This window comes from Serinus canaria, chromosome 3 (genome assembly GCF_022539315.1).
Source record: "Serinus canaria isolate serCan28SL12 chromosome 3, serCan2020, whole genome shotgun sequence".
In the NCBI taxonomy this organism is placed as follows: Eukaryota; Metazoa; Chordata; class Aves; order Passeriformes; family Fringillidae; genus Serinus; species Serinus canaria.
Genome location: NC_066316.1, coordinates 14,968,181 through 15,078,673, shown reverse-complemented (window position 1 = coordinate 15,078,673; position 110,493 = coordinate 14,968,181). Strand labels below are relative to the sequence as shown.

The following is a 110,493-nucleotide window of genomic DNA, read 5'->3' as shown; positions in this document are numbered from 1 at the left end:
TGCAGTTTCTAGGGCTCTTTTGTGACTGTAGCAGATCACTTGTACCTGCACTGCTGTGCATACTGTAAAGAAGATCTGGGAAAGCATTTCTTCAGGAACTGTGATGGTTCCTCTGACTAGGACCAGTGACTCCTTGGCAAGTGTGGCCTCTACAGGGGCAGCAGCAGTCCTGCCCCTTCCCAGGTGCTACTTTCAGGGCAGCAGCAGGAGCTCAGGCTCCTCTTTCCTCCTGGAGAACAGCTCTACATCACTGTGCTGTTAGGAGGCAGTATCCTCCTCCTCCTGTAACCCAGTGGGGAAACACCAATGGGTACTACTGCAGCAAGAGCAGCCAGCTCCTTCAGCCCTGCTGGTTCTTGGTCTGGTTCCATCTCTGAAAGCAAAAGGGATTTAAAGAGCAGAAAAAATGGGCTTTTATTCCCTCAAGCCTCAGGTGCCTCTGTGAGAGCAGCCATGCCAAACTCAGCCTCTGGGAACCACAGCAGAGCCTGTGGCCTCAGCCAATGCATAAGGCTGGGATCAGTGCCGCATTAGCTGTAAACCCCAGTGCCTGAATCAATATGTTCCTGCCTTGGACCCCCATGAGCTGCTGCTGCCCATCCTCCCTGTGCCTCCCAGCCCTGGCAATACAGCCCATTCCACAATCACAGTGAGCCCGTGCCAGCAGAAGCAGGTCCTGTTTGCCTTGTCCAGCACAAGCCCTTGTGGGATCAGGAATGCATTGCCTGGGGCTGCATTCCTCAAGGCTAAGCTCCAGGGAAGATGAGTAACCAGAGGCTAAGTGCCAGCTCTGGCAGTCAGGAGCTCCCTGCCCATTCTCTGCCACTCTTGGGTTTGCTGCTATTGTTTCCAGCTCTCAGTCCTTATCCTACTGCCCCTCTTGCAGGGCTGGCAGGAGGGTATGGGAACCAGCACCAGCATCACTGTTTGCTGGCTGTGGTGTTTACCTGGCTCTGCTAATGAGGATAGGTTTGTGACAGCAGTGAAGCACCAGCAAATCCTGGGTTCTGCTAGCTCTGCAGAGGGCCCATTGCTCCAGTGCAGGGGGCTGAGATATTTCATGGGATTATGAATGACCTCAAGATCAACTCAAAGAAGGACTTTCCTGCTGCAAAGGCAATTTCTCTGCAATTTGGCAATACCTGCAATATTGTAATGTTTTCATTTTGATTTAGGGTCACTAAACGGCTCTGAGGCAGGAGTAAATTAGTAATCTGCTCTGACTTCCTTCCTCTACCTTGTCTACATCTGTAGTACCAGTTCTGTGCTGAGATCGCCATTGGAGATCTGCTACCTTCCAGAAAAACAATGAGAGTGGAGTTCTTTGGAGTCTACACATGCCAGGATGGTCTATTTTTCCTTTTTGTAGTGGAAAGCCCTCCCCTTTTCCAGCCCTGGCATGGCACCTGGACTCCTGAGGATTCTCTGTGAGTGCCGCAAGGAGTGTGAGCGGCACAGAGAGAGGAAGGAGGACATGATAGTTCATGTTGTCAGTCAGTTTTAAGTGTGGTTAAATACAGTTTAACCAGTGGCAAAAGCTTCTTTATGTCTGTTTTCTTTGCTACTCACTCCTAAAATTAACTGTCTGCTTATTTATACAATTCTCTTGACCCTTATATTTGTTTTTGCTTCAACACCCTGCTGAAGAAAAAAAAAATTAAATTCACTTTTCTCTGCAAATATTTTATCTGAAAGTTTCTAAGTTATGTTTGCTGTGATCATGCCTTTCCTTAAGTGATTCTATTAAAATATGTGAATTTTAATACATTGAACCATGTTGGCTGGACCCAGGCCCTGCAAAATGTATTTTGAGTTTTTTTTGGTCACCTAGTTCTCAGCCTAGATAGAGTTTCCTTTCAGTCTGTCCTGGAAGATGCTGGAAAACAAGCTGGTCAAGGATGAGGGAAGAGCAATGGCTTTCCTGGGCTCTCGCGAAACACTCTGGGCTGAATGGATCTACTTCTTTCCCTGGATCATGCTCAGATTCCAAGTGCCTCCCACTTCCCAGCTCTCTGTAAAATACCCTTTTAATAAAACCATCTTACACTTGGGATCTGCCCATCATTCCCTTTGGTTGGCTGCAGTTTAGGAGCTGGATGAACATGAAGCCTTCAGTGCTTCCATATCTACATCTCTCCAAAATAATATTTTTAGCTGATCCCAGAAGATTTGAAACAAAACAAATGCATGCAGCGATATTCTAAACTTGCCTGGATGCAAAGCTAAAAACTGCAGCTTGCTGTCATGTGCTTGATGAAAGGAATTGAGTCAACTCATCCTTTCCAAAAATCCCATGCTTGCTTTTTTTTTTTTTTCTTTCTTTGTTGTGTGGGAGGAGGAGAGAATTAGTTATTCAGTGGAATGAGGACAATTAAAAGCAAATGCAGCTTCCAGCAATGCCATCATCTGTTCAGTTTGCCCTGAGCAACACTGAGGCTGCCTGGCTTCTTAATTGGCCCCTTTCCCTTCTGTCCTGTGCTTCCCATTGGCACAGGGGCTGGCAGTTTCCAAAGTCTCCATAGGATTGTGATGCAGGTGTGCCCATTCCAGCTTTGCCTGGACAATGCCCTGAGTTGTGACCTCAAAGGGGCTGGAAGGCTCGAAACTGACGTGGATTGAGGCAGCTCTCCTGCCAAGCTTGCCTTTCCCTGGAGTGTTGCTCTGTAGTGGGGACATGTCCATGGATAGCCCAGGATGAAGCTGTGGTGTCACCTTTGACAATTGCTGGAGGATGAACGTTGCCTGAGATGGGTCACAGGGATATGGGCCTTCCCACAGCCTGTGGTCACAGTGGCCACCTGGACACAGCTGGGCCCAGGCTCTGCAGAGCAAAGCTGTTGAAGTAGCTTGCTTCACTTTTGAAGGGGAGCCAAAGCAATCAGCAGGCCTTTAAATGCCACCTACCCACCCAGGGCATGGATGTTTAATGCTTTTTCACTTATTCACATTAAAAGTGGATCCAGAGCAGCTTTCCTGAGGAGGCGGGATCAGCAGTGCCAATGACCTCAGCTCCACCATTGCTCCAGGGGCTTTCAGTGTTACTCAGCGATTTTTGCCAGCGTTGCTCGTTATCACTCGGAAATCTCACTCCACCTGTTCTGGAGCAGGAGCAGCAGAAGGTGTGTTCAAGTACCTTTGGGCAATGATGAATCATGCTCATGGCAATGTCCTTGGCAGCTCCTGGCTGCTGACTGCCAGGGAAAGCTGTCACCAGAGCCCGCTAAATGCCTACACAAAAGTGGGGTTTGCCTGGAGCCCGTGCCAGCCCTTAAGCAAAAAAACCCAAACAACCCATCCCCTCAGGCCCTACACCAATATTGCCAAATACACATTATTCATACAATGAAGAGTTTTTCTACTGTAAAGGCCTGGAATAAGTGTTCCTCACAACAACATAAATATATTTATAGCCCATGTGTGTCTGCATTTTGTTATACTTTTAACTTCATAGGCTAACGGTTAATAAAGTCAGGCTCTATTTATGCTTCTGCAGCAAAAAATATGTTGAATAGTATCATGCAAAAGGTTTAGGATCTGCTGGCCCCAAATAATCTTTCAGACTGTAATTTAGGGGCTCATTCACAGACTAGGATAAAAGTGGTAGTCCGAGATTGGCTTCCCCAGGGCACAGCCAAGAAAGAGAAGAGCAGCTACAGGAGTCCCCAGGATGGGGCAAATTTAACCCACTTTTGCTCTTGATACTCAAAAAAATCAGTGTATCTTGAGTTCCTGTACTATTTAAAAGGAAAAACAAACAAACAAACAACCACCACCAATAAGGGTTCCCAGGTTGCGTCAAACAAGTTTTTTGCAAGTTTGAGATGCAAGTTTCTTTTCACCAGCTGATTTAAAAATATGTTGTTCATCGTGTAGCTACAGATCCATGCAATGTCCTCTCCATTCGTCTGCCCTGTGGCAGGGTGGTTCTACCCAAATACTTCTTCCAAGTGTTTAACATGCTTACTCTTTCAAAATCTGCAGTAATGACTCTGCCATGTCTCCAGGCAGCCCGGTCCCTGGCTCAGTTATAGAACTCATAAACTCAGATCGGCTCTAAAACTGTAGAACTCATAAATTTGTATCTACTAAAATAAACTGAAGAGCAAGTTGGGATCAAATATCTACCTACTGTTTGGGGTTTGCTTTCTTAAAGAAAAAGAAACTACTCAAAGCAAAAGCTTTCATATTCCAGGCACTTCTGCAGAGTTTGGAAATAAAGCAAAAAAGCAACTTCCTGCAAAACTTATTGATTGGCACTTTCCCCTGTGTGACACCGAACGAATTTGTCCAACAAACAGACCTGGAAGGAAAAAAAAAGGAGGAAAGGTGCCTACGAAGCCATAAACCTCTGATATTCGTTTTATTAAAATTTAATAAGGTGCTATTAATAACGAATGCAGCCAGGAAGATGGGAGAACAGCAATGGAATGGCCTCGAGATTCATTAGCCAGATTTCTCTACAGAGCTGGGAAAGAAGAGGGCAGCTGGTAGCAGCAGTCATTACTGCAGCCATTACTCTGCAGCAGGCTCTGAGGGCTGCCTACATTGGCGGAAGAGTATATTAAGGGGTTTTTTGATTAAAGCTGAACTGGGGGTGAGTGGTACACATGTTCTGTAAGGAAAAGATGCTCCAGAACTCCAGTGCCTTGAGTATAGCCGTGGGGAATTGGGGTTGTTTCCTCATTGATGGTGATTTCCTGTGTGAAGTTAACTCTGTCTCCCTGGGTCTCCCATCCCACACGGCATCATCTGCACAGAAATCTAGCTCCTAGCTCTTCAGGAGCTGATCAACCACCATGGCAGTGTCTGATGTGACACACAGAGCTGGGGACGTGATGGATGTTACACCTTGAGCACAAACAACTGCCCTGCCTGTTCAGCTCACAGCAGCGCCGTCTGGACCGTTTCCTTTGGTGGCTGCATTACCCAGCGTGATTCAAGGGGAGATGCAGCACATCCGTGACTTCCCTTTCCCAGTTGCCAGGCCAGCTGCCTTATCAAAGAGAGGAATGGAGCTGATTAGACACAGCCTGGTTTTTTTTAAGCCTCTAGCAGTTGCTTTAAGGCTTATGTGGGTCTTTAAGATTAATTAATGCTGTATTTGGATGTCCCCCTAACTATTGCTAATAGGTTCTCTGTCTTGTGGGACCTCTTCTGTTCCCTGGAGTTTATAGTGTCATTCAACTGACCACAATTTGATCTGTTTCTTGAAGGTTCCAGAGTAAATTTTACTTGGCCCTGCTGAGTCTGGATGCCTCTCATCTCTCTTAGCTGTTGTTTAAGCTCTTCTCTTCCTCATCTGGCCTCTATTTCCTGTCTCTGTTTCTTACTATGAAGCGTGTTAATAAGCATCTGGATGCCATTAACATGTTTTGTGAGAACAGAAGCAGGATAAAAAGTAGAAATTGAAAGCAGAGCCTATGTAGAAGTAAATCTGTGTTCTTTTGTGTTTCCATCAGGAGCAACCTCCCAGAAGATATCTTTGCATCTTTCTCATGCTTGTGAAACAGACCCCTGGGCCTGACTAATCCCAGTCAGGTAGGTATAAAAACACAGTTTGGACAAGTGGTTTTGTTTGTTTGTTTGTTTGTTTGTTTGTTTGTTTGTTTGTTTGTTTGTTGTTTGTTTGTTTTGGGTTTTTTGGGGTTTTTTGCTTTTTTTTTTGGATAAGAGTTGCTATGTGGCAATACGAAACGCTTCCAAGGATCCAGGAGGTATTACAAAGAGCTTGGCTATGGCCATCTCAAAAACCCCTGTCCCAGTAAGCATTCCTCTTCTGGAAAAAAAAGGGGCAGGACAGAAGAGTGCTGTTCACTTTTCCCCTTACTTTTCAGGGCTGGGTGAATCCACAGAGCATATCTGAGTCCCTTTTGAAAAGTCACCAGCAGATGAAGTAATTTGAGGCCTCACCCACACCACGGTTTATTCAGCCAGCTGCGTAGGTCTCTTAACAGAGGTGCTTTTTAATACAGCATGTCAAGTGCTGAGAAATATCACTTGGATTTTGACATACTCCCCACCAAGGATGATGTGTTTTCTGTTATGTGTTGTTGTCAAGGTGAAGAAATGAATTAGCATGGATTTTTTAATTGCTTCAGTGTTGAACTCTGATATAAGCTGGAAGGGAAACATCATCCTAGATGAATAAAGAGGTGGTGCAAGAGCTGATCACCCTCTGGTGAGAAGCCAAGCTCTCCAAATGCAAGGAGGAGATTTCAGTGTTGCATCTATCTCTAGCGGGTTGAATCAGTTGCTGGTCCCTACAGAGGCTTCTGCTGCCGCTAGCAGACACCAGGGAGCAAGAAAAGACACGCTTGTCTGAAATCCAGGTACTCCTCATTTCTGGAAGTCTGGGGAAAGGCTGCCATCTGCTGTAATGCAAAGCGGTTGCTGGAAATACATTAGACTTAAATCCCAGCAGTCGCGTTGAAACTGAGATGAGCTCAGGGTTGGAGCAAAGTAAAACAAGCAAAGACAAACTGTGCCCTTAAAGACCTGATGATGCTTTTCACACAGACCCCTCTCCTAATAATGGCTGTTACCTAGCACGCCCTTAGAGGAAAAAAAATCTTCCCTGTGGGCCTGCTTTAATCCCTGGGATTTCCAGTCAAGGTCAAAGAGAGGACTGAAGCACCATTCAGAAAGCTGCTGGCTGGGCCAGCCTGCAGTGAGGGTGCTGCTTCCTCAATTTACTCTAACCCTCATCATTCCACAGCCTCTCAGTCGCAGAGTTTTAAAATGCAGAAAGGTGTGTGGTTTTCCTCTCAGCAGTATGTGTGTGACACCTACACTACCTATGCGTGAACTTGGCTGTACCCTCTACCCACAGGTCTTGCAACCTAGACAAGAGCAAAGTCTAAAAACATCTACAACTCAGGGCCTTTATCTCTGATCTTTAAAATAAAACATGTACTGAACCCTGTGGTATCTAGAATCAAATTCTTCTCTTTAAAAGTCACTGAGATGCCAGCCCTACTCCCTCAGTAGCAACATGGTTCATTTTTTCTTTACTTTTTTCTTTTTTTTCCCAACCATCACTTGCTTTGAAACTGCACGTTTTGACTCACAAGTAATCTCAGAAACAAGAGCTTTTTGCTTGCCTGAAGTACTGTTTGGGCCAGACTGTTTTCCATGACACTTTCCTGAAAGAATCCCACTAGAATTCCTCCTTTTGTAATGTTGGAGTGGCCGTGGCTGGATTGAAAGGGAGCAGTGCAAATAACAAGCTAGCCTGGAAAGCTGACATAAAGAAAGCCAGAGCTCCTGATGACTCAGGTATTGATGCACTCCATCAGAATAAACTGCTATCTGATAAAATGGGCTCACTCCAGGTACAGAAGAAAGAGCTTTTAATTTTACGTGGCCTCTTTACTGGAGACCAAGAGAACCAAGAACTGTGTGAAATGCAGCCACATCTGCAACATGTCTAAAGTGCTGAGGAATGACCTGGAGCCAGGAGGAGCTCTGCTACCCTTGCACACATGGAGGAATACGTGCCAGGGCATTCAGGAGCAGCAGGAGAGACTTGGCATCCCAGTTTTATGGGTTGTCCTTATGTTATGACAGTGTCTTGATGGCATCTATTAAGAAACTGTCCTAGAAAGAGCCATGAGAAGGGGTGGCCCTTGAGGTGGGCCTGTCAGAGGTCTGAACCTGACTTCCACCAGTTAGCATTTGGTTGACATGATAAAAATAATCTTCAAAATTGTCATCTGTGTTAATTTTGAGAGCCAGTTGCCCTATAAAACTGGCATCTCATTCTGCATCTTCCTAAGCTGTTTTGAAAGGTTTCTTGTGGACTGAGCACCACGCTCCACTTAAACAAGGCCTTGAAATATGTTCCCTGCTACTGGCATGAAATATTCAGTCTTAATATCCCTTCACATCACTTGAGACAAGAAGAGCAGAACACTCCAACTGCCTTCTCTGCAGTGTTCATTATTTTACATATTTCTTTTATATCCTTTGCTTCCTCCAAGGAGAGCTTTTCCTCGAAGTTTGGTTGTTCCTATCATTGTTTAATGCTGCCCTTTTACAGACAAGATTACCCACTACACTCAGAGTTCCTGGGGGACCTGCCCCTCTAATTACATTTAATCACTATTTTCCCTCACATTCCCTATGGATTGCAGTACCTTCTTCAGTTTTAGCAAGCTGAGCAAAGGTTTTCTATGGAAAACTGAAAGCTAGTGGTACCAGGATCCTGTAAGCAAAGACCTTCTAAAACACTATGACATCTCAAGAAAGGAGGCCAGGTATTCCTAGACATGACCCAGCTCTTACAATAGTTGGCTGCTAGTTCTGCCATTGAGCAGTAATAAGCATTTCCTTATTTTTTTAATGTCTCTTGTATCTGAGAAAACATGGAGCTACTTTGTTCTTTTTACTGTTTATTTTCTATAGCACAAAACTCACTGTTTCCCATTTCTTTTCCAGGAAGACTCCACCAAAGACTCCTGAGCTGGCGTGAGTGTAGGAAAAAACCCTGTCATATTTCTGTTGTTTTATAAGAATGCCAGTTTAACTCACATAGATGAAAAAGCAGCAGTAGAAAGATTTTCCTGGCTAAAGCTACTTGGAGTTGGGGATTTTCCCTGGAAGAGCCTTTGTGGAACTATGTCCTGTGTGCCCAGGGTAAGGGTGTTGGGCTGAGTCACGCTGCTCTGCAGAGCTGACGTGGCCCTTGGCAATCAGTAGGAAGCACAGATAACTGAAATGCTCCCATAAAAGCAGACTTTGCGGACGTAAGCTGTACGTGAGGAGGCAGACTGACAACAGATCAAGTGAACTATGCTTGACTGACTCACAATTTCCTCACCTCACCGGCTCTGCTGGTGAAGTGATGGCTGTTCTTACCCACAGAGCAGTTCAGGCTGTGAACACCTCAGTTCACAAGCCCAGCCACGCCACGTGCCTTGGGGAGCTTTGTTACGCTTTAAAGCAGCCTTTCTTCTCAAAGTCTCCAGAAATCACCCACTGAGTCTCCTACGGTCTGGAGGAGAGGTGGTTTCTCAGGCTGGACTGGCATTGTCACTACCACCACAGGGTTTAGCAGAAAGGTAACAGTCAGAAAAGGAAGCAGCAGGAGGCAACCCCATGGCTGTCATCCTTTCCTTCTGATCCACAAAGATGATGCAGCTCTAGTTTATTTTTCCCAAGGGGAACAGAGGGCTTTGCTGTTAATACAAAATGCAGCAGAACAGTAACATTCAGCTCAGAGATAATGTCAATGAAACATCAGCTAGAAAATCAAACAGTTTGTTACTTTCCCTGCGTGAGCAGATAACATGACTTTTCATTGCAACTGGAAAACATTAAAGTCATGGGAGGGTGCATGGCTCAAATGTCACTTTGAAGGTATGGCTTTCCCCTGCATCTCTGACACAATTAATTACTGGCTTTGAAAGTACCTCTCTGGTGCAAGAGAAACACAGACCCGAGGTTTTTAGCTAGATCAGGGCTTCCTGGGCAAATGTCAACTGAGGGGTAAGCCAGCTCTATGTAAAGGTCATTTCATGCTAAGCAACTGATGCAAAATTTCTTCTTGAAGCTGCTCTGACCAATTCACTGAGATGAACCCAGTGGGATAGCTCCCTGACTCAGCTCCCCTGAAGATGCTGCAAGAACAGTGTTGTGAACCTCAGCAGCTGAGAACTGAGGTCAGTCCTGCACAGCTGGACTTGGCTCTGGCTCAGTTTGCTGACCAGGACTGGGCACATTTCAGCAGTGAGTGGATCAACCCATGATTCATACAAGGGAAGCATGGAAAATTGTATCAATGCTGCAGGACTCACCTGCCACCTCAGGCTGACCCATAGGGCTAAAGAGGGGAAAACTGGTTTACCACTAAGCCTGTAGGAAGGGCTATCCCTTCAAAACCAGTGTCTGTAGATAATAATCACATACAGCTGCTTCTCTGCTGGGGATTCCCTTTCCTTTTGCCTTCCACTCTCTTCCCATCCCCTCCCCTCCGTTTCTTTGCTAGTGAAAAGAGGTTATATAGATACTCTCAGGTCCAATTCCAGAAGGTCAGACTACTCAAAACAAACTGTGAACTCTGGACAAATCCAGACTTTCCAGCTCACTTGTGAGTGGTTGCAGGAGCCATGGAGACACTCCCAGCCAGCTGGCAGCAATGCTGAGGCAGAAATGCCATCCTCAACCCACACAGCTGAGGACTTTTGTCTAGCTCAACAGCAAATAACAAAAAGCAGAACCCCGGGGAGGACAGGGCTAACACCACCTCCTTCCTACAGCCTCTCCAATTTCCTTTACCTGTATCCACGTGACTGAATTCTGCAAACTCAGTCCTTCTGGAGATCAATACACAGCAATCAGTTTTACATCATGTTCATGATCTCTTTGCTCACTTTATTGCTGCTGTATCATATTTTAGGGATTAGGAGTCAGGCAGACTCCAACTAATGTGATCACCAAGGGGAAAAAAACCCAGAAAAACCCCAAGCCACCATGTTTTGCCCATGAGGAGTGTCTGAGCACATCGGAGGTTGTAAGGCACAAAGACATTTCTTTGCTGGGTAGGGGAAAATATGCTATGAAAATACTGTGAGTGACAGTTACAGGTTGCTGGAGGGAAATCCCCACTGGCTTCCTAACAAGCATTTAATATTTAACATAGTTGTGCTTTTTGACTGTTTTTGCTGTTCTAGCTTCCTATGAAGTCTGTTTGAGCTGTGCTTATATTAACTCCAGAAAGCCAAGGATGGAATTCTGAAGCATGAGAAGGTACATCTTTATTTTCTAAAGCACGTCTATGAAAGGTATAATGGATGGCCACTGACAGTGAAGCCCACGGTTATGAAGTAATAATAATATTAAACTAGTCTTCCTTTCTGGTAGTGTCATGTTTTTTGCTGTTTAAACTCAACTTTTTAAAGGGTGAGCACTGGTCAGTCATACACATCTCTCAGAGGAGTCATCAAGGAGTCCGTGATCCTGGTGATATTCATTTGGGATTTACTGGCTGAGTCTGCAGAACAAATTGTACCGAACAAACCTCTGCCAACCTTGACCACCAAGGAGCAGAACAACATCTTCAACCCAGCCTGTCTGGGGCCAGCAGCAGACACAAACACGAGTAAGCGAGCTGCAATATCACAAGCGTGAAACCGTGTTACCCACGGATTTCCACACTCGTGCCCATAACATGCTTATAAGCAAGTATTTAATATCATAAGCATGCTTAATAACATGCTTATGATATTAAATACAGCCGGAATCGCTGTTGTTGATTAATCAGAGTTTCCCTGTGTTTTGTTGGCTGGCACAGCGCTACGGCCGAGAATTTAAGCCTGTTAAAGGCAGATCAGGCACGACGCTGTTACTGCTTCGGTGCGACCTAAGGGAGAACTGCAGCCTAAAATATAAATCTGAGTCAAACCGGCTGCGGAACACCAACGAGGGGGATGGTGACGAGGGCTTCCAAATGCCGGCACCGCGGGGCCAGCACCACAACCCCACCGCGGGCGGGCGGGCGAGCGGCCCCTTCCGCCGGCCTCGGCCGCGGCTCCTCCCCCGGGCGGTGGCAGAGGCGGGGCCTGGTTCCTCCCGCCGCCGCCCGGGCCCTTCCTGCGCCGCCCTGCGCGGGGGCACCGACGTGTCGCGGCGGAGGAGCCGCGCTAGGCCGCGCATCCCGCCCGGCGCCTCAGGTACAGCGCGGGGGCCCGCCCGCCGCCGGCCCCGCCGCCTTCCGCCCCCGCCCGCCGCCGGGGCTCCCCCGGGGAGCGGCCGGGAAAGTTTAATTTCCCCGGGTGCCCTTTGTGTGGGCGGCCCGGGCGGCCTGGGCCGGGCGGTGGAGCGGAGGGACGCGAGAGGAGGTGGGCGGGGGCGGGGGCTGCCCGAGGCCCGCTTTCCCTCCTTCCCTGCAAATCCCCGTTCCGAATTTCCATGGTAACCTCCGGTGGGCAGCGGGCGGTGCCCGGCGGGAGGCGCGGGGAGGGTGCGGAGGTGTCGGCGTAAGGCCGGGCCTCCCTCATGCGGTCACCGTCCCGCAGGTCCGCGGCAGCGCTCCCGACGATGCCACGGGGAGAGATATGACGACGGCCTCCGGGAGATACTCCTGGCGTGTTCTCCATAAGGTATGACCGGCTCGGGAGCTAACGTTTAGAGCAAGTATTTAGTGTTTTCCTCTGGCGCATGGCAGCCAGGATAGACTGGGATGTGGAGCGCTAAAAGGGCTTGTTGGTTCCATAAGCTGTGTAGGAATGCAGTGGTTCCTGGGTTTGTAGATGATCCTAAAATTGTGTGATGGGGAGATTAATTTCTTGCATTTCCTTACCGTAATTCTCCAAAGACGGTATGTGATGTTGGGAGAAATACACATATGGGGGAATAAAATACCAACCTGCAATCCCAGCAGAAACTTTCCCCTTCTGACTGTCCAGTTTGGGCCTTATTACGTTGCTAAGTCCCTTTTTCTTCTCTGTTTTTCTTATACTCTTTAAATACTTAGGATTTCTGTTATCACAACCCAGTGATCCATCAAAGTAATTACTGGGCTACAGATTTGCAGGTGTTTTTTTTGTTTGTTTGTTTGTTTTTTCTTCTTTGTTTTGTTTTTGTTTGGGTTTGTTTGTTTTTTTTTTTTTTCTTTTTTTAAATTTCTAGCATAGGTGCTGTATTGACTTTCCTGTCTTACCTGAACTGATGAAGTCCTGAATGAGAAGTCCGGTGGACTTTGCAGCTGTTGCTGTGCAATCCTGCAAGAAGTTGCTCTCTTACTCAAAAGCCTAATTGCAGTATGTTAATTGTTGTAGTGGCTGCAGTAATTACTCTTGTGACCTGAGAGTCAATGTGACTCTTTGACAGACTGTAGTGCAGACATGCTTTGAAAGGCTTTGGGCATTAGGTTGGTGTATCTGCTGGGTAGGAGAACAGTGCCTAAAATGGACTAATAGACAGGAGATCCACGGCTGTTCACGCAAAAGTCACTGGACAGCCTCACCAGTGAGGCCAGAAGGTTGCACAATGAGAAGCATCTCTATCTCTCCTGTCCCATTTGCCAGTAACAGGATCTGTCCCAAGTGTTCCTCTGTCTTCAGCACCATCTTTCTCTGTAGTGGGAGTCTGGCATGTGTGCAGGAATCTTGCCTTGTTGATGAGCACAAGCTTCATGGGGGGAGAAGGAGATGCATATTTCCAATGTTGAATGAAGATATTGTTTGCCTGGAAAATGTCAGGCATCACTAGAAATGAGTGGAGAAAGCAGACTGCCGGATTCTCTTTGGCAGTTTGAGCAGGAAGAGGTTGTGAAATGGAATCATGATCCTGTAGGTATTGTTTCTTCTTTTGGGGCAGCAGTTCTGTGAAGAAGCCACTTCTGCTTTTCTTCTGTGGAGTTTGGGGAAAATGAGGAGCTGTGAGTCTGAAGAAGAGAGAAGGCCCATGAACATCATATTGTCCTTCCAGTTGAGAGGCTCACAGTTTTTCTTCAGTTTTTTTCTTTGGTTTCCTTTTTTTTTTGTTTTTTCCCCTTCACACTTTGTTTATTCTTGTCTTGTTTTGTGAATGGAGTAGAAAGAGTGAGCAGGTGAGCATGGGTGTGGATGTTTTACACACATTTTTCTGGGGCCTCATATGAAGAAGTCCAAATTATATTTACTAGCAAATCTAGGATTTGTCTTAATATTTTTAGCTTTTTGCACCCACCTCATCTAGGTGCTAGATTAAAAAAAAACAAAACAAAACAAAACAAAACAAAAAAAAACCTCAGCAGAAGGTAAAGAATTGTTAACATGTTTCCTTCATACTCAAAACTGACAGGTCCATGTACTGATCAGGTGTTCCAAGGTACTCATACCTATTAGCTTAAATATCCCAGCTTTTTTTCTATCAATCTGTTCTTGAAAAAAAAAAAAAAAGGGGGGGGGGGAACGGGACGGACCAATTTGCGTGTGTGTGGGTGTGTGTTAGGGCACACTAGATTAGTAGAATTGGGTAGCATGTCTGGCACTTTGCAATATGTTAGAGAGTTTCCATTATTTTTATACATTCACTGTCAGACTGTATACAGCAGCATGGACTTTATACAGCAATGTAAGACCTTTCTTTTGGTTTTTGGCATTCTAGGTGTAGTATGACCATATTGGGTTTTATGCCATGGAATTATTAATTCTTTTTGTAAATGGAAGCTGTTTGAGGGATGAAAAGGAAGTGATGTGAATAGAGGTGATCAGTTTTGTTTGATCTTCTGTTGGGCAGGTATTAATACCACAAGGACTATCAGCAAACATGGATGGCATGCTCTCTTGCTCGCCAAGTTAAAGTTTGGATGTTCTTGTTTGCAGAGTACCTGCCCTGTAGAGTGACAGTGGACTGGCATCCTGTGTCAGGGCTTGATGTGAGGTGCACTGGGCCTGCTTTTTGTTAGTCTCTGGTCACAGCTTTATGCACCATGTCAAACTGTGAAATATTTTTATTTGGCTCTTCCATAGCCACTTCCAGTTCAGGACTTGGGTAAGGCTTTGGAAAGACACGAATGCCACAATTGAGAATTCATATTTTTAGGATTTTCTGATGAACAAGAGCCTAGTCCTGCTGAAGATGGCAAGTGGAGGGGCAGTACAGGGAATCGTGCTCTTGACACTAATTGACGTGAGCATCTGTTGGTCTCTTTTTGTCAAGTCAGGACCTCGGTGTTGGGATTTTTGCTGGGGCTGGTGCAGTTCTTCTGCCTTTTCTCCACATGTCACTGCTCTGCAGTCTCTACCTTTAACAGACTTGTAGTAGGAATGCCTGCTGGGGCTCCTTCGTCTTTGTTCAGCTGTGTGGATCTCTCTGGAGTTCTGTAAGATGCTCCCATTTCACTGTTTTTCAAGGGGATAATGCAAACTGTAATGCTGATGGAAAAAAGGGTACAAAGAGACTTCATTCTAATCTTGTGTGATAGTGTGGGCAACTAACCACAAGGCCTTTTCTGACACATATTTTTACTGCTTTGTTGATTGTTTCTGAACAATTCTGACACCTCTGGTGTGGAAGAACTGGGTGCATAATGACATAAATAGCTGTAGGTAGGTCTGTTTCTCCAGCACAGAGTCTGCCTTCTGATTTCAAATTAATGTTCAGCATTGGGAGGTTGGGTTTCCAGGTGAGAGAAAGTACATTTGCTACAGAGGGTGCATCAGAAGTGTTTAGTATAATTGTTTATTTGGTACCTGAATGAAAGCAAAATACTACTTTCCAAATAGTTTGTCTAAAAGGACATAAACTGCTTTCCAGTTTTTGACAAAATGTTTACACTTGTGGATTATTTTAAATAACAAGACATTATTCATTGATGGGACATTTTGGGGTAATTCTTTTCAGATGATTTTATTCCTGTGTTTAAAGAAATGAAGCTCAGCTAAAGCTTTTTTAAAAAATGTTTAAAATCTGCTGTTCATGAGGCTACAGCTGGGAAGGGCAAAAGAAACCAGTACAAAATGTGATAATATGAAAGTCAGATGTTGTTTTATCCTGGCCTTGTAGGCTACCCATGGTGCTTTGCAGTGAGATGCAGCTGTTCTGTTCTTTCTTTGGAGTCACTACTGTTTTTTCTTGCCTCTTTCCCTGTTTGAGGAGTGTGTTTTGAGATGTTCTTATGAAAGAGACAATTCAAGGGGAGGGTGGTGGCATTAGTCTTTGGGCTATTCAAGTGCTTTTGCTTTTCCACAGTCCCCATTCTGCAGTTTGGTGGGAAAGTAGCACAGTCTGAGGAATTACAGAATCTGCTTGAGCATTACAGCATGTGTGGCTAAGCAGGGCTGATGGGAAATGCAGATAGCTCATACATTCTTGCTTGTTGGGTTGATTTCATCCCAGCAAGGCTAACCTGGATGGTCATCAGTCATGCTAACTTTGCAGAGAAGGTACACCCTCAGTGTGAGAACATGAGACTGGGGATACAGTTGGGGTGTGCAGAATGCACTCAAATACGTGGGGTTTTTTGTGAATACAAATATAGTTGTGTTTATTAGGCTCTCAGGAAGGCCAGGCTCATATGGCCTCCTCTCTAAGTTGTGTGAAGAGGTTTTATGTTGGAGCGTGCTCCAAATGTGGGTGGCTTGCCACGGGGACAAGTTGCAGCTCTCCTCTGACTCTGACCTCATCATTCCCCTGACAGTCATCATCTTCCTCCTCTGAAACCCCAGGGTGGAAGTAGGGGTTCAGAAAGAGCTTGGCTTAGCAGAACAGCTCCCACAGCTTTAACCTCAGTCTCTGAAACTGCTTAAATGTTTCTGCTTCAAGCTAACCTTGGCTCCCCTGCAGCAGCAGGGGTGTCTGTCTCAGGACACCAGGGACAAACATGGGAATTTCAGCCTGAGGAATTAGCTGGTTGAAGAGTAAAAGTGAAAGCTTGCACTAGTGCAGTCTGGCTCACATTGTCTTAAAAAGGTGCTGTGTACTTTGCCCGTACCATGGTTTCCCTGTTGCAGGGTGAAATCCTGCTGATTTAGAGCTGTGTAATAATACATAGGGAAAGCTCAACTTTTAAGAACAGAGTAAATATATTAAGCTAATAACAGCATGCCATTTTTTAGCTGTTGAGGTCCTGGAAGGAGTCCCTTGTATATTTTTATCTTTTAGTTATATTTCAGGTATGCTTTTCTTTAATAAATATCTTTGGTATTTATCATATCTTCTAGAAATGGTGCAATATCTTGCTTCAGCTTGACTTGCAGGTGGCTTCTGATACTTTTCTATTCCAAAGCATGTTGGGTAGCCAGAAGAGTGCTTGAAATATTTTAATTTCACTCTTGTTGCCAAAGCCATGACAAGCAGCAGGGACTTTAACATGCCATTTGTGTTCACAGAGAAACTCCTCCTTCCTTACCTTTGGAATGCAGAGCATACCCCTTGAAAAGTGCCTGCTGGTGTCCAAGTGTGTCTTGTTGTGGACGATGGGGAATACTTGAAGGAAAGCTTGCTCAGTGTTGCATGTTCAGTTGGAACCTTGAGGGCTCTTCCCCCTGAGTACTGAGTGTCTGTTCTTAGGTGTCACTATTTTTGAAGCTGAAATAAAATTTGGAGAGCAGATTCTATAAATGATATTGTAAAAACAAAGCATGTGAATAATTACACTTAGAATACCGGAAGGCAGTTTCTGAAGAACTTTTGTGCAAGTCCTGATACTTAGAAAAGCAAGCATGTTCTCCAGAGTTACAACCACCCTGTGCAATTACTTCTGAGTAATACACTTTGTTGTTGTGCTCTCTTCCAACAGCTGAAACCTCGGGTGCGAAACTCAGGAGTCACAGCGCAGTCATCTCAGAAATAACCTCATGTGATTAATGCAGTGCTAGCTCCAAGCTGCTCTTTGCTGACTGTGCAGTACCCAAACGCGTGGCTCTTACTCTTATCACCACAGTGTTTTGTTCCATGCTGTGTTGTACAGCTGTGTCATATTGTACTTGCTGAGCGTGTTACTGAACAAGAATGTTTTTAAAGAGGAGGCTGTAAGTTGAAATGCAACTCTTTGTGTGCTCAAACTGTAGGAATACTGTCAATTCACATCAGCAGAGCTATTTTCATTGTTGCCGTGGCTGATTTGTTTTAACTTCAGCAGTATTAAGTCATTACAGTGACAGTGTAATTTAATATAATAATTTTAAATCAGAAAATTAATACAGTGTGTACAAAACAGATGTAATATATTGAAGGCATATTGCAAGTAGAGCCATGGGTTCCAGGCTCCATCACTACTTTTGTGTCTAACCTCTAAACGTTTTTTTTAATTGCGTTAGTTTAATACACATTGCTAGACAGAATGTGAGTAAATTATGGTGATTACTGGAGAAAACACAGTTGATCTAACCCATTTTAGTTGTATATAATTTAAACACTGATGTCATGAAGTTACACAGTCACATATTTTTACTACAGCCATGTGTTCTTCTAAGTAAGAGACTCAGGGGACTCACCAATTCACTCTGCACAGTTGATGCAGTTAACTGCATTTACCTGCCTGTCATTTTGCACAGTTAGTGCAGTTAACTGCATTTACCTGTCTTTCACTTGCATGGAAAATTGAATCAGTTAAAATATTCTGCAGAAGTTTTGTTCTGTGTTAACACTGAGTTTCATTTTTTTGGTATGTTTAAATCAGCATGTTTATTTTTGTGTATTTTAAAATGTTGATTTAGGGGCTAGTTATAGATGCATTTGTCTATAAAATGTTTAGTAGTGGAGCACAAGGAACTGCTGTTCTGTTGGTGAACAAATAAAAGTTTTTCAGTTGTGGGTAAGGTTAGTGTACAGAGATGAGCGTAGGGCAGGATTTTTGCCTTTATATGGGCTTAGCACATATTCCTTTGTAATGTGGATTTAATTCAGGTACTATTATCCAGTTTTCTTTGTCTTTCTGAAGTTAAACCTTGTTGGTCAATTTAAGGACTGCATTTTGAGGAATGACTGGTTTTGGGCAGTCCAGAAATTATTTTTTTCTTGTGCAAATGTGGTTGTTCATTGGGGTTAATTATCCATAAGGTCCTGACTTATGAGGGTACTAGAATAGCTGCCAGCTATGAATAATTTAGTGCAGCATCAGATTGCGTGCCACTTAAGAAGGCCTCTGCCTATGAAGCCTTGTATCTTGTTGAAATCCACTCAACAGTATGAAGGTTACTGCTTGCACTGCTATTTTATTGTACTCTTTCCTTTCTATTTTAAGATTTGTCAGTAAATATTTCATGGTAATAAGTAATGAAAATACCTGTGCAAGAGTAGGCCGAGCTTGTTTTTGAAATGCTGAGGTGTTGAGCTACTCTTCAGTCTTAACTTGTCTTTGAAATTTGATTTAATTCTTGGGCTAGCATCACACAGATAGTGTTTTCCCCACTCAGATTTATGTAGTTGAGACAATTCATATCCTAGAGAGTTCTTTGAGGTGGTACTTGATTGTGGGGAAAGGAGAAAGGCTTAATGAAAGGCTTGCACGAGTTAGAAGATTTCTACAAATTGCTGGAGTTGCTCATACATCTGACTAGAGCAGACTGTGGCTCATATTACAGAGGCTTTTTCAGGAGAAAAACTGCAAATACAGCACTTTGAAGCAGTTCCAAGTGCAGATAAATTTACTGTATGCCTTTAGGAGACTTGGTCATGGCAACATAGCACTGGATGTGTTTTTTAAGAATGCTAAAATAAGTGTTTTATCATAATATACTAGATTTTTCACAAAACCACCCCAAAACATTTGAGAAGAGCTTAATTGAGAAGTTACTTTGGAAATGTCAAGGGAAGAACATAAGCAATAAAAGCAGTAGAGAAAAAGGGTTTTGTGGGGCTTTTGGGGGAGAGAGATTAATGCTTTATGATATTTAAGGAAGATCCGTCAGATGTCTGGAAAGGTTTTTTGTCTGACTACTTCTGACTGTTCCCATTCTCTGTCTGCTAGTAAGTTTTCCTTACTATAAATCTCTTCATTGGGATGCTCTGTTATAACTGAACATCTCTTTTAGAATTGTTTTGTAGGACACTTTCAACAAAGTAGAACCTGTTCCTTTTCTTTTCCAAATGAGATTCGTAATATATGGCATGCTGCTGGCAGCCGAGGGAGTGAGATACAGCCATCCATTGGTGCCTTCTTTAGCACTTGAAGATAAGATTGGCCTTTAATCTTTTTGTGCTCCTTCACAGGGTAGTGAGTAGTTTAAGTGTCCATTAAGGGTTAGTAGTTAAATGCTAAGATCTTGCTAGATGTGTTTAATTTCTCCTTAAAGGCAAGGATCCAGATGAGTCCCTTTGAACAGGCACTCCTTGAACCGTGCAGTTTTAATAAATTCTCAAACCTCTAATAGTTGTGTTTGTACTACTGTCTGATACTTTGATGAAAATGCAGTTTTGTTTACAGATGGAAAGAACTCATTAAGTTCAGCCCTGGTGTAAAATTTTTAAGGCTATTTATTTTCAAACTGGGATCTTAAAATTGAACTGAAAATTAGTGGGACTTTCCTTACTCTGGAGCTTTTTGATCTATGATTTGTCTTCTCTATGCAAATACATTATGCTGGAATAATTGTACTTTACTAGGCCGCCATAAAAGTTGAATTGTCAGTTTTCCTGGTTCAAGTACAAGGTTTCCTGATATTTGAGAGGAAATTCTCTTGTGAATGTTTGCACTGTGGCTGCAAGAGTTATGGCAAGAAAGAAAGAAGTGCCTGAAAGACTTGCCTTTTTTTTTTTTTTTTTTTTTTTTTTTTTTTTTTTTTTTTTTTTTTTTCCAAATGTAACATTTTATTGTTGCTGCGCACAGGAACAGGCTATCCTCCAAACCTGCAGGTGTGTGAGGAACAGACTATGAAGTTACATTCTGCCTTTTATTTTTGTGTTTAAAATAAAATTTCTCCTGTTGTTGAAATGTGTCAGTTGAAGTATTGCAGTTAAAAACAATACTGGAGTGTCATTGTTTTGATACAGCGTCTCCCCAGAGCTTTATTAAAGCCTTGATATCTATTGTTTCCTATTTAGCTTTTATCAAGTGGTGATTTTATGCAATGGCATCAAGCCACAGTTCTTCACCAGTGCCTCAGTCAAACAGCAGCGATGCTTTCTTTAAAAAAGAAGTGGACACCACGAAACGCTTTCGCCCTGTGCAGTCCCTGCCGGACGTGTGTCCCAAGGAACCCACAGGTAATGCTGGTGTGCAGGCAGAGGGAGAAGACAGCTCAGTTTGCTGAACCATTGCCAGCTATCCAGTCAATATTTCTTGTGTAGAGTACTAAGCTATAGTCTTCCAAGCATGCTGTGATTCCTTTTTATACACCCAGTGTCCCTTTGGAGCAATAGGAGGGACTATTTGCAGCTTGTTTTAAGATGTCTCCATTATAGGTGGGACTTTGCTTGCATCATTGCACATTACAACTGTGATCCATACTCCATGTAAGAAGAGGGTGCAGTCTGACAGAGCTGGTCGCAGACATGTCCAGTGTGCTTAGAGCCTGACTGCATTCCTTCTGGGAGACATCCCAGCCCTTCTGCAGGAAGAAGCGAGGGACCTGTCTGTAGTACTAAGTCTCTGGTGCTGTTGTTAAACCAGATTTTGGTCATGGTTCCAGCTGTTTTGTTGCACTAAGGCTTAGCTCACACAAAGAAGTAGGTGGGGTGGGATCCTAAGAATTAGGACATATAATGCTAGCTAATTGCAGCTCTCATTCTGATCAAGATCAGATTATTAGAAATATGTTTGTGGTTGGAATCTTTTTCTCTTCAGTAGAAACTAATGTTGAACGAAATCTGTTCAAGGAGTGTCAATACACCGCTTCTGCGTTCAAAACTTGAGTTGGTTAATCTCATAGAAGAAATGCAAGGTTAAGTGTTGCAGAAGGAGAATATCATTGGTCATTTGCATAGATAATTCTAATCAGTATGTAATTGGTAAAATATGGTTTGCTTAAGAACCACATTTTAGCAAAAGCTTACAGCTTTGTTTCTCACCCTAACAAACTGTCTTTTCTTTTGTGCTGCAGGCAATCCCAATAGCTTACATGACAGCCCATCTCTAGTTGTGGATCAGCAAAGATGGACTATTTATCATTCCAAAGTCAATCTCCCAGCAGCACTAAATGATCCTAGGTTAGCAAAAAGGGAATCTGATTTCTTTACAAAAACATGGGGAGTGGACTTTGTGGACACTGAAGTCACGCCTTCATTCTACCTCCCACAGATCACCAAGGAACATTTTGCATTATACCAACAGGAAATCACTCCGGTAAGAACCCCCAGTTAGGTGCACATAGTCCTAGGAACCAGAAAGAGAATCTTCTTCTAATGAGATTATCCTGGCTAGTAGCCCACTGTACAGTTAGTTGATAATTAATTTGCTTTTCCAGTGTTGTTTGGGTCTTCATTAGACATTTCTAGTTTTATAATCTCAGAACTCATCATGTGGAAAATGCTCTCTGAATTGTCCTGAGACAATTTCATGTTATTTTTAACTTCTGTTTCTGAGTACTGAGCTCTGCACCATGGTTTGCAGTTCATATTTGTTCTTTCTGGTTGTTAATCCTTTTTTCCTGTAAGAATTGTTTAAGGATTGGGCTATACAGTGCAACATAGCATTCTCAGACCTTTGGATCGAATGCTACATGCTGCAGGGGTTATTTTAGGGCAATATTTTTTAGGAGTCTTCAATGTAAACATTGAAACATTTATACATTAACTTCTTAAGCTATAAAGAGGCCTATTGTCTTGGTGATTTCTTTTGTAACAGGGAAGTGTAAGCTACACCTAAGGACACCAGGACCAGTAGGAGACTTCTAAAATCTCTTAAAAATACAAGTGTCAGTAAGTATGTAGTATTCTTTTTTTTTTTTTTTAACTGAAAGAACATGTAGAAGTCTCCTGCTGTTCTCTGCTTCCTTGGTTTGTAACTTCCTTTTTTTTTTTTTTTTTGGTTGGTTCAGAATTAGCTGCAGGAAATGTTACTTGTGTAATTATAGCTAAAGACTGTAGAAGGGAATTGTTTATTAATGAACTACAACTGAACTATTGCCTTTAACTCACATATTCAGCATTTAAAATATTTTAAGATTTCATCCTTTAAAATTAGTACTTAATGTAGTGACATAATGCTAAATGAAGGAAGGGTTTGAAACTGGCACCTGAGCTGTGATGTAGCTTCTTGCAGAAATCTAGTTAACATTGGTGCTCTTTAGAAACAAAATTTATCACCATTGTAGTCTCTGGTGGTGTTTAAAATTCGAAGCTCAGCATGATGAAACAAGATACATAGTTTCAGCAAGGTACTCATTAGTAATATGTGCAAGTAATTTCTACTTTCATCCATTTTGATTTAGCAGTGAAAAAGGATTCTTTGTGTGTTAGTGTGATTCCTGGATTAGTCAGCAAATAAGTGTTTGTACATGTAATTACAGTTGATCTATGATTGTATATCATTATGTAGAGAAGTTACTACACCTCTTCAATAATTTCTGTGTTCATTTTCTCTTGAGATGTAAAGATACAGGAAAAAACACCACATCCACTATTGGTTGAAGTTTTTAGTACCTTTCACCTGGACAAATTTTGTCTGAGCTTATAGAGGAAGAAAATACTGTGCACTTGGCAGAATTATTTTGCATAATTTAGTTGTGTTTCACTGAATGTTTTGCTTCAAATGAAAAAAAAATCTGTGTTTTAAGCATCAGAATAATTCTTTAATATATTTTCTGTTCTACAGAGAGAGAAGGTTCATGAAAGGTGCAAGAATATTTGTACTTCTAAAGATACCTTTGACAGGACACTATTACACACTCACGGTACAGTCAAAGCCTCCTTTAGTCATTAAAAAACGGTGTCTTTTTGTATCAGAATGTTATAACATCAGTAGCAAGTGTTATGAATATTACTCATTATTGATTCTATAATGTACTAATTGTCTCTGTTACTTGCTTGAGATCTTCATGTACAATAATAGCTGATTATTTCTTTGAAACAAGAATTGGAAACTCAAATTTGTATTATCACCTGTTGGCTTCTCAGTGAAGAACTGCAGTGCCTTTCCTGTATCTTTGCCATGAGAGTCATATCATGGCTAAGGTGGGAAATTGTATCTCAAGACAATCTAGTCTAGACCATCTGCTCAAGCCAGGGCCACCTTTGGGAGGACAATGTCCAGTTGTGGATCTCACAGATGGAATGACACAGTCTGTCTGGGCAACCTGTTTCCATGTTCTACCACCCTTCCACTAAAAATAATTGTGTTCAAATAAAATCCTTCATGTATCAGTTTCTGCCCATTGCCTCCTGTCCTGGCACTGGGCACCACTGAGAAAAATCAGCTTTGTGTTCTTAGCACCCCCATATCAGATCTTTAGCATATTGACCTTCCCTGGGCTTTTCAAGTCTAAACAGTCTCTCCTCCTTGTTTCTTAATCATCTTTGTGGCTCTTGACATGATTCATTCCGGTCTATTTAGGTCTGCCTTGTGCTGGGGAGCTCAAACCTGCCTGTGGAGGCTGAATTTCAGGACTTCATGGAAGTAGTTCAACTAACAGGAAACTAGACAGGAAAGAAGGCAAGGGGCAAAATAAAAAAAATAAATAAAAAAAACCAAACCAAACTATTAAAAGAAACACTCATAACTTGGAGGAAGTTTTTATTATTTATTTTAATTTACTTTCTCAAAAACATTATCATAAAAGGGTTCATTTATTCATTTATCAATCTCTTTGAGAAGTCTTATCTATATCAATGTCTACAGGTAATACAGTAAAAAGGATTCAGTAGTTTACTCCTTCTGATCAAGTTGTTTCTGCTGACTTTCTTCCTCCTCTTCTGTGCAAAAGGAAGCCCTTCTGTGGGATTTCTTTGTGTTGGTGTTACTTTGGAATAGCTGTTCCAGAATGAGTCTGTCTGTGCTGCATACTGCAAAATCAAAGTGCCTTCTTCAGTCTTACCTTAATCCATCTTAAAAGAGTCTGAGTGTTTTTAAAAGAGAAAGTTTCTGTCACCAAAGTAACTGGGACAGAAACTCCTTGTGTAGCTGGACAGTTCTTAGTAGAAGCATCATTTGGTAGACTGAAATTTATGATTTTCTGTAAATTCTGCTGTTACTGTTTCCTGTCTTCCTCTAACTCCATCCCATAAGACTTAGCCTTTCACTCCTGTAAGAATTGGTCTGTCCAAAGGCTGAGGACAGCAGGATGATTCCAAGGTTGCCTTTTGTACCTGATACAAGTAAAGTAAGAGGCAAATGAAGTGAAAACCAAAGAGAGCAGTATGGGAGCTCATGCTGGGGTAGCACTTGGCCATGTTTATCAGGGTTGGGCAGACTGTCCAGCAGAGATATGGGCTTATTGCTTTTAAATTCCTCAACTTTTTTGTCCTCCAGTGTGCCCCCTCTTCATAATGCCCACTAAAGTAATGAGTGAGGGTGGGACAGGGGATTTTGGCTGAACCTCAAAAGTCTGAATTTGCCTTTTCTTCGAGTTCTGCTGGGATATAATGAATTAACTTTTCCCAGCTCAGTTCTCTCACCCTCTGCAATTGTCAGGTCAGCATACTCCATGGGAATTAGTGCTGCTGTGCAGCTTGGTCAGTGCCTGGGACTCTGGCCCAAGCCCTTGTTCATCCTTCTTGCCAGTCTTAGTGCGTCCAATCTCCAAGTGCTGTGCAAAAGTGATTGTATGGGCAGCTACAGTCTGAAGCATTAAAACTGGGATGATGTTAGAAGGACCTTTTTTACTGACCCTTGCCAGTGCACTAATGAATGTGAAGTGCTAAGTGGATTGCTTTGTATGACAAACACTGGCACTGCCAAAGCAGCCAAGTGCAAACTCCCTTAAGTAGTCTGGGCATGAGACCTGAACTGCAAATGACAAGAGTACTTCAAGGAATAAGAATATTTCAGGTTGGCAGGGACTTCAGAAGGCCTTTACTGCAACTTCCATCTCAAAGCCAGTCAGCTGTGAGGTCAGACCAAGCCATTTAAAGCTTTACCAAGAAAAATAGAAATATCCAGGAAATATCTACAAATATACATCCAGAAAATCTCTGCAGTACCCAGCCCTTCTGGGCAGCCTGCTCCAATGCTTGACTGTCCTCATGTCATCAAGGTTCTCCTCATGTTCAGTCAGAAAGTTTCATTTCAGTTTGTAAGCCTGTTCCCCCTCTGTGAGGAACATGGCATCATTGTCTTGAAAACTTCCTCATGGGATTCACTTGTTCAAGGGAATTGTTTCCTATTGTTTGCTCATGAATGACTACCTGTGTTTTGTTTAATTTTAGATAAATCCAGGACAGATCTGGAACAAGTACCTAAGGTATGGCTTCTGTGGACTTGGAGCTGTTGTAAGGCTTTCTCGCATGAAGTGTTGGATATATGCATGTACTCTATTCTTTGTAGAAATTTTGTCCCCACTGATGACTAGGGGATCTGGATTCTCAAGAGGATCTGTAGTGCTCAGAATTTAAAGACAGGATTATTTGCTTTGGTTTTTTTTCTTACTGGTCTCAGTTTTTCTCTTAAAGTATAATACAAATACCATTATTTTTTTCATCTTTAAATAAATGACGTTAAGACCTCAGAGCTGAGCAGAATTAGCCAGTCTAGGAGGAAGGAAAAACTTCTCTTTGTGAAGAGTTTGAGGAAAGCTTGAATATTGCCTAGTGTACAAGTCAGCATTAGGTTTAACTACTTGAATCCTTGATCAGAGCTCCCTTGCATATAAGCATGGAGCATACATGATGTGGATTTTTGTGTCAGGTTGCAAAAGACACAGCTCCAGATTCTATTTTAGTCTGAATAATTTTTTTATAGGTACAGTAAGAAGTAAGAGTATTAATATGGGTCAGCATCTCTGTGCCAGTCGTGTAGGCTGTGACTTGAGTAATTGTCAAGGCAGTGTGTAAACTCCAGGAAACAGGAATGCTTGAGTGTGGTGTGATGTTGGAGTCTGTGTTGAACCTTTTAAAATTACACTTCATAAATAAAAGGAAGAGGGTTCTACTGTTCAAGGTTTTGTCAAGTATAAATAATGTTACCAGAGAGAATTTTAGACTAATAGTTCTCCAGGGGGTGTGGTTAATGTTACATGTTACTGACTCTTCCTGTTTCCAGCGGCAGTTGCCACATCCTGCTTAAAGGATGTCAGCTTGAGGCTCTGCTCCCTCCCAGGGAACACTTGCTGCACCCTGACAGCCATCTGGATGATCAGCCTGGTGGGAGCTGTGGCCCCAGGAATGAGCAGATCAGCTGCAGGATGCCCTTGTTAGTGAAGAAGCTTTGCTCAGATCCTTGAGAGGGCCGACCTGTGCTTCAAAGCTGCCTATGTTTGCACACTCAGGGTGTTTAGGTCATCTCAGGTGGTTGAATCCATATGTAATTTTGGAGCTGTGACTTCCACTTTCAGAAGGATGTGACTTTGTCAGGTCATATGAGCTTTTAAAGTACATTGGTTGTAAGGTCTGGAATGAATTTGTTTGTCCAGATAAATGAAAATCTGGATTTTGAAATCAACAAATAAGGTCTCTGTTAGCTTAATGAGACAGGATATGTGTTTAACTGGGGCAAAAAATATAGGGGTGAGTGAGGCACATTTATTTCTTTTGTTTTTCTGTTTCAGATTTTTATGAAACCAGATTTTGCCTTGGAAGATTCCTTAACATTTAATGCCGTTTTACCATGGTCTCATTTTAGTACCGCTGGTGGAAAAGGAAATCGTGATGCAGCTTCTTCCAAGTTACTTCAAGAAAAGGTACAGCTTTGACACAAGTTATGGTTATCCATCGGTGCTGGTGAATACTGCAAAGGAAGTCCATGGCTGCTGCTGTGACATCATTGTGGGCTTTGCTATCTCTCATTTTATGTCAGCCTACAGATTGTTAGGCAGTCATGCAGGAAGCATCCTACTGAAAGAGAACTTTTTTCCCCTGCTCAGTAAATCTGTCAAATCTGGAAAAAAAGAATCTGTGTATGATGTAACAACTGGCTTTTCACGACAGCTGTAACTGACTGAAACAGCTATATATGGAGAACTTCAGAGATGTGGAGTAGTTTTCTTAGGGAGGAAGAGCAGTCCGTGAGAAGGGAAGGCTGGATTGCACAGGTTGTACACTGTGTCAGACTGTTATTTTCCAACATCTTAGGAAAATTTCAGATTTGAGGCACTGTGGTTTCTATGCTAAAAGCAACACTAAATCCTGTGGTGTTTGTGTTTCAGGAGATTCCTCTTATTTTTGATGTTGTCTGCACTGATCTGTTTTTGCATTTCACAAAGGAGAACATGAAAGCAGAGGGGTTTCTTTTATATTGAAAGCAGAAGACTCTTCTTAGTTGATTTTATCTTTTTTTGCTGGTTATGTGGTCATAATATAGAAAAATCTCATAATGAGTCATCTTTACAGTACAAATGCCCATCAAATGCTTTTAGAAAATCTGAATACTGAGGTACATTGGGAAAAAATAAGGTACCTTAGGAAAAAATAACATGAGATTGTCTGGAAGGTGTTTCCAAATTTCTGGGAATTAGTCTTCCTCCTCTCCTGCCAATTCAGGAAGAAGTGACAGGCTCTGCTGGAGGCTAACTCAGAGGTTTATTAGGTTGTCCTCCACATCTAAAGTTGGAGGAAGGCTTCTTTGGAAATTTTTGGGGCAGTTGCTGTCTGAAGATGAAAAAACAGCGTCTGGCATGTGTTGTGAAATTCCCAAAATGTGCCTGGAAGTATCAAGGACACTCAGAAAGGAGTTGTGTTGAAGCACACCCAGAGCCCTCACTGATGCAGAGGAGTGAAAACACTACTTCATATGACTGAAATGAGTCCACATTTGTTGTTTTACTTTTTAAAGCCTCTGAACTGCACGAGGTTTACACTTACCACATGTAAATGTGCACCCTGCTGCTGTAATTGTCCCTAGCTCCAGCACCATTTTCCAAAAGGATTTTGAAAACTTTGTCTTAAGCAAGCTCTTTTGGACTGCTGTTGATTTACTTCAAAAATTTCCTCATGGTGTTTTCTTCTTTACCTCCTCCCATGTGTTGCCCTGCATTGGGACTGTAAGCTTTTTGAAGTAGGAGCTGTTTGTTCTGTTTGTTCTACCTTGTTTAGCACAGTGAAGGGACCTGGAGCATCTGGTTGGTACAATCACATAAATAGTTGTTTGTAATAGCCCTTTCTCTGATCCCTCTGTCCCAGTCTGTCTTGGCTTTCCCTGTGGCTAGGTGTGTCACAGCTGGTTGGTGGAGGATGCTTCTGATTAAATTAGATATGAACAAAAAAGTTGGGTTTATATGTTGTATAAATCCCTCTTGTATTCATGGGAAGCAGTATGAAAATAACTCCAAGAATGAGACATTCTCCAGCTGATTTCCTTTCCATCTCTGGTTGGCCTTTTGAAATTCAGCAGGAGGTTTGAATGCTTGGCACCTCTGAGAAACCAGGTCATCTGAATATTAACATTCAGATGAGCATCCCAAAGCCTCAGTCCTTTCAGTTTGCATATTCAGCATAAGCCAAAACACAGAGCTATTACAGTGAAAGAATCAGACCAGCACAGAGGTCTGGTAACTGTTGGACACAAAGAATTTGAATTTCATGTTCTGAACATATAGGTGTACTCTGTCTCTGGGAATCCCACAGTGCCAGCACACAGGAAATAGGCTTAATACTAATTCCAGCTGCTTGGCAAAAGTACAACTGCAGCCAGAGATACCCTGGAGATTTTTGTACAAAGAAGGTACTACAGCTTTTTAAATAAGCAAAGCCATTCCAGTGGTGGGTCATGAAATACAGTGGCTGCACCTTTAGCAGCTTCAGTGACCTAGATTTCGTAGCTTATCTGCATATATATACTGGTGCTCACAAGCCAGTATGCAGAGCTGTCTCCTGTTTATTGTCCATATTCTGTGGCCAGTGTGAAACCATGTGTTACTAAACTTTGGGTATTTTAGATTTATTTGCTTCTCTAACTTTTTATTTTCAAGCAGGAAAGGTATCAAATCAGTCTTCCCTCACTGATCTTGAGATAATTTAAGAAGTTATTAAACCACAGCAACAAAGGGATTTAACTTTTATTAGCAAAATTTCCCCATGACACAATGAGACAAATACTCTGAAAGTGTATTTGTATGGTGATAAAGCTTCCAGGTCATAACAATAATGTTGGTTTTTCCTCTTCCCTCCTCTTCCCAGCTGAGCCATTATCTGGACATTGTGGAAGTCAATATTGCTCATCAGATTTCTCTCCGTTCAGAAGCATTTTTTCATGCAATGACCTCTCAGCATGAGTTGCAGGACTACCTCAGGAAAACCTCCCAGGCTGTAAAATTGCTTAGAGAGAAAATCTCTAAAATTGATAAAGTAATGTGTGAAGGATCGCTTCGAGTTTTAAGACTGTCACTCACCAGAAATAACTGTATAAAAGCATACAATAAACTGAAGTTAATGGCTACTGTACACCAAACACAGCCCACAGTACAGTTGCTGCTCTCCACTTCGGAGTATGTTGGAGCTTTGGACTTAATAGCAACAACACAAGAGGTGTTACAGCAAGAGCTTCAAGGTATTCACAGTTTCCGGTAGGTAACCGTGTAGGAAATACATAAAATGCAAGCAGAGCTGGCATGTGTTGAGCACATTATGTTGGCTGGAGGGATTTGTTCCACCTTTGTTCATTCTTTCTTAGAGGACCTAATACAGAGGGTATAAAATATAAGTGTGGCATAAGCAGTGTGACTAATACATTTGCCAGAGATGGGGTGGGTGTTTTTTGGAGTGGAGTGAACTTTTCACATCTAAATGCTTTGTCCTCTGTTCTGGTTTACAGATGATTTAGGGGTGCAGAGATGAGAGCAGAGCTGTGGCTGGACTTTAATCTTGCATGGCTTGTAGGTGTTTTCCACGTGGGGTCTGCAGTCCTCCTGCAGGCAGCACCCCAGGGATGGGCCCTTGGGCCCATGTCTTTAGTGGCTGACCTGGGCTGGAGTTGTTAAAGGAGCATGCAGGAATATTAACAGAGTAGAACCTTCTACCTGATAAAATAAGCTGTCATAAGATATAGGTACTTAAAAAGTGGTGCATGCAAAGCTGCCAGTGTGGCATGATGCTGGCAGAAGCAGTGTGTGGTTAAATCAGCTCCAAGGCTTGCATCAGCCAGCTGAGGAGCTGTGTGTTAAGTTTTCTATGTTGATGCTGGGTGAGGGTGCTTTGTTTAGAGGGTTTGTGGTTCCTGCAGCCCAGTGGCCCACAGCTTGCATAATGGAAGCATGATTGCTGCTCAGTACCTGCAACATGAATGTTCAGAACTTTATATAGTTACTGCTCTTGTCCATCTCTTCTGGCAAGTTCCTAACACATCTTCTAGCTAGTTTGGAAAAACATTCAAATTTTATGTAGAAAAGTTCTCAGGAAAAAGTCCTAGAAAAAGCATTAAAAATGAAAAAAAAAAAAGAGCTAAAAATTATTGGGGTAGTGTTGCTGTAAGAGTTTTTGTTAAAAAACCTAGAAACAGACTATCTAAAAAGTGTAACTTGTCTCTCTTTAGACGCCTCCGTGCAGTCTGTCCTCTTTAGTGTTCCTGCTATCAACCACTTGATTCTGGTGCACAGCCCTTGACTGAGTCACCTTTGTATTGACCTTGGTGACAAGTCAGTGCAGTTCTACAGCCCTGTGACAGCATCACTCAGAATCAGCTGTATTTTGCAGCTGGGTAACCTGTGTGCTCTGTCAGCAGAGAGTGCCTTCTCTTATCATTGATTGACATGATGACCCAAGAATGTGCCATTGTTTCAAAATTACCCTCAGGTGTGGAACATATTTAGCTAATCGTCTTGTCTGTAAAGAATAATTTATATGAGTAAAGCTTAATTGTTTTGATAGTCACAGACAGTGATGTGTGTGGGAAATGTCCTCTCTGCTTTGGACATAAAGGCTCACAGAGGTGAGTTAAGAGCTACCTAAGTCATGTACCCCACCAGAAATGCAAGTGCAGTTGAGAAGCCCAGCACAGTTTTCAAATCTCACAGTGGCCTGTGTATATAGCTTTTGTGAAGAAATAATGTGCAGTGGAAGGATGGAAGTCTTGATAAAACTTCTCAGTAGAATGTTGTGTTTCTAAAAATAAATAAATTTTTTTAAAAGCACAAATTCTTCAGTTTTTCCTAAGAAATTCCAAAGGTATCTTCTTGCTTTATTCTGAACAAGAATGATGCAGTTGTCAAGTGAGTTAAATACCCAGTTTATTTAGCAAGATACTTCTAAAACAATAACACATTTTCTAAATAATTGCTATTTTTTTACTAAATATCTGATGAAAAAAACTCCCATCTTGTTTTAGTGTTGCCATGGCAGCTTGTAGAATTTGGTGTTTTCAATTGAGTCATGTCAGAATCATTCAATATAAAGCAGTAAGAAAATGACTCAAATTATCAATTTTTCCCTTGTCATACTGTATGCAGAGAAAAATGCGGTTTGTTTATAGTTGTAGCAAAAAATTAAAAAATTGTAAAGGTTGTGTGAAGTAATACATTGGTGTCTTTAGACTGGGTTCATTATGTGTCAGTTGTAACTGTTGCTACTGTAGGATAGAATTAAACTTTTAGAACTCTAACCTTTTCAAGTTCACCCTTTTAATTTTACAAAAGAAAGCTGATGTGTTAACTAACTTAAAAATCTGCAAAAATACTTTCTGCATCCTTTTCACAGTCCTTGTTGGGGTGATGGAGATAAAGTGATTTTTTTTGTTTGGGGGAGTGGTTTGGTTTTCTGGTTTGTGTTTTGGGTTTTTTCCCCCCCAGGTATGCTAGCAAACCACACTTTCATAGTATTTTATTCAGTAAAGCTGATGCATGGAAAAATAGTTCTCATTTATGTATTTTAAAATAAGCTTTACCCTGCAGTCATCATTTTCCATGGTAGAGTTGTCATATTCAGTATTCATTGAAAGGATCTGATGTGTGAGTGGTACCTGTTAAGAGATAATTACCAAGGTGTTTTTCTGTAGTGTGAATTAAGGTTTGACTTGTTCCTGAATATTTCAGGTTGGAGGGATTTTTGTGGCTGCTAGGAATTAAAACCTCTTGGACAAAGTGGTGAGGGTAGGTGCTGGGAACTGTTGTTTGATGTTTCCGTAGCTGAGTTTTGGGAGGACAGGTTTTGGTGTGTTTCAGTGCAGTTTAGCACCAAGGAGCATCTTCATGCTTACCTCAGTAAGAGCCTTTGTGTTGTGGCTCCTAGTCATGCAGTCTTGCAAGTTATTACAATCTTTGTGGTGTTTTCCTGTTGTGTTTGTTCTGAAATGCCCATGATACAACTGGCTTGGATTTTCTAGAGGCTATTTTTGCTTAAATTAGATATTTTAAATATGTCTGCTTTGTCCATTCCAATGAATTATTGAACGGTTTCAAAAGCAGGTACATCCCTGATCATCTTGAAATTAAATAAGTTAATCTGCTCAACTCAGATCCAGCAAGATTCCTGGACTTCAGCTCAGTGCTGGCTATCTGGGTTTCTGCAAGGAGGAGGAGCCAGGAGTCATAAGTTATGACAGCAAAGGATTAGGCTACACCAACACTGAATGAAAGCCATGTTCATCCCCCCATTTTGTATCTAGTCTTATCTAAAATACCACAGCTCCACTTAATTCTCATTTGCAAAGTGTCTGTGTTTGTTTTTGTTAAAGAAAAGGCAGTCTGATTTTTACAGATACTTGTTCCCAGCTGTTAGTGGAAGTTAAAAAGCCTGGAGTGTTTGACATCTCTGAAATTCACACTTTTAAAGGGTGGTTGACATTTTTGATGTGAGAAATTCCCTTGTGGTTCTGTATGACAACAGTCTGCAAAATATGGTCTAAAATCTCCCATACTTGGGAAAAATATTTTTCCTTTAGAGTAGCATAAAAAATGGCAAATTTAAAAACTCCTGTGTGTTCTCTGAAAGCCATCCTGTCATGTGAATTTAATCTGTTACCACATCAAAAGCTTAAATGTTTGAATTAGAAGAACTTGTGGACTGATGATCTGAGGAACTCAACAAGCAAAAGAAGTATTCCTTCTTTTTAACACCTTTATGCTGACAAGCAGTGAGTATTCTTAGTTCTGGTTCACCTCATTGGGCAGAGAGGTACTTGGCACCTTCCAAGAAAAGGAAAAAGCCCTATTTCCAAATTTTATCCTCCATCAATATTCAAGTCCATATGTTTTGGTGTAAGGTGACAGTGCCTCTGAAAAATGCATAATTTCAGCTGCTCTGAGGAGTGAAAGATTGGAGCCTCCCATTAAGCCGGTGTTGATTGCATGGAAATTTCTTGCTGGGTGGTTATTTTCTTCAACTGTGAACTAATGATTCGTTTTCAGGTTGATTATTTAGCTCATATCTCAATGGCTGTTTTTCTTAGGCATCTTGGCTCACAGCTTTGTGAACTGGAAAAGCTGATAGATAAAATGATGATTGCAGAGTTTTCAACTTATGCTCGCAATGATTTAAATAGACCCCTAGAAGATGATTGCCAAATTCTAGAAGAGGTATGTCTGTTATTGAAATAAACTGTCTCATGAATATGTTTGCATCTTTAACATACTTAATTAGCACCGACTAATTCACTCAGTCTCTAGTAGCAACACTATAATTTTAGACTATTTGTCTTCTTATCCACACCTCTCCCTGCCCATTTATTCTTGTGCTTGATAAGATTAAACAATTCTAATTAAACTCTGAACTGCAGTCCAGGCCCACTTTATTTTTTCAAAATAATCAATTCTCCTTTCTGTAATTAAATGTATACTGAGTCCACTTCCTGAACCTAAGCATGTAAGTGGAAAAGAACATGGACTCTGATCTACTTGGTTGTAAAATTTAAGTTTTGCAATGAAAGCTGATATTTGCGTGTTGTTCTTATTCTGTCTCCCCGTGCTTTTATGGGTGCTTATACCAAGCATATGCTTGCCCTGAATGCATGCTTCATTCACAGTATATATAGATATATATTACTCATTTCTCTGAAGATCATAAACATACAAAGATTAGGCTATTGTGGTTGCTTTCTAGCCCAGAGAAGATTTTTCTGGATTTTGCCATTAGGGCTCTTTATTAATTGCTAGAGCCTATGACCTCCTGTTCAGTTTTGTTTAATCCATTTCAGGAGATGTAGTGGCTAGCAGTAGCACTGCAAGGCTCCCCTTTCTGCCCTGTGGTTCCTTGCTCTCTGTGCTGCACCTTGCCAGCCTCTCACTCGGGCTGAGCTTAGTGTCAATCTTGCTCAGGATCAGGAAACTCACTCATGGTTAGAAATATCCACAGGTTTAAGCACTTGTGAATGAGCTCACTTGAGGAATTGGCAGGAAAAGGGGTGGGAGGAAGAGACTCAGCTGGTATTGCCACAGGGAACTTTTTTTGTCTAGGCAAAGCTTGGCATTAGTCTGGAGGAATTGGATTGACCTAAATGCTGTTCTCTGTGTGCTTGATAAGTGAACTTTCTTACTGCTGTGCAATTTCTTAAAATTGTTTCTTGTCTTCACCTTGGTATTTTTCATGTGTGGTTTTTTTAATTTTCTTTTTTCTTGATAGGAGAGACTTGTATCTCTAGTATTTGGACTTCTAAAACAAAGAAAGCTAAATTTTTATGAAATATATGGAGATGAAATGATTAATACTGCAAAGAATATAATTAAACAGGTAAGACAAACATTTCTAATGTACCTGACAAGCTTTTCTCTACCCCCTGCAGATAATTTTTTTAGTCATTAATAACAGCTCTGATGAAGTTTTTTGGTGGCTGATGGTCTCTCAGAGCAGCTGAGCTTGCAGACACTTTAGGGCTCCTTGAAGCACAAAGGTCTTTACAGAATAATTTTTGGAAGGTGTAGGTAACATAAGCTCCATGTTTTTTGTGTAAAATGAACATTGTTGTGAACTTCCCTTTCTCTTAACACGTGGCTCTCTGAAATAGTAAAGTTGTGTCATAGCACTACATTTCATTAAAACCCACAACAAAAGAAACACTCCAAAACCACACTAAAAACCTCTCCTTCTGAACACACTGTAAAGCAAAACCTTGGAGTTCTTGATGTAAACACATAAAGGAGTATCAAAGAACTTGCCAGTTTAAACATATGAATTCCCTGCAAATGGTACAGAAAATATTTATTGCCTTTATGTTAACACAGACCTAGCACAGGCACATGATAAAAGGTTGGAAAATATGCTTGCCTTTTTCTGAGAGAGCAAGATGAAGTAATGGGGAAGGTAAAAGTGCTTACCTTAAAAAAACCCTTAATTTAAGCTCCAAATCCTTTCCTGCATTGGTGTGGTGGTTTGCCATTTAAGGCAGAGTATTTCAAGCCAAAAAACCTTATTGATAAAACCAGCTAAAAATGAATAATTGAACAAAATTCAGATTCTTCCTTTGGGGGAAATACACTGGGTAATTTGGATAGTGACATGATGACTTTTGTTTGCAAACAGATCTCAGGCTGAACTTAGGGAATGTGTGTGGTACTTTCAGTTTTACTCATCTTGTTTGTCTTCCCCCATATGTAAGAATACTGTGGAAGAATGTTTGTTTTTGTTTTTTTTTCCTAGAGATAGGTGATTTTTTAGAGGTATGCTCTGATGTGCTGTGAACTCCCTCCCTTTGTATCTCAAAGGCTGGAGATAGGTGCTGAGTTGGGCATCTCCTGTCCTCACTGGATAGTCTGCAGTTCACAGCTGCATTGTGAGCTGGATTGGGAACCTAGTTTTTAAAAGTTTGGATTTGGTTTTTTAACGCTGTTATTTAAAGATTTTTGTTTTAAGCCAGACTCATCTGTTCCAATCCCTTTCACATTGCAGCCCCATGGTTCTGTTGGTCTGGTTGTAGGTGGATAGGCCCATATTGCAAGTAAATTAAAAAAAAAAAGAAAGGAATTAATGAATAACACCAGGATAAAGCTATTCATCTGCCTGGCAGTCTCCACTGGCTTTTTCACTTGCCTGTATCAGCAGTCATTAGGAGGCTTTTTTTTCCCTTCAGATTGTTTGTTTGATCATATAAAGACAGGTAGCACTCCCTCTTTTTCTCCTCATTCTCAGTCTCAAAATGCTTTTCCCATTCTGCTGGGAAAATTTAAGTTGGGTTTTTCAGGTTTCCCCTCTGGTTAATAGTAGACAATGTTTAATCAATTCCAGTGTAAATTTCTGTTCAATAAGGAAAATAGGCAGGATTTGTGTAATTCCTGTGTGGTTTGTGCAGTGCTTTTGTATGGTGGCCCATTGTCTCAACTCTTAGGGGTACTTTTCCTTAATAAAGGAAACTGTTTTCTTGCCACACCTCAAATGTGCTTCCTCTTCAAATGCATTGCTAGGCTGTTTTGGTCAGAGAATTTTAGTAGGTTTTTGTTGCCAGGTTTGTAAGCACTGAGCACACTGCATAGTTCAAGAACAAGGTTGTTCTTCTTCAGAAGCTTCTGTACTGACCACTATTATTCAGAGCAGAGGTAAAACCCTTGTAGCTTGAGGTGACAGCCCTCAGTAACCATTTGGATTGTACAAACTTGCTTAAAGGCAAGATGAGTTCACACTCTACTACTCATCTGTTCAGTTTATTGACTGGCATTTGGGAGAAAAGCCTTTTTTCAGTCTGAGTGGAGTTGATTTGTACCTTGTGCTTACAAGTAATGGGAAAAGAGATGGATGAAATGGCTGTAGAACTGTAGATGTGTTTGGAATGAAAATTGATTGTACTGGAGACCTAAAGAAGCTGGCCAGTTTTGTATGCACGAGTTGCTTTGTGGGGTTTTTCCTGGGGGGGTTTGACTGGTTTTTGGGATTTTTTTTGGTGTGTTTTTAGAGAAACAAGTTGTTAAGTAATACAAGTATCTCTTTCTTTTCTTATTTTACTTTTCCTTATTTAACTTGAGGATTAATGTGTTTGTTATGATACTCAGTAGTGGTTAGAAAGAAGCTAAGATCTTCTTTTGTTTTGTTTTTGTTTTCCCCCCTTAAAATTTGACAGTGTGTGGTTAATACGGTATCGCAGATAGAAGAAATAGACACAGAAGTGGTTGTTAAGTAAGTATGCAGCCAGATTTTTTTTTTTTTGTGGTGCTTGTGGGTGGGGATAGTATGATTTTTAGCGTAGATAAATTTACTGTTCTAATTTTTGCTTAAATTCCCTATAATTAAGGATTATTTCTTCTCTTGCATCTTAAGGCTCTGCTTTTGTTCACCTCTGGGTGGATATTGTTTTACTTCTCATTCATATTCTAATGTTACCCTAATTTTACCTTTGAAATAAATACCAGAATTCTGTGAATCTCACTACATGAAGCATATATCTTTTGAATACATATCTACTTGAAAGCACTCCCTGTTGCCATAATCTGGGACTTTGTATTAAAGCATGTCATGAGTTTAAGTTCCTCATAATCAAGAGCAGGAGCTATCCAGAGAGGAGACCAGACAGCTTTAACCCTAGAAATGGTCCATCAGGAACCTCAGCAAGCCCATCAAAGGCAAATGGCAGAGCAGAGATGGAGATGGAGCCAGACTCCTCTCAGAGTTTGCCCCAAGGGCAGTGGACGCAATGTGGAAGATGAGAAATTCCAGTTGAATTGTAGTGAGAATCTGTTTCCCAGAAGGCTGGTCAGACACTGGAATACAGGCCCAGGGAAGCTGTGGAATCTGTGTTCTGGGACATAGTCAGGCTTTGACTGACCCAGAGCAGCCCCGTGTAGTTGTACCTGCCTTGAGCAGGGCTTGGCCAAGGCAGCTCCAGAGGCCCCAGCTCCAGGGGCCCCTGCCAGCAACTGTTTTTTTCTATGGCTTTATGATTCACTTGACTCAGCAAAGTGTTACCACAAGATAATAAAAATAGTCCAGCTGATAAAGCAAACTGAGTTGCAAAACCTGCATGGAATTCATACTCAGATTGAGAAATGACTGGGCATAGGGTCATTTTTACACATTGGATACTTGATCACCATTCTCTAGTGTTTAGTCTTCTGCTCTTGGGCCTTAACTGTATATTACAGCGTTTAATTTTTGTTCTGTCAATTATTTTTCTGCCATTTTGCCACAAACTGCTGACTTGTATGTTAATAGCAGAAGTGGTCTCATTGCAATGCCTTGCAAATAGAGCCTTTAAATTTGCTTGATAACACAGCTTTTAGTACTAGAAAAGTATTTTCATGTAGGTTTTTTCGTAATTTTTTTTTCCTCCTACATGGTTTGTGAAAATGTTATTAACCCCATCCCTTGTAGGTAACACATACTTATCCTAGGGAAGAGAGCATTATGCACAGGAAAGAGCTAAAGGGTAAATGTGAACCTTTCATTTTGTGATAGTATGATCTAATCCTGTATCCCTCCTTCCCCTCTCCACTTGCACTCTGTTGATCATGACTGTTGTTTAGGAGGTGTCTGTCACTTGCCAGGTAAAAGTCTACACAGTTTTCCTTATATTTGCAATTCCATTTAAAGCATGTTTTCTTTTCCTTTATGTGCCAGTAGGCATCATGGCCAGCAAACAATTGCTGTCTGCTGAATACTGCTCTTTTTTTAGGCTTGCAGACCAGATGAGGATGATGAATTTTCCTCAGTGGTTTGATTTACTGAAGAATATTTTTTCAAAATTTACTATCTTCCTCAAGAGAGTAAAGGTAAGACATTCATCTGCAAAAAATTCATACAGTTCAGCCATGAAAGGGAATTAAGTTGCTTTTCCATTTGAAGTCTTAAGATGTTGGTTTTGCTTGTAGACTTCAAACTTCTGATTGAAAGGAGATGTGCATATTGGCATCCAGGGCAAAAATGACTAGTGCTAACAAAGAGAGCAGTGACAAAGAGATAATACCTCTTTTGCTCTATTACTTCTATTCTGAGCTGCTAGGGATTAGGACAGGACTTTTGTACGTGTTAGATTGCTCCAAATGAGATTTCTTTCACCTCTCTCAGAAACATCAGATATTGGTTGCCATCAGACAAACGAGTCTGCCTCTAAATACTAATTACACAACAAAGAAAATCTCTTTCTAGCACAAGCTTGTGGCACTGGGTTTTGGGATGTTTTATTGTAATAAAAGTTGTATTTCATTCTAGGCAACGTTAAATACTATCCGTAGCGTGGTTTTCTTGGTTCTAGACAAGAACCAAAAAACCAGAGACCTGGAGGACACGTTGCTGAAGAACTCTGCTAAGGAGAGCATGGTGGACAGCGAGGTGGCCTACCTGACCCACGAGGGGATGTTCATCAGTGACGCCTTCGGCGATGGGGAGCTCCCGGCCGGAGCCGCCGACTCGGCCTCCCAAAGGAACACCTCCCCCAACAGCGAGCCCTGCAGCAGCGACTCCGTCTCGGAGCCCGAGTGCACCACCGACTCCTCATCCAGCAAGGAGCACACGTCCTCTTCTGTCACTCCAGGAGGAGTAGAGATGATGTGAGTGAACACCCTGCCTGTCTCCGCCTGGCAGCATGGCTGGAACGAGGGGTGAGGTGCAGGCGGTTGTTTGTGGTCACACAGTACAAAAATGACTTTGGAAGAATGTGCTTTCTAGGTAGGTGAAGTGTAGTGGCTCTCCCCCTAGACACTGCCATCAGAGTCCACTGTTATATTTCCATATTTTCACCTCCATATGTAGTGGTGCAGGGACTGATTTACGTCACTTCTTCCAGAAAAGAGCCCCTTCTCCATTAGTTTTTTGGGGGAGGCCGCTAGTGTAGAGAGCAGGAGAGATGTGAGTCCCTGAAAGACAGATTGTTTGTCATGCCTTTAGCAAGCAGAAGTGTTTCTATTCCCTGTCCATGTTCTGTATGGTTATTTTTCCTGGGTTTTTTTTTGTTTGCTTGGTTTTTTAAAATGGCTTCATGGAATACACCTTGATAAATTCTAGAGAAAAATCTTCTATTTGTCATCACCTATTTGACTTGCATAAATAAATAAATAAATAAATCCATCTCAGTGCTTTGGTTACATAGGCAGTGCTGCCCTGAGGTGCTCTAGTCTCCAGAGTTCCAAGCTTCTGGCATCCCCTTACTTGTGGCAGCAAGTCAGACCTATCTTTTGAAAAGAACCAGGTGTAATGTGTGTGGGACTCAGGCATGAACCACTTTAAAAGCCAGCATGTTATATGAAGCAAAACTGAAATACCACTTGTTACCCTTCTGAGAGATGGAAGACAGCAAGTGGCCTGCTCTTGCTGGCTTGCTCCTTGATTATCTTTACCTAAGTGTTGAAACAGCTGTTAGTTTTGATAGAGACCTTCCCTACCAAATGACAATGCTGGCTGAAGGAGGTAGATTTTCTATAACTATGTTGTGCATAAAACACAAGCCTTTGTATGTCTGAACATCTGTCGTGTGCTGGAGGAGAAATGAAATGTGAAGAGGAGTCCAGGGTTACATGGAAGAGCGGGGAAAGGGAAGGGGGTTGGATCCAAACTAATTTGGAGCACTTTGTCAAGTTTGCTAAAAATACACCATCCAGCTAGAGCTTCTGAGGAGTAAAGTTGTTTCTGAGGCTGGTTGCATAACTTTGTTCTAAAATGAACTTCATCTCTCTTCTGGTTTTGTTTGCACCTTTGCTCTGTGTTTGGAGCAGGCTAGTAAAAATAAACAGAACAACATCGGCCCAGTTGTTGCTCTGTAGTGTTCTGAGTTCTCTTCTGTCATGCTGTCAGTCCTTGGGCTGGCCCATAAGATTGTGATCTTCACTAATGGCATGAACCATGAGTAGCAGAGCTGTGCTCAGTGCTGGCCTCAGAACAGTAGACAAGTCATACAAGGTCTTTTAAAAAGCACCACCTTAAGAGCCTGTAGTCTAAAGAGGTAATAGAATGACAGCCTGTAGATTAAGGCTGTGGGGAGTGCAGAGTATCTATTTTAGGCCTTACACTTGCATCAGAAGAAAAGTGCTGTGTTTTATTTGTCATATGCTTGTGATGCTGAAGTCTCACAGGAACTGGGTAAATTTTAACTCAGTAAATTGTTGATTACATTTATTGTATCATTAATGGCTATATTATGTTTACTCTTAGACCATTAATAGCAATTGGAATGCAAAATCAAAAAAAAGGAAAAGGATGTGCTGTTAGGCATTTCCTTGCTGTGAGGGGCTGACAGGACCTTGACAGCAGCTTAGAAGATCCCATCTGTATAAAGTGACTTTGGTGATTAACTGACTGCATTTGACAGTTGCTGCAAGGCTTTTTCCTTCTGTGTGCAAAAAAACTGTTTGCTCCATAAACTGATGCTCAGCCAGCTGGTTCTGTCATTTGTAGGATCGGCGAGGATATGAAACTGACTGACCTGGAGCTGGTCAGGCTAGCAAACAATATCCAAGAGTTACTTTATAACGCCTCTGATATCTGCCACGATCGCTCAGTCAAGTTCCTCATGGCAAGAGCAAAGGTGAGGAGCTTGGGTCAGAACCACTGGTGGTGCCTCATGCTGGTGAGCATTTGCTTCCAGGTTACTGCTTTGATGAGGGTTCTGAAGTGGCATCTGTGAAAGGAAACTGTTCCTGCTGCCACAGGCTCTGTGTGGTAATGCTCAGAGCACACCGGTGTTAACATAAATCATTGCAAGGCAGTATTGATTTCTTCTGCCTATTTCTTTCTCTTTTTAATATTCTGATTTGCTGTCTTCAATGCTTCATGCAGAGAATGTGTGTCTGTGACAAGGTAGCAACTTGCACTGCTACCTTGTCTACAGTCTACTCTGTCTGTCACATGTAGGGTTAAATAATGTGCCTCTTCAAACGGTAGTAGCCCTCAGACATGCTGACTAGTTATTTCTTTATGTCTCTGGATTTTTGTGGTGGTATGTCTCCTTACAATGGTTTTCTTTGCATGCAGGATGGCTTCCTAGAGAAGCTGAATTCCAACGAGTTTGTTACTCTTTCTCGCTTGATGGAAGGCTTTATCTTGGATACTGAGCAGATCTGTGGCAGGAAAAGCATGTCCTTGAGAGGAGCTCTTCAGAGTCAAGCCAATAGATTTGTGAATAGGTTTCATGAGGAGAGGAAGACAAAACTAAGGTACCTCTGGGTAGACAATATTTGTGTTCTTCCATGAATTATTTTATGTATCATATGCCAGCTGAACACAATCTTTTGTTGCCTAGAACATCAGTAAGCTTGTTATACCCCAATTATTTCCAGTTGGTTTAGACTTTTAATGTTTTCATAACTTGATTTCTTCAAACTGGATTGTTCTACAGTTACCTAAATAAGAACAGTAATGGCTACAGAAAGTACACAAAACTAGCTTTAAAGAGCAGTATTGCTCTATTTTAGGGGTTTAAGAATAATTCACTTTCAGCTGTTTTCTTAAAAAAAAGCCAAACAAAGCCAGACCTCTCAGAGAAACAGCTGGCCAGTAACATCCATCAAGTCTGTTTGCTCTTCATCCATCAAAAGCTGTTAAAATTCCTGTGTTTATCCATTATTTCATTGGCAGTGATCTCATAAATACCTTTATTGCCTGTTGTAGTTTTTGGTCCCCAGTGACAGATTGAGTGAATGAATTGTGACGTCTCTAGACCAGTACAGCGTTGTTCTGTTTTGCTGCTGACAATTGTCGGGCACCTCCTTCTCATGAAGATGACTGACATGACATCTTGGGCCAGTGGTTTTTGTTGTTTTTCAGCATTACAGTCAAGAGAAATGTCAAGACGAGGTATTTCTTTCTCAGCCTCCTCTCTTTTGTGTTTTGACCAGCCTGCTTTTGGACAATGAGCGCTGGAAGCAAGCTGAAGTTCCTGCCGAGTTCCAGGACCTCGTTGATTCGGTGTCAGATGGCAGAATTTCTCTACCTGAAAAAAAACCAACAGGTGTGTCTTGCAGTCCTGCTGTGAAATGAATTTATTATCTGCAAATTCTGCTGTTAAATGTTGATGGACATATTCTGATGACACGCTGGATCTGTGTTTGCTCGCTGTCCTTTGGGGGAATGGGAAGAAAGTTGATAGCTGTTCTCTTTATTTTTATTCTGTTACTGGTGTTGAAATATTTTGTTCTGAAAGATTATCTGTTTATTTTTTGGAAACACCCAGAAGTGTTAGCACAGGGGGTTGGCTGCCTTTTTATACAAATATTGCCAGTGTAGAGACTTGCAGCGTCTGCACAAATTCAGTCTTTTCCCACAAGGTACCACTGAGGAATTGCAAGGGACTGAGGAGCACGTGCATGTGCTCAGCCCTCCTTGTGTGAAACAAAGCCTGCTCCTTCCCACTACTTCATCTGCCAGTTCAAATGAAAGGCAGCATGCCATGTGCCTGCTCGTGGAAGGGAAAACTTGTGTTCATTAAATAATTTACCTTGCCACAGAAACCTCATTTGACCTCAGAAAAGTCACTTTTTCCTCCTTCTTCCCCACTTCCCCATGTGCACCGTGGGAATGCTTAATGTGTTCTTACCTTGTGGGGATATTTATCCAATATTGCAGTGATTGGTGGGGAGGTGCATAACCAGAAGAGGAAGAAAGCATGCAGAGACGGGGAGAAAAATGACAAGAGATTAGAAGGAAGAAGATACAGTGATGTCATGGTGGAGAAACCCTGATCTCCCAGAAGGAACATAGCAGATAACAGAGAGTGTATTAAAGCAATAATCACTCCAGTTATGGAACATGATACCAAAATATGTTTATCAGCCATTGCTCATAAAATAACCTCCTGCAGCCTCCTTCAAGCAGATAATTTAGCATGAAAAACAGCATCAGTAAGAGCTTCTGTTATGAAGCCTGAGGAAAAAGTGATTTGAAGCTAAAATATTAATATACACAGCAAATAACTTGAGAATGTATAGTAGAAAACCTAGTGGCTTTTTCTGGCTGTCTTCTATTTGTACCCTGTTGTATTTGGAATTTTTAAGTCCATCATGACTGTGGGACTATGATTTTTTTTAAAATCTAAACCCATAGCAGATAATGAAGTAACTTTGTGGGCCATAAAAATTTTGATGGGTGATCAGCTATTTAATAAATACTGTAAAAGAGAGAAGTGCTTGCTACAAAAATTGTGGGTTTTTTCAAACCTTATCAATTGAACACTGCATTTTTATAAACAGCATTTTTTTGCACTTGTTTTTAGCTCAACTCACTCTTTTTCCTGTCTTACTAAAATATCTAGCTACTGAAGAAAGAAAGCCAGCTGAATTCCTTATTGTTGAAGGACAGAAATATGCAACAGTTGGGTAAGATGCACTCTTTTCTTTTAACAGTGGCTTAGTTGGCCAGAACTTTGGAGTTAGAACTGTGATGAATGCTAGCAGCTTTAGCAATCTTATTTAAATTAAAAATCCGTCTCCTTTACACAGTCTAGTTTCTCTTTGGTTCCCAACAGTTATAAAACACTGCAAGCTCTTTGCTACATTTAAATTCCATTTTTTCTCTGAGTGGCTAGCTTCTAATTTATAATTTTATTTGAATGGTTTTTCCAATTATTTCATGAAAACACACACCTGAAAATACAGGTTTGTCTTCTGAGCACATTGTTATTTCTTGCAGTCTAGATTATCTCTGGCAAAAATTGTAGGCTCTTAGAATGGTTTGGGATGAGAGAGACTTTTAAAGATCATCTTGTCCTGCAGTGAGCAGGGGCACCTTGCACTTGCTCAGGACCCTTGAATGTTTCAGCCTTGAATGTTTCCAGGTTTGGGAGTTCCACCACCTCTCTGGGCAGCCTGTACCAATGTTCCACCATTCTCATTGTAAAAAATTTCTTTTTTGTGTCTAGTGTGAATCTACCCTGCTTTACTTTAAAACTGTTTGTTGCTCCTTGTCCTGTCATAGTTTGTCCCTGTCTTTCCTATAAGCGCCTGTAAGTACTGAAAGGCTCCAATAAGGTCTCTTCAGAGCCCTGTTCTCTCCATGCTGGACAGCACCAAAATACCTGAGTCCACCACTGAATGGTTGTTTATCTTATTCAGAATAAGATATGGGTTATCTCAGAAGCTGCATATGCTATTTCTTATTATCCTGGTTGATTTGAATTGGAAAGTGGTTTCTTAAAGCTGGTTATAGCAGAGGCATTTTAAAATGTATGATACTTCTTTCTTTCATTTAAAAGCATGCTGTGTTTCCATGCTGTGAGGCTTAAGCATTAATTATGCATGAGAGTGTTTTTGGAGAGGGAGTAAAGCCTGGAAGATCTCACTCCCCAGAGTTCTAACATCAATTTGCACCAAACTTAAAAGGTGTGATGTACAGGATGTCTTGGTCCAGCTGTCATTTTATGAGTTGCTTCATGATGATGTGTCATTGTTCAATTGGAAACAGAATCTGATGGCTGAGAACTTCTGTGCCAGGCAAATGATATCACTGCTGAAGAGCATTTCAGGTCAAGTAGGAGCACTGCTCTAAAGGATAAAATTTGCTTAATATATGATGTGTTTGATAACATACCTCTGCTCACTTGAAGCTTGTTATATTTAGCTCTGTGAAGCAAGTGAGAGCTTCACAGTGCAAATATTTTTCATTCCTACACACTTCTACATCCAGTTTCATTGCATCTAATCAAATAAAATGCATCAACTACAAATGCCTCGTGTTCACAAAACATTCTCCAGATGTTTATTTTCAATTGACTTGTCATCATCTTTTTGCACTCTACTGCCTTAAAGAAGAAAGAGCTAACCTTTTGAAATTTTAAAATATCTGCTTTGAACGTTTGATCTTGCATCAATTTTCCTGCCTTCTGTGAGTTTGAATTCTAAGGAGTATGCTTGCTCTATGGGGAGCCTTCTTAATTCCATCCAGTAGCTTCCAAATTCTCCAGTGCCTGCTGACTTCAGGAGAAATTACAGGTGTTGAGCATCTTTGAATATTTGGTGCTGTTTCTTCACAGCTGCCTTCTCTGTTTGTGACTCCTTAGCATTTATTATGTATTTTTCAGAGATTTTCTTTCATATGAAGTACTTCTTCCACACACCACCCTGTGGAGTGGGTATTGGTTGTAACTATCTCTATGTAAATCTCCTTTTATGTTTCACTTCTGTTCCACATCAGTTAGTGGATTTATTCAGTGCTATAATCTCTAGCATTGGGTAGCTTTCTATCAACATGACTGGCCTGAGTTTGACTTTTCAGCTTCTTTTGTGCACTGAGATGACATATTTGGCTGTTTCCTCTCTTTCAGGACAGTATTGCTGCTAATAAGAATAATCCTGGAGTACTGCCAGTGTGTAGATAACATTCCTTCCATCACCACTGACATGCTGACCCGCCTGTCGGATTTACTGAAGGTATGGCTCCAGATGTGCCCCAGTGCCAAGCAGGGGCAGGCAGGGTGCAGAGAACGTCTTCCTCTCAGTATTGCTCATGTGTTGTTGGGATTTCATATAAATGATAAAAATTATCCAGAATCATTGTGTTTGCCACTGTGCCATAAGGAAAGCTTTCAAACCAAAGGCATTAAAGATGCAATTTGTTGTTCACCTGGAATATTGGAAATCCTGTCTAGTAGTATTTGACATAAATGCCTGTCCTTCAGCTGGGTGTAGAATTAATGCTGCTGAAAAAAAAAGCAATTTGATCCCAGATGCCACAAAAGTATATGTGTCTTGAGGAAGGAAACAAGTCCCACGGTTTTTACAAATTGGTAGAAGTACAGTCAGTAGAAGCATGAAAAATAGTATGGGATGAAGGTTCTGTTGTAACATGTAAAGGTGATGAAACACCAGGACCTCTTGGTCATTTATTTCTCACTAGAGGAGAGGAAAGCTGGTAGAGCCCAGACACTGCAAGGTAATATAAATAATCAATAATAAAAGGAGCATATTAATGCACCTTAAAACTGTCATATATATATAGACATACATATACACGTGTATGTGTCTCTACAGGCTCCAAAGCCTAGCAGCTAATTTATGTCAAGGTTTTCATTTGTATCTCTGCCCACAAAGGTCATATCAGGTATTTGAGTTCTGAACATGAGCATAATCAATGAAAAATAAACAGATTCAATCTCCAAAAGGATATTTTACATAAGGTGGGGGGCAGGGGAGAAAACTCCTGCAGGGACAGGAGACTCTAGGAGATGGACCTTTAAATATTTGTCCTATTGGTAGTTGGTATTCGAATAACCAGATGCAAGAAGACTGCTCCCTGCAGTTGTCATTCAGATTCATCCACAAATTTTCCATTTTAAAAGCACTATCCAAGACAGATCAGTCTGTCTGAGCCTGCCCCTATTCAAGTCTCCTTCTCCAGTTGCTGCTTCCTTCAGGAATTGCAGGACCTTTTCACAGGTAGAATAGCAGTAGATGCATCAAACTTGGCCAGATTGGCATATCTGTGTTTCTTCCCTCACCTTATCTCATTCTAGCTCTGTCATTTGTGGTTTACTTCCTGGTATTCAAGCATCATGTGCAGTTTAATTGCTGTATTTTTTATCTGTCAGCAAGGTGCCATCAATTGGAGAGATGTCAAGAAAAGCTAGAAAAAACAAAAGCTCGTTTATTACACTTTGAACAAAATAGAGCTACTCCAGGTGTCCTGGCACTGCACTTTTTGTTTGACAGCTGTCAGGGCCAGCAGACTTTGTGAGCAGCAAGAGCTAGACTTGATTGTAATGGAAAATGGAAAGCATTCCCAGCTAATGAAATTCCAGGCAGTTCTGAGCTGTGACTGCAGCCTGAGTGAAATGACACCTGTGTATGGGAGAAATCATGGAATCCTTTAGATTGCAAAAGACCTCTAATGTCAGTCAAGTTCAGCTGTTTACCCAACACTGCCGAGGCCACATCTACACATCTTTTAAATACCTCCAGGGATGGTGACTCCACCACTCTCTTGGGCAGCCTGTTCCAGTGTTTGACAACCCTTTCAGTGAAGAGATTATCCCTGCTATCCAAACCCTGGCACAGCTTGAGGCCGTTTGCTCTTGTCCTGTTGCTTGTGGAAGAAGAGACTGACCCCTACCTGGCTACACCCTCCTGTCAGGGAGTTGTAGAAAGCAGAAAGGTCCCTCTGAGCCTCCTTTTCTCCAGGCTGAGCACCCCTGGCTCCCTCAGCTGCTCCTCATCAGACTTGTGCTCCAGATCCTTCTCAGGGCACAGTCCAGCACCTCAGTGTTGTGAGAGGCACACGTGGCTGGAATTACTGGGGTTGTTCTGGTGGTGCAGACAAGAGAAGGCTCCTGGCCTTCCTGCTGGGTGCAGGAATGCTTTCCTCCCAGCAGGCACAAGGAGGAGGTGTTGCTCTGTTCCAGGCTCCCTCCCTGCTCTGTCTGCACCTGGCCATCTGGGAGCAGTCATTGCCACAAAAGGCAGGGACAGTGCTTGTGGCAAGCACCCTTTACAGACCAAGTTTTTGATGGTTTGCTGCGCAGTCAACACTAATCCGAACTAAATACCTCAGAGGAGATTAGGCTGTGTGAGATGTGTGGATGGAAAATCGCCAAAAAATTCCAGGAAAAACTCTCAAAATTTGAGGAAAAATTCCCTAAAATTCCTGGGAAACCCCCTGAAGTTTGACCAAAAATCCTCCAAATTTTAGGGAAAAAAAAACCTTGAAAATTCCAGAAAAGCATTCAAAAAATGAAGGAAAAAGGGCCAAAATTCCAGGAAAAACATCCCAAAATAACCTCCAGCAAAAATCCCAAAATCCCACGAAAAAACCCCAAAAATTCCAGAAAAACCACAAAAAAAAAAATTCCAGGAAAAATCTGGTAAAAACTCCAGGGAAAAGCCTTAAAAATCTGCTGGGAAAAGCCCCAAAATTCTAGGAAAAATCTCCAAAGAGATCCAGAAAAACCACACAGTATTTGAGGGAAAATATTTTTTTAAAATCTAGGGAAAATCCCTCAGAATTCAGGATAAATCCCCAAAATCTTCATGAAAAAAAACTCCCAAAAATGTGAGCCTTTGGCTCAATGATTCTATTTCAAGTCTGCACAGAAGTGTAAGAAAAGTTGTTGCTTTCTGGAGAAGATGATGTGAGGCAGTTTCAGCCCTGCCCTGTCTGAGGGCAGTGGAGGTTTTGCCTCTCTCAGATCAGGGGCCACACGTGGCTCTGGGTCAGTTGTGGGATGAGGTCTGGGTTGCTTTTCCAGCCCTGGATGCACCAGTCTGGCAGCCCAGAGTTGGGGGGTTGGTTCATGGTGCCTGTGTGCGCCTGCATGTTGTGACTGACATCAGGCAAGAGCCAGAAAATTATTTCCCCTTCTTACACAAGGAGGGTTGAAATTTTGGCATTATTGTGAAGAAAGACCAGTGAAACAGAATAATGCCCCTGCCCTCAAAAAGGAGGTCTTTGTGAGGGCAGTTCTCTGTGTTGCAGACACAAGCTGCAGGGCAGCCTTGTCACAATTTCTTCTGTATCTTCAGGTGTATGAGAAAGGGTCAGGTCTCTCTTAAGTTTTGCCTCTCAATGTCACAAACATTTCTGTTCAAATATGAGCCCTGGGATTTCTGCTCTACATTCAGTGCAGAAGTTGGGGGCAGCAGCAATGGCTTTTCTGCTGCATCACCCAGGCCCAGTCTGGAATATCTGGTGTCTCAAGCTGGATGAGGAAGCAGAATTCCAGTGTAAAACAGAACCTGCTGATAGCAACTGTCTTACTGTCCAGAGGCTTTGTTGGCCTATGTGCTTTTAATGATAACTTCTTTTCTCCTGGAAGTTAGGAAAGTCTCAGCATGAGTTGTCCACTATACCTGGAATTCTTCCAGGATTGCCTTTTCATCGTCTGTGCATCATTTTGTAAATCCAGTATTTTGTGGTGTTACAAACATAGATTCAGTCACCTCAGCAGGAGGGAGTTTCAGTGCCTTCAAGTTTCCTTTAACATCAGCAGTGGAGAAGGTCAAGAGCCTGAGTAGAAACCTTTTGTCTTGATGTTTTCCACTCTGATATTATGTGGCTACTCTACTGAGGAAAACTAGCGAAACTCTGGAACTGACCTTCATAATGACTTATTTAATCTTGCAAAATTCTATTGAGGGTGTTTCTAAACTGTGGGTTTGTGTAGATGATAAAAAGTCAACATGTATTTTCACTGCCCTTCTTCTTCTCACAGTATTTCAACTCTAGAAGTTGCCAATTAGTGCTTGGAGCTGGTGCATTACAAGTTGTCGGCTTGAAAACAATCACTACGAAAAACCTAGGTATGGATTTCTGTATTTAAAATGTCAGAGCTTGTTCCCCTTCCTATTAAAAAAACCAAGTGCAGAAAACCCTAAATATCTATGATAAGCTTTGTTTGAGTTGTGGGGCTGTGCCTGGGCACAAGGGTGGTAAGATCTTGCCAGTTACCTGCCTGGAGTGTAGTTTTAAACTTTCTCCTGAAATTAAGAGCCTTTGACTGATGGGTTGGAGCAGGCATTTAAACTTAAGAGTTTCCCACCCTGAAGGGTGCCAAACTGATGAGATTGCCAGTCTGCATTTCTCTTTTGGAAAGGGAACAGCCTGAAGAGAATGGGTTGAGAAGCTGTGGGCCACAGCTGGGTCAGGTTTTTGCTGCAGAATGTTAGGTCAGTGTGGTGACCACACTGGCACCAGTGTGTGTCCTGCTGCTGGCTCAGGCCCTGTTGGAGTTGGGAGAAGCCTGGTTTTTGGGACCCTGTTGGCACTGCAGCAGGAGCAGGTTCAGGGCAGGTCAGTGCTGGCAAGGCACTGTGTTTTGTGCACCACTGCAGCAGAAACACTGCTTCCTTGAGAATGTGGTTGCTGAGGTTAAGTAGCTCATGAGTCAGGTCTTCAGAGATCTCTCCGATGTCTGCTTGTGCTCAGGGCTCAAAATGTTGAGTAAACATTCAAGGAGCCTCTTGTAAAATCAGTCCTTTATCCCATCTTACCAAGCTGGGTGTGAGCAGCCAGGTACCAGTCTGGCATCTTCACAGGGTGGGGGTTCCCAGGTGAACACAGACATGTACCTCCATGCTTTTAGAACAGACAAAAGCCCACCATGTGAAATTGTGTCAGATCTGTTACTTATGTCAAAGGAGGCACAGTCCATACAGAAATGACCTTTCCTGTGTAATAACTACATTATTTCTCCTCCTGGATTCACAGCCCTTTCTTCACGTTGCCTCCAGCTCATCGTACACTACATTCCCATTATCAGGGCTCATTTTGAAGCTCGGCTGCAGCCGAAGCAGTTCAGCATGCTCAGGCATTTTGACCACATCACAAAGGTAATTCTTCTGGCATTTCCTGAAATGCAGAGTTCTGCTTTTCAACTGTACTCTGAAGAACATGAATGCCACTTGAAAATGAAACCTGCTTTCTTCCCTTACAGGATTATCACGACCACATAGCTGAAATTTCAGCAAAGCTCGTTGCCATAATGGATAGCTTATTTGACAAACTATTATCCAAGGTAATGATTTATGGAAATAATTATACACTCTCTAAATTGCAACTGGAGGTCTCATTGTATACAGTCTAGATGTTTCAAATTGAGTCTTAAACTTTCCTAACGAGGCCTTGATTGAACTTCTTTTAATTATATAGATGGAAAGCTCTGAGCTGTTCTCATGCATGTGTCTTGTGTTCACATTTGCCACCTGGGTGTCAGTCATCTTCGCTCCCGGGAAAATGAAATGTTTCATTGGCTGTTTCAGCAGGAACGGCAATGCTGTGGCTGGCACAGGTGCTTGAGTGTTCAGGAGCTGAAGTGCTCTCTTACCACTGACACCTCTTGTCTGCAGCCAGGCTCAGCAGATCCTGTTTCCTGCTCTTTCCAACGGCGAGGGCAGCGTTGCCGGCACCTGAGGAAACAGCAGGAAAGTGCTGAGGAGGAAGAGTTTTGGAGGGGAAGGACCAGCCCATCTGTTGGGCTGCAGGCCTGGGGGCTGGAGGTCTGTGCTCAGCAGTTCCTGCTCTGGAGCAGCATTAGTACTCCTGGTGTGTTTTGGTGTTTAAACAGTGCAACAGTGAGGTCAACAGGGCTAGATCTGCTCTTGGTCACCTCAGGGTAGAACACACATCCTTGACCCACAGATACATAAAGTACATGACCTGTTAAAGCTTAGTGTTCTGCTTTGGATCTTAGGGTTTTGGGGGAGAAAATAAGCTGTTTCATGATAGGGATAAATTCATTTTTTAGTGACAAATTTGATTGATTGGCCTGGGCCTTCATCTTCCTTCAAGGAGCTCATGAGAAGTACTGGAACACAGGCTAGAGCCAGGCTGCTGAGAGGTGTAGAGGAGCAGTTGCAACAGGCAGCATTTCTGTCTTCCTTGCTCTTTCTGTTATTTTGTTGTTACTTTTTGCTGTGCTTTTTTATTTCATCTGGTTTTTTGGTCTGTCAAGTAGTGTTGCCTAAACTTAGGGTGGGGGGAAAAAAAAAAGTCAATAGCATTTAAATTGGGATTTCCCACTCCTATTGCACTTACTTTAAAAAAAAATGTGTTTATGCTCTTCTCTAAAGACCAAAATGGTCTGCTGGTTTTGGGGGGGTTTTGTTCCACATAAAAGTAGCTGTTATGTAAAGTAATATGGCTGTTTGGCCACTGTCTCTCTTGAGAATGAAAGACAAATGCAAGAATTTACATTATTGATACTAATCAAGTGTAGCCCACAACAAAGCAGGAATATAGTTTATGTTCTTGATGGCAGTTAGTGAGAGCTCATCTCTTACTGTCCCTTCATCTTCACAGCCCACTGTCCCTTTGGGAGCTGACTCAGGGTGTAAACTGGGACTTTGGAGTTCTTGAAGGCTGAGTGACAGTGCTTGGCACACATGAATGCAGCCCACAGAGCCCAGGACCAAAGGATGGTTGATTTGCTTCCATTCCTAGTGCATGCCATCATTTGGCTCATCTTGTTCCTAAAAAATGAAATCTTAGTACTGAAGGCTGTGTAGAACATAAACGCAGGACATTTGCTAATAGGCATGTCAGTACAACCATGCCAGTGTGTTCCTGGATTCAGGTGTTTTTCTGGGTCCAATTTTTTCAGTGTCCTGTAGATGAAGTGGTCATCTGCTCTTAGGTGTGTAAATCTCTACAAGTGAGTTCCATGGCACACCTCAAACACAGAAATTCCTGCTCTGTAAGAGACGAACAGTTGGTGCAGTGGACAGGATGTTGACCTGGCACTGGGTAATGAAAGCAAGTTACTCCTGCATTTCCAGGCTGTGCTTCCCCTGGGAGCTCCATGGCATGGGAGCTGTCCTCACCCAGTGCCACTGAGACAAGGCAGTTTGCAGCAGCATGGACACTTCCCAACAGCTGTCTTTGGCAGGGAAATACAACAGGAATGGGGATATTGAACAGTGGAAATAATAAATTCAGCAAATGGGAAAGGCTCATTCATTACCACAAATGAAAAAATCCAGTACGAGTTCTGAGCTTCTCTTGGAACTTGCTGGCTTGTGACTGTTTGGGCAGGAGAGCAATGAGGTTCTTCCTAATCCCTTGTGGTTTTAAAGCTGTTGACCTCAGCTGCACATAAAGATGGTCAGGAGATCCTGGGGTTCCTCCCGGGGCTGTTGCTTTTCCCCATGACAGTGAGGAGTTGGGTGTGGCTGTAATCATGCAAGAGCCACTGCTGCAGCCTCTCAGTTCCCTCTGGTTTAACAGCGTGCTGGGAAATTGGAAACAATTTCTTACCTAACTTCCTGGTCTTGAGGTATGCTTGATCCCTCATGCTGGGTGGTTGTTCCCGGAACAGAAAGTGTTATTTTTCTGCTACTTCTCCTGTCAGAATTAGGTCATTAGTTTGGATTTTCTGTAAAGACTTTCTCAAAACTCCTCATTTCTTTTTTTCTCTTGTGCTCAGACAAGCTTTGTTCTCTTTTACAATTCAGGCCTGCATGAAAGCAGACATCTCCTCCAGTCTGTTTGTAAATGATGTAGTTACAATGATTTGTTCTTACCTGGAGTGTGCAGTGCTCCCTGGGGAAGTGTCACCCTCCCAAAGGTGACCTGCCAGTGTGTCACCCAGGCCTGTGATGGCACAGCCTCTCCAACTGGAACTGCAGAGCTGGCTTCTCTGTTTCTAGGACAGGTTTTCAGTGTTTCTGAAATGCTGTTCAGATCTTCCCTATTCAGAGTGGGGACATGAGAATTTTGTTCTCTCTGTAGCAAATCTCTTGCCATCTGGTGTTTTTCAGTACCTTATTTCTTGGATTTCAGGCACTGGGAGGAAGGACTTTTTTTTTTTTTTTTTTTTTTACTCTGCTTTCCAAGGTATTTCTGCAATATTCTTATGGGGTTGTGATGTGATGTGGTTGGGTTTGGGTTTTTTTTATGGCAGATAGATGAGATTTCAGGAGTTTCCATTTCTTTATCGTTTCCTTGATTCTTCAGAAATTTGGATGTGTATGATCCTAGACAGTTTTCTCTGGGCAAGTACTCAAGGAGCACGTTTCTCAGAGGCAGAAGTGCTTGTCTGTCATTGGCTCATACCAGTCTGAGGGAAAGGGCCAGCTCACAGCCACAGGACCTGCATCTGCAGTTCCTGGCTGGATCAGATCATGCCCAGCCACCCTTTTAATTTGCGGTGTGCTAAATGGATCTTGATTCCTGATGTTATTAGCAAAGCAGAGCCCCAGGTGGCTGTTTAGAGCTCTCCTACATAAACCATTCTAAAGTGGCAGAAAGGAGTTAACTGGTTGTGTGTTTATTTCCAGTATGAAGTGAAAGCCCCTGTTCCTTCAGCATGCTTCAGGAATATCTGCAAGCAAATGGCAAAGATGCATGAAGCTATATATGATCTCCTTCCTGAGGAGCAAACTCAGGTGAATGTTATTTTTGAGCTTCATCCCACAGCTTGCTTGCAAATGCACATGGCCTTGGGAACAAGAGAGAATTTATCTGGGGAGAGGGGAATTCTTTTTTGAGTCCTGGTGAAACCCACACGTTACAAGGGCTTGGCAGCAGTCACACACACAGCTTGGGCTGATAAAAGGAAGTACAAGGAACACAAGGAAGTATTCCAGTGTGTAGGGAGAGCAATGAGGTACAGAAAAAGAATGGATTTCAAGATTTTGAGCTGCTTTTTAATGTCTAGAGATGGCAGTCCAGGAATTAGTGCTGAAATGCTATGCAAATGGCAACACTTCGGGCTTGAGTGCAGCCCTCTGAGAGGATTATTCTATAACACTGCTCAGAATCAGTGGCTTCCAAAAGTCCCTAAATGTATTACACACCCAAATTGTACCAGATGTGCTTTTGCAGGAGTTTGCTGCAGTCATTGCTACTGCAGAGTTGTAAACCTTAAGGACAGGAAGGACAGATTTAGTCATTGAATACAAGTTGTCATTTCTCTTTCACATTGGATTAAATGGTCCCTTCTAGCACAGGAAGGAGATTTGTTACCTTCTAGGCTTGGTACGAGTTGCTAGATGCTTCAGACACCAGAGGAGAAAAGTTCACATTCCAAAGACATTTCCTCCGAGTGCCACACACAGTGAGTAGGTGAGGATGTCCTGTATGGTACAGGCTGTGTGTGGCCAGAAGGGTGAGATTGAAGCACTGGCAGAAGGAGGAACCAAGTGAGTTGTAGAAACAAAAGCAAAAGTCAGTGACTGAGGGTATTGGCAGTGTGTTTCACCTTTGGAGGCAGTGATGTGAGCATGGGCACAGTTCCTTACTCTGCTGCTCTGGTTTCTTCCAGATGTTGTTTTTGCGAATTAACGCAAGCTACAAACTCCACCTGAAGAGGCAGCTGGCCCACCTCAATGTGGTCAATGATGGAGGACCTCTGAATGGGTGAGCTGGGGCTCTTCTCTCCTTTCACTGTTTAAATAAGCAGGCATTGGGAGGTATCTTCTGCAAGGAAGTCATGATTCCAGAATCACAGCTCCATGTCTTAGTATGTCCCATTTGGAGCTTGCTTACAGTAAAGGGCATGACTTGTGCCATTCCACGGTAACTAGGAGTGCAATCCACTTGGTAACATACTGGGAGCTGGACATTGTCTGACTGGAAACCTGCTGGTAGGTGTCCTCAGCTCATGGATTGCTTTCTCTCTCTTTGTGTGACAGCAGCAGCCACAGTTTAATTAGCAGGAATTGTGTGATTCCTGAAGCAGTTTTGAAACCTGGATGGTGACTCATGGTGCTGGCAAAGTAAAAATAGGAGAAAGCAACATTTCATCTGTGCAGTGGGCAGCTCTGCAGGAATGGTTTTTAGAGCAGAACTAGATCTGAAACAGAGATTATGCTGACAGAGCTTTTCCCCTTCCCTGCCACAGCCCACTTCATCCCCGAAGAGGTCAGTGGTACCTGTCCAGAGAGAGGGTGCCTGGCTGTGTCTGCTGTCCCCACCTCAGAGGAAAAGCCTCTTGCAGGCTGAACTGTGTTGTCAGATGGATTGTTCCCTGAAACAGTGGAGTTTATAATTGTTCCTGATGACCTGGGGGCAGTGATGTGTTTGCAGTGTAGTAAGGGTGAATGAAACTCATAGGCCTAGCCACATGCAAGAAGAGAGGGTTGCAGAAGTCAAAGAAAGTTAATAATGCTTCAACTTTTTGCAAGAGTTTATCTGAACTGGTTCTCTGTACTTGTGATGTGTTCACAAGGTGACATTCCATTGCCTTTGGTATTTATTAAAGGTGTTTGTAACCAAGCTCACAGAGTATCCACTGCAGCGCCAGCTGAAGTGAGAGGCCCTGGGCGTGCTCAGGCTGTCTCTCACTGCTATTTCCAGTCCCGCATGGTGCTGTGCTGTCTTCATCCTGTCCTGTTTTTGTTCTGTCTTTGTGGCTGCATGGCCTGGATCCCTTTTGGATAGAAGGGTTGGGGCAGGTGTTCCTGGGGTCTTGCTGAGGGTGTTTCCCAGCAGTCAGGAGGTCTCAGCTGGCCCTGGACTGTCTGATGGCAGCAGTTTTGTACTTCAAAAAGTACCCCTAGGGAGCTGGGGCTGTTTGAGAAGGGGAACATCAAACCCTGGATGGCACTTGCTGTTGTTCCAGCAGTCTTCACTGACCAGGTTTTTAACATGGTTTTCTGATCCTCATTCTGTTTAAATTGCTTGTTTCTGTAATAATAGTAAAAATCAAGGCCTGTGAATCCTGGTTAACTTTTTTGCTATGTAAATGCAGCTTCTGTTCCTACATCTTGCTAACAAAAAGCATCATGATCCCTGACATGTTTCAACAGTATCTGAGGGATTTTAATTTTGTATAAACTGTTACAAACAATACAGCTGTTGTGCTGCTCAGTTGCTTTTCATAGTAATGCTAGAATCATAGAATCATTACCCTCTAGAACACAGAAGGTGATGTTGCAATAATTAATATTCTTAGTTGGAATGGAATGGGAGGTTTAAGTCTAGATAAGCCTGGGATTACAGCAAGAGAATAGAAGTTTTAAATGCCTAATTCCAGCTGAGTTTTCTGAACTCATGGTTTGATCTCCCTTCCCTAGAACTAGTTTTTCACCCAGCAGTAATCCTGTTATGGATGATCACTGCTGTAAAAAAAACCACATCCATAGCATTGAGTTTTGAACTAATACTTAAAATATCTAATCCAGGCATAGGATTTGAACATGTGTGGTAGCAATTGTGTGCCAAAGTCCTCGACAAACCCTGTCTGCTTGTCCAGGCATTCCAGGTAGATGTGATGGGGTCACATTCTAATCTTGTGTGTTTCACTGCAGGCTGGTTACTTCAGATGTGGCTTTTTACACTGGAAACCTTCAAGCTCTGAAGGGCCTTAACAACTTAGATCTAAACATGGCTGAAATCTGGGAGCAGAAGAGGTGATAATCCATTGGGAGCAGTCACTTGGCTCTGACAACAGACTGACTCTCTTCTAAGCAGCGTGACGACGGTGAGGTGAATACTTGAGCCCAGAGCCCCAGAAAGGGCAGGATTGAGAGTCGGGGGAGCTTAGACTCAGAGGGAGCTGCAGGGAGAGATCCTTCCAGTGTCCTTCAGCAAGAAACAAGTGATCAGCTGTCTGTGCAATGTTTTTCATTCTCTCTGGAAACAGACTCAGGTTTCTTTGGACCAAATCCAAAAGAACACATAGCTGTAACACAGCTGTAGTTGTCTAGAATGCTCTGTATATCTTTATATTAAAAAGATGCTTTGCATTTCTTCTAGTGCAATGAAATTCACATGGTGTCCCACCTTATTTAATGATGGTACAATATAAAAATCTTGCAGTTGGAACTCTGTAGAAAATGTTTTTCTCTATGAAACTATGCTGTTCTAAAATTTATTTTTTTACAGAACTTTATATAAATAAATGTCTTTTGATTGCTCGCATATAGGATTCAGCTTTGTTAGGGAGCAGTCCTGTTCCAGGGCATTTCTCAGGACCTAAAATCTGAAGACAAGATTTTCTAAGCAAGGGCCAGTTCCTCAAAGCCGTTCTTGGGGGAACTGGGAGGTGAGGAAAAGGCTGGTGTAAGGATGGCCACCTCCAGCTGCCCAACACCTCTGCCAGTGGGGAGGGACAGGGACACAAAGAATGGGTAGGAAGAATTTTAAAGTTTTTAGGCTGCTTATAAAAGGCTGCACCGTTGAGGAGAGTAAAGCTAAAATCCATGTCTTTTGGAGTTTTTAATCCTACCTTTAACAGACTGGAGGCTGTACTCGGTACAAGTGCCTGCATTTCTCACTGCACCCCTCTGTACCTGACCTCAGTTGAGTGCCTAACCCTGAGATTATCATGTCTGATGGAATGGTCTCTGCTGCAGTGGTGCCCTCAGCCAGGCATGCTGACCTGGTAGCATAACACCTGTCATTCACTATCAGTCAAAATAAAGCTCTAAACTCACAGTTGTTTTTAAAGACCAACTTCTTTAATGATACATACCAGTGTTATACTAAGCTTATAAAATAAAGTTGTCTGCATGTAAATACAAGAGAAACATTAAGAAATCAATAGTGATCAGGACAGGGATTTCAATTCCTGTACAAATTTAGAAACTCAAGAGAAGATAAATTAACATACATGGCTGTGACAATATGAACATAGGTGTAGTCAACGTGATCCTTTTATTGAAAAAAGAGGGCAGATCAAAGATTAAGATATTAACAGGAGATCCAGTCTTAAATGGGATGTGAAAAAGCAAACACCACACGTGGCTACTGAGGCATTTTTCTCAAGTATTGGATTCTTTGGGCAAGTTTGGAACACGGATGATTCCCACTCTCACGATACGGAAATGGAGGTATTGACAGCCTTACCCCAGTACCTCGACATACAACTGGGATAGGACATCCCACTTGTAGTTTGGGAGGGGCTGAAGAGGGCTACAGGTTGTGAGCACATGAAATACAGGGTTTTAAGAGCCTGTTTAGCAGTAGTGAAACTTTTGGTTTTCAACTGTGTCTTCCTAAAACGTCACAGGAGTTGCCAACCATGTTGTTCCCCATGTATTGCTTCACAGCTTTATTTCTGCAGTTACAAGCAATTCAAAACTACTGTATGGTCGAGGGCAAGCCTCTGAACTTCTTATCAAAGAGGATCTGTCCATCTTCCCACAAGACAAACAGTATTGCACTTCAAGGTTATATTAACTGAGTTACAGAATCTCTTTAAGGACTGAAGCATTACTTACGCACATCCATGGCGCTTATGTGGCTGCTTAAAGATAAGCAAGAGAAATTAATTTTAAATTAATACTGCAGGGTACTGTGAAGATGACAAAGCATAGGCCCTCTGTGTACTTAGATTTCTAACGCTTAAAAGGTTCTTCCACGACAAGGCTGGTTGGGCAGAGCAGCCCCAGCCCTGACCGTGCCCTCTTCTGGACTCAGTGGTCCAGGATCCGCAGGTTGCCAGATACAATTTTGTTCTCTAGTAGAGCTCCGGCTGGGATGTCAATCCTGTCACCATGGTTTGCAATGATGATGACTGTTCCCTGGGGAGACAGAAAAGAAAACAAGGGTTCAGAAACCTGTTACCTGTTGATGTGGAAGGAGGGCACAGGTTGTCTGGAGGAGCAGTCAAGTGTCAGCTGTACCCCAGCCAGAGCCTGAATGCATTTAATTGTATTGTTTCTGCATACACATTTGGGGGTCTTTTGGCCCCAGAACAAAGGTTTTAAACAAGCATTACTGGAACTTCTCTGATTACCACGGCCTACAAGCAGAACTGGTAACTTAGTTAAAGACATGGTTGCTCTAAGGGCTCTTGTCTGCTTGCTATGAAGTGGAAAAATGTTTCCCCCACGCTGGGTGTGTCCCAGGAAGGCTCCTGTTCCAGCTGAACAGCAAATGTGGGAACAGAAGGACAGCTCAGAGCCCACAGCCTGAGCCTGTGCCAGATGATGCAGCACCACCTTCCACCCTGGCAGCTGCCAAACTGCCCTAGAGAACTGCAGGTGCTGCCAGGACTGGCAAGATCCTAAGGAAGAATTTGAGAGAAACAAACTTGCTCAGCTCCAACATTTAGTAGTAAATCAAGAACCCCAAAGCAATGCAAAAGGGCCTGAAAAGGGGTGGGAAGGCCAGCCTGGGAAGGGAGTTGGGACTGAGCCAAAGGACAGAGGTGGCAGCAGTGTTTGACCTGAGATGTGACGTCTGTGGTGCTTTCAAGGTTCATAAATAAACCTCCTCTCAGCCTGAGCCTGCATGGAGCAACAGCTCTGGCAGCAACATCCTGCACTCCATCACAAGGGGCACTGTCCAGCCATGGCCTCTGCCATCTTTGGGCCAGTTATCCAACTCCAAGGAGTGCTCCTATGGACTCTGTACAGACAGTGCCTCAAGATCAATTGCCAAGGAGCAGAGATCAGTCGTGTTTATTGCAGCAGCATCACCATTGCACACTCACCTTTAATGAAACATTCTTCCCAAATGTAACATCACCTGAAACTGTGAGATGATCCAGCTCCAGCATATCTGGAATACTTTCAAACCTCCGCAGGTAATCTTGAACCTTTTGGAAAGAGAAAATAAAAGAAACAGCATTAAAGCTGTCTGTGGATTAAGACAAGCATGGGAGGAGCCTCTTGAATACTCTTCAGGAACCTTCCTATAACCTACATCTGCATCAATACAGAAGTTGCTACTTTGTAATTGTGATTTTTTTAGAAACATTGATGAGGAACAGTAGGGGGGCTGCCCACCAGGGCTGGGCAAGCTCCGGGGAGCAGCTGAGGGCTGCAGGAGCACCCAACGTGCACAGCAAATATCTGTATTTCCACAGCCTTCACAAAGAGCAAAAGGGAAGGCCCAGGTGGGCGGAGGTAGATAAAGTAAACCTCACTCTTCACTCATTGCTTACTCAGAGCTGAACACCAGGTGTTTACCTTTGTGAAGGAGCTTCCCAGTTTGACAAGAGGCACTGTTGGGAATTCGCGCTTCTCGCTCATCGTTAGAGACCCCGCATTAAGGCTGTACAAATTGGACATCACGAGCAAGAGATCTGAGGTGGTCTTCACAGGCAGGAAACGACTACGAGGTACGTTTATCCCCAGAGAGTTCTCAAAACTCTTGATAGCAGCTCCAACTGCGGTCTCCAGCTGGATAACATTCAAGCCTCCATCCAGAGTCTGGAAGATAAAACTCACATGAACACATGGAGCAGGTCCTGGCACCCAGAACTGGAGCCCAGCGTCCCCAGTTTGGCTCTGTGAGGCAGCAGTGCCTGTTACCCACCCAGAAACTAAAAGTCTCTTCGGGTCGGTGTCCTCTAAACCCTTGCCAGCTGATTACCTTTGGGTTAACAATGATCTCCATGTCAATGGCGTTCTTCTCTTGCAGCCTTTTAATTGCAGACAGAGCTATCCACAAATTGTTGGTATTGAATATTTTGAATTTCGACACAGACTTGAATTCATCCACGTGTGCTTTAGGGACCTGAGCTATCTCCACCAGCCTCAGCTTGTTCTCATACTGCGTCAGCGTGCCACCCTGCAAGGGGCAAGTGAGAGGGTTTAAGTCCTGTTCATGAGAAGCCAGAGAAATCCTCCCCTCAACACAGGCAGATGCACTGGTCTGTTGGCATTTGAAGTTGAACCCCAGAGAAAACAATTTCTTGTTTTTAGTAACCAGCTACCAGGTTACTAATTATAGAGCATGTGTAAAGTACAGTCAGGACTGTCCAAAAATCATATTTCAGCACTCCAAGACAGTTAATTCCTTTAACAAAGGTTGTTAAGAGTATTTTGCAAATGCTGCTGTTGTCAAAAATCACCCTCAGCAGTACTTTGTTAGATGATGGAAAAAGCTAAATTAAATCTAAGTATTCTTACAGTGCATTGCAGTGCTTTTACAGGGCTAAGTCAGAGCTTTCCAAATGAAAACAGAGAAAATCCAAATCCTCATTCTCACATACAAAAGAAGAGAGGCAGAGCACAGTAGAAGGACAAATCACTGCCAACTACAAATATTTGATACACATCATAAAACTGAGAAATGCCACTCCTAGACTTGGTATGAAGCCAGGGGCTAGGGCAGGAGCAGATGGGCAGCTGTTGCCACACGGAGCTGTGCAATGCAGGGTTGGGAAGTGGCTCAGACAGTTTTCTGTGAGACACAACTGCTGCAAACCAGCCCTCAATGCTGTTTTCAAGCTTCCACCTTCAAGCTTCTGCCCCCAGTGTATGTGACAGTTTGGAGAAGGTGCAGAGGTTGTGACCTGCACCCTGCACAAATTTCTCATGTTTCCAGGCCAGCCCAGACTATCCTCATCTGCTGCTGTCCAGAGCACAGATCAAATCTGTTCCATGAATTACAACTTCCTAAACTTGCTGATTTTGTGCATCTCAAATTAGATCTGAGCTGATGTGTTAAATGGTGCCTAAAATAGCTATGAGGAGACTGGGTGTATGCCTGAATCCATGGATTCAGAGGAGGCTGGAGATGGCCACCAACACACTCAGACTCTCACCCATCTTCCTTTACCTTCACATCCGCCCGGGTTTTGTTTGTGACTTCCATGACAAATTCACAGCGTTTTCCATTGGGTGGGTTCATGAGGTGGTTTAGAATGTAAAGGTCCACAGTGGCACCCAAATTATCTATATTGGACACAAAAATATATTCCTTCCCCTCTGCAATGAGGTTGTCCAGCAGCCCAGAGTTGTAGAAACTGGCGTAGATGTCTCCGTGGCCTGGAGGGTACCAGCACTCCGTGTTCTCTCCTGAGTAAGAGACATCCTTGGCTATTGGCAGCAGAGTTTCCTTGTTAATTCTGGGATACCTGTGAGAACAGTGCGTCTTGTTACATCCTCACCAGTGTCAGACTAGCATAAAATAAAAATATTACAGTTAAGGTGCAGCTCCATGGGCTTCTGGAGGTGTGCTTTTCCTGAGTATTCTGAACTGAAAGACCATCCCACGTTCTGAGCTGTCACTGAGAAGCTACAGAATGAAATCTACTCAAGGATGTAAAGGCACAGTTCTCAGGCCACACTTCAAACCAGCTTTTCTCCGACAAGCAGGTCCAGAGCATATCAAACACCCCTCTGACCCCAAGAGCTACCTGGACTAGAGTTTGTTCTTCATAAAGAACCATGGTCTGTCTCCCTCCAGAGCCCAAGGATACTAACAGCAAATTCAGGAATCAAGGGGCCAGCAGCCAGTACACCACAATGTACATTTCTTAGAAACTGGGGCCCACACACCCCCTCTCCCCAGTTTTAATACATTGCCTGGGACTCAGTCCAACCCCCTGATGTTTCAGTCTCAGCACGAGGCCCAAAAGAGACTGAACACAGGTACAAAAGACACCATTGCTACCCCAGCACTTCAAACTCAAATCCACCCCATTTGGGCTATGGAGAAACAAGCTGCTTCCTTCTACCCCAAGTGGAGAAGTCTTTTGATACCTGCTTTGATTAAAAGTATATATCTTCACACGGCTGTGACTGTATTTCTGCAGGATTTTCTTTGTGTCATCATCTGTGTTGAAGGAATTCATGAGAACCAGAGGAACATCGGTGTTGTAGGATTTGTTTAAATGCTGAGATGGGAAATAAATGGTAAATTCAGCATTTATTATTAGCTTTAACCCCTGACACCTGAGATTTTGGGAGAAAGAAACTAGGTGAAACAGACTGGAAACTATGAATGCATGAGAAAAAAAAAAGCGATGCACTTATGCTACAAAAAGAATAATAAATCAGGTAAAGGAAAATACATTCTTGTTAGCTGTAAAGATAAGACCCACACTAATTAATGTATCTTTAATTAGTGAATCTTTGTTTTTAAACCTGCATTGAGGGCTAAAATTTGAAACCACAATGCCACAAAATGATCACTTTGAGTTTTAGCTACTGTTGATTACAAATGGCATGTTTTCCATCAAATCATTGCAGTCTGTCAAGGTGACATTTGCACACTGTCTCTGCACAGGAAGCACTTGCACATTTTCATAGCAGACAGATGGACAACTGTATCAAGAGCACATAATAAATGAAATGTCACCATGTTACTTATTTGGGAATCTATAGCATGGAGCTGAAATACAGAAGAGCATTTCCACATGCACAACAAAGGCAAAACAAAAAATCAGAGATCACAGCAGTTCTACTGAAAATAGAAGGGGCAGGGGGAAAAGAGAAAGACCCCTGAGTGAATTTTAAGCTTCATGTATCAGCTCACTCTCCTCTGCTGGAGCATTTGGGGTCATTACACTTTGGTGGAGTCAGAGACTTCCACAGTGATGCTTTGGAGAAAGGGCTGCAGCAGCTGGATGTAAATTTGAGTTTGCCATAGAACCATCTAACACACATGGGAGAGCCACTCCCCATCACACTGAGGCAAAAACTGTTGGCACTCCAAAAACCAGGGAGCAGGCACACCCCACCTCCTACTCTAATAACTGACTTCCTTATCCGCTCTAAGAGGAATATTCAGCATTATAAACATAAGCCAAAATGTCCTCTCCCAACACCAGCAGCTGTTCTTTTCTTTTGCTCTTCTTTCTTCAGAGGAAAATGCCAACAATCTCTTCCAGAGCAAGAGTTTAAATGCATGAAGGAACTTGGAGCTGCTGTGAAAAGCTTTGTTCTAACGCACATAAAAAATCCCTTTTTGAAAAGATAAACTTGCAGCTGGAGGAGTCGGAAACAAGCCCAGGAGTTATCCAGGCCAGACAAGCTCTACAGTGTGACTGCTTGTGTTCCTGGACACGATCCCCCTGTCCAGGCTGGTGTGCACAGCCTGGATCACACTTGTGCTAACATGTGTGAGGGGCACAGAGTTCAGTCACTGACTGCGCCGTCCCTTTCGTGTCTGTTCTTCCCAACGGAATTCTCTGCTTCACCCCAGCACCAGACCTCGCCTCCCTCTCCTCTTTCTTTTGGCAAGCCTCCACTTGATCCCTCTTAACAAGCCATGCAGGAGAAACTCAGTGTGAGCTGCCTCCTCCAACGCAGCAAGCAAAGCTCATCAAACATTACCTCGATCTGCTGCACTGTCAGGTCCAGGAAGGTGTTCTCGTTCCGCACCCCGATGAGGCTCTTGGGCCCTTTGCAGCCCATGCTTGTGCCCAAGCCACCATTGAGCTTCACCACCACCAGCTTGTTCAAGACGGAAGCAATGTTATCAGGCAGGCCTCTGGCCTTGATCTTCTCATAGGGCTGGATCTGGGAAAACAAACAAACAAACAAAACAACCCCCAAACCCAGCAGTCAGACATTTGGAAAGAAACTGCTTTCTCTAAAATCTTTCAAAACTCACAATCTGCTGAAAAAACCCACATTAATTCACATGCCTTATGCCACTAAAGAACATCTGCAAAGTGAGTCTACAGTAACTGTTTTGTTATGATACAAATAATCTGGTTTGTTACTATAATAACCTCTTTTCTCAAGAGGTTCTACAGACTTTGTGACACCAGGCACCGTTAGCTTCATTCAGATGAGAAGTCAGGCCAGTTACACCACTTGTCACAATCCTGTTCCTGCCCTGCAGAAGGGCAGGGGGTTTCCTTGGGGACCATCTAACTCACTGCCCCATAGGATGGCCCCTCTCCCCCTCCAGTCAGGCTACAATTTAAGAACCAGCCTCTACATGCAAGGCATATAACTTTCCTTCCCTGAACAGCTTAAACTCATAGATTTTTTTATTTTTAATTTTTTACCCTCTGAGGTTGTCAAAGGCAACATTCTTGGGAAAATGTTGGTTCTTTAACTCAGTCTACACTGATTCTTATTCCAGCCACTACTCTGATACAATTCATTTCTCCTGACAGCATGATACAGAGTGGAAGAGAGTTCCTAGTTCTTATTCTGCTTTTTGCAGAATGTTTTCATCCAGCTCATTAACAGACCTTACAGGAAGTCTTCTACCTCATTGACAGGTGTTTCCTACAGGTTTAAGAACAGAGTCTGGGCTACATCTGGGGCTTGTGATAAAGAGCAAAATCGGGCTCATAAGGACAGTATGCCTCACATTAGGTACTGTTGCCCCCTTACTAAAAGCACCTAAGCCAAAGAAATAATGGTAACAATGCCTCAGTAAGAATCATGCCAAAACTGTTAGACCAGAATCAATACAATTATCTTTTAGCCGGCCCTTCTAGAGACTTTCTTTTGAAGAAAAGCCCTGGCGTTCCAGTGCTGTAGCATTTTAACAGCTAGAACATTATTTTAATTCTGATAAGGGCTGCGTAAGATCCACAGTGGTTTCCTAAAACCAAATACATACAGAGTAGTTTTCAGAGCTGTGTTTGCTTTGGGCAAAGGCTGGGGTTCAAATGGAAATTCACACTGCCCTGGAGCAGAGTCATATTTCTCACTGGGATAGGCAGGGGCAGAGAGGACGGCTTGCGCAATTCCAGCATTCCAGGACACCATGGGCAGCACATCAGGGCAGATCCCTCACAGTAGGGAAACTCTGCCCATGGGACCTGGAAAGCCTAGAGGATGCATTGCAAGAAAAGATAACTCCAGGTGGAGGTCTCATGGCTGGGACAGAAACAGCACCACAATCACTGTCATTTCATGAGGACACAGGCAGGAGCTTCCTTCCTAACTGCCAAGAACTTCTCAGGAACAGTAGTGCACAAAAAGTGGACTCTTGCTGTGCTTTGTCAACAGCAGAGATTATGTTCAGGCCGAAATACCCTGGAAAACAACTGCTCTTCTCATTAACAATGAGATGATAAATCCTGGGTTTAAATGTCTTGGAGGTGCATCAGGAAGCTCAATGAACACCCTGCTACCAGCAGGACATACAGAGACTTACGCTCAGATTTACTGCTTCCCATCCACTCCAAGGTCAGGAACACCCTGCATTAGACTTGTACATGGATTAAAAACATCTCATCTCAAGCTTTAGCTGGGTGGGATGTGAGTCACATCCATGATGGTCTGACACTGTCTGAACATCCAAAAAAATTATCTCAACTTTCAAGTCTCACAATGTTCTTCTTGCATCACTCACAAAAAGCAGAAAGTCTGACACTCAGTTCAGGGCCACACTGCCTCAAAAATCATTTGCTTTTGCTAAAGTGCCAACTACCTTTTGATGCTTTCACTATCATGCTTGAAACCAGCTTTTGCAGGATGTTCAGAGTAGAATTCCTGAAGAAGGTAACAGTTCCATCAAGGACTCAGTTCACTGGATGTTGCACCAGTTACAACACAAAATTTATGACTCAGCCTCACTAAATGTTTCAATTTCTTCTGGCACAGGCATTGGAAACATCAACTTGGCAATAAAGCCCTGAATCTTGAAGGGTCTTTAATTCAGAGAATAACAAATGTCAAAAAGTCAAGTTCCAGCAGGAACATTGCAGCACCAGGACTGCTGGATGCCAGTGCTATCAATCCAGCACTTCCAGCCATGTGCAGCCACTAAATACCTCATCACCTACAAGCCTATACACAACTGGAGAAGTGCTCCACGGCAATAAAAATCAATTCTTGCTCTAAGGGTTTGGAACTGTGTGCTTGACAAGTAAGTGATGATGGGGAAATTCTTCAGGAAAAACCAAGGGCAGGAATGCCATGCCTTACAGATGCATGGCTGCGGTGTTACTCGCTTGAGACACATCTGGCAGCCCTGGTTTGGGACTGCTCTAAGATGACACACACAGCTTCTTTTGTTTTGTAGCCAATGTCACAGAAGTGAATTCTTGGAACAGCCTGGATGAGGCAATGTTGGGAGTTTGACTAACAGATTCCAGCAGCCTACTCCTACTGCAAGGAGGCTTGCAAGAGTTTGTCAGAGACAGACAAAATGAACATCAGGGCTGTCATCGTGGGCAGACCGGAAAGGAGGATGCCCCTATTAGTGAATATGTACTTACAGTTTGAGGAAACATTTACTCACACCAAGGGACACTTCTAGAAATAGCACCACATTAAGAGGTCTCTGCCCTCATGAGACCCCACCTGCAGTGCTGCACCCAGATCTGGAGTCCTCAGCACAGGAAATCTGTGGACCTGTTAGAGCAGTGCACAGGAGAGCCACAAAGGTGATCAGAGAGAGAGAGAACAGCCCTCCTGTGAGGTCAGGGTGAGGAGAGCTGGGGGTGGTCAGCCTGGAGAAGAGGAGGCTTTGGGACAACTTACTGCAGCCTTCCAGCACCTAGAGAGGGCTTACAGAGAAAGAGAGACTCCTTACACAGGCTCATATGGATAGGAGAAGGGGAATAGTTTCCAACTACAAGAAGCAATATTTATATCAGAACTTAGGAAGAAGTTCTTTACTGTGAGGGTGGTAAAGCAGAGGAACAGGTCAGCCAGAGAAGCTATGGCTACCCCATCCCTGGAGGTGTTCAAGGCCAAGTTCAGTAGGGCTTGGAGCAGTCTGGTCTAGTGGAAGACGTCCCTGTGCTGGGCAGGGGTGTGGAACAAGATAATTTTTAAGATCCCTTCCAAACCATTCCATGATTCTATGAACCCTTAAAACTTTGTTTCCAAAGTTGAAGATTAAGAAAATATTTAGGTTTTAAATAAGGGCATAACATTCATTCTTTTCCTTCATGATATAGCTCACTGAGGTGACAACCTGAGCTGCAGACAAGAATCCAACCTCTGGGGAAGAAAAAAAAAACAAAGGCTCTAATAGACAAGCTCCTTTCACACTCACATTGCTTCAGATGCTCTCTTTACATCCCAGATGAGGTTCTGCATTGCTGTTCTGAAGTTAACTTGATCACTGCAGTTCTCTCAGAGGCCTCCTAGCAGGACTTTGCTATTGCTTCCAATTCAAACAAACAGATGGCTGTAATCTACATCGAGGGGATTAAGTTACACTTGCCATGTCCACATTCTTTACCTCCTCTCCCTGTTAACTGGCACTCTCAGTGAACTTTCTTCTCTGGAGACTGTAACAGTAATGGGTCCTAACTATGCGAGCTATCACTGTAAGCCTTTGGACATATGAAAGCAAAGCATCTGGAAGGAAAAAACAAGTCAGAGGTTTACCAATATAGTGTGAAATGGGTTCAATCTTCTGTTACTGTCATCAGTATAAGGTGTTACACTGAAAACATGGAGGTCAGGGATGAAATCTCCCATTGCAGAGAAAACAGGAATACTACAAAGCAATAATTTCTGTTTCAATTTACTGAGAGGAGACTTTACTTGTATTCAGGAAGAAGCAGAAGCTACATTCAGAGAACAGATACAACAGATAACACACTAGATGGCCTACAGAAGTCTCATCAGAAATTCTGCTTCTGCACAGCACTGTCCTTTGGCACTGGGCAAAAGCCTGAAACACTCTTCCCCACCTAAAAGACAAAGCCATATATCCCATAAACTATTCAAGTATGACAGTAGCTCTCTAGCCACAGAGAGCAGGCACAGACTTCCCCAAGCATTGTCCTGGGGAGGGCTGTGAGAAGATCAGAGAAAAGAATGAGAAACAATTCTCATCTCCACTTGCTGCACCTGTTGTTGTGCACATGTGGAATGTGTTATGGAGACTGTTTACCAAAGGGTGGTTTCTTAATTGGACACTGGATGGTGTTTGGATTGATTGACCCATTAGGTCAAAGCTGTATGGGACTGTCTGTAAGGGTTAGGAGCTTCTTAATAAGTATAGTATAAGACAGAACAATAAAGCAATTGGTCAGCCTTGTGCAGTCATAGAGTCAATGCTAATTATTACCCCTTCGTGGAGTCACACGACATTCATGAACTTTTTTAAGCTGCTAAATAAATAAAAAAGCAACAAACCCACACTTTGGCAGATTATTTGTTTGCCTCTGTTTACAGATACACATGTATGTCTGTGTGTTTATACACACAGAGGCACATACATACCTCAACATATGCCTTCTGCTCTACTAGGGATCAGCTGAAGATTAGACTTGCCAGAATTCCCAGCAGCAAAGCAATTCTCCAAAACAATCACAGGCAAATAAATTCACACTGCAAAGAATTTGGTGCTTTCTAGGCCATGATCCTTGCAGTGTGAAATTGTCCAAGCAGCCAAGCATCCCACCACCTCATAAAACAAGATCATCCCTACAGGCATTTATAAATCACTTGCAATTATAAATCACTTGCAAGATTACCAGCAAACACTTCTTCTATACACCAACCCCTGTGCTGTTGTAACAAGAGCAGGAGGAAAACATGCTCTGAGGTTTTATAGCTGGGAAAAGAAAACTCAATTGGAACTGAAGCGCTCAAACAAAATATGTGTTCACAGATGGATACCCATCTCAGAGAACTCAGTACTGCAGCCCTTCAAAAGTTATCCCTCTTTAGCCCTTCTAAAAGCTCATAGTCTTCTTACCCATACCAGCTAGACCAGTAATTCTGAAATTCTGGTCTTTATGAAATCATCTTTTACTTAATTCCATATTTCATACTCCTCAGTAAAGAACAATTTGGGAGAAGGTCCCTTGGAATGTGTCTTATGAGGAACACTTTTCATTTTCCACAGTATCTCCCTGACATGACTGATGGATTAAAAAGGAGGGAGTGGATACAGCAGGGAGAGATAGAAATCTTACGGTCAGCAAAAAGGAGAAAAAAAAAAAAGAAATTTAACTTTGCTCTCAGTTTTCATAAGCACTCAAACCCACTTCTTGTCAGATCAGGAAATCCAAGAATCCCTAAAGAAAGGGGCATTTACTACGAAGTGAAGAAGGTATGGAAGGAAGTTTGTTAGCAGATATTTTGCTCTAGCTCTCTTCTGTGGTACTTATCAACAAGCATGATTACTTGATTTAGAGTTCATGCTAGGAAGTAAAATTTCATTTCCTGTCATGCATGCATCTCATCAGACCAGAAGTCACCTGATTTTGCAGGTCACTGATTTTGCCTTTCTCTCTCTTATCAAAAGTTGCTACATAGCATAGGGACACATTTGAGAATGAGCAGTACAGGCCTTAAGGAAATAGAAGAGATACTCTAATTCTGCCCTTCTCACTCAGCCTGCTGTGACCTTAAGTTAGCTCTTGTTTAGCAGCTTGCCGTGCTTGGGAATACCCCATGCCTGGGCATATGCCCCCAGCCTATTTCAGAGCCTTACCACAACCTCCAGTTTGACATCTGCTCCAGATGTCCTATCTGGGTACTTTCAGACCTTTACTGAACTTTAAGTTTTTCCACTGAAGGTGTGCAAAACTTGTAAAACAGACAACAGCTCTACCTCTCCACAAAGCACCCATTCACTCACATCAAACTTCTGTAATTTAATCCCTTCTCTTGGCTCAGGGAACAGTTTATTCCTTTGATTGTCCTAACTCCCTTCTGACATACTTAAAAGACCTATCATCCCCCCAGAGTCTCAGCCCCCCTACACTGAAAGAAATCCCATTTTCTTCAGCCTTCCTTGTAAGTCATCTTATCTAGAAGTCCAATTTCCCACCCTGGCCTCTTCATTGAGGGCAGACTTCTCTCTCCAAAGCAACACTTCATTCACTGTGACAGTACAGAAAAGAGAGACATCACATGTTTTTGAAGTTAAAAGAAAACACTCAACCTTGGAAAAACCCTAGACTTGCTCTAAAACAGCATCATTCTTCACTGCTTTATAGAGCAGCCCTGCATCTGTTCTGGAAGTAACTGGACAGCCTGCCTTTCATGGGGAACAGAGCCTCGATTGAGGCACACAGAGAGCCTCAGAGAAACCTCAGGCCTGGGAGCACACAGAGCTCCTGCAATATGCCAAGATCACTAGGCTGGGAAAAGCAAGAATTTGTAGCACAACTACACCATTCGTTACACAAGAGTCAAAGGACAGCCTAAGGCCACTGATGAATCAGTAAAATGAGGTTAGGTTTAATAGGAAGTATTTATTTCAGTACTAAACAGTGCTGAAAAAATACATAGTGCTTTTTCAGCAGCAGCTCAAATTACAGGTTATAAGTTACAACAACATAGACATTAGAAAATCAGGCTCCAAAACCCCCTACAGTCAACTCCTTGTTCCAGATCCCTCACTTCTGCTGAGTTGCTGCAGGTTACAGAAGTTGCTAAATGAGCTCTATTACCCAGCCCACTTGCCATATGTCCCTTTCAAATTATTAAACATAAAGGATTGCTGGAAACAGTCTCATCTGAGATGTGCAACCCTCTTCTACGGGCAGGAGGGAAATGGGAACAACAAATGTCCTCCCTACTTCCCCTCTAACACAGGTTTCCTCCAGAGAAGGCACCAAATGGTGAGGTGGCATCAGTCCCATTTTGCTCCCCTGCTCCCAGAGCAGCTAACAAAATAATACCAAAGAACTTGACACATATGGAAGCAGAACCTGATGTTCAGGAAGACATACAACATATGTCAACAAATAATTATTTCTCAGTTAGAACCCAAAGTGTTGTCCTACATGGTTTTATAGAACCACATCAGACAGACCCATTCAATGGTGAATACATCATTTGCCTTAAGTAGCAATTATCAGTTTTATTTTCCTTACACACTGTCACATAATCACAACTTACAGAGTCTTCTGGAGGTCTCTGAATCTTTCCCCAGTCCACAGATGGTCCCTTTTCTTGTAGAAATCTATGAAATAGCTTCTTAAATCCTTCCAGGTCCTTTTTAGTGTGCTACAAAGAAGAAATGCATTAGTTAATGCTGGCATTCAATGCACACCTACACAATCACAGAAACATTTCTACAAATTGATGTACAGTCTATTCACTAGAGTAATTTCATTAGCACTCAAGTAGACATGCTAAACTTTAGGTAAAATTCCAGAAGTTACCAAAAGCTCATTTTCACTAAAACTCAGAGTACAAAACCAACTTGGATACACAACAAGTCTTTTGTCAAAATCACAACCATTACAATTTGGCCCAACATTTAAGATAAGAGCTTTACTCTCCCTCCCTTTCTGTAATCCGTTGAAGATTACACAGAACCTTTAATAACCAAAGATGATTAAACACTTAATAACTCTGTCACCCAGCCTAGAGGGAACCGAAAGTCTCCTACTGACATTGTATCCTGGCTACTCTTCCACACAGGATCAGAGCACATCCTAAAAATAAAGACCTGGAAATCTGTGATTTACCTCCTTTCTGAGATTTGTCTCAATGTCCTGCATCCCATTTCTCATGCTCTGAGCAGCGTCCGCTCCGTGCTCCTTACCTCTATCTCATTTGAGTGTGCGGTCGCAAGGATCTTATCAAGTTCTACTTTCATTGAATACTCCAGCTCCTGCCGAATGACTTCCTGAAACTGTGAGGAGCCAGCTTGAGACATTGCTTGGCTGAAATCTTGAATAAAAATAAAATAAAATTATTTTTAAAAAACCCCAAACTAACTTATTTAGACTACAAACAGCCTTCAATTTTCTTTAAAAAGACTGATAAACTCAAAACCCAGTCTTGTTTTATCACTGTGCCAGCATTCCAGGAATCTAAAGTTTTTGTTCCTTGTTACTCAGGGAACAGATCTTAAACTGGGCGAAACAATAATGACCCTTCTTTCGAAACTCAAAAGTACCCCAAAGGACCAATGGTCCATCTCAAGAAGTATCCAAAAATCTGCAGCATTGCACTTTTTCACTAGATAAGTCACATCCTACAACATCAACACACTTTAGCAAGTAGAAGTGTGAAAAATAAGAATTTTCTTACTGAAAAGTTATGTAGAATACTGTGACTGAAGGTATCCCTCTGCTCCACAAGCAAATATAAATGTAAGCTTTAATTATTTACACAGTGCACTTTCACAGGATCTTCTGTTTGTTCCAGTAAACATTCCCTTACTTTGTCATGAGTATTTTCACACTACAGCATGCATTTCAGTTACTAAGCAACCTAGAAAATTGGGCTGTCTATCACTTCAGCATTTGTTTTGTTTTTGAGAGTGATAAACTCCACAAATGTGAGAAAGAGTAAATACACAAATATTCTATAAAGTCCACCCTGCAGAAAGAACCAAGAGAGAACCCGACTTTATTTTCCAACAGAAAGTATTGGAAGTGAGTGTATTCTCAAAAGACATTCTGAGTATGTTCTCTAAAGACCTCAGTTAATTTAATTTCTGCCAAATCCCTTGAGCGATCACTTCCCTGTAACACAGAGAGTGATGTATTGCCAAATATAGCTGGATTTTAGAAACACCCTGAATACTAGTGCAAAAAAGGGACAGGAGGGAACTTCACAAGTGAACAGAGCGACACTGACTGAAAACGTTGTTAGAAGAGGAACCTGCATTTAAAGTCTACTTATTGAGAACATGCATTAAAAGGCTCTTCTATTGAGAATGTCTAAGAAAGCCAAAAATGGTTCATTTTAATGCAATTTTGATTTTATTTTATTTTTCTAAGCAAAGTATTCCACAGCCTCAGCCTCAGTGACAGTATCTAATCCTTGCTTTGAAGCCCACAGAAGCCATTTTCCTGACTGCACTGTTTTGCAGGTAGGGGAGGGAGAAAAAAAAAAAAAAAAAAAAGACAGACAAGTGCTGCAGTGCACATAGTATGTATGGTGCAACAGGGGAAAACACCAGCTCAAGATGAACAGTACACTGAACAATAGGTCCTTTTTTTAATCAAATGCTTCATTTAGTAGTAAAAGCAGGTAAGAGTTGAAAGCCTGTCAGGCATATCTTTCCGGGTCAAATGTGTGAAAACACAGGCAGCTCTCCAGCAGGAAGCACTTTTTCCTACAGAAAAACAAGGAGGTCTGTACCAGCTTCATGCTTAATACCAAACTGCTACTAGTACTCCCTTCATTCCCTCCCTTCGGGGTGATGCACACCGAAACCACTGCCAGGAGATGCTTTCACATGTTTCCAATCCTCCCTGCAACATGTTACAATACACCACTTCTGCTACAACAACAACAACCGTGGCCATTTCTCATTTCTGGCCGGCCTGTAAAACATCTGAACCTCACAGTGTGGTGCAACACATCTCGGAAGGAACTCTGCAAATCCAAGTCTCAGCAGAGACCTTCAGTCGTGCCACGGAACACACTGGGGGCTGAGGGAGGCACAGCCAGCCTCCCCGGGCTGCCATGTAAGTAGGAAAAGCTTGTTCTGCTCACATTAACCAAAAGACTTGTGTCTACCAGAAAAAAGATCTTAGAGACTAAGCAACATCACAAACAAATAGAGATACAAAGGCACCATAAAAGTAAATATATGTCAATGTCCTAGTTTAGGAGTCTTTTTTTTTTCTGGAATATTCTAAGTTCTTCACAAACCGAATGAACAAACGCTAAACACGTTTGATCAACATCCTCACAGGAAAGCAAAGACCTGATGCTTTTTCCAATACCAGGCATCAGGCAGGCTGGATGGGACAGCTCTTACTGAACCCCAGCCTGCCAAAGCTGCCACTGCCATACCCTTCATCAGCACTGAGGGATATTTAGGCTTTGCATTTAACATTTATCAACTATTGCGACCCCTCAGCCTCATCGAGACCCAGTGTGTCAGGACACAGCTGCTCAGTCAGAGCATTGCTAGTGCTGTTAGCCCAATTATTATTATGACAGGGAAAGAGAGAGGAAGGATATGGCAGGAGTCCATAAAAACACGTGCTTGCCCTGTATAAGAAAAGTGTCATTCTGCATAGGTAAGAATGTGAATACTGTAACTAAGAGCAAAAAGAAAAATGGCAAGCAACAGCTCTTCTACTCTTAACATGCCACTGTGAGGCAGAGGCTTTGAGCATTTATCTTGGAAATGACCACCAGGACTTGGGCTGCACTCTGTAAAGGCTCCCCAAAGCAGTACTGGTGCATGGTATGAGTGAATGTGGTTCTCGTTGTTCCTGCTGCCCCTCAGAGCTTTTGGGAAGGAGCTGGTATTCACACATCTCAGCCCACAGCTGGCAGAAAGACAACTGCATTCCTTTAACACAAACTACAGTTGAATTTAACAGCCTGGGTGAAGACTGATTTCCCTTTACACCCAGCAGCAACAAGGAAGTTGAAAGGCCAGTGCAACTGCATATCTGAAAGCAGTTCTTCCCTGCAGGTAACTAAAATTTCCTAAGGCCATAATGAAAAGTAGTTACTGTGCCCTTTAATAATCAGATGGAGGCTGGGGTGCTGGATAATCGCAGGAAGAGATTTCCAAGGATACACGTGGCCATAAAAGTCCCAAATAATGTTAAAAAGAAATGCCTCTTCCAAACTATTTCGCAATCAATGCCTCATATTTCAGCCCAAGCCCACTTTTATGAAACCAGTGTTCTTGAACACTCATCAGACGTAAGAAAAGGGTGGGATAAGGTAGTGGAAGACTCTTGGGGGACCTGCCCACACAGGAAATGAGCACAGACCAGAAGAGCATGACTAAATAGCTGAGACTTCGGAGAACGCTGGGCTTTGCAAAAACAGCCACACAGGATATCTCCTGTTAATGTATTTGGTAGAAAGTGTTCCCCCAAGCAGCAGAGACAGGACGGCACTTCAGTCAAGTTCATGGTGGTGTTTGATGCCTGGAGAATTTTACTCCAACCCACTGTTATTTCTAGCAGGCTTTTGTGCTCTGCTCTGACTGCTAACCTGGCCCCTGCCCTCACAGCACAAGCTACAGCACACTGAAGAGTACTGGCAGATTTACGATGCCTAATTTTATAACTGACATGTGAAAAAACAAATCATGGTATATCAGAGCAAGCTAATAGAAAGGAGGACTTTGTACACTACCAGAAACAATACAAAGGGGCAGATCTCCTCAGGAAAACTACACAAAAACAGAACAGTGGTCAGCTTTTACTGAGGGGCTTGCATATATTTCCTTTCTGCTGTCCTTCCTCTTATTCTACATTAAAAGCAAAGAAAATGTTAAGATTGATTAATTTTGTTCATTAATCCACTCAGAAGAGAACTTCACTGCCTTGGTACTATGTGTACAAGGAGGCAGCATAGGAGGGAGTTGTTGGACAAGCCAAGCAAGAACCTCTCTCATGAAAAAGTAGGGAATCTCTTGGGCTGAGGGTTACGAATTGTGATTACTTTTGCAATCCAAGTAAGTATACAGAAAGACCTACAGCAGAAAATTATTAAGGTCTCCCTGGAGCCAGAGTAATGCATAAAAACCAAGAAGGGTGGCCAGTAAGTTACAACACTCAGCTAAACTTTAAATGCTCTACCCTTGAACTCTGTGCTCAGGGTACAGAGTGAATGCCTTAACTTCCAATGATTCCACTTAAAGTTCAAGGCAATTTTTATCTCTGGCAGGGATAAAAGTCTGTCTCTTTAAATACCCACACTATAATGTGCAATGCTAACAAACACTACTTTGAATTTTAGAACTGAACATACCCACTCAGCCTCTAGAAACATTTTCCTACTACTACAGGCAAAATTTGCCAACACATGCTGGACTGAAGCATACGTGAAGTGAAACCTTTACGCCCTGACTCTTCTTGACAGATGAGCACATTAGCCTGAGCTAATTCAGAAATTTGCAACCCAGGAAGCTGCTCCTGCCAGCTGAACACACCAAGAATTTAGGTGTTACAGTCAGACACAGCTGAATTTCCCAGTTTAGCAGACAATCCTCATGCTAAAAATATCACTTGACATGACAACATGTTTTAGTACTATTGGTCTGACAAAAGAGTATCTAAACAGTGGATGGTTTTGGGGGTTTTCTTTTAAGGCTTTCAGGATTGTCAAATCTCTGGTAATATTTTAAAAACCAATTATGATCATTACATAGGTTTCTACAGCTTTCTGTTTCAGAAATAACAGCACTTCTATGCAAGATGGCTACCTTCAGCAGTAGTCTGAGATAAGCCAATTCCATTTTAAAAGAACAATTAGCAATATATTTTCCTAATCAACTTCACGAGGGCTTATCTTGAGAACTTTCAGAACAGCCGGTTGAACAACGTGCTGGCAACACTTTTCCTCCTCCAGCTGCCTGCTTTCTGCCCAGGTGTCACAGGGCATTTGTAGACAGGTGATGCCTTCACACAGCAAGCACTGTCCAGCCCTGGACATCCACTATGTGATGGACAGTGATTTCCCAGAGCCTGCCAAGGCCCTCAGTTGCCTGCAACACCCAAGTCTGTATAGCAAGCGACCTACTCGTGCTCCTTCTGCAGGCAGCATTCCATTTGTTGACAGGCCTGCGTGGATTTATATTAAGGAACCCTATAGGTACGTATTTCACTACAAAAAAAAAGCACACCCGCACCACGAGGAATATAGGAAAATAGGGAAAGAAAACTGCAACGGCAATGCACCAAAGTAATTTTTCTTCCCAAAATGACCTCTTGCGGGCTGGTTCCCTGTTTCACAGGGAATCCGAAACTCAGACCACGTACACACAAACACTCATACATGCGGAGAGGAGTAAAGGAGAGAGCCGGAGCCTACCGGGATCAAAAAACACCAAAAACACACTCAAGCCTCAGGGGAAAAAAAAAAAAAAAAAAAGGGAAACGAAAGAAAAAAGAGAAAAAAAGCGAAGACGTTCAACCTCGGCATCCATCCTCCCACAACTTTACCAGACGGCTCAGCGGACAGGGGAGATTTGTGCTGGCGAGGTCCCGCAGGATCCCCCAGCCCCTGGCCACTCACAGCCCTGGCCGCAGCCCCGCCGCCCGGTCCCGCCGTGCGCCCGCACAGCCGAACCGAACCGAGCCGGGCCGGCCCCGCCGCGGGATCACGGACAGGGCTCCGGGGCAGCCCGGGCACATCGCAGCCCGGCGGCTGCCCCCGAGCCAGCGGGAGCGCGGACCCAAAGCACAGCGCAGCCCCGCGTACGCACGGCGGAGGGGCCGAGAAAAACACAGCGCGTCAGCTTACCTTTCAGGAGAGCCGACATTTTCGCGCTTTAATAAATAAACAAGCACTAGGGTCAACACGGAGAGCCCCGCTCGGGGGGTTCCACCCCGCGGCGGGCAGCGAAGGGCCGGAGCGCGGCTGCCGCCCCTGCGGAGGCTGCGGCGGGAGAGGCGGCGACCCCGGCCTCGCTGGGAGCTCCCGCCCGCCCGCCGCACTGCCCCTCCGCCGAGCAGTCCCTCCCGGGCCGGCGGGCGGGCGGCGAACCCCGAGCAATTTAAATTTCATCAATGGAAGAGGCGGACCCGCCGCGCCCCGGGTTTCACCACCCCCGACCCTCCCCTCCCCTCCCCGCCGGGCCGGGCCGCCCACCTCCCCAGGGAGCTCCCGGCGCGGCTCCTCCCCGCTCCGGGACGCGATGGGACGGGACAGGCCGGGCCGGGCCGGGCCGGCGCGGCCGCCCCGCGCTCCGCCCGCCCAGCACGGCCTGGCGGCCGGGGGCGGCCCCGCCCCGCCCCACCGCCGCCCCGGGCCGGGCCGCGCCGCGGGGCCCCCCCCGCCCGAGCCGGGCGGTGCCGGCGGCGGCCGCGCCGAACCCACCTCGTCCTGCGGCACCGCGGGCGGGGGGCGGGGACCCGCGTGCAGCGCGCGCCCCCGCCCACCCCCTCCCCCCGCGGCGGGGGCGGGGCCCGCGCCCATCCCGGCGGGCCCCTCGCGCGCGCCGCCGCCGCCGCCGCCGCCGCCGGAAGTGGGCGGGGCCCGGGAGCCCCCCTCACCCCCCCCGGCCCCGAGCGGCGGTCGCGGGACGCGGAGCGGGAGCGGCGGCCGGAGGGACGTGGGGCCAGCGGAGCGTCCGGGGCACGGCCCCTGGTAGCGGCGGCCGGGCGCGCTGCAGCCGCTGAAAAGGGGCTCGGGGGCTGTAGCCAGGTGGGACTCGGCCTCTTCTCATCCTGCCGCTGTCCGCCCGGGAGAGGACGTGGCCTCGAGCTGCGCCAGAGGAGGTTTAGGTTGGCCAGTGAAAAGAATTTCTACAGAGACAGGGTGGTTTGACATTGGAATGGGCTGCCCGGGAGGCGGTGGTGTCGCCGTCCCTGGAGGTGGCACTCGGTGGCACGGCCTGGCTGACCCGGTGCTCGGTCATAGGCTGGACACGATGGTCCCAGAGAATCCCAGAGAATCAGGTTTCCCAACCCGACTAATTCTCTGATTCTGTTAAGTATTTCTGATTTGTGAGTTAAAGCATCTCCACCCATGGCTTTTCACCCCGGGTTCATGGCCACATTCAGGCCCGGGCAGGTGCCAGAGGCCAAGCGTTGCTCCTCAGCTAGGCTGTGATTTCTCTCTTTGTCAACTATTTTCCCTATTTTTTCCTGCAGACACTTCCTAGCAGTGCCTGGTCTTCCCTGTGCACTGTGGCGACACGCAGTTATGGTAGAAACCCCAGTCACCCTGCCTGCCATAAATACCCCCCCCAGACCCCTGCAGGCAAATCACCACCATGGTTTTTACTTTCTCTTTTGTTTTTAAATCACCTGTATATGACCTTGCTTTAAATTTCATAAAATTTAAATAAAATTTTAAAATAAAATATAAAATCAGATGTAATGCATCACTGAATCCATACACCCACACAGAGTCAAACTGCAGGCCAGTCAAACAGACCAGTGCCCTGGTACCATGAGGAGAAGGATGTGGGAATTGGCAGGGTGCTGCTGAATTCCAGTCTCAAGAGATGGATGGGTGCAGCCTTGCCTGGGATGGGTAGGATGGTCTTCCTCCTTCCTGGCTGAAGCTCCCTGTAAGTTCTCTGGGATAAACCAGGTAACCACCAGGATGAGCCAGTCCATTTTGGGGTGGGATGACTCACCTCTGCATCTGCCTGTTCTTTGGCTTTTAAGAAAACCAAAAATGCAAAGACCCTGTGAATTTTACATCCCAATCCACTGGACCTGGGAGCATCCCTTTTCATTTTGTACCACCAGACAGTACAGGGCTCACTGCATGCTGCCTTCTTGACATCAGGGAAGATGCTCCACTTTATGGCCCGGATCCACCAGGAAAAAAGTCCTGGATTCACTCCAGAAGTTCAGCAAAATCCTGATCCTTTTCTCTAAACATTGATGGGAGCTTGCTGTTATCTCTAATGCAAGATCAGCCCCACTCCTGTCCTTCCCCTGTTAATTAAGATGCTTTAATTTAAACCTGCTGCTCTCTTCCTACAGCTCAGCTCAGCCATGATGCCACATCCAACACCTGCAAGCCAAACACAACCTGTGTCATCTCTGGATATGACTGGGCCAACTTTTGTACAGCTGTCCTTTGGAAGGATAATTACAGGCATGACTTACAGGGTAATTAGCAGAGATAACTTTTTATCTGCCAGCAATAAAACTAATTCCATCAACCTGTGTCACCTGTGGTGGAACCAGGGGAAAACACTCCCTCCTTCACTGCATTTTATGGAAGGAAGGGAACAGTCAAGACTGAGCACTGGCGGTGCCAGTCTGTGTCACTGAGGAGGTAACCAGAACCAATCTGTCCAAAACCAGCAAAGTTTGGTAAAGCTCTTGAGCTGGATTAAGCTCAGGAGAGGCTTGTCTCACAGCTCCTGGTGCTGCTGCTCCCGCAACGCCCGCCAGGGATGCGCAGGGAGCAGCGTCCTGGCAGCCCATGCACCGTGCCAACGTTTCGGGTTGAGGACACAGGAATGCCAAAGAGAGGTCTAAATGCCCCAAATGGAAAAGAACCTTTTGCTCCCCCAGTGCCTGATGTCACCATCTCAGCCTGGGGTTCGGCATCTTCCAGGAACCCGGGGCTGCATCACAAAGGAACAGCGGGATAGAGGCACCGAACCCAAACCACTGCCTGGTTTTATGTCTCATAAATAAACTGCCTCGTAAATATGCCTTGTAAATAAAATAAATACAGTAGCAGTGATTTCTTTTGGTCTCATCAACTGAGAAGCTTACACCAGTGCAAGATGCTGCCAAAAGTACTGGTCTTGTCCCTTGCCTTACTCCAGCCCTTCTCCCCATCCCAGTTTTGGCTCTGCACTGGCAGTTTTTGGCTGGGAGAGTTGGTTTTGGATGGGCTCATTTCTGGCTTTCAAGTGGGTGGTGACAAGGGGAGGTGGAAAGCCCTTCTGAAGACCCTTACATCTCACTCATTTCTTTCTTCCTTAGCTCTCCTTACTAAGTTCCCACTGAGGACATTTATTTGCCCTCTCTCCTTTGTTTTTCAGCCACTTTATTTATTGCCAATAAACTTGTTTGAGCTGAGAACGGTCAACAGATATAGGAAGTCTGTGTGTTTATGGGGAAAAGACAGTACAAATGCCAAGGAAATGTGGCTGGGAGGCAGCTGGAAAGCCAAGGTGCAAACTTTTTAATTTACTGACTAGGGAAGAATTGAAAAATTTTTGTTGTTGTTGTTGTTGTCCAAAAAATATAAATGGTAACACAACTGCTTTATGGCCATTTCTTTCTAAATTATATCTATTTCATAGTAATATATACTACAAATAGAGACGTATGTATAATATACATATCAATACATAATACAATCTATACAAGATCCAATATTGCAACATGTATATATGCAATAATAAATATATATGTAGTGATATGCATATATGTAGTAATATGTATATGGGATCTCTATATCTTATGCGTATTATACACATAGGATATATTTTTCTCTGTTATATAAATATATATTTATTACTTTGTCTACAATGTAAATTCAGGAATTTATATTATATACATATAACTACAGGTGTATCCAGGCATCCAGCAAAGCAGACATGATACACACACAGATCCCCAAGGATGTGTGTGTGTGGATAGTAGAAATATTTATTACTTAAAGATTTATATGTATTTTATCTATATACATTTATATTACGGATCAATGTATTTACGCAGTCTATAAAACCTGTATAATATATATAGTTATATGTTGTAATTTTCCTTTTCATTTTTTCTTTTTGAATCCGAATTTTGGCCAAAAAGGACAGTGAGTGACTGGCAGCAGTATAAGGCCACCTCTGGGCCCCCTTGGGTGTGGCACACGGGGCACGGTTGCACCTGAGCTCTTCCGGCTCCTGTTTGTCCAGCGAGTGCAGCAGCTGCCCGACACATTCCCGGTTGCCCCGGAGCTTTGTTTCCTGACCAACACCCATCTGCAGTATTTCCCAAACAAGTGGAGGCTCATCACCATCGCTCCTACTCCCTCTTCCCCTTCCAATTATCCCTGCGGGCTGGGGAGCAGCCGAGTTCAAATAATCCGTGCGCGGGCATCGGCGGGGCAGGACGTGAAGCATTAACGACTTTAATAGCACCAAACAGATAAAAGGTTTCAAAGTGCATCGTTAAAAAATATCCCTGTGGCACCGGTCTGTGATACCCCAAGGCTTCAGCATGAGGTGCAGAAACCTGTGACTGCCTTCTGAAATCCTTCCCAATTGTTTAAAAAATTATAGAAATCCACATTTCATTTCATTTCATTTCATTTTAGTTTAGTTTAGTTTAAGAAACAGGGTTCTCCCTGCCCATGCTGTGCTCACACAGCCATTGTTCAACTCCACATGGTTCAATGCTGGAACAAAATAAAATATTAAATTAAATTAAGAAAATATTTTTAATTCTATGTCTTTCTCTCTATCTTTTTTTCCATGCTTAAAGCAAGGACACACAGCACACCTTTGGGCCAACAGCTGAATGCCACTGAATCACAAAAGCCTGTATGTAACTAAAAATCTCCTGTTAACAACCTCAGCAGGGACTATCTACAGGTTTTGGCTTCTCCCCCTTGGAGCAGCAGCATTCTTGTACAGTAAATTATCCAAAGAGGAACAGAACAGAGGCTGCAAGGGCAGGGTCTCCCGGTTTGGAGGGAGTTTGGTGGTACTGGGAATGGCTGGATCTGCTCAGGCCTCACAAGGGCATGGGGATTATTTCACCTGCAGATAGGCTGGACAAAAGGTCTGGAATAACACAGGGTCTATTTTTACCTCTCTTCCTGCAGGAATTTTGTGGCGGCTGGCGCCTGGTGGCACGCCAGCACGCAAACCACGCTGAGGGGCTGGGAGGGGGTTGGGGAACAACACAGCCCTCGCTGGTCTGGGGTGCTGGGGGGAGGACAGCCAGAGGGAAAGGCAGGCTTCCTATAGGTCCTGTCCTGCCAGCTGCTTCTCTGCATGCTGGAAGTCTTCCTACTGGCTTTTCACAGAAAACAAAACCCTCCTGACAAGCCCTTATGACGAACGACAGATGAGTCTTGTCCTTATCGCCACCCGGTTGTCACCCCTTCACATTTGCCCCTGGACCTATTCCCACCACTATAATTAACGGCAAATCAGGTGTCAGCTTGCTCTGTTGGACACAGCCGTGGAAATTCTTGGCATGGTGCTCTTCCTTTTGGGGCTGGAAGCCAAGTGCTGGAGACATGAGAGAAAAACAGCTCATGACGCCTGCAGCGGGGTGAGAGCCTTCCCCTTCCTCCCCTGCGTGCCCAGGGCTGCATCCAGGACCTAGTTCAGACCCAGGGACCACGACTGGACTTCTGTGTGCCTGCCCAGCAATCCCAGGCAGGGAGAGCCTTGCAGTGCCAAGCCAGGTTCATCCACCTCCCAGGGTTTGCACCCATGGTCAGGCAGGTTCCCTGCAGCCAGGAGCATGGTGGTGGTCCTTGGGGTGCTGGTGCTGAGGGCCTGGCCTGGAGGTCTGCAAGGGATGGGGCTCAGCCACTGGGTGATCAGCCTCTCTAGCTGCCCCACCGAGGCTGACTGGGCTTGGTGACACCAAAGCTTCCTAGCCCAGAGGATTAGGGACTAACACTGCTGGTGGCTCCTCCTGTAGGTTTGGTGAAACATCTCAGCAGGATTTTGGTGCCTGCCCGGCAGCTGGAGTCAAGGGAAGAGAGATGGTTTCCAGGTCACTCCACTTGGCCAAGCAGAGCATGAAGGGGTGTTTGACCAGGCAGTAATTGGGTCTTAAATGCTGGACATGCCAAAAGAAAGGACATGCACTGGGGCATGGTGAACCTGGCTATGAAAAGCACCAAACAGGTGAGCTAAGAACAAGACTAAAGGAGTTACTGTAATTTTTCAGGTTTCTCTACCAATAGACATGGGGTTTTCCTAATGAGTCATAGATCTGCAAAAAAACAGAGGCCAGGAAGGACCTCTGGAGCTGGGACCTCTGGAGCCCCTCCTCCAGCTCCTGCTGGATCAGGTTGCTCAGGGCCAAGGTTTTCATATCCCAGAACATATTCCACAGCCTCACTGAGCTCCATTGTTGTATCACTCTCACAAAACACTTTTTTTCCTGGTATCCAACTGAAATTTTTCTTCTTCCACCTTGTGTCCACTGCCCCTTGTATAACCTCTGAGAAGAGCCTGGCTCCAGCCCTGTATGTGCTCTGGTGTTTGCCTTTACTGGGCTTGGTGGGGTTCCTGATGGACCCTTTCTAGGGCTGAAGTTTCTGATTAGCCTCCCTGGACAGCTCCTGTTCTTGATCATGTGGGAGAAATTTGAACTACTGACACATCCTAATGCAAAGTCTCAGCTTATGTAAACAGGGAATGTTTTCAAGCAGTTACGAGACACATGCCTAAATGCACTAGTTTATGCTTCATCCAGCAAGATGCAGAGAATTTTAGTTTTTATTTTGAAGTTTATTAGTAAGTTTTAAAGCAAATTACCTTTAATTTAAGGTAACATTAGAATCTGGATGAGAAGGGAAATATGTAATATTCTCATGGAACTGAACAGCAGCAGAGGCTTAGGGTGAAAGAAAAGGGTTAACCCTTAGTTATAAGGTAATTTATCCACAAATCAGAACACCAAATTTATCCATACTAAAAATGCCCATCTCCCATCTCCTATCTCCACGTATCACAAAAAATAATTTGGCTGCATACTTACTTAACACCTACCTCTCTATCTACTTCTTCTGCCTGCAATTCTATATGAACCACGTGCTATCAAATACAAAGGGAAAAATACAAGAACGAAACAAAATCTAGGCTTCCTTCTAACTGCTGCTGAGTTTATTAACACACACACAGCAATCCCTGAGGCAAACAAGGAGCAGAAATGCACAGGAAAGACCTACTGGCATCACTCAATGCTCTGTTTGTTCAGCAGCCCTTCCCTCCCATGGGCTGGGATCATGCCCAGGCTTCTGCAGCAGCCCCAGCTTTGCAAAACTCTCTTCCTACCAATGTCCCCTCCAGAGAGATGACTTTTTTTTCCCCTCCTTACCACATTTCTGAATATTTTTTCTTGAACAGTTACCCTACCAGTTGGTTTCTGAGGCAAAATTAAACCTGTGCTCACAAGCCCACGTGCAACAACAGAACAGTTTGTCCCAGAGAGGGAATGGTGCTCTTCAGCAACTCCTAGTCCTGCAATGCTGCAAAACCAAGCAGAAGACCAACCTCAGTGTGTCCACATGATCCTTTTTCTCCTCCTGAAATGCATAAAATAAATTAATTTCTTTTTTATTTCTTGTAATGGTTGTGCCCCTTACTGGCAGAGCACCAGCCTCCTTCCCTGTCACATGCAGGATTATATGCACCACTGCTGGAGTAAGGAACAAAATATCATCTGTTTTCAAGCATATAAAAACTTCTCAAGGCCACCAGATCTTTTCTGGGCCCCTGGTTCCACTGGCAGAATCTTATCCCATGATGGTGGTGTTGCCAAGCGCCCTGAGGGTGGAGCAGCCCAAAGGGGCAGTGGTGACCTCCTGGTTTTCCCCTGCACCACATCCTCAGTGCTGCTGCTGAGGGGGCCAGCAGGAAGAAATGGGACTCACTGCTGTGCTTTGTCTTAGTGGGCTGCAGGCTGGGGTGGCAGGATTGGGAAGATACAGTGGAAAGCCATGACTGAAGCTGCTGCTCCCAAAACTCCATTGGTGACTCGGGGCTTCCAGCAGCCAAATGCCTCTCCACAGCTGCTGCTTCTCCCAGACACAACTCATGGGGTGAGAGCCACCTTCCCAAGGTCACACTGCAGCCATTTCATGGAGCAGGGATGAGGTGTCCTCATGGGATTTGGCAGGCTCTTACTGGACCAAATTCAGGATGGCCTCAAGCTTGGCGCCGTGGCTCCATGGGGCTGTCCTGCCCCTGGGACAAAACTGCAAAGAACACGTGGTCCTGTTGAACCCCCCCAATTCCCTTCAGGTGCTCATATTTAGGGAGGTTTAGGAGGAAGGCAGGGAGTGCCAGCTGCCAACCTGTTTCAAATCACAGAGTTGTCATCAATGACTTGTTGCCTTCATTTTGGTTTAATTTTAGACCTGCTCATTTTGGGAGCATTCTCTGAAAATACAGTTTATAATAGAAAGAAAAAGATTATGTATTTATTGCCACAAATGGACATGTTTTTCACCTCTTCCATGTCCTAGCCAAGTCATCCACTGCCAGGCAAGCTCCCTGGAGCCCCTTGGAAATGTTCTCAAGGACTTTTGTGGTAGGACAGTGACTCCCCACAAAGCCTGCCCAGCTTTTTTACCCCTTCTCCAATGGAAACAAGTGGATTTCATCCCTTTAGTTCTTGCCTGTTCCACACTGGACTTCCCACTCCTGTCTCTATAAAACAACCTTTTTCACAGTTTCTCGCACATAGTAAATCCTTTTATTTAAGGCCACATTTGCTTCCCTTCCTTAGTTAGAGAGAGACAAAAGACTTCAGCTGGAACCCCTGCTAAAATGTTTTCTTCATGCTACTAAATAGTCATGGAGAAGCCAGATGAAACATCAGAAAACAATTTGCACTGATGTGCACCACTGCACATCAGTGTCCCTGCCCAGTGAGGGGTGGTTTGGAACTTTAAGGTCCCTTCCAATGCCAATCATTGGATTCCATGATATTGTCACCATAATCCTTTTTTGATGGCAAAGTCAGAATCTGGGATGTTTTTGGATGACCTCGCAGCTGTTCAGGCTTTGCTGGTGGCAGCACAAATCCTCTCAAAACACTATCAGCTGCCATCCTTTCCAACCAAGCTCAGGATGGAAGGCATTGAAGTTTGCCCCCAGTGCTCTTCTTCAGATGCTGGATGATAAACCTGTCTGTTAACTGTGAAACATGTTTAATGTTTTATCCATTTCCAAGGACATGCTTATTGAAAGTGTAGCCCATGCAGTGAAACTGTGTTTTGAGTGCAGCCATGCAGGGTGAAACATTGCAGGTAGAAAGCCAGACCCTTCTGTCCTGTGTACATTTTCACAGAGAAAGTGTCCTAAAATGTTCAACCCTGATGAAGTTTCCACCGGGGTTGGCATACGACGAGCCCCGAAGGTCCTTGCCCAAAAAACCCTTGTCAAGGAAAGCACAGTGAGTGATTCCTAAGGATCATTGCTCAGCACCTCAGAAAGAGAGGTCAGGATAGGAAAACAGGTCTCTGAATGACAAGATGAGGCCCGTGAGGAGCCTGAGCAAACAGCCTCATTCCAGCAGCAGCAAGAGCCACAGATACCGAGGGACAGGAGACCTGGGCTGCCTCCACTGCCTTGGGCTGTGCTTATTGCCAGGAGCACATAATGCCATGTGCTCCAAGAACTGCATTGTGCCCCATCAACAACTCCTGAAAGCCAACAGCATTTCCCATTCTGCAAATGGGTCCTGATCAAATTCCTCCAAAAATATTTAATATCTCAATGACCTTAGAGACTCAATGATCTTTTCCAATCTGTGATTGTGTGATTCTGTATGAAGATGGCTTCTTCAAAGTCAGGCTTTTCTCCAGAGCTAAACCACACCTGACCTGATCAAGAGCACTTTTCCTTTTTTTTTTTTGCCCTAGTTTTGTTAAGCTCTGGGGTAAAACACGAGCGAGTTTAATCTTCTGCTACATGTCTTTGCTGGAGAAATCCAGAAATGTTTTACAAGATTATCAAAGGCAATAAAAGTTCTCTGCTTAAGTGAAGAGGCTTTCCCAGGAGCTCGGCTGTACTGACGGGGAGCGAGCTCCACACACAGCCCGGGCGGGCTCCCCGAGCTCTGTCCGGAGCTGCGGGAAGCGCCCTCGCACGCTGCCAAGCTCGGGCTGCGCGGAGACCGCGGCGGCACCGCCGCATCGCGGGCTGCGAGGAGCCGGGCGAGCGGGGGGCTCCCACTGAATACAAGCGACACCGAGGAGCCAAACCCTGCGGCTTCCAGCAAAAAACTTCGGGAAATGATTTGTTAAGAAGGGCACGCCGCGGGAGCTGCAGTGTTGCCAGTTGGAAGCCTCAAATAAGGCAAGCAACAAGTTGATTTACTGTCATGGCCAGCGTGCCGGGCCGCGTTCCGCTGTGTGAGGGGACGATGCTGTTGGCTTTGTCAGCCACATGGACTTGACCCAGTGCTGGGCCAGGCAGCAGCTGAAAATGCTCTGCATGTATATGTACATACAGCTAGATGTGCAATATGACCTGGCTCGCCCTGGCATCTGTCATCCATGCTCCACCACATTGAGCTTTGAGACAGGGTTTGTCATTCTGCCCCTTTGGAAGTTTGGGGCTGAGAAAAAAGTTAAAAAAAAAAAAAAAAAAAAAAAAAGGCTGCTTTTTCATGCAAAGGGAAATAGGCTGAAAAAAATCAAGACCAGAAAGTCAAATGGCCGTGCAAGAGGTTAAGCTGGCAAGTAGTCCATCTCCAGGGGATGTGGCATTTTTGTTTGGTGCTGCTCCTGCTGAGCCTGAAGCTCAAGGGGCTGGTCCTCAGCTCGTAGCAGCTCTGCCCAGCCCACCACAGGTGCCAGCTGTCCTCCTTGCCTTCTGTCCCAGTGTCAGTGCTGAGGTGGCTGTGCTCCAGCAGCTGCATGGCATGACCAAGCCCTGCCTCCAGCTGCAGAGCCACCACCCTCCCTCGTCACAGCCGCCTCTCCCTTCCCCCAGGTGGCTCCAGGCTCCCGGGAATGCAGTGGGACGCTGCAGCCCCCCAGCATGTAAGAATCCACCTGCCACACCCTTTGGAGAGCTCATCCCTGAGGGACAGACATTCCAAAAGCTGGCATGGCAAAGCAAGAGCTGGTTAAGGCAGCCTGCAGGGCTGTGGGGGCATCACCCCCTGCCCCTGCTTGTCTAGGTCCCTCTTTCAGGGGCCTCCCATGAGGAATGCAGTTATCACAGCCAGGATTTATGGGCAGAAGGGGGCTGCACCCCCAGCAGCCCTGCACAGCCCTAGATGCTCCACACGATGCTACAGGCCCAAAGCTGCAATGTCTGCCCTGCAGGGCTGGGCACAGCAGCACCCTTGCTGCTACAGATGATTTTTTACCTGCCCAGCAGCAGAGAATCTTGCAGCAGGTGTTAAAATCCTGAATTCTCAAGTGAATGACACCTCCAGGATCGGGCTGCAGCTTCTTGGGTCTCTCCTACTGTGCGTTGGTTGCAGCCCCGTGGGACAGTGGATTTCATCTGGCTGTCTGTGGCGTGGGGACACAAATCCAGCGAGCTGGAAACACGACAGCTTGTCAGGAAATAAGCACAGGACTTTTTTCCGGAGATGGAAGTCTGATGAGATCAGCTCACGAATTCATGTGAAGGCACAGAGCAACTTCTGCATTTTTTAGAGTCCTGGAAGATTAGAAGCTCCCATAAACTTTAATGAGATACTACTGCAAAACCATTAGTAGAAGCTGTTGAAAAGCAAATTATAGCCATTTATGGGGACCCAAGAAACTCCAGCAGCTATTCACTCAACGAGAGCCAGCAAAGCAGCTTTCCTTTCAAATTTCATAGTCCCTTTTGTCAAGAACTTCCTCCATTCTCTTGTCAGGCTTTAATTAAATTTGTGCAGAATGGACTCATTTCTTCTCCCAAGCCCCTGCTCCAGGGACTAGCCTGGAGCTGGATCCAGGCAGGCATATCACCCACTGCACTCCAGGTGCCACAATTCCCTGGGGAAAACCACGGTCCTGAACAAACCCAGGCCTCACCTGATGGATCTGAAATGATGATGTAACCAGAGGCCTCCAGGAAACTCAAATGATGGGCAATTGTATCTTTTAAAGCTAATTTGGAGGGACACCTGATCTGAGCAGAAGAGAGGTGGATATGGCTTTTGAACATATCAAATGGCTTTTAACGCCTTTAATGAAACCTGGGGAGAGGGTAAATTTCTTGGCTGCTCAACTCTCCTTTTAAAAAAAGACACAATGCATCTCAGCCTTTCCCAGATAAGAGAGCAACTCCAGCACGTCACCCTTCACCTTCAAGAGTTGTCTGCAGGGCTGAGTCATTAATGCAGCTAATTAGAGACTTCAAGCTGATTATGAGAATTGCAGTAAGTGGAGTTACAAAATCCCTGGGCCTGATACTCCTTAATACAAAAGCCACTTTACACTGACCCAGCCTTAAAATACCCTGTGAGGATGTAAAATGCTCTTAAAGCAAATGGGATCTCCATACACATTTGGAGGGACTGGCACACGTCACAGACCACCATCAGATGAGGCTGATGGGGCTCTCAAAGGCCCCATCTGCCCCCAGGTGAAATGAAAGCATCTTTCTGGTCAAAGAGAGTCAGGTCTTTCACAACAAATAAAAACAAAACAAAATATATTCAGGCAACTACCTGAAGAGCTGACTGATATCGATTCAATAAAAGCAGAATAAAAACGTTGCTGAGTCCATTTGCAGGTGCCTCCAGGGGTGTCCTAACCTTAACAAGCCAGTAAAACTCCCCTCAGTGTGGACTCTGACAAACTTCCATCACTGAACACTCCCTAAACTTCAAACTTATTTTGAGCTGGATACAAACCTGAAAAGAAGAGCTCAACTTTTCTGTATGAGTAGTACTGAGAAAGGAAAGATTCTTTCTATAATGTTTTCAAATAACTCAAAGCAATAGATTGTCCACAGAACAACATTTGAAGCCAAAGTGCCAGGGATGCCCTTGTGGGCTGGAAGTTACCATTTGGGCACAAGGTGCCAGTGCTTGGCCTTTTAGGAGGGAAGAGCCCTCTTAAAACAGAGAGGATCCCACCAGCCCCAGCAGCCCAAGAGCTGCCCCTTCCTTCTGCCTCAGGATCTCCCAGAAGCTGCCAGTGGTGTGTCCCAGGGCAGAGGACTGCACACAGGTGGCCATGGTCTTTGCAGAGAAAGGAAGTTGCAAGGGAAGCCTTATCCCTGGGCTAAGCACAGCTCCAAAAATATGACAGCAGTCATGAGACCCGTGACCCCAGTCACCTGATGTAAGGTCACAGCTCTGGTGACATTTGGATTACAGCATCATCTATCACAGTTTTGAGTCAGCAAAGAAGTGCAGCCAAGGGTTTACATTTCCCTGCCAGTAAAATAATGCAGGAAAAGTGTTTTGCTGGCAAGTGTGCACCATCCCACCCCAGCCTCCCTGAGCCTGTGGGGCAGCGAGGGAGGGAGGGAGGGAGCTGGGGTCTCTGAACATGTGGGAATGACACCTCTACTCACCCCAGGCACATCGAGGTCCTGGGTACCAGCATTTGGGTGGCACAGGAGCTTAGACAGAGGAGCCAAAACACTGCATTCCCTCCCACTCACTTCCCAGGGCAGACCAGCCCTGTCCTGCACTGCCCAGAAGCAACTTGTGATAAGTAAAGGAACGGGAAAATCCAGCTAAACCAGTATGCCCAGCCGGCAGTGCCGGGGACCTCGACCCTGGTGGAATGGCTGGGGGAAACTGGGACTCCATCTCCTTCACACTTGGTGTCCTGCCCTTTCCAGCACCTGCGCTTCGGGCAAAGGGAAAACTCTGTGGCCACCTTTGCTCTGAGGCAGATTAGAGATCTTAGGAAGGACTTTTCTCCTGCAGTGGGAGGTTTTGCTGGAGAACAGGTATGAGCTGTGGGGTAACACAGTGCCAGCCCCAAGCCCAGCTGGTTAGTGGAGGGATGGGACCAACCTCATTCCCTCCAAAAGCAGAGGGAGAGCTCCATAGAGCTTTATTGCTGCCAGGGCATTCAAAGGAAAAATTATGGTTAAGTGGGGTGAAGATCTGAGAAGTAACCTGTTTCTGCATGGGGGGAAGAGATACTTGGATATAAATTAAACACAATTAGATATGGGTATCAGCATTTTTCAATTTAAATAAAAATACATGTTTATGTGACTTAACAATCTCAAATTAAAACAAATAAAAAGATGCAAAGATTTCTTCATGGCCTGAAACCTTCCTGTTACTCTCACCTGCCCAAATATTTGATCCAGAAGAAATGATGTTCTGGGAGAGAAAGTCAGAGTAGACCAAAGGACAGGCACAGTTGGATCTTGGAGCATTTTTGGATCATCTCTTGATCACAGCCAATACAAAAGAAGCACATTTACAGACCTTCCTGCAATCACTTTGGTGACCTGTGGTTTCTTATTTTCTCACATTCATCCCTCCCTTTCTTCCTACAACTTCTATCTGCAGATATTTCCCACTCTAAAACTCTAATTTTTCCCTAGCCACTGTCTTCTTCCATGATGTTTTTCCCTCGCTTTCCTTCTGTTTCCCCCAGGTAGCTCCATTTTTTTCAGCTGCAATGCCTCTTCTCTCTCTATTTCCTCTGGACCAGCTAGGAGGACAAGAGTCCTGAATCCCCACCTTGTCCCAGATGCAAGAGGATAATTTTGGACCATGAGCAGCTCAGGGAGCACTTCCAGGTGAGCTGTACCTTTGCAGGAAGGCTGTTCCTAGCAAGCTGGACCTCAGCTCAGCTCTCTGCCTCTCTGCTTTATGACGAGCAGTGTGTCTAAATTCTCGCATATAGTAAGTGCTTAGAGCCTGATCCAGGGGCTCATCTAAAATAAGGACCCAGCTGCTTCTTTCTGACCCAGCTCCTCTGAAGCTTAGGAGGGCTTATGAGGAGACTCCAACCAAACCAAACCCAGAGACATCCAGCAATGTGTGAGTTAACAAGCAGAGAACACGAGAACAGAATTTAAATTATCAGGGCTGTATCTTCCACTGCTGTGAATCCTGCAGTTCTGCTGTGATTGTGTCAGCAGCACGGGGTGTGGATCACTCATGACTTCAGCACAGCCCTTCAAAGCATCCCAGCCCACAGCTTGCCTGGTGACCTTCCTCCAAGGCAGCTGGAATGTGGCTGGGGGCTAAGGAATGGATGTGTTTACAACTTGCTCTTTGCCACTTGGCCCCCAGTATCCAAAAAACCATCTCAAATGTACATTCCCAACTTGGACAGGATGATTGTGAAGCTGTGTCTAACAAAAGCATGAAGAAAAGGAGCTGCAGAAATATTCTGCAGCTTCATGTTTCCCAAGGCGAGGAGATACAAGCTGTCATCTCCCCTTGAAAAGAAAATGTCTTTGCAGGAGGAACCATTCCATCAGCCCAGTCTGAACCCAAAATCCCAAGAGAAAAATTCCAAAACCTCTACCCTGGACACATAGGCTGTTATCATAGCAGCATATACTAACTCACACTGCAGAGGTGGCCAGGGATATTCCCAAATTATCACCTCTGTTGTCGTATTGTACCACAGCCACAACAGTTTTGGCCAAGCCAACCCCCCATCCCAAACCATTCCCAGCACCTCTTCTAGCTCTGTGATGGGAAAAGGGGTGCCTGAGTAGAGAGGGTGTTTTGCATAGAGAAGAGATCCCTGGTGCTTTTGGGCAGGCACCTAGAGAGAAAGGCAGACTGGAACTGCCACAGAGTTCTTTTAACATGCTTTGAAAATAGTCACCTGCAAGTGCCAAGGTAGAGCAGAAGCAAGGTGACAATAGAGGCATTTTTCTCCCTGGCTCAAGTGAACCTCTGCATTTGGCCCCACAAGTGCACCCAGCTGAGCTTCCATGGAGGAGCCAGCATGGAGGAAAACCAAGCAGATCTCTTCCCCAATAAACCCTGAACAAAGCAGACTTGCCCCTGTGAATGCACATAAATAATAGTAAACCAGCATGGGAAAAACATCCATGGTTGCCAGGCAAATTAATTTTGCAGCATAAACTGCAAATATAAATTAGGCTCGTAGCAGCCTTTGTGGGGCAGTGGATGCTTCAGAGCTAAACACTAGGCAAGGCAGCAATGCTTGCTGTCAGAAAAACCGGGGCTGGGGAGGAGGGGTGCTGGCATGGGAGGAGTTTGGCAGTTCATGGCTCCCATTAAATCTTTCCCACACGTGTTTTTGGTGGAGCTGTAGCTAGCTGGGCTTCTCTGTACCTTTTTTTCAAGCATGTAATAAGGTAATGGCTTGTAATTCCTCAAGCACAGCTTTCCACATCTTCCAGGTCAATCCAGCACTCCCATTTTGCTCTCCTGGAGCAGGCTCTGGCTGTATCCCCTGGGGTGTTTTAAAGCCAGGCTAGTCCCATGAGGAGATGGATAAAAAGCACCAGAAATGCCGGGGGCTGTTGAAAAGGCAGCTTTGTGCCGGGAAGACAGCAGACTTCGGGCAGGGAGGGAAAGCTGCATTACAATCCTGGCATTGATGGCCCCTCCTGCTGAGGGCCCCTTTCATCGCTGGCTGCTGTGAAGGGAGACAGGGAAGGGTTACTGAGCCATTCCTCATCCCAGTCCCACCGGCTCCTGTGGCAATTGTCTTCTTGTACACCTTTCAGGTGGGGAGGGGAAGACAATTCTGCTTTTTTTCCCCCTTAAAAAGACACACTTGTTGGACTCAGCAGCATGCTAGGACTTCAGTGGAATATTTTCAGTGGCTGTGAGTTGTCCTGTGGTTAAATAACAAACACAGCAGTAAAACACCAGTACATTTTCCTAGTGCAGGAGACAGAGCATCTATTGTCATCAGTTCTTAAGAAATACTATTCTTATTTGTGGTCCCTGACCTCCTTTTTTATCCAATTGTCTGTTCCCCAAATGCTTTACTGGGAGCAGATGCCAAATATGTGTCATTAATTCTTACCATATATTGCTCTTTCGATATTCTGCAGTTGCTGTCAATGAAATGAGAAGTGAAAATTAGATAGCCAGTGCTATTCAGTTAAAGAGATTTAATTTCCTAATCCTCTGAAGAAGGCTATAAGCAGGCAATTGTACTCATATAAGCAGCACTTGGACTGAACCTGTAAAAGTTGATCCTTCGTAATTAATTCTGGACCTAAGTGTTAGCTGGCAAAATGCAAGGAAAAAAATTGAGCACCAAGAGGAATTTAAGTTTTAAAATGCTGTGATGATTAAAACTCTACATTGCCTTTCTGAATTGTACAATCGTAGAATATCCTGTGTTGGAAGGAACCCACAAGGATCACAGAGTCCAAAGCTTCCTTCCAATAATTCTAACAGGAATTTTTCCTGTTAAATAATTTTTTTTTCCAAGACTGAGCTGTAAATTCAGACTTTAATGAGACCCACTAAGAGATTCACTATTTCATGGGAAATAATGGGGCTAAGCATGTCTGGACTTTAAAGTACCCACAGAAAACTGCAAGGGACACTAACCAAAATCTGCTCCACAGGGGCCCACATCCAGCTGGTATTAAAGAACTGTGTGCTGCTACCAAGGGGCAGCAATTCCTGACGAAGTAAATAAATCCATCTGTAGTGTCCTGGATCCCAGTTCAATGACAGCACATGTGTTTGACTATGCAGATACAGTATTTGGCCTTTCACTACCACCACATGGAAAACGACTTTAGTATGATAAATGTGTTGATGCCAAATCCAGACAGAGGGTGACTTGTGCTTAATTTTCCCAGTATAACTCAGCAAACTTCTATCCACGAGGCTCCACATGACTTTTTTCATTAAACTGTACAGCATGTACCAAGCCCCCTGTCTTTGAGGTGACATTTCAAACCCCTGCGGAGGAGGGACAGTTGTCAGGGCTGTGATTAAAATAGACCCTTGTTTGTTGGCGTGACTTTTCCTCAGCTCCTGGGAGATGTGGCAGTGAGCCCTGCCACCTCTCCCAAAATGAGAGATGACCCAGATGGAGACACATATAACACCCTGCTGGAGGCTCTCTTCCAACGTGCCCTTGTTTGCACTCACTGTTTGGGCTGGCAATCCCCTGCAACCATCATTCCACCTTTTCATTCCACAGGCTGCCGGCAGGAGTCTCCCATGGGTTGGCATGGCCCTTCCTCCCTTGCCACCCTCCGGGGGCAAACCTAAAGTCCTGGTACCACCCAAGGCCAAGTGCAGTGGTTCTGTGGAAGTGCCAAGAGCAATAATTTGGGGTCCTAAGGGTGCATTTTTTTGTGCTTATGCACTGCAATGTCTTTTGGGGGACTGCAAGGATTTGTAAGGAACCTCGGAGGATGACATCCCACAGCGTGTCCATTACTTGGCACAGCCCTGGTGGTGAACTCAGCTATAAATAGAGCTGAGCCTTTGAGGCTGAGCCCACTTAAGCAGCTCTAATGCAACACCTGCTAATCGCTGGCCCTGGGGCGAGACAGGCATGTGGAGCTGCCCTGCCAGAGTGGGTTCTCAGAGGTAACGCCGGAAGACAAACCGTTTTCCAACGTCACTTCTTCAAACGGAACAAACGGGATGAGGCAGAGCAGCTGTGGCGTTTGTCATGTGGGACACTGGGACCTTGAAGATGCTCACATGCTGGCAGAGGCAAGGCAGAGAGGGCAGGAGTTTTGCAGGGGAAAATGAGACAAAATGATTTAGTGACTTAGCATCTTCTTGAAAAAGATCTGTAAGAAACTCCAGCTATTTGCCGAATTAGAGATGGAAAAACAACATAGGCTCCCTAAAAGCAACAATCCAGGATGTGTCCCACACTATAGAGCAGGTTGTTCCTGGGCTGTAAATTTAAAAGACAGATTTCATTGCCACTCTTCTCCATAGATGCTTTTTTACCAAATCTCACTCTGACTTGGGTAAGCTCCTGACAGGGATGTGACGTTTATGTCCAGACCTCATTGCCTGAAGTTGTCCAAGTGTCTCAAATCTTCTCTTTTGTATCTCATCATGTATCCCTGTTGGGTCAACAGCTTCCATGGAGAAGAAGCTATAAAAATATCCTCTCCTTTCTAACGTTATGTCTTCCACCTGTTGTCCACTCCTTCTCTAAATCCTTGGAAGTCCGGACCAGTATTTTTGGCAGTCGTGACAACAGACAAGACCGGTGACACCATCGCACGTCTCTTCTGAAAGTGAGAGCTGACGAGAGCTGGGCCAATGCCAGGGCTGGAAACCAAGGCTGGCTTGGCTCCAGCTGATCCACCTCTCCCAGATGGCCATGGATGAGCACATCTGCCCATCACCTGGCAGCCCTGCAGGGTGGGAGACCAGGTGAAATAAACACAACTCAGCTTAAATATCGCTTTAGAAATTCATTAGGTGGTTAGAAAGAGTGGGTTTTTTTCTTTGTAACCAGGGAAATCCCTGGTTTTTCTTCAAATCCAGCTTATTATCAAGAGGGATAACTGCAGAGAAAGCAGAACTCACTTTTATTAATGTTTTTTCTGGAAACAACAGCTCCCATGTTGACTGACTTTCTCTTATCAAAGGGACTTTGAGAAGTTTAAGGTTTCGTCCTCAGTGCCACCGGGGCAGGTGTGATCACTGTGAACGGAGGACATGCTCCGGCTTCTGCCAGAGAGCTGGAAAACTCCTGGTGATTAAATATTAACAGTTATTGCAGTACCTCCACTTTGTTCTAGATCTAACACCTGCTCTTTTTTCCAGGAATGTGGTGGTTATGGTGAGCTGAGCAATGTGGGAGCTCAATTTTAATGTACATACTGACCATGAATAAAGCCTTCAGCGGAGCTGAATCCATCCTGCCATTTTGGGAAGGGTGAATAGCTATGTAAATAACATAACAACATCCAATCTACACTTCCAGCTCTGATTCAACCTTGAGATTGATTTGTAAGCTCATTTTAATTACAATTTTTTTCTGTCTCCTCTATGACTGCTTGGGAAAAGTTGTTTGAATAAACTTTCAGGGAGAGAGACCCAAACCATTCCTTTCTCCCAATCTGACATGATTTCTCTTTAAACTCTTACAAAGTGCTTTATTGGAGTATCAGTTCCAGTTTTATATGTAGCAAATAAAATCTGGATTCACCTGTGAAATGGTCACTTCTTAAATGATATTAATTTGGAATTGAATAATAAAACACAGGAGGAAACCATACAAAAAAGAGGGGCTGGTAGATACTGGATGCAAACATAATTAAGGCCTTTCTATCTTAAGATCTTCTTCTCATTCCTCTGCTTGGATGAAAATTGAAGACCACTTCAAGTGCTCCAATGTAGTAGCAATTATACAACTATAAAGAAAGAGGATAAAATAGTTAAATATTTAAAACAGAGTTTGAGGGAGAACAAACAGACCGGGATTGTGGAAATTCTTCTCACAACTCCATCATATCTTCCATGACATGACAAGAGAGATGGGAATGGTGTGGATTATTAATTTGTTTTTTCCTTCTCCCCCTCATGTAAATGTGATAAATCTCTGAAAAACCTGTTCCTGTGTATAAAATCTAACACAAATGTGTTCACCCCAGGGAATCTGGAAGGGAAACAGTGGTTTGGCCAAGCAATTTTTCTTTTTATAATATCGATTCTGTCAAAGTGGCATAAATGGAAGGGAAGCCTTTAAGTCTGAGTACCAAAGTGCAGCCTCCATTTGATGTAATGAGCACATGTTTTCTGGAACTGTGGTACCCTGGGAGCCACCTCCTTCCCAGTGTTCTGGCAGCTCAACTCACGGGCTTGGATGAACCTGACTAAAGAACAGTTGCCTGAAAGATATCTCAACCTTTTTCTTCTGTGTACCCAGTGTACCACAGCAGGATATGAGTCAGGAGAAAAGGTGAAGGATGTCCTGTTAGTTTGGTGCTCAAGAGCACCTAACTTAAGTGTTCATGGTCTGCCTTAGAAAACCAAGGGTAGAATATCACATGGAGGCAGCATGGATGGCTTGATGATAATTTCTCCAACTCGGACTCTTCCCTCTTCTTACATTGTCTGTTTGCTGCAGATGGGGGTTTGGCTGGATTTCCAAGCAAGCCACAGCCGCAGGGTTGCTGCAGGACACACCAGGCATTCACGTCTTGGAGAAGGAGCCAGCTGGCACCGCTCGCCTCCAGCGCCTGCACACCTGCGTGGAACCGGGCATAAGGGACAGCTGGCTGCCTGCTGAAACTGTGCCCCAAAATGGAAGAAATTCCTGTCCTCTGCCCTCCAGACTCTCACCTTGAGCTGTGCTGGACTCCTGCTAGGTCCAGAGGAGGATCCTGCTACAGAAAGGGCTGGGTGAGAATAAGGACAAGAGCCTTCTCCAGCACAGAAGTCCCTACAGATCCCACGTGCTCCTTACAAAGCACATAGCTTTGTAAAATAGCTGGCTTAGTGGGGATGAGAGGAACATCCTCTTTCATGGAATTTTGGGAAAATTTCATAAGCCCTGCCCCAGCTTTGCACCCAGGGCCATTTCCAGCTGTGGGCTTTCCTGCTGTCACTGCCTCAGTCTTGCTTTTTAACCTGCACGATTTCCTCCTCAGCCTTCCTGGCAACTTCCATTGTTGACTTTTGCCCAGATTTCTCTCTGGGAGTGTCAATTGGAGTCGTCCGAGCAACATTTTCCCTCTGTCTCTGCTCTCATGCTGTGAATCCAGTGAGACAGGACACCACAGCCCACCCCCCAGCCCTGCTGGCTGCCATCTGCACTCTGCTTCTCTCCTGCTTGATCTCGTTTGCCTTGCCAATGCCAAAGCAAACACAGCAGAGGCACCGTGCGACACGGACACGGACACGGGCACTTCTCCTGACACGTGCTCCCACAGCTGTGCCCTTGTGGCCTTTGTTGGGTCTTAGTGACTGCCAGCCTCCCTCAGAGACACGCTGGGTGTGACACTGCTGCTGCTTGTCTCACACCTGCCTGAGCAGTGGGCCGGCTCCTGAGAGGGACATCATCCAGCTGGCATCTCCACATCCTGACCTTTTGTCTGTCCTACTTCCACCTCCCACCAGCACCTTCTGTCCTCTCTCATTGTCTGCTTTCTCCTTACCACAGGGCTACTTCATCATCCTCCTCCTCCTCCATTCCCCTAAATTCTCTCTATTTCTGCCCATATTCCCATTCTCCCAGATTCAGGAGCTTTTGGGATTATCCCTCAGACCAGCCTGGCTCCTCTCATTTCCACTTAATCAGCTCCTCCTAAGTTGAAGTGATGTCCTCATCCTCCTGGTCAGATTGTCTTTCTAACAGTGTCACACATTTCTTTTTAATGTCACCTCACTTTGGGGTTTTGCCAGTGTTTTTGTGCACTTCAATCACCAGTATCTTTGAATACATCCACTTGTTTTCTCCCATCTCTTGAAATCCACACTGTTAATTGCCATTTCTGACTAGCGTTCTTCACTTTGCTTTGAAAATGTTTGTTAATATGTGCTAGAGCCAAAACCATTCCTTCTGTAGAGGCAAAAACAAGGGAGTTCATAAGCTCACACACACAAGATCATTCTCAACACATTCTAAAATGGGGAACAAAAGAACATACCTTTTATCTGCAGTAAGTGGAAGATGATGGATGCAAAAAGACACCATGCAAAAAGAAAGGGAAGGGTGCTACAACCAAAAATGAGGGATGTCATTACAGATAAGTTGTTTGGAGAGTACAGTGTTACCTACTGGAAAGGCAAAAAGTCTATTAATACAAAGCTCATGAACTAACCAGGGGAAGATAAAAACTTGTCATGACAAAAAATACCAGGTGCTACCAATAGCATATAATGGACTGAAAAATACAGGTGAAAAGCAACATTGATTTTGTGTCTGGCCCTGCTTTTATCAAGGTCCATAAGCAAACTCAGTAGAAATCAATAGCAAAAGTAGCTGGGAAACCACAGGGCAGCTTTGATCAGGTTGCATCTCCGTGGCTTTGATTTTCAGGTTGTAGTCACTCAAACTGCATTTCTTGACCTTTTTCAGTCTGACATTCTTAAAAAAATATATATTGAGGAGTCCCTTTGTGCCATGACACCCCAATGTTTGCCTTGTCAGCAGAATAAAAAAAAAAAAGCCAAGATAAACACTGACTAATCTTTTAGTATTTTTTTACTACTCTTCTACGCTTTCTTGTTCCATTGTTTGCCTGAGGATATACGTGATTTAGATTTTTTTGTACTCACTTCCCTGACCTTTCCCTCCTGCTTCCCAGCAGTGCTGCCGGAATCCCAGGCAGAGGAACACCACGTAGGAACTACGTGAATTAGGTGACAGATTATTTGCTCAGGTATCACTCCCTTTGCCAAGAGACATTTTACACCTGGGTAGGTGTGGGCTGCATTTCCCGCTCTGTGAGCACACCAGGAACCAGGTGACTCATGACATGAAGGAAGTGTTTGCAGTAAGAATCGGAAACGTGGCAGCCCTTCTCTCATGGGTGAAGAGTTTGGGGATTTCATGACTGGTACTTTTCATAGTAAGGAAAACTTTGCAGGCAATATTTCCCACAAGATTTTTCCCCCAGAATTCAAGCATGATTATCTGTGTTGATGAATGTGTCAACGAAGCACATCACTGGGGAGCTTCAAGAGGGACAAGTGTCAACTCCCAGAGGTTTCGCTGTGTCACTTGTAGCCTGAGATTTGGAAGAGGAGCTGCAGATACCCTTTGGCTGTGGGATATCTCCCCACAGCTGATATGGGACAGCAGTAAACTTGCCTGCTCCCTTCTGCTCCCTATATTCCCTGTCAGCAATTTCCATGCCAGGAGCCAAGATAAGCCCACTTATCCTGTGGCCAAGGTCATTACCCAGGTTACAAGACCAGGTTGAAGGACCGGGACTGTAGACTTTGAGCAGCGGTTACTCTGAGCCCTATCTCAATGCAGGCAGCTTGTAGTTTTGGAGAGACCCTGCAACAGATTTTTTTTTTTTTTTCTGTTTGACAGATTTCTTCTGCTGACTTCTCTAGTCTCGAAGGGAAAACAACCAGTGCTGAAGGGCCCCATCGTCAGCCAAACCCTGAGTTATATTTTAGCATAAAGGCCTCATTCAATTAATAGCAGGAAGGGTGGGAGGCCCAACAGTCAAGTGCAAATGTAGAAACTCTGAGACACCTTCTTTTCCCCACCACTCACCAAAAAGAAATGAAATCTCTGGGGTTTTATTCCATCATCAAAGGTTTCTCTGTGCACCAAAAATGAAGCATGTCATTTCTGTGCTTGGGTGAAAAGCGAAAAAGAAGGAAAGGCTGGTTTCACATCAAGGTGGTGCTTTTGGTTTTGTCTACCAAATAGCTTGGAACTTCACAAAGGACTCTTGCTTCTGCTGTCCTCTCTGTCTGAGGGGATTGGAGCTGTTCAGAAAAAGGCACAAATTCTGCATATTTTGGGACAAAAAAGGAGTTCTTCCTAATCTCACTTTGTAGAAATAACCATGCAGCAGCAAGAACTGGTACCCTCAAGTCCCATTTGCTGTCATCTCCATAAGAAGTTAATTAACCTTAATTAGCCCTAATTAGCCCTTTTGCTCTCTGGATGAAAAGACCAGGAACTAGGATGGACACTTTCTGTGCCAAAAATGGTGACTTTTGGGGAAGTTACTGTTTGGCCAAGAAGCATCATTTCTCCAGATCACTTCTGTACCTCTGCCTGGCAGGCACACTGAGAACAGCAGAGCAGTGGGACCAGAAAAGGACAAGGAAAATGGAACATCTGCTTTCCTGTATTGCACCTACTGCAGCTAGTGGTCCTAGAGAGACTGGGAAAGATTGGGTCTTTTTCTCCCTAAATGGAAGGGGAGGACTGTTTCTAGAAAAAGACAAAAATAGACATTCGCCTCTAAAAATAATAATAATTAAAAAAATTAAAAAGGAAAAATAAAGAGTCAGAACTCCATACCCAGCCCTGCAGAGTTGCGTCTTCTCCCGTGGCTCCCCTCTAAGTCCTCCCAAGGTTGTGCAGCTGCCCTGTGGGGACACCTCGTGGCTCAAGTGGCACCTTTGGTTTACCTTAAGGGATCACCTCTTCCTAGCACCACGACCCGTGCAAAATATTTTAGCTGTCAGTGTGACAAGTGGGAGGAGAGATATGAAGTCAAATTTGGAGGAAGGAAGTACAGGGGACAAGTCTAGACCAACTCTTCTAACGATTCTTAACACCTAGTGAAATTATAAGCGGCTGAGTTTGAACCCCCCACCCTTCCAGATGCCCTTGACCAGCAGTGCTTGGCTGCTGCTTTCTCCTGCTGGCCGGTGCAGGTGAGTCCATGAACAGCAACCCAGCCCCACAGAGGGCAGGGAATGGAGGCACTCAGGAGGTGCTGCCAGGAGTTCACTCATGGGGATGTGGTTTGGAATGGCTGAGATCAAACATTTCACCAGATTCCACTGTTACCAGCCTGGACACAACAAGAAACTTAATTTACCCCATATCTAGTTTCACAGTGGTGCAGGCAGACAGGAGTATAACATACAAGGAGTTTGTATTAATTATTTCTCTGTTTGTGCAATATGCAGAGAAATGCCTGGCACCTGCCAAGAAAAGCCAACCTCATCTCCTGTGGCTTTGCAGAGAGAAATGGGAATGCCTGGTAACCATGGCTGACTCCTCCCTCCTCCAGGTATTTCCATTCAGTGGTATCAACAAGCCCTAAACACACAGAGGTGGCCTCTGGCTCATCTCCTTCACCTCTCCTCAGGAAGGCAGAGCACCTGGTTCTCAGAAGAGGCAGATGTTTATCATGCTCTGCTCTGCACCAGCACCAGACCACAAAAAGAGAAGTTATCAAACACAGTTTGGTTTTCTCATGATGGTATTTTGTAATGAGGAGGATTTATGCTTTTCTCTTGAAAGCCCACAAAAGTAGCACAGCCATCTTCACCTGGGTTTAGCTTCTCCAGTTAGGAGAAGTTAATTGGTCATGATTACTTGTCTTGTGGACTGCTTGTTGATGAAGAGGTGCCTGGATTTCCTGCTCCACTTGCCTCTCACGTAAGTATCACCTGGTGCATGGCCATCCCACCTGGCCATCCCACCTTTTCCAAAGCACTTACAAAGGAAACTGACCACACCCCAAACAGCATCCTCCAGCCAGGGCTTTCAACTTCTTTTGCAAATATCTGCTACAAGAAGCTGAAGGGCAAAGACAGGTCATCTGGCTGCTGTGGGCTCCTGCAGAGCCAACAGCAGAACTTGTTTCCTGAATTTCTGACTTGATCTTAAGTGCTGTTTTTACTGGGGAATGGATGAGAGGGGCATCTTTCAAGCAATGGTAGTGATAAGTGCATCTAAGGGTTACTCTCCTTGTCCCAGAGAAGCCAGCTTTGATGTAGACATCTCAATGGCATGGAGACAGGGGTTCCCCACTGGTGACAATGTGGGTATTTTGTCAAAACCTTCCCTCTCCTGTCCAAAAGTTTCCTGGGCCCCAAACCCCTATGCCAAATGGGATTGGTTTGCTTTCTCATGGACAGGTATATATTCTCCAGGCTTACAGGTAGAAGAGTAAAAAAATCTTTCCCAGTCTGACTCCCTCTCTACTAGCTCCATCTGGAGGCTCCAAGAAAACTTGCACTGTAAAACTACTTTTATTTGTATTTATTTATTTTATAATTCATTTAGGATTTAAGGTGGTCTTGGCATTGATGATTAGGGTTAGCAGACTTGAAAAAAGAAAGCATCTGTGCAATTAAGTTTTTATAAATTAATTAAAGATTCTCTAAAATCAAAACAATGGGCTTATTTCTGGCTAAGCTGAAGACTGCATCTCTATCTGTTCACTCCCCTATTTACCTGCAGTTACAGTTTTATTTTAAGCAGCTGACTGCTCAGCCTCTGTTCTAATTCTGCAGCATTTATCACGCTGCTATGCAAAGCTGCCACTTAGAGCTGTTGGAATTTTTTTTTAAATAAAATGTGGTACTTTAAATTTCTGCTTTTAAAGCTGCAAATAGTTACATTTATGTAACTTCATTTTTTATTATTACTGAGGTATAGCTATCTTCTAGGATTTGCTACTTGGAATTTAAAATGTGTCTATAGATGAAAAAAAGATGCTAAACTACAGGAAATCAGGGTTGGGAGGTTGGGGAAGAGGGGAGGAATAAGAAAAGGAAATCATTCTAGTAAGCTCATTCAGGACTTCTTTCCTCTGGTTTGTAAATCCAGTGCTCTGAAAGCACCTGCCAGAGAAGTTCTCCGGCCTTCCCTTGAGGAAAGTGAGATTCAAACCTATTGATTGGAGATGATGTGATGCCTTATAACTCCACCCAGGGTGAAGCTCTGTGGTGACCACCAGTATAACATTGATTTAATTTATTACATCTGGGGTTTCCAACTTCACCTGAGTTACTGTAAGAAATAGCAGGAACAGCTCTACCAGGAGAAGAATGATGATGCGAGACAAACTTGGAATCAGTTTGTTGTTCATTTGGGAAAAAGCTTTATTTCTTTTCCCTCTCAAAAGAATTCTTGCTGGGAATGGAAAGCTGTCAAGAAAGCTTAAAGAGATCAGATTAGCAGCCTGCCTTGTGCAGTTTCAGGAGCACAAAGGCAGGATTCAGGATGCAGGGATTTGGAGCTCCACAACAAGGCATGCCAGCCAGGCTGAACACTTTCCAGCCTTCCCTGGGAGCCTTTCTGCTGACACACAGACTCAGCCAGGAGCTCTAATGTTCTCAGCTGCTCCATCTAGAAACCTTCCAGAAGTGGATCTGACAATTCCAGCCCTAATTTCCCCTAGGAATTGTTTCTCAAAGAATGCTTGTATGTACTCACTCAGGAGTTGCTGCTTGAAGTCCTAGCTCTTGTTCTCTTGGAGAAGTAATCAGCAAGTAAAGAAAGGATGCAAAATCCTTTCCTGCACAGAAAGTCTTCATATCCTGGAATACCTAATCAGTAACTGGAGAGTGACTTCCAACACAAATATCCACCACGTGGTAGCTTGTAAATAGCAGGATAGCAAAGCATTTGAACAATGAGCAGGTGAGATATTTCCTGTTCAACTGGTTCATGGAAGTGCAGAGGGAACACAAACAGCGCTTTGAAACTCAGCATGAGGAGGTAAATGTCAGTGCAACTGTTAACTTGAGTTTAGTGTATCAGGGCAGAGAGATACTCTATCAAGTGAGAGCTTAACTATGGAAGTGTTCTGATACATTGTTAGAAGCCTTACAAGAAATTTGTTGTTTCCTGCAGAAGGCTGCTTTAAAATCGACATCAAAAAGCCCTGAAGAGCCAGATCTTCCAGATTTTCTTTCCTAAAGCTAATTCCCTACGTGGTGATGCTACAGGAGGTACAGCACAAAACACACTAGCAGCATTTATCACCCCTTATTTATATTTATCAGGCAGAGATGTGCACTTTTCCCTTTACTTAGCCTTTTTATACCAAGTAACTTTGTGCACTGGAGCCATCTCCTGTAACATTCACTGCAAAACCACCTTAATTTAAAATAAATTGTAGCATGGTAATTATTGCAAGGAATTCCTTGATCCCTGAGCTTATGTTGAAATGAGACTTTACTGACTTTGCATGGAACTACCAGAAGGCAGTCAACACATTGGCAGCTTTTCTTCCCTCCCTAATTTCTGTGGAAGTGCCCAAACAGTCATGACAAGACAGGAGTATGAAATTTTCTCCTGAAAACTAAACTAAACTCTAAGGGACTCAGAGGAATGAGATAAACAGTGAAAAAATTACAAATGTGTACACTTCCTGTCTATTTTTAAGAGTGCATAAATGCTTGCAACAGCTGCTTCATAAGCATTCACAGCGTTCACTCACTGTGCCCTGTGCTGCAGCGCATTCCCATTTTCTGAAATGCTTCTCCCCCCTTTCACCTCTACATATTACAAATCTCTGCTGTATCATTGTCACTGTACTTAATAGGTACAGCAATATTTTGAGAGCAGACTTATTCTTCTGGATAAGCTCACTGATGTTTGCTGATTTAGTTTATATTCTGGCTGGTAAATCCTCAAAGAAATCATTCAATTTGCTTATAATTCAGTTTAACCTTTCCTTTTCTCATCAAGGAAGTTCCAGTTTTCAAATCCTCATTCAATGAAAACAAACCAAAAAAGAAAAATGAGATGACTCCAGATATGACAGACCAAGATTTACTTTAGTACAAGACAGAAAGTTCTATTAGAACAGGACAGACACCAACTCAGGCAAAGGGAAATGTTAGTCATTACAAAAGGTTAGTAATGCTTAAAGCTTAACTAGCTTCCCTCAGTTTCCTAAAATAGGCTTTCAAGTTTTTTTTAGCTTGTGCTATCAAACTGCGTTAGTTACATAACTAAAACATGCAAATAAAGTGCAACAGACTACTCTTAGCCAGTATCTGATTGAACAACTTTTAATATTTCTATTGACAAACATTGTAAGCATAACCAGAGTGAAATGTATTTACTTGAAGTCTGTCCAGGGACAGACCTGGGTCACTGAACTGTCAGTTCAAAGAGAATTACTGGCATTCTAATTTCATTTTTAGTTGAGACAGAGGCTGCTGAAGTGATCACGGATGTGTTCCAGTAGTGCCAAGTTCTAATCAAAACTCAGATTGTGCGTTAGTAGCCAAGGCCGAGGCAAACAATTATCCTGTACCATACACAGAAAGCAACTAGTATTGAATGGACAAAAACTTTGGTCAACAAACTAGTTTTACTTCTTTAATAATATTTTGCTAATAACTCAAGAGGCACGACAGTACCAGTAAGCATATGAACTTTAAAATGCACAATGGCCACAGACAGTTGACTTGGATACAGTATTGGTGTTTGGTAGCAGACCTACAGACGGCTTTTCGTTTCTTCCACTCTTAAATGATTTTGTATTTCCTCCTGACCTAGTCATGCACTGGAGAGGAATTCCACAGCAGTCTCCTTCTCTTCAGTTAACTCCTTAGCAGTAAGATCCATCTTCTCACGAGAAAAATCATTAATAGGAAGACCCTCAACAAACTTCCAGGTCTTGTCCTGATTGAAAACAAACAAATAAAAAGCCCTCCATGTAAGAACAGGCTTCATTCAGTCTGCATGAAGGAAACTTTATGGCATAAAAACACAGCTTATGGCCCTAAGAACCACATCAGGCAAAAGTTAATTTCAGATAAAGAGTGCAACCAGCACCAGCTAGTCATGTCAGATTGTACTTGTCTACTACCAGCACTTAGCTGACAACCAAGTTAACTTAACTTGGTTAATAGGAGTCCTCTCTGTGAAAGAAAGACTGCTAAACACCCACATCCCAGCAATTACAGTCCCACACTGCTGTTAACAGGCTCACATGACAATTTAATAGGTCTTGCAGAAGATATACAGATTTAAATACAGCCTAGTTACCTTGATCACAACAGGGAATGAATATAGCAGGTCTTCAGGAACACCGTAAGAATTGCCATCAGAAATTACTCCCATCGAAACAAACTCCCCCTGAAACCAGAAAGGCAGAGATAAATACATTTTTCATTGCTAGAAGCAGGCAAAATTGTCATGATTTTCGATAGCCTTTATCTCCTATGATACAATTTACCCCAGAAAAAGACAGATTCTTTCCTCTGAACACACATACACTCAAGGTCAGTGAGGTGGGCACAGAATGAAAGCATTAGGCAAACAAGCACTTTAATAGCCACATCTTACCGCTGGAGTGCCAAACCAGATGTCCCTCACATGATCACAGATAGCCTTGGCAGCTGACATGGCACTGGACAGCTTCCTGGCCTTAATAACAGCTGCTCCACGTTGCTGAACAGTCTGCAATTAAGAAAAAAAAACCAACCATAACTAAATTGTAAAGCAGCAAAACCATGGCTTGGTCTACATGCTGTTAGGAAATGCCATCAAGAAAGACTGTTGTATGTGTGAAGATACAGTTCTTTCACTAAACAAACACAGCATACAATCCCGAAATACAATCTAGAAGAGTTGTGCCAACACAGATGTAACAATGTTTCAGAGGCTCATTGCTTAACTTTACAGCTTGCTGACTACTCTCATACCAACCAGATGTCCCAAGCTTTTCCCACCAGGAGACTTCGTGCATGTCAACAGTAGCAGATGTCTCAAGCGACACACGGTCAGTTGAGGTCTTTTGCTGAATACCAATGTGAAACACTTGCCGGCCTCAATCCTACAGTACTTAATGCATACAATTAATTTAATTCCTGAAAATAGTTGAACCTACCTCACCATACTCAAGTTAGTAGTTTTTAAATTTAATAGTTTTGCTAAAGTTTTAATCGTC

General features: G+C 43.8%; 3 protein-coding genes across 10 annotated transcripts in view; 1 reads left to right on the top strand and 2 right to left on the bottom strand.

Annotated features, from left to right (window-relative positions):
• Positions 1-5,437: 5,437 nt before the first annotated feature.
• Positions 5,438-58,417, top strand: VPS54 (VPS54 subunit of GARP complex). 6 transcript variants are annotated; one of them, XM_030235691.2, is made up of 26 exons: positions 5,438-5,538; positions 8,437-10,746; positions 10,899-11,098; positions 12,015-12,098; positions 20,470-20,631; positions 21,468-21,709; positions 23,180-23,258; positions 25,729-25,763; positions 27,066-27,197; positions 29,632-30,017; positions 33,833-33,959; positions 35,002-35,109; positions 37,427-37,482; positions 38,975-39,071; positions 39,511-39,848; positions 41,689-41,818; positions 42,265-42,446; positions 43,128-43,240; positions 44,540-44,603; positions 46,547-46,652; positions 50,426-50,513; positions 51,421-51,542; positions 51,647-51,727; positions 54,987-55,094; positions 55,973-56,067; positions 57,960-58,417. In XM_030235691.2, the coding sequence occupies exons 5-26, from the start codon at positions 20,496-20,498 to the stop codon at positions 58,063-58,065; spliced, it is 2,931 nt and encodes a 976-aa protein (XP_030091551.1). In that variant the 5' UTR covers positions 5,438-5,538; positions 8,437-10,746; positions 10,899-11,098; positions 12,015-12,098; positions 20,470-20,495; the 3' UTR covers positions 58,066-58,417. The 6 variants fall into 6 exon arrangements, with proteins under 6 accessions (XP_030091551.1, XP_030091553.1, XP_030091550.1 ...); XM_030235693.2 differs by lacking the exons at positions 5,438-5,538; positions 8,437-10,746; positions 10,899-11,098 and adding an exon at positions 11,557-11,669 and having other exon boundaries at positions 21,468-21,573; positions 21,665-21,709; positions 27,140-27,197; XM_030235690.2 differs by lacking the exons at positions 5,438-5,538; positions 8,437-10,746; positions 10,899-11,098 and adding an exon at positions 11,557-11,669.
• A 672-nt stretch (positions 58,418-59,089) lies between these two features.
• On the bottom strand, positions 59,090-80,057 carry UGP2 (UDP-glucose pyrophosphorylase 2). 3 transcript variants are annotated; one of them, XM_030235695.2, is made up of 10 exons: positions 79,983-80,057; positions 73,774-73,901; positions 73,122-73,229; positions 65,667-65,852; positions 64,092-64,225; positions 63,166-63,463; positions 61,975-62,172; positions 61,569-61,811; positions 61,091-61,195; positions 59,090-60,176 (listed from the first exon to the last, which is right to left on the bottom strand). In XM_030235695.2, the coding sequence occupies exons 2-10, from the start codon at positions 73,885-73,887 to the stop codon at positions 60,069-60,071; spliced, it is 1,494 nt and encodes a 497-aa protein (XP_030091555.1). In that variant the 5' UTR covers positions 73,888-73,901; positions 79,983-80,057; the 3' UTR covers positions 59,090-60,068. The 3 variants fall into 3 exon arrangements, with proteins under 3 accessions (XP_030091555.1, XP_030091554.1, XP_009094464.2); XM_030235694.2 differs by lacking the exon at positions 79,983-80,057 and adding an exon at positions 79,755-79,882; XM_009096216.4 differs by lacking the exon at positions 79,983-80,057 and adding an exon at positions 79,407-79,564.
• Positions 80,058-108,588: 28,531 nt separating this feature from the next.
• MDH1 (malate dehydrogenase 1) overlaps positions 108,589-110,493 on the bottom strand; it is an 11,981-nt gene continuing 10,076 nt past the window's right edge. The window contains exons 7-9 of the mRNA XM_030236104.2: positions 109,890-110,003; positions 109,590-109,679; positions 108,589-109,223 (exon numbers count right to left, since the gene is read on the bottom strand). Of these exons, the coding sequence (XP_030091964.1) occupies positions 109,098-109,223; positions 109,590-109,679; positions 109,890-110,003 (330 nt within the window). The 3' untranslated portion in view covers positions 108,589-109,097. The remainder of the gene's footprint in view (positions 109,224-109,589; positions 109,680-109,889; positions 110,004-110,493) is intronic.

Excerpts from the sequence above, each read along its gene's own strand:
- UGP2 (XM_009096216.4), bottom strand. Across the intron at positions 73,230-73,773 it reads CACACTCAAATGAGATAGAG|CACACTAAAAAGGACCTGGA; the intron begins GTAAGGAGCACG and ends TCTTCTTTGTAG. Across the intron at positions 65,853-73,121 it reads AGAGACCTCCAGAAGACTCT|ATCCAGCCCTATGAGAAGAT; the intron begins GTAAGTTGTGAT and ends TTGTTTTCCCAG.
- VPS54 (XM_030235691.2), top strand. The coding sequence starts at position 20,496 with ATGGCATCAAGCCACAGTTCTTCACCAGTGCCTCAGTCAAACAGCAGC. Across the intron at positions 23,259-25,728 it reads GACACTATTACACACTCACG|ATAAATCCAGGACAGATCTG; the intron begins GTACAGTCAAAG and ends GTTTAATTTTAG. Across the intron at positions 43,241-44,539 it reads ACCTGAAAAAAAACCAACAG|CTACTGAAGAAAGAAAGCCA; the intron begins GTGTGTCTTGCA and ends TAAAATATCTAG.